This window comes from Acartia tonsa, chromosome 1, assembly GCF_053477335.1.
Source record: "Acartia tonsa isolate MP-2025a chromosome 1, ASM5347733v1, whole genome shotgun sequence".
Taxonomy (NCBI): Eukaryota; Metazoa; Arthropoda; class Copepoda; order Calanoida; family Acartiidae; genus Acartia; species Acartia tonsa.
In genome coordinates, this window is record NC_137260.1 from 11,509,139 (window position 1) to 11,653,317 (window position 144,179).

At 32.2% G+C, this 144,179-nt stretch overlaps 1 protein-coding gene across 1 annotated transcript; it reads left to right on the forward strand.

Moving 5' to 3' along the window:
• The first annotated feature begins 23,480 nt into the window (after positions 1–23,480).
• LOC145325062 (irregular chiasm C-roughest protein-like) lies at positions 23,481–114,539 on the forward strand. The gene is made up of 11 exons (XM_080167928.1): positions 23,481–23,570; positions 23,787–23,894; positions 56,955–57,023; positions 57,403–57,472; positions 70,008–70,322; positions 81,792–82,055; positions 91,184–91,315; positions 93,096–93,229; positions 97,997–98,469; positions 104,670–105,081; positions 112,953–114,539. The coding sequence occupies exons 1-11, from the start codon at positions 23,481–23,483 to the stop codon at positions 113,334–113,336; spliced, it is 2,451 nt and encodes an 816-aa protein (XP_080024054.1). The 3' UTR covers positions 113,337–114,539.
• Positions 114,540–144,179: the final 29,640 nt, after the last annotated feature.

The following is a 144,179-nucleotide window of genomic DNA, read 5'->3' on the forward strand; positions in this document are numbered from 1 at the left end:
TTCCTTGTCTATTTAGAAAATATTAAACTCCCAGACATTGTTTATTTCATTATCTAAATTAATCAGATTCAGTCTAAGAAAATATATTGGATCTTCGAAAGAAACTTTTGTTGTGTTACTTTAGTTTAGGTTAGGTCAGGTAAATGTTAATGATTGCCCGGAGAGTTGGGAAATTGGCCCTGCAGGGTTAGAGCCCCGCTACTTAGTTTCCTTTGCTGTAACAAAGAAACAGTTTGAAAGTTGCATTTAACGCGCTGCTCTATTCAAGTTTACTCAATAAATTTAGAACTTCGTGCAAAGTGACGGCCTACAATTTATCAAAATCTTGAAAATATCGCAAATTTATTTTACCAATCTAAAAAAGTAAAAATCAACATCACTTTTGGGAATGGCAAACTTTTAACGGTGGTAATTTACAATTTTTATGGTTTGTATTGTTTTGCAATGAAATATTTTATCAACATTCTGAAATTAAAGTAGTCATGACGGCTGACAAATGCTTAACATAACATATTCTCATAATTACTACAATAAGTTTTGTTCTGTAAAATTTTTCTACACGCACTATAATTAAATTTAACCTGAGAGGGTTAAAACTATGCCCTCTCTAAGCTTTATACAAATGACCATTTTAATCCGACTAATTATTATATTCTCTTATCAAAGACTAGCGGCTTCGCCCCTAACCTGTAGGGGCTTTGCCCCAAGAGGTGTTAAAAATAAATTAAGGTGAAATTCGTAAAAGGACCAGGGAAATCTTCAGAAGAAAAAAAGGACCAAGGAAATCTTCTGCAAAAAAAAATGGGGGTGGAAATTTACATTTTTGGTGGGGTTGGGGGTGTCCCACCTCCCAAGAAAATAGCTTAAAACCACCACAGGACCGATAGGTATATACCCTGAAGAGTAGAATCCAATCGGTTCAGTGGTTACCGAGATCTTAAGCTTCAGACGGACGGACGGACAGACGGACAGACAGACATCAAGCTACCCTCCCCTTCTACTGGACGAACGAACTGACCAATAATTGAATTGCCGTTATATAGAATTATATTTATGTTTTAGGCATTGGTAAAAATCCCTAAACCTAGTGTAAAAGAAAATCTACTATTTGCTATTTTCCAAATCTTGTTATTTTGAAGCTCGCCTACTTTGCAGAATTGCATTCCAGGTTGACAAGAGGTTAAGTCTAACTTACCTAAACCAATAAAATTGCTAGTGGGCTACAAATAACCCCCCACCCCTCTCACTTTTCAAATTAGGATATATAAAGTAACCCTGTTAAAAAGTGTCATTAGAATAAAGTTGAATATACTTCAGTTATGACCATTTTTGTTAAATTACACTTGTCGTTATAAAAAATGAACAAAGGTGCCCATTGGAAAAACTGCATGTCGACATTAAGTCATCTTTTACCTCTTATAAAAACAATTAAGCGCCTCTTACGATTTTTTAAACGAGAAGGAGGGTGGGTGGTGATGCTCTAGTCGCTAAATTATGGAATCTACTTCTACTTTCTTTTACTTTTATTCATCTGGAAGTAAAAATATATTGTATATATATGAACTTTCATTTCAGTAAAATGTTTACATTTACAGTTTGTTTTTAATCGCAAAACCTCTTTATTCGGGAAATATGAATGGATATAATATACGTGGTTATAATATTGACAGGGTAAAATTTGTCGTCAATGTAGGTTGTTAAATGAACCTTATTTATTGGTCAGTTCGTTCATCCAGAAGGAGGGGAGGGAATTGGGTTAATGGGGTAGATGGGGGGTATCGTTATTTTAGCCAGCTTCGGGTATCAATTTATTACATGAAAGTCTAGTGCAACATCCAAGTAATAATAGGTCGATTGAAATAGGTAACTAGATTTTTTATAAATAACTTTTTGGATCAAATATTAATACTTAAAAAATTATTTTCTTTTTGGCAAAAACTGTCATATCTTATATCCCCTAAAAACTCATAAATATTAAACAACGAAATATTTTCAGAATTAGCTTCGCATGATTACACAATTGGTTTCATAACTTTGTATGTGCTTATGGTATAACATTGTTTTGGGAGTAATGTGTTGGCCTTTTTTAACGCCAAAGCATTCCAAATAACATGAGAATGACTTCGTGTCTCTGAAATAGAAGAAAAATGAATTCTGTTAAGAATCTAAATAAAGTCTTACAACTGTTCACTGGCTCATGCAATTTCCCTAATGATTGAGCCATTTTGGGATCTTACAGGTTCATACATATACAGTATATCCAACTGCTTTAGGGAATACAAGCGGATATGTACAGTGGAATATAGAATTTTTTTTGAAGGAGGGAGGGTTGGGTGTTACCTAGGACCAATGAGAAGCTACACTTTAAAGGAGAACCGTATCGGTTAAGCGGTTTGCGAGATCATTGCTTTGGTACAGACGGGCACAGATAATGTTACTATAATATATTAGGGAATGTTTATCTTTGTAAAAGTAAAAATTTGCTAAATTTGTTATTGGTGGAAAAGTAAAAACACTAAAACAAACATCAGGCGAACAATTTTGATAGGGCAACACTCAACCAAAAAGCCTCATTTTTGCTAAATATTAGGTAAAATTTTTACATTTTCTCTGCTTGTCAATATCAATTTGATGTTTGACGTACTTGTGGTTTTGCATCTAGCCTTTAGGGGCTTCAGCCCATGAGAGTAGACATCAAGGAAAGATGTACCACAATTTTTGTTTTATATTTTTACAAATTATGTAATTTTTTGGGTGGAGGGATGGATAGCTCTAAATCACCGCAGAAACAGCTGAAGATTAGAGTCCAATCGGTTAAATGGTTAGCTTAAGATCTTAAGCTTCAGACAGAAGAATGAAAAGACATTGACTTCCCTGAAGTCCCTTTAGAGGTTTGTAGTGGGCGTAGCTGCTATTACATAGATGAATCTATAGTAACACAAAACTTTAACAAAGGTATCAAAAGTTCTAGTTGTATAAAATTAATTTTTGGATGAATAAAAAAAAAAAATATTTTTGTTTATAATAAAAACAACTTATAAATAATTCCTCTAGTAAAGACGGGAAAAATTCTCCCCTTAAGAAAAGTTAGAATCAAACAATTGATATTACTTAGAGCTAACTTCTAGAGGACTGGTATGCTACATGATTTAGTAACTTAACTAGATCTTTTGGCAAACCAATAAAATGAGAACCAACCGTGTGAGTGCATGACTTTTGACTTTAAGTTCCTTTAAAAAAAACTTTGTATATAAACACTAGTTTTAATATGCAAAATATCTTTATTATGACACGGTTTTAGCTGAATTCTGCTAGATAATAAATTTGATATTCTATTTCTATTTGTATTAGTCTATTACTGATAACTCTAAACATAAAATAAAAGAAGAATCAGGGAGCAAAAATTTGCACTTAAAAAGAAAACTATTTTCACGCTAAAAATATTTATTATAAAATACTAAAAATGTATTAGATATTTTTATGAGAGCGAAGCTACTCTTGAATTATTGGAGCCCGATGTGTAAGTATTGAAAGTGATTGAAGAAAATGCCCGCCATTAAAATTTTGATTATATGGAATGATTATATCGGTGCGAATCATTATCAGGACCTATGCAGGTTATCCAGGTAATCTACACCATTATTTGATAAACGCGGAAGGCTGTTTAGTGTTCATAATACGCTGAAATAAATAACTATTATCTATTTCTGCTATGCTTTTTAGGATATAAATATACTTCATCAACTCAAGTCAAAAATACACGAAAAAATATTATTCATGACGAAGACTATCTAAATTAATGGCAAAAGGTAATAAACATAAAGAAAGTATTTCGTATTATTTTATATTTATGCAAGTTAGCAAAGGAAATATACTCATGCAGTTTAGCAGATTTATTTTTACTTGGATGTTACACCATATTTTGATGTTCTATAATTAAATGCAACTATAAGCTGGCTAAAATAACGATCCCCCCATCCACCCCCTTTAACCCATTTCCTCTCCTCATACTGAACGAATTGGCTTTTATGCTGGTTTTAGAAAAATTGAAACTGAATACCCTTATTTTAACTGATGAAAAAAAAAGTAAAATGATTTTGTGATTGTGTTAGAACACATATTTTTGCAATGATTATGCAAATAAACAATTCCTAGGCAAATATTTTTAGCATAAATCAGAGGAAAGGTTAAAGATATTGGGAATATTGTTCCTATTCCTAATATGTCAGGCGGGTGACACTACAACGACATTGAATTCCATTTAATCAAAAAGCACCATATTGTGAAAGTACCAGAAAGTGTTCTGTGCTTACCGAACGATCTAGCTAACCTTTATTTCCAAAATTAAAAGAGAAGAGTTAGGGCCTCTCCTCCCTCCTTCCTACAAATCCTTCAATTACACCTAGAGGCGTAGCCGAAGATGTTTTTTCTTTCTTGCAAATGTAGATTATTAAGAGGATGTGATGATCATATGCGGATGAAAAAGCACACAATAGTATTTTTTCTGTTCTATAACAATTATGTGCCTTGTTCAACTAAACGTTTTTTTAGAATATTTGTCCACGTTAATGGCAAAGCACAAGGACACTTAGTTTTCAAGAAATCCATCAAATAAAAGAATATTATTGCACAATAACTCTCTTATATAAATGTTTAATAATAGCGAAGTTACTCTAATACAAAATAGTAGAACTGTTAAAAAAACATCCTTTGTCGAGATTAAAATTTAAAAGTAGGTTATTCGACTGCAGCTGCAAAAAAAAGGGTGGTAACGCTGAGTTTTTATGGCTTTTTATCAAGAAAAATTATGATCTACGGTTAAAATACAGCTTCCAAGCTTTTCAAATAAATACAAAACAAATATTATAGACATGAGTTCACAGAAGTGTAGAAGTGGAATGTAGGGAGTGTCAATAACCCCCTTTCCAATTAAAATATGGTAGGCCTGTCTTTCCCTCTTTTCCATCCACTTATGGTTCACGTACCCCTGGCCAGAGCCCTGTGCACGCCACTGCAAGGGTTTATATGGTTTATTTATGTATAACACCAATTTGCTTTACAATTTATAGTACCTTTTATTACACTTTAAACCTCAGTTTATAAGTTTATTGACTTATGTGATATACCGAGTTTGATGGCACATAAACAAATAATATATTGTAACTCAGGGAGGGAGGGGATATTGGGTTGTTGATTACACTAGTCCCCAAGGTCTTACAATGATGTTTTTTTATTTGTTGGCTTAGAAACTTTGGAAACTTTTATTAAATTTAAGTGGTTTATTCATTTAGTTGAGTGTCCAAACGTTACAACTACGTATTGTAATGTACAGAAAGAGTTATTTTGTTTTTCATAATTGGGAATGTATTATAAAGTTTTTTTATTCGTTGGCTTAACAAACTTGGGGATTTTTATTGAATTTTGACTGATTGGTTCATTTAGTTTAGTGTCCAAAAGTTTCAATCATTAATTGTAATCTATAGAAAGGGGATGTCCGATGTACATCAATTTATAGGCCATTGTCCTATCCCTCAAATCCCTGATTGTAAGTAACGTTAACAATCAAGAATCACGATACAATTTTTGGCTAACCTAAACTAAATTTAATCTGTAATATCAATCTGTTTTGGTTATTTTAGAACTAGGTTTGATTAGTTGGCAAATGACACTTTAAAAATTAACAAAGTTAAATTTATTATTTACACCAAAGCTGTTTAATTTTGTGGCATTCAATTAAGTATGTTTTACCGCTTTAAAAAAAATACTGTGAGAAAAGTTAAATATTCCTAGAATATTTACTAGCAAAAAATCATTAAAAGGACACAATGTGTTGTTCTTTTGTGCTTTAGTGAATAATGCAATAATTCAATTGATATTAATGTGTTACTAATTTGCTTGAAAAGTTTTGACACTTATAGCTAGAAAGAACCATTTAGATGTAGAAGTGTACCCAAAGTTTTTGAATCAATGAAAGACAGAACATGTTTCTAAAACTTTGGGTACCAGAAATATTTATAATATGCAAAGGTGGTATTTAAAAATAAATAAGTAAGATTTTTATATGTAAAATTTATAGGAATACCTAGATAGCACATTCTTTGGGTATTAAATTGCCAATTAAGACATTCAGAAAGCTTGCATATAACTAAAGATTATTTACAAAAGGTTAAGTAATATACAACAACTTTGGGGACCTTTATGGAATTTTGTTAGTTAAATTAAGTTTCAAAACGTTTCTTCCAATAATTGTAATCTACAGAAGGGATGATATTGTGTATCATCAAGGGGAATGTATGTATATCATTTTATTGGCCATTGTCTTATCCCTTTAGATCCCTGAAAAAAAAACATACTCTTTACTTTTTCTTAGGTTATGTTATTTAATGTATTAGCTCAAAAACATACGGGATCAAAGGCAAAAGGGATTTTCACTTTCAATACTTGCAGTATTTTTCTAATTTTCTAATCTTTGAGTTATAAGATTCAAGATGAGAACAATGAACATTTTTTCCTCCCCATAAATTCATTGTTTCCAATTAAATTTCAATATCCATTCTTACTTAGAAACCTAATACGCTTTTGCTTTGCCAGATTTTAGGTGAAAAGGTCATTTATATTTAACCAGGGATTTCAAGGGAGAAGACAATGATAAGTAAACATCTCCAATGATGAGAAACAAAATTATCTCTTCTAAATAATAGAATTATTGGTTAAATTTTTAGTTAATAAACAAACCAATCAAAATTTTATAAAAGTACTCATAGTTTTTGCGACAACGAATAAGAAAACCTAAATATATAAACCTTTTGTGCTAGTGTAATTAAAAGTCCAATAACCTCTTTCTCCCTTTTTTAAACTCTATATTAGTTTTAATATAGACAGGTATAGAAAAATATGAATTATTCAGTCAGTTGGTCTGTAATTCAGCCAATATAACACAACTTACAGAGATGCTGCACTTCTGAAAATGTGGCAAATTAATAGTTTAGAAAAATGGAAGCTACATAGTGATATGAAATAATCAGTCAGTTTATCTTTAATTCAGCCAATTAGTACAAAAGGGAGAACATAACTTTAGGAATTGCTGCGCTTCTGAAAATGTGGCAAATTAAGAGTTTAGTAAGATGACAAGTGGTGAAAGGAGATTTGAAATTGAGCCCGTTCAAGGATTAGGATAGTGTGTTCCTACAATTTAACCATTTAAAGTTTATAAAAATTCTCTCAGAATCTCAGATTTTTTTATGCTTGGAGTGACAAATGGTCCTTTTTCTGTCCTTTTATTTTTAATTCTTATCTTTCTATTTCAGAGTCTTCAATTTTAGTTTGTTTCTAATTATTTTCGAAAGTAAAAAACACATTTAAATTTCACGACTTTGTATATACACCGATTAGGGGTTCCTAATATGAACTAGTGGCCCTATGATAGGGTAGGGATTAATAATTCTCTCAAGACTTAATACACATTTCAGTGTACTGGACAAATTTTTACTTGGAATATTTGTTTGGTTTCAAACTTTAGATGATGATTCCTGTAATAATAGGGTACTATTTAGAATGCATAACAACTCTATAATTGCTACCAGAAAGTACGCAATTTTGCAACAAGATTATATTTAATGTTATTTTTACTTTTGAATTAATACTCTGCTTTTTGTGTTTTGATACTCTACAAGTGTTAATGTGCGTTTGTTCTACCGTTTGGTTTCAGAGCTTGTTTATACCTGAAATTCGTATGCGTCGATTTTCCATTCTTGCACATATTTAAATCAAAAAATTATAGTTGTTTAAAATTATTTTTCTATTCTAATTTCTTGTAGACACTGTATTTGTAAATTTAAAAGTTGTAACCGTAGTATACCCAGGGATTTAAAGAGATAAGCCAATGGCCGACAAATCGACAAACATCCCCAATAATGATACACCAAATCACTCCTTCTGTAGATTTTAAATAGTGGTTGAAACGTTTGGACACTCAACTTAATGAACCAACCAATTAAAATTAAGTTAAAGTCCCTAAAGTTGATAAGCCAATGTATAAGAAAACGTTATTTCAAAACTTTGTGGACTAGTGTAATAAACAGCCCAATGTCCCAATCCCTCCCTAAGTATACCCCTTAAAAATCCAGGTACCAAAATTTGTTAATCCTTGCCATGAGTACACTTGGTGGATTTTCTTTTGGTGTTCATATATATAGGAAAGCAAGAATTTTAAAATAGCAAAGCAATGATAAACATTAGAATTTATATCCATTTGAAAGTCTGTTTTGTTTTGTCCGTTTTCATATAAGATATCTGTTAGTGTTATTGTGCTAAGCTATTTAAAAGGCTCAAGGTTCACTCTCATAGGGGTAAATATTTTAATGAAAAGTGCTACTGTTTTATACCTAGTTGTGTGCACGAAGCGTACCTGAAAATCAAGGGTAATTCCCTTAAGCTAACCACCCTCCCCCCCTAACTTACCAGTTTGTTGCTGGTTGGTATGATACGAGGGAGTACGGCATGTCACTGCTTATACTAATTCAAAGACCATGAGACTAAAGTATAACTGCTTCGTAGAAACGTTTAGATTAAATTTACTACAAGAAAAGGATCACTGTATTTAAGCAATTGTTAAAACAAGAATGACAACAAACATAAAAGCAAAAATTGAAGGTCAATGAAAATGAAAGTAAAAGGAGGAATACTTTTAAAATTCATTAATATATGTTCTAATTAAATTTCAAAATACACAGATCATCATAGAAGACATATAGATGGACAGACGAACGGACAAAATATAGAAAAGCTTTGTTTTCTAATATAAAAGAATTAAAATGAAGTGAATGACAAATATTCTTCAAGATTAGTGGACAGGAAATAAAAAATAAAATGTTAAGGAATTTTTAATTTCCACCAAACAAAAGAAATTATTCAAATATAGAGCAAGCCAAATATTTAGAAATGTAATGTCGCAATAATCTCAGGGATCTGCAGGGATAAGACGATAACCGGTAAATTGATGTAAATCCCCAATGGTAATACACAAAATTACCCCTTCTATGGATTACAATTTATGATTGACACTTACTTTTATAAACCAACCAATCAAAATCTATTAAAAGTCCCCAAAGTTGTTATGCCAACGAATAAGAAAGCATTGAAATAAAACTTTGGGGAATAGTATAATAAACAGCCCATTTTCCCCTCTCTCTCTGCAATAATCCTCTAAAGAATTACAGAAGATTTTGAATTAAGTTATAAAATTATATCATTATTAGATTGTATTTTCCCCCAACTGATTTTTAGATTTAAAAAAAGAAAATTTGCATCAATTTATAAATTACACTTTGTAAAATTAGGTTTTTGGGTATATATTAAGTTTTATAGATAATTGAAATTAAAAGGAGGAGGGTTATGCGATAAATAAGGTTCTTTGGTGAATCATATATTTGTATTTTTGATCATATGGTTAATTGTTTTTTATAATTATACCATGATGAAAATATGGTTTGATAATTATCTTATTAAATGATTATTGCTTGGAATATTAAAAGATTAAAGATTAACATCGCTCAACAATCTCATTTAATAGAGAACTTTCTACCCAAAAAATACTTTGACAAAGTTAAAATTATATGTTTGCAACCCTAAATAACCCCCTCCTTTTACTAAAAATAACTATATATGCCCTTGTAAGAAGGAATACATATGTATAATGTATATGTAGTGTAATTTGTAATGACCGTTCATACATACGGTTATCCATAGATTTGGATAAATCTTAAGAAATTTAAATCATGTAATATCTGTTCTTTATATTAAATCTAAAAGCATATTTTTAAGCTAATATTTATGTCGTCATAGTGTTTAAATGTATGTAACCTTTATCTACTAGCTGCAGAACTATTATTAAATATTACTTTTCTATTAGAGATCTTAAGGTATAAGACAATGGATAAAAAAAATTTATGTATACCCAAAATTATAATCAACACAATTACTCCTTTAGTAGATTAAAATGATTTGAGGAAAAGATCAAACTCTCAAAAATTGTAAAGACCAATTACGATTATAAATATATAAGTCCTTAAAGTTTTTGAACCAACGAATGAGAGAACGTCGTTTTAAAAATATAAGCAGCTTATATAAAAACTAAAAGTCTATACCTACTTGTATGATAACTTTAGTCTAGGAAACTTACAAACAATGCATGATTCGAATTGATTAAATATCCAAATAACTATCTGTGTATAAAGATGGTATATGATCATTATAGACAATCAAATAATAATAATAAATGTTATTACTCATTATCACTGCCTAATATACTATGGTATATAGGGAAAGAGATAAGGCTTCAGAATTTAAACTGATAAATTGAAAATAACTAATCAATATAACTTTTATCTTCTTGTATAAAGTACATAGTACGATTTTTTGTCTTTAAGCTTTACACAGGCCCAGTTTTAGGCTATTTCACTTTAGATTTATGCCTTAATGAGCTGGTTTTAAGCTATTTCTATGCCCCCTCCATAGATGCTACGGATGCAGTCATTAGTCCTTTAATAAAAAGAATTAAGGGTTATTTCTCTGTATCTTAACATTTTGATTGACTATGGAACCATTTGAGTTTTCCAGTTAATGGAAGTTTCACATAGGTTCTGGGAAGGCTTTAGTCTAATTTAATTTTTAGAATAAAGTCTTATGATGATTCTATGCAATTTTCTGCGATTACAGAGCCCCTATAAGCAAGGGGTGCAGCCCCTAGTGTAATAATTTAGTAACTATTTCTTTACTTTTACAATTTAAGATTTTCAATTTGTATGATAACATAAAAACTTCTGATAACAATAATTATTATATAAAAACCTTTTTGTGAATAAACTTTGAAATGATTTTAAGTTATTAATGAGAATAGTTATCTCTCTCTGATGGGGTTATTACTCATTTTGTCTGCCTAATAACTAAATGTGTAGAATATTAGAGAAAATTAGAGTGTCCAAACCTTTAAAAATAGACTTGTTATATGTTGAATAGGTATAGCTAACAGATACATTGATTAGCTCTTTAAGTAAACTTATATTTTCTTAAAATGTTAATTTACAAAGTTATTCGTCTAATTATAACTCTATTTTTCATTTACATTATCATAATTATTCAAGGGGAAAAACTAATTGTTTTAAGCGAAGCAAAGCTTTTCCGTTCATGCATAACGGATAGCTTTTTTCGTTTGTGTTGTCCTATTTATTTCAAACTTTGCATATTAATTCCTGTAACAGTAATGTTTGTATAATTTAGCTGGATATTATGACAGGAGGAAAATTAGTGTCAATTTAGCTTGCTAACGTGAAATATGTTTATTGGTCAGTTCGTTCTTTCAGTGGACAGGGGGGGGGGGAACCAACTCTTCAGTGTATTCTGCTTCTTTAGGACGCAGCCATTCTTGTTTGTTATTATATATCTAATTAAGCCCCTAAATTGAACTTGCTCCTATTACAAACGGAAACAAATTTTTCAGGTTTTAACTTTTTAAATTTCAACGAACAATAGAATAATATTTCTCAAGAAGTGATATTTATTCTAAAAAAAAGAATGGTTAATAAGAGCTAGATCTTTAAATCATTTTAGAGGTGAGCCAGATCGGGGTGAGCCAACTTTCCACCAATGAGAGCACAGCATTTTATGAAATGCCCCGCTGTGATTGGCTGAAATTCGGCGCACCCCGATCTGGCTCACCACTAAAATGATTTAAAGATTCAGCTAAGGATGACAATATCCATAAGTAGTGAAGCACACGATTGTAGATGAAATAACAGACAATGGGGTTTAAAGATATGAGAAGATGATCTTAAGTCGTCATAATTTAGGAATCACAAAATCTTTGTATTCATATTTTTGTTGCATGACTGATAGACTGACGTACCAAGTAAATCATATACTGAATTGTTCATTAATAAAGGGAATTTTCACACATTTCCTTCATAACGTTACAGAATAGCGGACTGACCGATAAAGTTAATTATAGAGTATCTTTTTTGATTTTAAGAATATATATCTCAGTCTAAATATTTCTATCGCCTATTGTTCAACTTAACATTTCTGGAAAGATATTTTATCAGGGAAAAAGAATAATTAAATTAATTTCGAAAACCCAAATTCTTTTTTTGTCCTTTAGAATTAACATACAGTTTAATAGTAGTTGTTGTATGAATAAGTTTTTACCCTTTATATATCAATACATCTTTTTATCAGAACAATATAGTCGTTGTAAATATTATCAAATGACAACTTTTATATCAAAGCCATATAGTCGACATAAACACTTGATGGTCAAAATTTTAAGGAATCTTTTTGTTAGTCCTGGTCAGTTTTAAGGCTATTTTTATTGGGTCAACACTCTATGGATAAAGTCTATCCTTGTCAAAACTTAACAAAAAGGATCAACCAAAAAATAGAGCTAGGTGCGAAGCTACTTGTATTTAAAATGTGATTTAGTCAAGATATACTTGACAAACGACTGCACTTTGGTGAAATATTAAAGAATACTTATCCTTTTATTCCTATTTATAGTAGCGAAGTTATTATATATATCACTTTGTGTCTGTCTGTCCTTCCGTCTGTCAGTTAGTAATGCGGCTGAGGAAGTGTGATTTTCTCGTCTGTTATTGAAGATAACTTATTGATTTTTTTTGTGAAGATACCCCTTAACAAACACCATTTAGTATACAACTTAATTGTCCATTGATAAATCTGTCATTCATGCTTTAATAGAAATTAATTTATATATCCTTTCCTATTTTTCCTCTCCCTCTGTTGGATGTTAACATCCTTGTTATTTCATTCTTTTGATAAAATATCATAGAGCAGTAACTTGAAGAATTTAAATTTTGTGGATTATAGAATTATAGTATTATATCTTCATTCTATTGAAACCTAACTCCTCCCGGAGTTAATAGTGTTCATTCAATTCAGATTATATTGAAAATAGCTATATTAAATATTTTATTCTTTTTTTCTATTTGTTTATAAAATACAAAAATTGGTTAAAATGGGGGGGTTTAAAAGGTTTCGGGGGTTATCTAATGCATTTTTTAAAACCTAGACGAGGGTAAAGTGAGGGTTTTCATAATTTGAAGTAGTCTATGAGTACAGAGAATATTCTTTATACTTTTATTTTGAACTATTAATTCATAAGACGATAAGGCATAATGTTGTAATGAGCAAAACATCTCCTTTTCATTTAGACACATTTTACTCAATTTTGTTGATCTTCGCCTTATGGGTAATTTCATCCTTATTTCTTTTTATTAAGAAGAAAATATACTAAATATGTCAAAACATGAGAGGGATGGAAAAAAAGTTAAACTTTTTTCACCCAGTCCCCTCAAAGTTAACCGGTGTTTATATAATGTAGCTATGCATTAACTTTAGACTAAGACTATTTTTCTACTAGCGGCTACTCCCATAAAGGCCTCTAGGGGCATGTAAAATTAATCTATGCGAAGATCAGCTGTTTAGCAAAAATATTTTTCGCCCTTAGATGGGGGGTTAGTTATGTTTTTTTTGCGATTTATCTTGGAAGTTGGTGGTACCCTCCCTCAAAATAGTCATAAACCCTCCCAGGATGAAAGGCTAAACTGTAAACGAGAACCATATCGGTTAAGCGGTTAGCGAGATCCTATGATGGCAAAAACGTAACAAAAGACATTCAAATAACTTACTTTTGTTATATAATTAGCTATGTTTAAACTATTTTTTGTTATTTTATAGAAATACCTATTCCATCTAGTGTTAAAATAGGAAATATCTTCATATAGATTAAAATAAGTATTTTATTAAAAAAGATTATAATGTCAATTTTGAATTATTGGTCGGATTAACTTATAAAGTTTTATTGTCTAATAGTCAATTAAAGGATTTGTCTTTTTAGGTTTAAAACAATAATATTTTTATCTTCTAAATATTTTTATATATATTTAAAAACAAACTATCAGAATATTTTCAAAGCAAAAATAAAGAATGTGTGCACAAACGGACAAAGTGAGTTAAAGATCAGATGTTCGGTGGTCAGAAATAAGCAATTAATGATAAATAATCACAAAATCTTTTTCCATAATTAAATAAATACGTATCGCTTTTTAAGCATGGCCGAGAGACCAACTTACCAAGTAAGTTGTATACAAGATGCCCTTTGGTAGATGTTTACTAAAAAAATCAGTAGCGCCAGAGAAAATAAAAAAATTATAGATTAGCCTCTCTAATTAAAATATATTGTTTCATAGTTGATAATAATAACAGCATTATATAATTCCTGGATAAAAGTTCATCTATTAATTAACCAAAATTAAATAGAAATTTATGTAAATGATAAATGATATTTTTTTATATAAAGTTAACTTTATTAAATAAACAACCATACTTTTAATTTGTCAAAAACTATTTGATCTTATTACAGATATTGTTTATCACATTTTTAATATCTAACAAAAATTATAAATTTTCTAATTGTTTTTTAGTCAACTTCTTTGTTAAATAACAATACAATTTTATGCTTTACTAAACTAAATTTCTACTGTGATAATAAAGATTTAACCGGCCTAAGAAATCCTTGAAATGACCTAAAAATCTAGAAACCCCACACGTTGAACCCTTCATCTGATTAAGAGCTTCGTAGATTTGGTGATTCTACAAAACAAAAAAAAGTTTACTAAAAATAGCTTTATTTGTCCTATTTGTTTGTCCTACCAGAGTTCTGAAAAATAGCGATAATGAACCTACAGAATTAACCTATGGTTTGTTGCATAAACACGGATGACAAAATCCATAAGAGCTTTGATTTTAACATTGTATCTTGTTGTAATGGGAATAAGTATTTCAAAAATCAGTAGGATAATTATAATAATAGGATAATGGACGTACGGACTTTCTAATAACGATTAAAGAATTGCTACGTTTCCTAAACTGTATTTTATTATTACAGAACTCATCTTGCAAATTGAAATCGATAGGGCAATTCTAACCTTTTTAAAATAACGAAAAGAGCTTACTGTCCCGGATGGACGGACCAACCCTAATTATAGAAGAGCTTCGCGTTTAAAAATTATTAACTCTAATATACAATTTTGAAACACATCAACCACTTGAGATATAAGCTTTTTTGGTATAGTCCCTATTGTTTAACTCTTACAGATCGGGGGGGGGGGGGGTCATATTGACCCCCCCCTCTATTTTTTCAATGTCATTTTTTTTGTAGGGAATATAGAGAGTTGTGACTTCATGACTTTTTAAGTTTAGTAATTATACGTCGGCAAGAGTTGATTTTATTAAGATATCTGGTCTGTGTCGGTCGTGGTGTCCGGTCAAAGTCGGTTGGGTAGCACCAAAATCAAAAAAAAATTCTAAATAAATCTTAATTTCTTCAATATGACTTTGTATATAAGGAAGAAGCCTAAATTTTTTTTGGTGAATACTGAGATATCAATGACCTTGTGAGAAAAGTGGTGTTATGACCGTTTGACCGCACCCTGACCGACTTTATGACCGATTTTTGTCCGGCTTTTACTACAGACATATATCATGAATATCGTGGCTTCTATTACAGCTAGAGACCTATAAATTTTTTTGGTAAATCCTTGAGCAATAATAAACAGATAAAAATAATAATTGGCGCCGCCAACCGCCTTTTTACCGCCGTAACCGCCGAAAATGGCGGTTTCCGTTATTTGCCGTTTTTTGGCGATGATCAGAAAAAGTAATTTTTTTGTTATGAAAAATAAAAGTTCGTCCTAAAATTTGGTCATCCTAGCTGCAAAATTGGCCGCTCTACAGCTGTTTTAAAATTTAGCGGCTGGCCGCTAAAAAGCGGCTAAGGAGCGGCCTGACCGCTATGACTAGAAAAAGTAATTTTCTCTAAAAATACACATGAACCACCAGAAAAAAAATTTACGTCTTTATCTGTAACAGAAGCCGAGATAGAGGGGGGGGTCAATATGACCCCCCCCCCCCGATCTATTAAGGTGGGAATAGGGGCCTGATCTGTAAGGGTTAATTTTTGAGTCCCTTTCGTTTATTGTTTAATTTTTGTTGCAACATATAAACACTTTGAGGAAAGATTTTGATCAATTATTTGGATATTTTGGGAAAAGAAATCTTATCCAACTCTATCTTTTTTTTTCGCGGATAAAAGAATAGAAACAATTATTTTTGGTATAATCTTTTTTTTTTGGGGGGGGAGGGTATTATATCTTCCTCGAGGTAATATGATGGTTCAAAGCTATTTTCTTTGTAAGTGAACACTTTCTTTGAGTTCAATTTTCTGTATCTATTTTTATTTCTAATTCCTAATATAGCGTTTTTTTTCTTCCTCAAATTTGAGAATAAACGTATGTGTTTCTCCCTGTTTATCTTATTTTATCTCCACTACTCTCTGGTGAAATAATAAATTCTTCAGTAATTTGGGCGAGATATTAGGAGCTTATACATTACAACAAATTTTATAAGCTAAGCTTTAGTCATGTTAGAATTGTCTTATCGATTTCAAACTTAGCATGATGATCCCTGTAGTAGTTGTGTACGGTTTGGAAATCGTAGCAATTCTTTAATCGTTACCAGAATGTCCGTACACATTCGTTTATTAAATGTTAAGTTTAACAAAAAATATTAGTGTGATAACATTATCCTTTTCATATAATTTTTGTCATACTAATTCATATTACAATATTGTACAATGTTAAAAGCAAAGCATCTCCACAATGAAATCCAAGAAATGTAAGTCAAAATTTTCGTTTTTATGGATGTTGTCCAAACTAATGTTTCTTTTTCTTGTAAGTCTCATATTTTCAGGGAGGGGGCTTTTTTCTCTGATGGATTGACCCACCAATCTGCTACTACAAAAAAAAGGAAATGGAACAGTATAAAGCTTCTTTGAAAGGCGATGACATATCTAAATGACAGGCAAGAGTTTTCCCATGGAGGTGTTTTTCATGAGGGGATGGAAAAGGGAATGGTTGGTCTTTCCTACTTTAATTTTAAGCCCTTTTCCGCAAGCTTATGATCCAAAGAAATTGATAAATGGCTACAATTTATGCAAAACTCGTAATTGATGTAGAAACGAACGTACATGCCTTAATGTTAGAGTAGCTACGCTAATAAAAAGTATAACTTAACAAAAAAAAATATCATGAAAACGTCCTTTTTCAGCAGTTTTGAAACAGCCCTGCTATTAAGCTTAAATGATTTTGTTGGGAGGGTCCATTTAACTGGGATAAGCCATTTCATCATTTTTGTACCTTCCTAGATTACTTACTTTATTTCCTTGTGACTTAATTTGAAAGCGTAACGGATAACTCTTCTCGTTGATTTAGGCATATTTGAATCGCCCTACCGTTTTCAAACTTGGTATGTATATCAATTAAAATATCATTCCGGTGGATAGGAACCGGTTCTCAATCTTATAATTGTACTTTCTATATCCACGGAAAGCTGTTTATAATACGATGCGAGAAATAACTATTCTTTTTTTCTAATATATATGAATTCGTTTTTTAAAATCAATAATGAAAACATATTTGTATAATTCATATGGAATAAAATAGTTAAATTTAATTTTGTTTTCGTAATATAATTAAACACATTCCACGCAATCACTTATGATAAGATATTTATTTTAATAGAGATAAAGATCCTTAAAATTATCAATAAATGTATTTGAAAACTTAGTGTTCTGAAGGATTATTTAGGGTTCCGATTTTGTACAGTAAATACAATACAAATGGATTTTTCTCGAGTTTTAGTGATAATGCAAAAAGTGTATGGTCGAATACAGAGCTGGATCTTTAAATCATTTTAGTGATGAGCCAGATACTGGTGAGCCAACTTTCCACCAATGAGAGCACAGCATTTTATGAAATGCCGCGCTGTGATTTGCTGAAATTCGGCTCACCCCGATCTGGCTCACCACTAAAATGATTTAAAGATCCAGCTCAGAACACCCTGTCCTATGTTGTTGTGTTGTTAGGTTAGGTATATAATTATTACCCACTGATTACTTTTTATCTATAACTCACTAAAAAAAGACACAATTATAAAAATCTGATTCTGCAGAACCCAGTAAAAGTGTCTGACTATGACGTCAGAAAAAATTAATAATTAACCAATTAAAGACCGCTATATATTTTACCATTGGTCAATTACAGTGAATACTGGCTGCTCATTGGTTAATTGTTTTTTTTTTCTGACGTCATAGTTCGACACTTTTACGAGGTTCATTCTGCAGCTCAGGTTGAAAACATAGAATAGTTGCAATGAAAAATATAAAATCATAAACATTTTGCAGTTTTTTACACTGAATGCTTGAAGAAATTTTCTGATGTATTTTCTGTATTTGTTTTGAGAGTTTGTATCTATGTCCCTGGTTGAATAAATGTTAATAATTATTGAGAAATGAAAGTGTCAATTGTGATTGACTTATCCTTTGCTCAAATCATTGTATGGCACATACCATAAGCGCGAACATAAATACGGAAATAGGAATAGTTATTTATTGCAGCGTATTATAGACAGCTTTCCATGGATATTAAAATAAAAAATTACAAGAATAAATGAGTTTGGTTAGCCAAAGGCCCAGGCTAACAAAACTGGTTTAATTTTATGATTTTCAATTTAAATACATATTTATGAAAAATTGTCTGTAATATAATGCTATACGTGATTTTTCAGTATGGCTGGGAACCAGTTCTAATTCCGGTTTCGAAGCAATACTGGAATAGATTTTACTAGTTATTTTGGATGAGCTATGGGATCTATAATTTTTTTAAATCAAAAGGTAGAGAAAAAACATTTTGCAATTTAGGTTTAAACCTGAATAAGTTTGGAAAACAAATTAACAAAAAAACAATTTTGCGTCAAAAATCAAGAAAAAAAAATCAATAGAGATTGGAATTCTTAAAAAAGGATATTTCGATTAAAAATCTGAGTTGTCTCTAAAAAAAATGTAAACTCAAATATAAACCAAGTTACATATCACTTTATGTGAGAAAAGCATGCATAATGCATCTGTTTTTCTATTAATATTAAAAAATAACAATAATAGATCAATGCTGATCATGATGACATCTAACAAATATTTTGCATTCTAATTTGAAGTGGTTATTTAATGGTTATTCCATGTTTGTATTATCAAAAAAAAGTTACTTTCACATACATATACATATCAACTTTCTAAGCTTGATTAAGTGTTTTTATTCTGGTTTCTTTTTCTTTCCCACTGTCTTTAAGAAAACAATTTTAATTTTTAGTGTCAAAAGATCAATAAAGGTAACCTAATACACCAGGGAAAGTTTTCAAAAACGTTTTAGTTAAAACCTGAAGGATAATCACATGCTGGATCATACCTGGAACCTGAAATTAGAAAAACTAGCTGCCTAATTTTTAAAAAGAAAATATTGATATCCGTGGTATATACCCTGAAGACAAATCCCTTGAGCCTAGGGACGACGTTAGATAAAACAAATAGAGGCAACCTTGTAATACAGCAACATGTTGCAGTATTATGAACAAACAGAATAGTATTAGTTATACCTTAATCCTTACTATGCAACGATAATTGAGATATCAAATTCGTGTTTATCCCTTCCAAATGACCCTTAGGGTTGGGTCCAACGAGAGAATGATATTATGAAAAATAATTTGTAGATTTAAGTGTGTTAGCAATCTTTGATAGAAGAAGGCATGGTGGATATTTCATTGAGAGAAAAACCCAATTTGTCACAGTTTTTAAGGCGAATGTAAATCAACTTTGATTCTAGAGGAAAGCTGCATTTAAATTATTCAATAATTGGGTAAAGGCCATTTCGCGACAACGACTCTTAAGGGGAGTTTCGTCAAATTTTCACAGTATCGTTTGATAGGTTATTTTAGGTTAGGTTCGGTTATGTTAGGTTAGGTGAGTTTTCCTAATAATAATAGGCTACCAAAGACAAAATTTTGTTTGGGGTAAGGAGATGAGATTATTATATTTAAAATTGTCTCTGAAGTTAACAGAACCTACAAAATATTGTATTAATTTCTGTATTAATAACAACCAGAAAATAAAATTATCTGTTAACATAAAAAAACGCCAATTTTTGGCCATTGGCTGAGGAAAAATTGTGTGAGGCAAAATTGTATTTTTTAGATAAAATATTCATTCTTAAAAGAAAGAGGTAATTATGTCATACATATTTTCATATCTTTATTTTCAGGAAACCTTTCCATGTTATTGGTTAGGTTAGGTCAGTTTGGGTGGTATTAGGGCTTAATAGCTAAGCAACAAATAACGTCCAAACAAAACAACATAAATAATTTCTTTCAACTGAGAAAAAGTGAAGATTCAATTTTAAATCACCTTTAATAGACATAAGTTAATAGTTAAAACGGTGGATGACGAATTATCAGCGTACAAATTTAACTGTTTTAAACCGACATTCTAACCAAAAATAGGACTTAAAATCAATAACTTGTAACAAACACTATATAAATTAGCCCCTGAATTTAGTGGGAGGAGACAATAAAATAGCCTAAAACCACCCTTGAACTATTTGTAGCTTCTCTGAAATTGAGAATTCAATCGACTCGGTGGTAGCGAAATCCTAACGAACAATTAGAAAACTAAATACCATATTTCAACACCATGGAGTTAAAATTTGGTTATCTTTACTGAAACGTTTGAAACCAACAAAATTACGACAGGAGATAAAAATTAAGGGGGAGAGGATTTAAGGCCTTCAACAGGAAGGGTTAGGAAACGATATAGTGCCTGAAATGAGGAGGTGGAGGTTAAATCCAATTTTAGGGGTGGAAATATGATGTTTGTGTAATAATAATACATAAATAATAATGATATAAAGCTTTTCGCTACGTGTGCAACAGTTAACTCTATCCTAGCGGGGATAACCGGGGGGCCCCGTTATGTCAAGACACAAAAGTAAAAACTAGATAGAAATCTACAATTTTTAAATAACTTTTTAATAAATTTGTTTAACGTTTTTTATTTAGTAATATTTTAACCCCCTCCCTTACAAGCAAGTATTAAACCAAAATGCAACAGAAGGGGGGAAATAAGATATACGGGTGGTCTAAACCCCTCTTACCCTTTCCCCCAATCTTTTCAATATGTTTCTATATCTGTCATACGGCTGCTAACCTAACCTAACCCTGTTATGGTCAAATTAAGCAGAAAATAACCTTTTATGTGGTTGTTAACTATAATTTAATCAAATTTGTTTACATTTTAGTTTTATTTATTTGATTCCAATATCCTATATTCATATTGTTGATGAGTTTGTTTTATTTAAGCTGTTATGGTCATGCTTTCTAAGAAAGCTTTGTGTTGATCTTTAAGCTATTTGGGCTATTTTCATAATAAAATAGAAATGCAATATTGGTAAATTTGAATTCATAAAGACAATATCTTTTTTTTAGAAAAATATATGCTTTGTGTACGACATGTTAACTTATCGTCCTTGGAATAGGCATTTAAAAAACAGTGGTAATATTGATATTGATATGCCTAAATTAATGATCTGAGCTCTTTCATACGGACTGACGGACAGACAGACCGACCCTAAATGAATCTTCTCCCCAATTTAAAATGAAGCCTTGAAAGAAAATAAATTATAACACAGACATACTTAAAACTTTTAAATCAAAACTACTTTGCAGTAATTTAAACAAAAAAGAATCGAAAAACAAAAAAGCTTTGGTTAGTTTATCTAATGGATATAATGACCACAAGGATGAGTTATTTATTAAATACAAATGCTTAATTAGATAATATATACATTATACAAATATAATATCTTAAAATCGAACTTTTACAGAAATAGTGTTTAATGTTCAATATAAAAGTAAATGTAAAAACACTATTTTTTTAATTGATTTATCTATATATTATTAGTTCTAATGTTTAAATACTAAAGTAGATGTCAATATACTAATTTTCAGCTCATGCAAAGTCTGTTAGACATGGAAATGGAGAAGTATTACTAAATTGAAAATATTGAAAAATAACAGTGAAAGAATTGAGTGGTATGTTAATTAAATGTAGATGGGTAAGTCACCCCCCCCCCTCCAACTTTCAATTTTAGTTTTTTAAAGAAGGTAGAATTTTTTTGTGGGAGGTTGTCATTTTTTTTTTATTGGTGATTTATCGAGGTGTGGTACCCTTCCCCAAAATGGTTATAAACCTCATCAGGATCTATGGGAAGCTAAACTGTAAAGGAGAACCATTACGGTTCAGCGGTTAGCGAGATCTTTTAGTATATACAAACAGACAGACATAGATCCTGCTACTTTTATATAAGGAATATTTTGGTTCAATTCTATTTTGAAGAACTTGTCTTTGTTGTTTTTTTATTCCATTTCCTATACATAAGAATACTAATACAATCACATATTGAATGCTAATTTGAAGTTTATTGTTTACTTTTTTGTGTTTTGCTATTAATTTTCTATAATACTTGTCAATATCCCGTGTATGACAGAGGAAAAGACGGTGACAGCTTTTGTCAAAACTTTAACTGTCACACGAAAAAGCTCAAACACTGATAAAAAACAAATACATTAGCAAAATATGCAGTTTTTTAGTGAAAGATATTACATTTTGCTGCTATGTTGGACGCTTGACAATGACTGCATAATATAGGTGTAACATATCTTGGCTTACAAACAATGAAAATTCAAAACCAGGATGAGCCTTTCCTTCACAAGTCATAAAATAAAATTGTATATGTACTCACACCCCTCCTCAACCAAACTTTATATTAAAAAAATGTCCCAAACATTCGGACAATTGGGCGTTCAAATAGGGCCTAGTGGTAGTTAGAATCAGTTGAGAACAAAATCCTAGCCGTTCCTTCTTGCCAGATATGGCCATTTTAAGATTTTAGTCAAATAACACTAAATAACCTGATACAAACTTCACTCTTCTTTGAATATTTTAGTGTAATTGTAGTGGGACAGCCCCAAAATAGAGAAGCTTTGCTCCTCTGACCAAACTGACTGCCTGGAGTTCCTAATAGGAAGTGCCCTAATGTATTATCACAAGTGGGTATTCGAATCCATTCCCAAAACTATCCAATGTGGAATAGCTGTATATTACAACATGACGACATTAATTTGTCTATAAGGCTTGGGCAATGGATGCCCCTCTGGATACCCTCTGCTAATCCTGGCTGTTATTGGTGATCAGCAGGGTCAGCTCCTTGTTGGACTGGTACCTGGGGTTCCCTAAAGCCAGGCCTCTGCGCTGGAAGTTTGGCCTGGTCTTGACCACAATCTCTGTCCTCGGGGTTAGTTTGATGTGTCTTGGCCTTCCCCAGGCTTGGCAGGGCTGGGGCCACTGGCTTAATTGGAGTGTTGGCAACCATAACTACTCTCCCAACTGATCTTGTGTCCATCAAACAGTAACTGTGTCCCCCATCTCCATCAGAAAGAACCCTCCCAGGTTCAGGGTATGGTTCAAGATGCACACCAGCATCTTCCATCCTAAGCCTAGGTATGCGGCCCACCACCTGCAGCTATCCTTCCGTGGCAGCTGTGCTGATCTGAGATTGGTAGGGGAGCATCTCATCTTAGGGAGTTGGGGACACAGTTAATGTTTGATGGAGATGATGGTATGGATCAGTTGGGAGAGTAGCCATGGTTGCCCCTACTCCCATTAAGCCAGTGGCCCCTGCCCTGCCAATCCTGGGGAAGGCCCAGAGCCCCTCCCACCACCAGCGACCGAAGGCAAGATTCGCTCTAGCTGTACAATCAACTGTCTGGCCAAGGCAGCTCTCATGAAGCCACTGTCAGCCACAGCCATTGTCCCCATTTGTTCAGAGCTGACCAATGACCAGGATGTGGGTAGCATGGAGTTGCTGGCCATTGCCATCAAGGTAGGGGCCCCTAAGAAGGTGAAACTGGAAAATTGGACAGGGGCTATTCTAAGTTGTACACCCCAATGGTGTTCAAGGTGCCTCAAGGAGGCGCGAATTGGATAGGGTTGGGTTTACACATCAAACTGCCACCCAGGACAGAGATGGTGGTCAAGACCAGCCAGGATTAGCAGAGGGTATCCAGAGGGGCATCCATTGCCCGAGCCCAATATACAAATTAATGTCGTCATGTTGTAATATACAGCTATTCCATGTTGGATAGTTTTGGGAATGGGTTCGAATCCCCACTTGTGATAACACATTAGGGCACTTCCTGTTAGGAACTCCAGGCTGTCAGTTTGGTTAGAGGAGCAAAGCTACTTCATTTTGGGGCTCTCCCATTACAATTACACTAAAATATTAAAAGAAGAGTGAAGTTTGTATCAGGTTATTTAGTGTTATTTGACTAAAATCTTAAAATGGCCATATCTGGCAAGAAGGAACGGCTAGGATTTTCTTCTCAACTGATTCTAACTACCACTAGGTCCTATTTGAACGCTCAATTGTCCGAATGTTTGGGACATTTTTTAAATATAAAGTTCGGTTGAGGAGGGGTGTGTACTGTTATTAGTATCACCTGTTTTAATGGATATATTATTGCTTGGATCTTACAACAGATTTCATATTCTTTAAAATAAGTGAAACACGCAGCGGGCTAGAAAAATTATTCCCCTCTTTCACCCCGTTTACAACATCCTCATCTCTCCTACTGGATGAACGAAAAGACCATTAAATGAGTTCCATGTTGGCAAGCTAGATTAACGACAATTTTTCCCCTGTCATAATATCCATAATATCTTAATTTTCCAATAAAAATGTATGCTGATTAGTGGAGTTTGTAATTTTGTAGGCCACTACATTTTTTCCACCTCCAATGCAGTTAAGGGAATTTAACTTTTCTTTGTCACAGAATAAAAAACAAAAACTTTTCTCTTTCTAAAATTATACTTATTGTTGATTCATCCTTAAAATAAGGTAAACGGAATTCTGTCTGTTTGTTTTCTCCTTTACAGTGTAGCTTATCATATGTCCTGGGAAGGTTAGGGATGGTTCTCACCAATCGTACCTAGAAAAAAAAACTCAAAAATGTGTTTACTTTAAAAAAAAAAAAAATTGTAGTGGGTCGACATTAGTGTTTAATAAACTAATCGGAAATAAAAATCATACCAGTTTTATAAGTCCCGGCCTTCGGCCCCTAGGGCCTAACAAATCTGTTTTCAATCTTACAATTTTTAATTTTAATATCCGTAGAAAGCTTTCTGTTATCCGATGCGCTAAATAACTATTATGATGACTATGTGTGCTAATGATGCTAATTTTAAATATTGTCTGTATTGTATGAGAGAATCTCTTAAAAATGACAAAACGAAAAGTACCTTAATATTTATAATACTATGCGGTAGAAAAGAAGAATACTTTTCTATAATTTAGTTTTTTCGTTTTTTAAGTCAAAATTTTTTTTTAATTAGTTAAGTAACTAAACATTAAACATGGTTTAAGAAAGATTAATTTGCTCGTACTCCATTAATTGCTCGAATAGCCTGAAACCATCCTAGAATTACTGGCCTCCCTGAAATTAATACCGAGATCGTAATGGACAACCAGACAGACATCATACTTACATTATAATAATGAAATCATACCCTCTTTCCATTTGTACACAAAAGTTTTATTTTCCGGGAATTATTTTTTTTCTAGAATTCTGTTGTCTGTTACTCTGTGATACTTCTTGGTAGATATATTTTGAAGGTGTAGAAGGGATAGGGTGTTTAATAATTTACTGTGTTTTTCAAGAAAGTGTTGTACTGGTTTTGTGGTTTTGGTTAGGTTTAATGTTCTATTCCAGGGGTATAGGGTAGAAGTATGGTCTAACTTGTACCTAACTGATCCTTTTCCTCACAAGCAGCCTCTTGAGGGGCCTCCCAGTATGGGTGACAAAGAAGAGTTCAGCCAAATGACCTTAATTTTAAATTAAGATTTTTAAAACTTTAAAGAGAAAATAATGTATCTAATTGAGGTTTGAATAAAGTGAATAATTACCAGATCTTAATATCTTAAGCAAAATTTAACTGACCATTCCCAGTTAGAACCTGCAAATAGGTTACTTTAAATTAAGAACTCGTTTAAACAATAGTTTTTAAGATTTGACATGACATAATTGCGTATTATTATAAGAATATTTTACACTTTTATAATGAAAAAGTTGAAGTCCTTGGGAGATTTTCTCAAATATAGCCTTGCTCCCTGTAATGTATTTCCTAGTAAGAATACAAAGGTAAATAGAATAAGTGCATCAGAGTCACGTCTCAGACTCTATTAGAGTTAATATAGAGCAACATCACATTGTTTCTTTGGATATAGTCTCACACTTTAATAGAGTTAATTTAGAGAGACATTACATTTTTTTCTTTGGATGATAATTTGATGTACATCCCCAAACTCAATTAAGTTAACCAACAAATCAAAAATATTAATAAAAGTTCCCAAGGTTGTTATGCCAACAAATAATAAAACTTTGATATTTGACTTTGGGGACTAGTGAAATAAACACCTCAATGTCCCCTCCCTCCTTGCATTTTGGAATTCGTAAAAGAGAATTGATGGGGAATAAGGTGTAACTTGGATGTGTTTTGTACCTTAAGTGTCATGTACAGCTTGATTATTTGATGGGTGAAGTCACCCTTCCACTTATTAGTTGTATTTTTTTAATTAATTGAAAATAAAAAGTGGCATTTTTTCGTTTATTTGTTCGTTACATTATATCAGATAAGGTTAGTTTCAGGGAACGTTTATAACAACTTTTGAGGAGAAATCACTCTCAGAAAAAAATTACATCTACCTAAAATAAAGTTACTGTTTCTTTTTAAAATTAAAATCAAACGTGCAGAGTCGACCTTCCCACTCCCTTCAATCAAGTGCCTCTAGAGGCCTCTGTTATATGAGATAAAAATAATTAAAACCTATTCATGGTCAGTCTTTAAAAGCTCTCTGTATTCTGATATAAAATTCTGCAGTAAGCCAAAAGTTTATTTGCAATTTATATATTTAATCTTTTTGGTCCAAAAATGTAAATATACACAGCTTTATAAAATTCGAATAATACAAAATTTAGGAAATTATATATATATGACATTCTGTGTTTTTTTTTACTTTTCCTTTACATGTTTGAAAGAAATAAGCGGGGAAATAGAAGGTAAAAATGAGAAGTTTTGTTCTACAAAACATCTGACTTTTTCAAAAAAGAATTTATGATGAATCTTAGTTTCCAATGACCTAAACCTGAAGGAATGGACAACTGTGGTCAAAGAAATGTACTATCTTCTCCTCTCTAATGATCGTCACAAGCTACCAAAGGCAGATTGTCGACACATGAAATTTGATAATAATATTAATTCATCGTATATTGTTCTGTACAGTAAAGTGTACATGTCTTGGACAGGAGTGTATGTACTGTACATTGAGGATGTGAAAAAATTAATATTACGGGTGGTGTTAACTTCACTCTACACCCACTTTCCAACGCCTATAGTCCTATCCTTGCTTCCGAGATATTAGTTAATTGAATTAGAAACAACAATATGAAATAGTTTCCGTTTTCATATTAATTTTCTAGCCTCTGAGATTTATTTCCGGGTAATGTACAGCATTGCACTAAACAATGATTATATAAAAAAAATAGGGTTACATAAAAAGAAATAGAGGGGGAGGGGGAGTGGTTGGCCAAACCTACTAAATTTTAGTTTTAAAATAATAACAAAAAGTATTTTTTTGAGAGGGAGGTAATTTTTTATAGATGCGATCTATTTTAGAACAAAAATGTCAAAATTAAAAGAAACTTCACTGTAAAGATGAAACATATCGTTGAACGGTTAGCAAAATCTTTTGGTACAGACACACTCAGAGACAGACAAAAAAAACATGTTACTTTTACATACATAAGAATAAATAATACAACAAAATACTAGACAAATCACATAAATAATTCTCTGCGGCCAATATTTTCTCTTGTGTTTGAAAAATATTTCAAAACAAAAGCAAAGATTAGTTCCAGAGTTCTAGTTACACCAATGGTATCCATTCAATACAACTATTAAAATAATAATTTTAGCAAAAATGTTAAGGTTATAGGTTCGACTCTCAACTATGAATATTATAATATTTAAGCTCTTTTACACAAAGTAACGGTTTAACACTATTAACCCCCTGCCCCCCTTATTAGATTTGAAATAAATTAACGGTTTTTTTCTATACCTGCGGCGCCCCAATCATGCAAGACTTTAAAGTACCCAGTACCCAATATAACCTAACTTTACGGGACCAAAAGTAATGATCAAACAAAGGAAAAACTCTCTAACCCCCGCTCTTATTTTCAACTTAATACAAAATAAGGAAAGGGGGATTTATCAGTGCTCTCCATAAATATTATTGCCTTTACATGTAATCTAAGCTTTATTTCTACTAATTTATCAATACTAGTTACATTATAGAAACATATGTATTGTAGTTATTACATTAATTAATACGGAAGTTGAATTTTTCAAGAGAAAATAAAAATTCTCCCAAAATCTGAAACAGTTCCCATGAGTTGTTAATCAGGGATCTAAAGGGATAAGACAATGGCCGATAAATTTATGAATATCTCCAATGATTATACCCAAAATCATCCCTTTACACTCAACTTAGGGAACCGAAAAATTAACCTTCATTGACTGATTCAAAAGTTGTTAGGCCATTGAATAAGAAAATAAGAATAACAAAACTTTGGGGACTAGTGTAAAACAACCCATTGTCCCCTCCCTCCCTGTGTTAAGAGAAATGAGAAAATTTGAAAGGTGTTGATACGATGTAAGTATGAATAACAAGCACAATTACTAAGAAGTGAAAAAACAGCAAAATACAATAAAGTGTTTCAAATGGTAAGTAGCGATGTTAAACTTTTCAAAATACCTGCCTTTGGTTCCTATAAATATTTATTTTGAAATTGCTTAAAAATAAAAATACTTTCAATTTTAGAAACTTAAATATTGACATTGATAATCATCTTTTCTAGAAGCTTTTTATAATTCCTATAAAAATGACGTCATACAATTTAAATGACCAATGATAGGCCAGTATATATTTTAATTTACCATTTTTTGCCAATATGACGTCAAACTTTTATAGGCACTATAAAAAGCTTCTGAAACTTTGTGAAATACATTGCATGTCAAACAGTGTCTTCTTTTATGTACAAACATCCGTGGGATAAGGTAAAGTAACACTCAACAGACAACCAATCCATTAAATGACCTTTGAAAGAAAGTCATAGCTGTGAATGGTGATGAATTGTATTTATGGGCCAAGTCATTACCCCTTCTTTTACAATTAATTTCACGCGCCTGACATACCATTTAAACGTCTCTAGTATTACACAGAGTAGTTCCGACTCGAACCCGATAATAACGCTAATGCTATGTTCTTCTTTCCAAAAAGGCTCATATTTGTTCTTGTAATGGTATTATTTAAATCTAACTTTAAAGATTAGTACTGATTAGATTACCCTCTCAAAAAAGAATAGTTATTACTGATGGTAATAACTTAAACTCTTCATGTGGGTTTAAGGACAAACGCAGGAGTCCCTAACGTTAGAGTGGACAAACGCAGGAGTATTAATATATAAATTTTATTAGGTATTTCTACACAGATTAGGTTAGGTTAAGATATGAATGAACAAATAAGCCCCCCGCAGGGGTTAGGCATTTAAAAAACCTATAAGATGGTCTAAAAATAGGCTAGGTTAGGTTACGTGTCCACTCCGACGTTTGTCCACTCCAACGTTTGGGACTCCTTGTTTGTCGTAGGACCTTCATATGCACATGGAATCTAGAGGCACAGCTGCTAGTATGTTGTATGTTGAGCCCACACAAAATAAATCTCAAAGGTGACATTACACATTAATGACATAACTTTAAATACCTCATCAATCAGTAATTAGCAGGTTATGTCTTGGAAGGGGGGTGGGTTTTAAGAAACTGAATAGTAGGACAGATTTAAAAATGAAATCATTAAGAACTTCTATTCATAATTGTTAAAAGTATACTAAAGTCAAATAAAAATTACTAAATAACCATAGAGATAATGTGCTTGATTTTAAAAATTTAAGCAATTAAACATATATTTAATCTTTGAAGAAAAAAAATGTTTATAGACGCTTTGGGGCCCTGTACCTGCGATACAATATCATTGTAGGGCTCGTCTAATGACCTATCAACCTAACCTATTAAATATGATGAAAAATACAGAATTTCCAAAATATAGTTTATGGTTTACTAATATTCTTTCTCGATAAATAATATACTTCCCGAAAAGGGGATTAAAATAAATCTCTATATATTATACGCATCTTTACATTCCTATGAATGTTAACTTCCTTGGACTGACATTATATAATATTGATTGAATTACGGAATAAAATTCCACATTCCTATGAAATTGTGTTTCCTTGTTCTTAAAACTTTATGATTTTATGCCGGTTAAGCAGTTCTGCGAAAAAGATAAAATTCTTTTTATTATCATAAATATAAGTACATCTATAATACAAAGTAAAACGATGTCTGTCTGTCTGTTTGTTTGTCTGTGTGTCTGTTTGTCTGTTTGTTTGTAGCGAAGGATCTCGCTAACCGCTTAACCGATCGGGTTCTTCTTTACAGGGTAGCTTCTCATAGGTCCCGGGAAGGTTTATAACTTTTTTCTTCGGGGGTGGGACATCCCCAACCCCCCCAAAAATGAAAATACCCCCCCCCCCCAAAAAAAAAAAAAATTCTTTTTAAAACTAAAATTAAAATAGTAGGGTCGACTACCCACCCCCCCCCCCTCAAAGAAATTAAAAAAAAAATTTCTTTCAAATCTAAAATAAGAAAAATTGGTTTAATCAAACCTCTTAGGGGCAAAGTCCCTAGAGGCTAGGGGCGAAGCCGCTAGTAGATATATAATTAAAATAGTTACATTTCTATGAAATTAAAATGTTCTAAAAATATTATAATTTGATAGTTTATAGAGGTATGTCATTTGAAAATAATACATGGGTCTTTTTATAGGCAGTTGACTTGGGAAACGTAATTGAAAATAATATATATTTGTTGTTATTTTTTTCCAAGTCTTCGTGGAAAATTTTTAAAAACCATTAGGAATTGGTATTAGAACCAGTTTGAATCCAGTGGAATATAAGGGGATCTAAACAATATAGAGGAAAAGATTATGTTTATTTAAGTATTTACTTGGTTTCTAGAAAATTTTATGTTCCGATTTAGCAATACAAGGGTATAATATTGGCAGATTAATGAGTATTATGAGTAATTTTGTCTATTATCATTGGGAACGCATATAAATCTAACATCCATTGCCTTATCCCTTACGTTTTTTCTTACTTTCTGTGTATCATTCCTAAAAAAGATATGAATTTTCAATTATGGAAGCGGCTCACATGAAGGAGACTAGCACCGGTGCTAGTTTCCTTCATTCTACACCATTTGGTGCTAGGATTCTTCATCCTTAATATTTACAAGATTTCTAATAGTGGGAGGGATTTTAGGTGTAAAAGGGCCGGGACATATTTTGTGTGAGAAAAAGGGAGGAGCAATTTATGTATTACTAGCGGCTACGCCCCTAGAAGCCTCTAGGGGCACTGCACTGGTAGGAGAAGGAAAAGTCGACCTCATCCTATTTTAATTTGAGTTTCCAAAGAGTTATAAAAATTATTTTTTGGGGGAGAGGGGGGTTAAGACACCCTCTCGAAAAATAGTTTAAAACCTTCCCAGGACCTATAAGAAGCTTCTCTGTAAAGGAGAACAATATCGGTTCAGCAGTTAGCGAGATCCTTCGGGACAGACAAAAAACGCTTACTACTTTATATAATAGGATTAATTAATACATAATACAATTAAGAAGGGTCAAAACATTAGGTGCTAGCTTTCTTCACTTTAAGACATTTGGTGCTAGCTTTCTTCATTCTTTGATTTCGGTGCTAGTCTCCTTCATGTGAGCCATGGAAGCTTTACAACAAAACACAGAGACCGAGACAGACGGACGGACAGACAGACAGACCAAGCAAAATTATGCGATGTCTATTTCTCATTAATCATCTTTATATTTTTGTCTTTAATTTTCCATAAATGATGCATTACAATGAGTTTTAACCAAAAATTCTCACTCCCCAAATTTTGTCTGCTCATTAGACTAGAGTATAGTGGGCGGAGATTTTGGATAAAAATGGGCGGAGTTTCGGTATCTTTGTTTAGAACATTATATTGACAATGATTTCCATTTTCTGCTAATTATATTTCTTTTTTTCTCACATTTCTAAGATTTTTTTATTGTTCTTAGTTATTTACACGTGTGGCATTCTTTTTTCTACCCTAGGTTTTATTTTCTTCTATTTACATCCACCATCGGCTACGGCCCTATGGAAATTTTAAGGAAAGGGACGGGGGGGGGGGGGATTCCTTACTTTGAAATAAAAAAAAAGATATTTGAGGTGGCAAGAATTTTCTCCAAATATTTGTAAACCCTTCCAGGATATATGAGAAGCTTCTGTACTGTAAAAATGGACAGCAGAAAATTAGTCACCAATATATCTTGCTTACATGGACCTCATCTATTGATTAGTTCTTTCATCCAGTAGGAGGGGAGGGGATGGGTTAAAGTTGGTGAATGGAGGGTAGTCATTTTAGCCAGCTGTGAGTATTACTTTATCAGAAAACTAGCGGCTACGCCCATAGAAGCCTCTAGGAGACTGGTTTGAGGGGGAAAAGTCGACCTCATTCCATTTTAAATTTGAGTTTCAAAAGAGTTGAAAAAATATTTTTTTTCGGGGGAGGGGGGTGAATACACCCTCTCTAAAAATAGTTTAAAACCTTCCCAGGACCTATAAGAAGCTTCACTGTAAAGGAGAACAATATCGGTTCAGCGGTTAGCGAGATCCTTCGGGACAAACAAAAAACTCTTACTACTTTATATAATAGGATATGAAAATCTTGTGCAACATCCAAGTAATAATATATCGATTACTCTAAAGAAGAACTCTATCGATTAAGTGGTAACCAATCGTTATATTAAACAATAACTTTATATATTTCTTGTGTAATAAAGTTATATAACTTAAGATCAATAAAACCATATCAGTATTAAAAATTAAAAGCTTTTAAGCAAGATAAATACCCCAATCAAAAAATAAAGATGTCCACTTTTAAAATCTTTATTTTTTATCCATTAAGACATTATTATTGAGGGCCAAGGGGGCTCTATGAATAGTTTTTATTGTTCTCTCGCTGATGATAAATCTATCATTTATATTATTACTTGACACTTGTAGCTACAGTGTTCCTATAAAAACCAAAAAAATAGGAAATAAATAGATAGCTAGATATGTATTTCAACATAAATATACAGAAAATATTAAAACACATGTTATGATTCACATGATTTTATGCGTGGTTTTGGTACTTTTATAACCTTTTTTAATGCTATGAACTTTTTATTATTTCACTAAAGGAAAAACTAATTTTACCTCTTTTTGATTTTAAGATTTTTGTTGAAATATTTAAACACTCCAGGCCAGTTATTCAGTCTGTAGGTCAGCCTGTTTGAGAGGTAAAATACAGGAAAAGGGAAGGGGTGTGTTTTTTATCGCCCCTCCCTCCATTAATTTATCTCCCCCCTCCCACTCATTAAAGTCTCCAGGTTTTAAAGTCAACCAGAGACATTTATATAAGAAAAATGGATATAGAATATATATGTGGATTTTATGGCAGGAAAAAATTGTCGTCATTTTAGTTGCTAATATGACATCATTTATTGGTCAGTTCGTTCATACAGTAAAAGGGCAGGGGATGGGGTAAAAGTGGTGGATGGTGGGGATCGTTATCTCATCTACAAGTTTCTTTTTATCAGAGTAAATGATAATCTGGTGTAAGATCCAAGTAATAATTATTCAAATTATTCCATTTTCAAGAGCATTACTAATCAGTTGAATCATAATAATTTTCTGCATGTATTTTTTACTGACGGAAAATTTATTAAAAATGTGATTTTTTATAACGAAATTTGTATCTGTATAGAAAATAGTTTGAAACAAAAACGCTACAGAAAAAAAAATTTAATCACATGTCCCTATCCCTTATTGTAAAGAACGATTAAGAAATTAAATGGTAGAGTAAAATTTGGGGGGGGGGGGGCAAATTAAGGTGTAAAACCTAAAAATAGATTTGAAGTATTTTGGTGTCAAAATTACAAGCTACGAAATCGAATAGATTAAGAGATGCTTTATCAAATGATGCAGGAATAAAGAATTTTAATTGTAATTTATATCAATTTTTCAAAAATGTTTTTAAAAGATTTACTTTATTGTGAAAATCAAATAAAGACTTAGTTGGTTATTTTTCTATTATTATTTTGATTCAAGATTGGTCTAATTACTGCTCAGACGTGCCAGTAAAGAATTTACAGTATTTCTTCTCGTTTAATTTTTTCATCTTTTAAATTTTTTTTTGACTCATTTACTTATTCCCTTATCTGTAATCAAACGAAAATCAAGATAAGTTTTCATATCTTTATAATTGTGGTTTTGATATATCAATAACTAGGTTTTTAGACTGATTATTTTATGAGACTCTGATTTTATCTTCTTGCTTATATTTATGCGAGCGGCTATAGTTAATGGGGTGGGGGGGGAGGTGGAGTTGACCCTTAATAGTATACTTTTTAGGGTAAACTAATATTTTTTGGGGTATGGATTTGGAGTTTTTCAAGGGTTGATTTCTCCCTTCTCTGGACCTTTAAGAAGCTTTACTGTAAAGGAAAGCCATATCGATTCAGCAATTACCGAGATCTTAAACTACTGACAGACACAAAGACATTCTGTTTTTTTATGTAAGAGCTGCTTCTCTATAATTCAAATGTAAGTATCTATGTCAGTAACATTTAATAGCAATCATGAATTTCTTGACTGCTTTTAATGATAGGCGGCTTATTTTTTGTGAAGATTCGTCTGACCAATGAGTATCCACTATAAGATTTACCTTGTGTATGTGTATCATGTATCATTGCACGTGGCTTTAATTACATAGGACAATTTTAACATTTACAATTTTAACATTTACAAATCATAGAAAGAAAGCAAAGTAGTAAATTTCGTTGTATTTTCACAGTAGCTTTAGATTGGTTATTTTAGATATTGTAAGGTAAATTTTAATGATTGCCCTGCAGGGATAGACACCCCAGCAGGGACTAGAAATAGGAGAAAGGCTGCTGTGAATATACGATGAAACTCACCACTTCGTTTTCTTTCCATGATCCGAGACAGTTTTATAATCTTCTGGAATTTTTTGCTCTGACGTATGGACATTCTCACTTTAATTATAGAGTAGCTTCGCTAATAAAATGACAGATTACCTAATGATCGCTAAATTAACCTGAGACCATAACTAAATGGTAAATATATAGTGAGTGGCCCTTTGCCCTTATATTTTCCACATAATTACCTAGCTAAATACAAAAAAATCTGCAAAAACGGTAATTAATCAGATGTTTCTACATTGCAGTCAAAATTATTGAAGTATGCATAGCATCAACCTAAATTTTTATAACATTCTGAAAGTCTACCATAATGCATGGATTTCAGTGTTATTGTTTAATTTCATTTCATATAAAAACAAGTTCCAGCTGTCTATCTCGAATATAAGCCTATTCAATTTCTTGGAGACGAAAGTACGATTATAAGTAGCTTCGATACTAAAAATGGATATATTATTTGTTTTGAAGGAACACCACTAATGAGAGACACCATAATAACAATTATCTTTCTGATGTCTAAATCTAAGTTCAAGCAATTGTAAATGAATTATTATTTTACTTGTATTTCAGTGTGGTCGTTGCAAGTAAGAACTAAGGCATCCCCTAAAAGAAAAAATGGTTCTTTAACCCAAAGTATCTACCAAGCACTACTGACCAACCTTATGATATAACTGTAATAAGAGTTATAGGCAGGGAGGGAGGGGACATTGGGCTGTTTATTACACTATTACCCAAAGTTTTATATTAATGTTTTATTATTCGTAGGTTTAACAACTTTGGGGGACTTTTATTAGATTTTGATTGGTTGGTTCATTGAGTTTGGTGTTTAAACATTTCAACCACTAATAGTAATCTACAGAAGGAATAATTTTGTATATCGTTATTGGGGATGTACATCAATTTATCGGCCATTGACTTATCACTTTAGATCGCTGGTTATAGGGCATATTTATGGTTATAGTATAACAACTCGAGGTTGGGTCTATAATACATGCAGTTCTTAAATCACATATGTAGTATTACAATAATAAGTTCATACCCGCAGACCAACATATCCATAAATAAAGAAATGTTTCGCCTTTAAATTCGCATTTAAATTATTTTATAATTCTGTAAAAAAATCCATTAACATTTTTTCTTTATAAAAATGTATCTAAAAATGAGAAGAATTTTTATACATTCTTATACAGATATCATGAAAAAGGAGTGGATAGATATTAGGAAATAAATTACTACCAACTACTACTAAATAAACAGTGTATAAACTGTATATATTACTAGTGGCTGCGCGCTAAGAAAACGCTATGGGGGGAAGAAGACCCACTGCTTTTTATTTCAGTTTTATAAGAAGAAAAAAATATAGGGGGGGGGGGGGTTAAGGAGCTATTTATCTTTATAGGTGGTAGTACCCTCCAAAAATATAGTTTAGTTGTACATAAACTCTCAAACAATTAGAATTGAGAAGGCTTGAATAAAGCGAAATATATTTTCTACAAAGAAGTGTGTTCTTTCTGTGTAGTTAGCTCTAGCCGCGCGTTTTTTGAGATAGTTTTAACCTTTACAGTACCTATGTATGAGAAGCTTCACTGTAAAAGCAAACCATATATGATAGCGGTTAGCGATATCCTTCGTTACACACACAAGACCTCCTATTACTTTTATATAAAAATTGAAGAGAATTTTCTACAATTAAACAAAATTACTTGGCTATCATATCTATAAATCAAAGTAGAACTATGTCTGTCTGTCTGAAGCTTAAGATCTCAGTAACCGATGAACTGATTGGGTTCTACTCTTCAGGGTATATACTATATACCTACTGGACCTGTGGTGGTTTCAAGCTGTTTTCTGAAGGGTAGAACAAGCAAAATCCCCCACAAAAAAAAAAAAAAATTCCCCCAAACTTTTATTTTTATTTTTAGGTACCTATTTTTTTGTATCTAATTTTTTTCTTTTTCTTTTTTGATTACCGAAGGGCAAAGTATTTCAAAATTCATTATATTTATTCTTATTTGTGTCTCCGTCTTTCTCTCTTTCTTTTTGTAACATAAAAAGAATAAAATATGTAAATTTTTTGAGAAATATATTTTATTGAATTTACGTTTAGAGTGAAAATAATCCGTATATTATATTTATTTTTCTCTTTCTTCTCTTTTTCATTGATCCATGAGAGTTTTCATAGACTTTTCAAATTGTATTTTTTAAAATAGAAACAGTTTCTAGGAGTTTCACATTATACCAAATCGATCTAAGAATAGCCATACAAATTTTTAGTTAAAGCTAGAATGTTTTTCAACCTATTTGGAATAAAAGTACACTTTTCTAAGACGATATGATATGATGATATATTTCAGTTTTAGCAGTCAGTTTCAAATAATTTTCTTTAGAAATCATTCTAAATATTATTACCTCTGTGTAGAGCGTCATTCCTTACGGTGACTTAATTTGGGACATCTGCCATACTCGGCGAGGGTGAGGTAATAAAGAGTAGGTCCCTTGAGACAGCGGGTCAAGTACTTGTACTTGAGCGTGGACCTTGAGCTGGCCCTAGTGCTAGCATACAAAAGTGTCTCGTCCTACTCCATGACTACTTAGGTCCAAACACTAAGAAACAATGGCTACACACACACACACCATTTTAAAAAGTTTAGATTACATTTGCATATTACTAATAGATATAGAGATGCTTCGCATCGTAGACTTTATCTTATCGTATCAAACAACAATGAAGGTTTAAAACAGATAGACCAATTCTTTCAATGGTTTATCCAAGTTATAGCTCATGGTCTCATGTTATGTTTGGGGATATGATATCATTGACACATTTTTTAAGAAACTGCTTTGCCACAAAAATGAACATAGCCTGAAATCTTCACACAAACAATAAATGATTAAAATAAATTTAGTATTTTTTCCTGCATGCTGCCTTTGTAATGGATATAGGATATATACGTGGATATTGCAGAGGAAAATTTGTCGTCATTTATTGGTCAGTTTGTTTATCCAGTAAGAGGACCTGGGATGGGGTATCATTATTTTAGCCAGCTGCAAGTATCACTTTATCAAGATACTTTAAAATCTGATGCAACATCCAAGTAATAATATATCGATTGGCTGGGTTTGTTTGAATAAGTTTGAAAGTTTTGTTGTTTTGAAAATGTATGCTGCAAATATACAAATGTTATGCAGAAAAGTAAATATGGAAAACAAGAATCTGAATAAAACCTTTGATACATTTACCTTTTGTCAGAATAAGGACTCTTCTATGATTTTTTAAGTTTGATTTCTCTTATATACAAGTTATAAACCTAACCAGGATCAGTGAGAATCTACATTTTAAAGATTCTTTGGTACAAACACACAGACAGACTCAAAGAAAATTTCTGCTACTTTTATATAAAGAACTAATTGAATCATGCACTTTTTGTATTTATTTTGGACAGGGATCATATCATAAATTTTAAAATCACAGGGTGACAGGATATATATTATTTTTGTACCTTAAGTTTTAAATTGAAGTTTTTTTTAAATTTCTGCATGAATGTCCGTTTTCCTTTTTCCCCAGACAAGGACAAAGATGTCAAAAGTATGCTAAGGTCAAAACTTTAAGTAGAGAGGTTTGAAAGTTACTGTTTGAAATCCCTCAGTTTACAGTAAGGTTACATAAAACTTTAGTTTTATTTCGTAGGCATGTTTTAGCCTATAAAATGGCGATAATTTTAAAAAATTGTAATTTTAGGGCACTTTGTAAAAAAACATCAAACAATTGAATTATAGAGTAGCTACAGTTAAAATCTGTACTATATTGTTGTATTATGATGAAGACTTTTTGCACCAAAGCAAACAAATATGACAAAATTTTAAATTAAATTAGTTCATTATTGTTTGTTTTAGACTAAAAAAGAATATATACTTTACTCTAAAGAATATTAAACACCAACCTGACTCATACAGACTGATTTACTGATAGACAGACCAGCAGACCAACCAAACAAAACAATTATAAGGTAGCTTTGATATCAATAACTCGTCCATTCAAACAAGTCGGCCTACAGCATAGAATTATCAAAACAACATACAAACTAAAAAATCTGCAATTAATCAGATCGAAGAACTATAATGTTTGTAAGGTAGCTTTGCTAACAATAACTCACTCGCCCATTCAACCAACACGGAATACAGCATAGAATTATAAAACAACTTACAACCTTTTATTATTACACTGATAAATATCAGTTTAGGCATCAAACTGAAAAAATTGCTCGAGTTGCTTTGCTATCAAAAACTCGCCCATTCAAACAAGACGACCTACAGTATAGATATATCAAAACAACGTGCAAATATCAGTTTAGGCTACAAATAATGGACAATAACGCACTCGTCCATTCAAACAAGACGGCTTATAGCATAGAATTATCAAAACAACGTGCAACCTGTTATTATTACATATTATACTGACAAATGTGTATTTGGTCAATTACAAAGGCGTTTATGTTTCTATTAGACTGTATTCACACGGATAATATATAAAGATTGCGATTTTTATGGATAAGCTAAACTTAAACTATTTTACTCTATTTTTTCTCTCTTGCTCTCTCTTTCTGTCTCTTTCTCTATCTCTTACTCTCTCTCTCTCTCTCTCTCTCTCTCTCTCTCTCTCTCTCTCTCTCTCTCTCTCTCTCTCTCTCTCTCTCTCTCTCTCTCTCTCTCTCTCTCTCTCTCTCTCTCTCTCTCTCTCTCTCTCTCTCTCTCGCTTTCTCTCTCTCTCTCTCTCTCTCTCGCTTTCTCTCTCTCTCTCTCTCTCTCTCTCTCTCTCTCTCTCTCTCTCTCTCTCTCTCACTTACACACAAACACTGTCTTACTCTCTTTTTTTACTTTATTTGTCTTCTTATTTCGCTAGATAGATTTTTCTTAGCATCTCTTCCTGATATATTTTTAAACTAACTTATATATGTATTCCTAAATTCGTTATTCTTTAACCAATAAAGAACCTTCTAATATATATAATAATGAAGGTACTCAGTCAAACTCTTTTCACCTGCGGATAAATAAAACAGATATGAAAACAAAATCTTTGGTTTGTTATGCATTGTTTGCCCCTAAGGCTCTGGCTTTCATAGATTTGCATCAAAACAACAAGTGATAATGTGTGTTCATAGAATTCTCAAAACTTGTGCTATCAATAAAATCAATTTTTGAGTTTTATTCATGCATTTAATTTTTTTTATAATCCAAAAAAAGGCCTTTGTAAAATCTTTCTAATAATGTGTTACATTATGATTTGTAACCTTCCACCTTTTGTCAAATAAATATAAAGATTTTCTGAAAAATTGTCAACAAATCCAGACCTACCGTTTCAACTTTGACAAAAACACTTGCTGCTTTACATTGTAGCATAGGTTCATTTCATATGGTATTTTTACAGCGAATAAAAAAATCAAGCGGGTCCTAAATCGTAAGAAAGAAAATAAAAAGCCTTGCAAATACATTTATTTATTAAAATTATGAGGGGGGAGAAGCGAAGGTCCAATTGCTCTACAAGAGTTTTTACGCGAATAACCTGAAGAAAATATTAAGATATTTGTATCTATATTAGTAGGAAATTAAGTAGGGCCTCAGCCAATTTTTATGAAAATTTCAATTTCCATTTTGGCAAGCTGCCCTAATCATATTGAGATTATTAGTAGTGCTGCTTCTATATAATCATGCTCCACGTGTGTATGTCCATCTGTATCTGTTGTCTGTAAGACACAAGAACATTAAATTGTTTCTATATACACCTTTTTTACCATTTAAAATTTTATTTTCAAAAAGAAAAAGTTCATTTTTTCTAGGGGCGATTTGTGTGGTAGGGTCGTGGTACTCTCCCCAAAAATATGTAGTTATAAACCTTACCAGGACCTATGAGAAGCTATTATGTAAAGGAAAGCAATATCGGTTCAGCAGTCAGCGAGATCCTTCGGTACAGACAGGATAAAATGTTTGCTATGACTATTTTTAAAAACTTTAAAATAACAATCTTTCTATTTTAACGTTTAAAATAATTTGATTCGGAGAACTAAACTCAAATTCATGTTGTTGTTGTTTTAAAATTTATTTCAATGAAACAAATTAAACACATTTAATATTTGGTATAATTATCATGTTATGATAATACAATATTGTAAATTATAATATCTAACTAATGCGAAATAAGTGGACATTATTTTTACTGAGCATCAAATAATCAATAAATTTATCAATTAAGTTACTATTAATTCCAGTGTTATTGAGAATTTTAGAAGCAAATTGAGCAATAAACATTGTCTGAGCAAAACAATTAAAATCGCTGAATTTCAATATTTGTTCATCCTTGCTTATTTTTAATGATCTGTCTTTTGCTATAAGTGTTAAAATACTAATTTGAATATATTCATCATTTTGATACACAGGAAAATGTATATTGAACAGATAAAAGTTTTCTTTCAAAAAAATAAAATCTGGTTTACCATCATTGTAGTATTCATCAAGAAATAATGCGAGACAATGCGTAAAATAACTAGGGAAGTAGCATTCCACAATTGAATGATCAGTGTCTGCTTTTACGTTACATTTCAAGCAAAGATTATTATCCAATAATTTCATTTCATACAATTTGTTTCTACTTATAAGGGTACGATTAAATTGTTCAAACAGGAAACTTTTATAGTATAAAACAATAGGTAGCGACAGAATTTTATTAAAGCTATTTTTGAAAACCTCAAAATCTGGATTGTATTTTTTATCCATTTTTCTAGTTTTAAATGAAGGGGGGACAAATTGATCTTGCAGTAATTCTTTGTTTGTTTTTTTAAAATGAAAGGTATATATTCTGGGAGAGTTTTCAAAAAGCTTTATGATAGGCTTTAAAACAAACTTTTGTTTTGATTCAGTTAAACAGATTAAATTATTAAATTCAAAACCACTACACATATTTTCAACCACTTTTTGTAGTTTTAATAAAACTGGTTTCTCAGTAAGATTTTCTTTAATGGCAGAATTTAACAATGGCCGATATAAAACTTTGTGCTGTATTTTGATGAAATCAAGAATTGATGCAATGGTGTTTAGTCCATGCTCGTTTAGTTCCATTATATCAACTTTGTTAAATTTGACATTTTTTGCCCAGACAGATGAAGTAATATTTGAATGAAGAAAGGTTTCTCTATGCTTTTCTAAAAGTACTAAAAATCCTTTGGCTTTTCTAAACAATAGTCCACTTTCTAATGGATAAAAGGTTCTAAAATTTTTAATATATTTATGAAAGATTTCAGATCCAAGGTTATCAAAAATACTACTTATTGGTACATGTTTGTGAGACAAAAGTCTTGCAATATTTGAGTTTGGAAAAAGATGGGCGTGCTTGATTAAATTTAAAAAAGCATTAAACCAAATAATAAATGATTGTTGAGATGGTAGCAACATATTTAGCCCACCGTGAGAAAAATCCATCTCTATTCTATTTTTTGCAACCTTGTATCTATAAGAATTGTTTCCTTCATTGCTTTTTGAAGACCAAAGAAATTTTGCTGTTATTTTCCAAAGTTTTTTTATTTGCTTTTGATTAGGAGCATAAATTCTAAAAATATGAAAAGCCATAGTGTTCATTAAGGAGAAAGTAATAATTCTACGTTTAAAAACATTATCACTGCAAAAAAATGCTAATTTTTTAGATTTTGTGTTAAGTTTTTCAAATAACTGTTCATATGTATAATCTGCTGCTTGAGTCAAATTAAAAGATAAATATACCCCTAAATGTTTTACTATATCACATTTAGTCCCTAGAATTGATATGTTAAGAGGACACTCCCCATTTGTAAGAATTTTAGTTTTTTGAAAGTTGATTTTGATGTTTACTGTTGACTCTAATTTTTGAAGTGAGTTGGAAACCAATTGTATGTCTTCATTTGATTTTAATTGGAAGGCATTAAAGCCATCGTCAGCAAAAAAAATTGGATCAAATGGTTTTCCATCCAACTTCAAAGTTAGGTTTTTAATTTTAGGACTTGTTAAACAACAATAAAATATGTGGTTGTAAATATCAAATAAACTTCCACTTGAAGGTGCCCCTTGAGAGAAACCAATTTTATTTTTATATTTCTTAGATGAGTTTCCTTTTACAACAATTTTAAAGCTTCCGCCATTTGTAAGAGAGATCCAAGATTTTGCAAAATTGCCTTCTGGAAAAATATGTTTAATGATAGTATTTGATACACAATGTAATGCCTTATCATATGCACGTTGTAGATCAAAAAATATAAGTTGGCTATTGTAGTTGTGCGCTTTTATATGATTTATTATGCTTACAATAGAAATAGTGGCATTGGCCATATGACGCTTAGGTATAAATCCATATTGGTCAGAATGACAAATTTTAGAAAGTAAAGGAGTAACTTTTTTATTAATTGCTTTATCAAGAATTTTCAAAACATTTTCCATTTGTGCAATAGGGCGGCGGTTTCCAGGTATTGTTGGATCAAGTCCTGGTTTGGGAATATATGTAATATTTCTTTCCTTAACAAATGATAAACTAGAATTATCCAAATCAATATCATACATGTTGTTAAAAGCTTTAGTGGTGAATTTAGGTAAATTATCAAGCAAGAAAGCAAATAATTGTGTTGGTTGTGAAGTTGGACCAGGCATGCTATTTGACTTCATGCTCTTGATTACTTTTCTAAATTCACCTGTTGTTGAATATGGATTCGTTAAATGCTTAATTTTAGGATACATATTATCAAGCTTTAAATCAAAAAAATTAAGTAATTCATCTAAATTCGAATTTGGCATAACATTTGGGCACACTAGCTGTGCATGCAAATCACCAAAAATGTTGGCTATTTTCTTTGGACAATCAATCAATTCATTATCAACCAGCAAGTTTGAACATTGTTTTTTTGAGTTTCTAAAATTTTTATAAGTAAAGTTGTTTGGTAAACCATCTAGTAAGAGGGCTCTCATTTGAAAAGTTTCAGAATTGGTTTGAACAAGCATTTTAAAATATTCTTGCTGTTGTTGTATAAGCCGATTGATTTCCTTACTAGCCTGGCCACAATTTATATTTGAATCAATCATATCATAAAGCAAATTAATTTGTTTGTCAAATTCTTTAGTCTTGTTATAAGATTTGAACTTTAATTTAGAAAAAAATCTATCATGCGCTTTTTTGAGATGATTTATTAAATCAAATAAAACTGTGCTATTTTGATGTTCTGAGTTTACATATGTAAAATCATTATCCATTAACCCAAAATTATTACTATAATTGTGACTGCTAATTTTTAAAGAAATAGGATCTGCATTTTCAATGAGAAATTTAGATGTTTCTTCTTTCATTAAATTAATAAAATCCTTATTATTAAATAGATATCCTTGCCATTTTGGTGCTGAATATTTAAATTTTTTCTTGTTTCCAATTCTCATTGATTTATGATCAGAGAAAGAATTGTGAGCAAATTCAATAAAATTAAAAAAATCCATATTTGTATAAAAATGATCAATATATGAATAAGTATTAATTCTTTGCTTCGTACCCCTCCAGGTATAGCCTGGTTCAATATTTAGTTTCTTTGCTAAATCATGCATATTGTGTTTTTCAAGAAAGGATTGAATAAGGATGTTCCTGTTATTATGTCGTTTTTGATTAAAATCGCAATTGGTATCACCAAACATACTAAAATTTGTTATGTTGTTTCTGTCTAAAAATGAGCTGACTTTTTTTAATATTTTGTTGCACTCCTCCCTATTTGAGGGCAAGTAGACAGGGACTAGATTCAAATATTCATTCCCAATTTTTACCCTTACAAACATAGCATGTTTAGAGACAATAACTTTTACATCTCTTTTTCTGTCCTCAATTGAATAACAATTATCCATGAATCCAAAAATGCCTCCTTGCCCCGAATCACATGAAGTCTCCCCAATATATTTCATCCCCTTGGGTAATCGAATCCTTCTGTGAAAAGATTTAAGTTTAGTTTCAAGGCAAAAATAAATAGTTGGAATATGTCTGCAAGAAGAAACCATTTCCTTAATTTTATACGGGACACCATTTAATCTATATCTATTTTTCTTAAACTGTCCTAATCCTCTGATGTTTGTACATAGTATATTTACAGGGCTTTTAGGTAAACTATTCATTCCCTAAAAGTATTACACTATTGCTGTTGGTTAGCAAACCAATACAATCTAAGGTCTATTTATCAAATAAACCCCTTAAACCAATGCACATAGGGGCAACAAGGGGCAACAATTCACCACCCCTAAATCAAGTTTTAAACATTCTATGAGTATTATCATACCCAATGTACATCAGATTTCAAAGGAATCGTAAAAATACGCTTTTTAAGTAAGCATTCTAATGCATGGAAGTCAAGAAATGCAAAAATTTTCTTACAGAAAAAGGCATACTTTTTGTGTTTCACCAACAATTTTAAAAGTATTATAAAATCTCTTAGAATTAACGTAATTAGACAAAATAACTTCTGATGAGTCATGCATTACATATATTTTGACAGTATAAAAGAAAAAAACACAAATTGAAGAAATTAGTCCTAAATAGTTCTAGTTGAAGTCAAGATTTTAGTTTTTATTTGTTTGTTTTTTAATCAACATTTGAGAAGACAGTAAGAGGAAACATGTTTTCGCCGGGTGTCGCCGGCTAAAAAAATGATATTTGATTACCCAAAGACATATTTTAATCGCCAGTACTGGTTTCATTTACCCCCCCGCGCCCCCGTAGGGGTTTTTAGCCCGTTTTCTGAACGTGGGTGCACGAAAAGCTTGTAAGAAAAGGCGTTTAAATGCGCTTTTAAAGTCAAAACTTAAGATATAATTCAAATAAATAAAAGACACAAAAACATAGACATATTGGAAAGTATTTATTCTGACTTAGAATTAAAGTTAATAATAAATATGGAGAGGAGAGGGGGGGGGGGGCTAAACCTAAATCTAAACCTCTTTATGTTTGATGTTTTAATGTACTAAATAATCGTTTCTATAGATTATTACAAATATCAGGGATCTAAAGGGATAAGACAAAGGTCAATAAATTGTTGTACATCCCCAATGATAATACACAAAATTACCCCTTGTGTAGATTAAAATTAGTAGTTAAAACGTTTGAACACACAACTGTAAAACTTTGGGGACTAGTGTTATAAACAGCCCAATGTCCCCTACCTCACTGCGGAAAGGTAATATGCAAATAACGTGAGGTTATTATAATCATTCTAAATTGGAATTAGCAAGTAGTCTATCTGTCTGTCTATTGGTAATGCTTTGTTTTTAAATTATGTAGTTACAGGGTATTCATGTTTAAAGTCAGCAGTTTTATTTAGAAAGGGAGGGGACTGTTAATTACACTAGTCCCCAAACTTCAAATTTTTATAATAACGTTTTTATATTCGTTAGCATAAGAACTTCAGGAAATTCAATTGATTTTTTATTGGTTGGTTCATTAAGATGAGTGTCAAAACTTTTCAACCACTAATTGTCATCTACAGACAAATAATTTTTAATATAATTTATTAAATATGTATTTATTAAATATGTATCAATATTGGGGATGTACATATTAATCGGTTATTGTTTTGTTCCTTAGATCCCTAAGTGTTAATATATTATACAAAGTAGCTTGATGTCTGTTTGTCTGTCCGCCCATCCCTTAAGATCTCGCCAACCACTAAACTGATTGAATTCTACTCTTCAGGGAATATATCTACTGGTCCTGTGGTTGTTTAAAGATCTTTTTCAAAAATAAAAATCCCCCTCAATTTTTTCATATTTCTATAATTAGGGTCGGTCCGTCCGTATGTCTGGTACAGTTAGCTCTTTTACTTAACTTAAACAGGCTAGAATTGTCCTATCGATCTCAAACTTTTCATGCTGATTTCTACAACAGTTAGGTACGACTTAGAAAGCACAGCAACTCTATAATCGTTACCAGAAAGTCCTTACATCCATTTATAACAAGCTGATTTTTACTTTTTTGACAACAAATAATGGTTTTGAATGTTAAAAATATCCTATTCATCTGATTTTTTGAATACTGATTCCTATTTCAATAACGTCTATTGTTATTAGCGAAGCATCTCTATAATCAAGTCCTAAAAACGTCAGTATGTCCTTAAACAGTAACATGTATTTAATCAGTTTTAATTACAATTTTGTATAGACATGCATTAATATTCAGTTCTGACACTTCACAAGTGTTAATATTCGTTTGTCCTTCCATTTCAGAGCTTCGCTTCTTTCATGTATGTTGTCATCCTTGTTTAATTACCTCTTTGGGCAAATCCCCTAGAGGCTAGGGGCGAAGCCGCTAGTATACATATAAACAGTAAACAAGAATCATAATATCATTATAGATATAGATATTAGTTAATAAAAATTTATGTTAATCATGCCCACATTTATAATGGATTTATTAAACATAAAAAAAAGTGAAACTTGTAGCTTGCTAAAATAAGGATCCCCATCCACCCCCATTTACACCATCCCCTCCCCTCCTACTGAAATGAATTCCATGACCCCAAATTTGACACTTTGAACACTAAAATCGGACTACAATTAACCTAGTTACACTTTAAAGGGCCCAAAAAGCTAGTGATAGGGTAGCTGCGCTACTAAAAAATTCTCATATTGCTCTGATAACCAAAACCCCAAATTAGACATTTTAAACACGAAATAAGTAAATGGATAGACAGATGGATAGATGGATGGATAGATAGAGGGATAGATTGATAGATGGATAAATTGATAGTTGATGGATAAAGAGATGAATAGTTGATGTATAGATAGATGGATCGATATATAGATGGATAGAGAGATGGATAGAGAGATGGATAGAGAGATGGATAGATAGATTTATAGATAGATGGATAGATAGATGGATAGATAGATGGATAGATAGATGGATAGATAGATGGATAGATAGATGGATAGATAGATGGATAGACAGATGGATAGATATATAGATAGATAGATGGATAGATAGATGGATAGATAGATGGATAGATAGATGGATAGATAGATGGATAGATAGATGGATAGATAGATAGATAGATAGATGGATAGATAGATTGATAGACAGATGGATAGATATATGGATAGATAGATGGATAGATTGATGGATAGATAGATGGATAGGGTAAGGGGGGGCTATTTTCGGGAGGGGTTAATCTAGTAAATTTTTGTGAGATGAATTTTAAGGGTACTAAATAATTAAATCCCCTTTTTGGTTGATTTGCCCCAATGTGCAATGTTCAAAATTGATGGGTTGGTTTTTTCCCTTGTAGAGTAATTATCAAAAGAAACAGAAGAACTATTAATATCTTAAAATATGGAGGACTTTTCTAAATAAATTTTTTGAAACAGAATTATAATCTAGAAGTATTTTACCAGTCTAATGTGTATATGTGAAAATTTTTATTTTTGTATCTAAACTTTCCTCCCCCCCCCCCCCTGCCCCATCCCCCTCCATCTATCCATTAAATTTCCTCCCCTTATCTCCTTATAGTAGACCCCCGCAGCTAGGAATAACATAAGTATTTATCCCACGTATAAGTAAAGGGTTAACTTACTCAATGTTGATGGGAAACCGTTTAAGTTTAACAGAGCCTACAGCAGGAAGTTGTCTAAACTCTTTCACATGGTCAATCCCTGCAGGCCCAACGCCTAACAAATCAGCAAATGCATGAAAATGTGAATACTGCTTACCCCATAAATGATAATTGACCTTCATGATACGATAGCATCAGGGATGTGAAGGGATTGCTGTAGATAGCTTAACTCAGGAGGTAAAATATCACTATGCAAAGTGACTAAATTGTCAGGGCTTCCATAATCAAGCCCAAGCCTAGTTTTTAGAGATGAAAGTTCTCCTCTTATGTCCTTTACTAGATCATACAGAGCAAGCACATGATTCGCATGCTCCTTATCTGTTTGGGATAAAGCTCCCAGCTCGCTCTCTATCTTTGATATTCTGCCATTAAAGTTTGACAGAGCTTTTCGTTTGTCAACATTCACTTTACTTTTTGCACCCGTCATATTTATTGCAATATGTTAGAAAATTAGCACAGTGTGCTCACGATGATAAAAAGTTGGATGCTATGGTTTAGATATTAACTGGTTTAAAATGTTAGTATTTCAATGATATTTTAACTTTAAGTTTATTTAAATAGACATGTCACTCTTAAAATATTAAGACACCATAAGTATAACATAAACAAACATTGTGCTATATATAGACAAGCACACATGTTAATGCTATCACGTTAGCGGTCAGATAACTACTGACTCAAATTCATGTAAATTCATAGCAACAAGGATAAACATTTACAAAATTATAAAAAATTATTGATATAAAAATATTGTTGTTACAGAGAAAGAAACAGAAAACAGTAGATAATATTTGATAGGAATGAGAATAAAATGGATAAAAAATAGATATAATATGATAGATTAAAGAAATGGAGATATAGATAGAAATAAAGAATGAAAAAAAGTCTTGTAAAGATGCTTCGCATCCCCCAAAAAAGTGTATAAAGATATTCTAAAATTACCTTGTGCTCGCTAGAAGGGTTTAGTATAAAAAACTGTAAAATGGCCAGTATGAGATGTAGGCGTCAGATTCTCCCTATGTGCTTTTTGCCATACATTCAAAGTGAGGAATTCAAAGCCTTATAGAAAGTCCAGTGTGGCTTCCAAACCAACTAATATCCTACGGATTAGAAACGGTTCTTAGTCATACTGAAAAATTATATAGAGCATCGAATTATAGACAATTTTCCATGAATATTAAGATACAAAACTGGTTTGAATCTAATAATTTTTCATTTTATAATTCACGGGAAGCTGTGTACAATACGAGGCGATAAATAACTATTATAGTATTATAATATGTTTATGCTTTATATGTTTTTTTTTAGGGCAATGCGGTTATAAAAATCAAATCATAAGCATTAGAAAAAGCCAGCCCACCTACAAACAAAGGGCAGGGGGTACATTAGAAGGTATATATTTTACATAACTTCTTTCTATGTATAAATTATTTTCTAAATAGACCTACTGTATCAAAAAAAAACATTTAGTTCCTGGTTTCCTAAAAAAGGTCCAACCTTTTCAATTATTTTTTTGCTTTAATCCATCCATACTCCATTCTAGTGGCTTCGCCCTCAGGTTTCCCGCTACCATCCATTGGTGTTTTATAGTAAAAAATACTTTTTTCTAAAAGTTCAGTTGATTGTTTTTTACAAAAGCCATATTTCCATGAAATACCATACCATAAAACTAATATAAACCTGCCCTAATAAGATTTTACTGTAAGAAATTACAGAGGTATTTTGCCACAAGCAATAAGAAATTCAGCTATTTAGTTTTTAAGGACTATTGATATAACAAAACAGACAAACAAACTTACTATTACTTTCTTTATTAAAGTAAATGTTTATTAGGTCTATTGCCCCCCCCCCCCCCATCTCACTGGTTCACGTAATCCTTCTTATTGAGCAATTAAAATGATTACAGCTCCCTACATCATTATGCGAAAGTTCTTGTAATTTAGCAAAAAAAAAGGAGAAAACTTAAATTTTGTCAAATGAATTTAAAATTTAATGGTTCAAGTACAATCTAGAAAAGTGATATAATCATTTATTCAACATTATTTATTTTTCAAAATTTCTTTTTTGGTCTTTAATAGGAGAAACCTGTTTCTTTTATGTGGAGGGGAAAGATTTTTGCTCTCAGATCCTTGGGGAGGATGGCCTAAAACTTGCCAATGACAATATGAGAGTCTTCCAAAAAAGTGGATTGATCGGAATCTTACCAAACAATCATATTTCCACTATCCAGTTGTGATTCAAAAGTTCATATAATTTTTTTTCAATGCTTTTATTTTTAAGTCGCGAAAATGTTGAAGCACCCATTACGTGGATTTAGCTGCCCATTTTGCACAACTTTGTGTAATTATACCCCCAGACAACCCACCCATACTAACCCCACCCCCCCCCCTCCGACTAAAATTAAATAACTTTCATTCTTTGTTTACATTTTTAACTACTTTACTTGGTAATTTCTAAATTAGTTAACTTGCTTTAAATTTTTCAGAGAGTTTTTTTTTTTCTTAAAGCAGTAATTTTTGTAAATAGTTTTACGTCTTTTTATGATATAATACAATCTCGAACAGGATTATCAATTGTAAAGCATTTTTCGTTAGTTGTGTTTAAATGATTTATTCGTCTTATGGAAAAATCATACATAATAAAATAATAAAAGTTAAAGGTAGTATTTGTGTAATCATATCATAAAAAAAATACAAAAGTTTTGAGCATAACATGCTCAATGGTTGATATGGTTTCTATCTATTCAATGATGGAATGTATATCAAGATGATGTTTCATATAAATTACAACATTTCCTTTTAGAGATCTTAAGTTACAATTGCTCAGACAATTTAGCAATACACATCAGAATAGTATCACAAAATTAAACCAACTTGCAGTCGCAGCTTTCAATTTTAGTCAATTATTAAGACAACGCCGTCAATTTTGTGGGCAATCATCAGCCAAGAACGGCTCTAAGTAAGCAAACAATTTACAACTGCTGCCAAACAGTCCGTTTTTTTCGGTTGAGGATGTGCGGCTGTCAATCCCTGGTAGTAATCCTTTTATTATGTAACCAAAAAGGTTAAATCAACATACATGACATGATAACATTAGGATATAAGACACCGAGTATGAAGATTCTCATGATAGCGCAGAATATGCTGTTTAGTTTTTAACCGTAAATTTTAATTATGCAGTTTAGCCTATGTAAATTTCTATATATTTTTTAATTCATGTAAATTAGTTTATCCCTTAAGATCCTTGCTTAATATGGTATGCCTAGGTTAACCTATTTTTGTATAAATATGAAATTTATCTACTTATAGAAAAGTTTTGCTGCAAAAAAAAAATGTTAACTTCATGATGACTTTGAACCTTTGTAATAGTTTTGTTTCATAAAAGGAGTGCATTATTATATTTTTATCTACATTTGTATCTTTACTAGGTGCGGGGACATTTATGTTTTCTGCAGTTCAAAAAATAAACAAAATCCTTTTAGTTATTTTGATTTAAGCAATTCTTATTTTAGGTTAGGATAAGTGAACCTTAAATTTTTTTTGTAATTGTACAAATGGTTTTGCTTTCCTATTGTTGCTATGATTCATTAAATACTAAATTATTTTACCATTTTGATTATCTTAACAACAATTCCAAATATTTCATTAATATGAACAAAACTATGAGAGAAAAAGTGTTTTGTAATTCTACACCCTGTAAATTCTGCTAACAACGCGACGTTGCGAAAGTGTTTTCACAATAAAGTAAATTTTATATACTACTAACCTGATTTTAGACTCTAATTAGTGAGAGTGTTGTTTTAGGGTCTGCAAAAATACTACAACAGACTATTTAATTGCTTAACCCTTAACTTAACTGTACATACATTGTAATGGGTTTGCCTTTTATAGTCAAATGTCTAACACAGAAAAACTTTAGTTTTAAGGTGGTTTCGTATGTACACTATCTGTGAAAGGTTACTGGAACCAAACCCAATTTTTCATGCAAATTTTACAAATGACAAAACTGCACAGAATCCCCAGAATTACCAAAGAAATGGCAAACAAACAAAGCCAAAAATTCAGGCAAAATTCTTAATTTTGCAAGTAAAGCATAAATATACCACTCCCCCACCCCGATCTTTTAAAGAATGTTATTCTTAGTATTAACAAATCATGTTTACATAATTCAATTAATATACTTCTTTTAAATTAGGTTAGATTATGAATTGTTCAGAACTGTTCAGCTTCCCTTAGAGGCTAACGTCAAGTTTTGATAAAATAACAAGGGGTTAAGTGTATATTTCGATTTTGCCAATGTTTAACCGATTTTAAGGTTGATAAAAAAAAACACACTTTTAGAGGAAACAAGGACGAAAACAGTAATAAAAGGAAAGGTCTAATATAAGACAGAAGGAAAAACAAACATTAACACTTGTAGAGTGTCATAACTTAATCAACAAAATATTTATTTATACATCAAAAAAACTTATATGTAATTTTTTGGCAAAATTGTGTAAATGCAGGACATACTTACATGTTTAGGACCAAAAAGAATATGCGATATTTTCTGTATTTAGCTTATTGTTTCTGTGCTACTATTGAATAAAATTATTCCTGTTATACTATCTACTCTATATTACATAAGCACTGGAAAATGATTAATCTATTGAAATTATTAAAACTCATGTTTCCTACTGAAAATTAATAATTAAAAATGCCCTATTTTGTTTTTCCAACCAGAACAAGTTAGTTCATAAGGCACAAAGCAACATTAAGATATAAAAAAAGAATGAAGTATAATACAGTAATGATACAAAAAATCAGGTGTGTTTCTATCTATTAAGTTTGTTACTTTAGCCTTTTAAAGTGCCTGTATCAGATGACGTCAAACTGGCCTATTATCAATTAAAATGTATGCTGGTCTGCCATTGGTATTTTAGTCTTTGTATTGACGTATCACTGGTCATTTGTATTGTATGAGGTCATTTTTATAGGCACTATAAAGAGTTTCTTAATAATCTGGATAAAGTAAGCGGTTTTATAAATTGTAGGTAGCTTACAGACTGTTAGAGATAATTAGGAGATACAAACCTATAACAATTATGGAGAAGATTCGCTACTGAAAATCTAAAATCTGGCCAGATCAAATAAAGATTATCAAATAATACCATTAATGAACATATCTATTGTTTTTTACCAAACCTTTGAAAACTAGAAAAAATATGCCATAAGTAGCGGAGCAACAATTATAGATGAAATAAGATCATTTTATGGCTAGTTTAAGTAAATACCATTATGATAATTGGTATAAATTAATTTCAGATATAAAAAGAAACTTTAATTAAAACCCCTATTGTATATAAGCTGCATTACTGAAATAAGATACACTAATGTATTATTAGTACTTGGATCTTACATCAGATTTTAATGTACTCTAATTAAGTGAAACACGCAGCGGGCCACATTAAGTATTCCCCCTTCCACCCCCTTTACCCAATCCCTTACAGTCATACTGGATCAACGAACTGAGCAATAAAAAAGTTCCATGCTAGCAAGCTAAATTGACATCATAGTTTCCACGTATATTCTACATTCATTGGGGCAAATGGACACACTACATTAGACCCTAGTTAAAGAGAAGCCCCGCATCTAAAAACTCTACGCCCCCTTCCTTCTTACTCAACTATTAAACTCCCTCTTTGTTTCTCCCCTATACTTAATCCTTATTATAATTTTAATATTTTAATCCTTTCTTTCTCATAAAATTGAGCCATTAGTAAAAATGTAAAAGTGTTCTGCAGAAACAACAAAGGAATAGTTATTAATTGCATTGTATTATAGACAGCTTTCAGCAGATATTAAAAAAGAAAAAAGAAAAACTGGTATCAATTTTACCATTTTTATTTTAATATCCGTTGGAAATTGTCTATAATACGATGCTATACATGATATTTCACTATGGATAAGAACAGGTTTTAACGCAACGGAAATTTATCGGTTTCTAAGCCATATGAAAATGTCATTCTCAAATAAAGAAAAGAAAACATGCCTGCAAGAAAAATGCTGTTCGTGTGGTGTTTTTTTTTATATAAAAGGCTTTACTTTTACTTTACTATCATTTTTGTCCTACTTATGAGTTTTCTTTCAGATTTATGAAGCAAATTTATTTTAGATGTAGTAAATAGACGATTTTGAATAAACACTGAAATATAAAATAATCATATACTATCTAAGTTTTTAAAGCTCTTAAAATAAATGCAGATAGTTTGGTTTTTATTAAGTATTAGCAATTTTAAGTAATTGCAATAAAATAATCAAAAACAAAGTATAATTAGACTTGTATATACTAAAGTGAAGCTACTCTATAACTAACTTTGTCAATAAGGGGTTTCTATTCTATATAAATGTAAATATGTTAAATTATTTCTTTTCTGTCAAAAAATGCATAAAAACACTAATTTTTACTTACCCTAAAAGTCTACAAAATTTATGTGTGTCTGTTTCAGGCAAAAAAGCAGCTTTTTCTTTTTCGCCCTAAATAAGCAAAACTCCGTCAAAAATGTAAGAAAAATGCCTGAATTTGGTCTTACTTCCCCCACGTTCCCTTTTCCCTTCCCTTATTTTTCCCGGTTTAATGACTACTATACACTGTGTTGGCGAGACGGTACAACCATATTATATTCTTACTAATACTATGGTTTTACTCCGAACTTTTGGGGATAAAGGGGGGTGGTGGAAGGGGAGTATGGTATTGTTTGTAGTTTTTTGGGGGTTTGAATAACGGAGGGGGGAAATTAAAAGGGAGGTGAAGGTATAATAAGGGTGAATTCTCCCAAAAGGGTTAAGGGAAAGGGGGATTTTCCATGGGGGTGGGTGGTCCATAACTCCGAACAATATTTAGTAGTATTCAGACTTTTGATTCATTCAAAGCGATCACAGTGAAATTTTCAACAACAAAAAATGATAACTATAAAATTGTGAATAAAAAGTGAAATGATCTAAAAATAAATGTTAAACAACTAAAAGTAAAAATTATCAAAAAAGTGACTTTTCTAAAGCACAACAATGCATTCTACATTAGAAGCAGTTATATTGTTATTATTAACTTGTAGCAGTTATTTTGAGACAGTTGGTAGCAAGCAGACGTGGATCACACAGCCGCAGTACATGGAGGTGAATCCTGGCAGCAGCGTAACCTTGTCATGTCTGGTTATGGATAAACGTGGAGATTGCAGGAATGGAATATTATAAAAATTGCCGTCAAAAACAGTCTTTTAAAAAAATATGTTGCTCCATTCAAAAGCTTTTAGATGCTAGAGATTAGCCGAAAAGTTGCAGGCAAAATTGTTTTATTTTTCACGTTTTCTTCCCTTATTGCTGATAACCAGTTTTGTTAGCCCCGAGTCGACGAAGACTCGGGCAAACAAAACTGTTTTTATTTTGATATTCGTGGAAAATTTATGTAATACGATGCTATACATGATTATTCAGTATGGCTGAAGACTGGGTTTAATCGGTTTTAAGCCTTACTGGAAAAATGCTTCCTATCGTTTTGATTATTGTTTTTATATTAATACAATAACAGCACAAAAGTTTAACAGGAATTATGTCGACCAAATGTAAAATATTCCATGTTGCACTAGATGGGAGAGAAATAGCCTACCTGTAGGGGCATACCCAGGAAAATATGAATGGGCCGGCGATCAGGAATGGATATACATCAAAATTTTATAGAATATTATTAAATTTTGAATTTAATTAAATTAGTTTTTATATGAGTAAAAATTAAAAATATAGGACAGAAATGACAATTTTTGTTGTAAAAATATACTTTTGGTAGCTTATGTTCTTGGGGGATAAAAAAAGCTTGTAGATTAATATAAGTAAAAATGTACCATCTTCTTTTCGGCAAAAGTATACTTTTTAATTCATACCCAATGGGCCTTAAGCTTTTTTATTTTCTATATTTTTATTGATGACCTTTTAAAGGAGTCATCTATTGGCTAACCAAAAAAAAATATTTTATATATTGTGAAAACTGGATATTTTGACCACTATCCACCTTGCTGCAGGCGAAGGGTGACTGTTCCCTGAGGATCAACGAGGCCAGCATTGAGTATGACAATGGCGAGTGGGTCTGTCAGGAATGTTGACGCAATTTTTTTTAACCATTTGCGTTAGAAATATTCTTTAATTTTTGCTATTGTGATTTTATTGCCTTTTTAATTTACATAACAAAACTTATTACATGGAGGGGGGGCAAAATCAGCCATGTGACGTCATAAAAATGAGGGATTATCCATCTCTTTTTGAGGGGTTTTCTTTCCCACTTCTCCTCTCATCTCTCTCATTTTTATGACGTCACATGGCTTATTTTTGAGACACTTTGTCCCCCCCCTTTTTTATATCATTACTGTTTACTAGTTTAATCTTTATTTAAAATGTTGTTAGTCTGTTATGGCTTTGGACAAAATCGTACAAGTTCTTCTAACATTTTGTGAAAAATGCGTCACATATTTACAGGTTACTGCTTCCAGCTTTATGGCGAAAGATACGCTTATGTCGTCCCCTGCCAAACTTATTGTTAGAGGTAAGCTTTTAGCTTTTGGATGGTGCAATTTATAGTCTTTAAATATGTTTTTTACTCCATGATACAGTTTGTAACCTGTTGAAATAAAAGTTGCGCCATTTTTTCACCCCAAAATTAAAATTGAATTTAAACAAAATTTTCTAAACCAGAGTGTTATAAAATTTCTTTGTAAAGATAAAAGTAAAAGTTTAAATTCAATTAAATTTATATTTTTAATTTGTCTTTGTTGTTAATAAGGTTATTTTACATTTTCTTTCTTTTTATTTTATTCTAAAAGGTATAGTTTCATGAAAAAAAATATATTATATAAGCTAGTACTATGTAAGATCTATATCATTGAATTTTGTATTATATAATAGGTATTTTCTTAAAAAGTTAGAAATAAATTGATTTTTTATTATTTTAAGCAAGATTCACTATTTAAAGTATAATAATACATAAAATTTTCTCTTTAAAGATTTCTTTAAGTAAAAAATATGGAAGCAAAATCCTATCAAGTAGGTTTATTTATGATGATAAAGTTATAAAATATGTAACACTTATTTAAGATGATTATCTATCTTTCTATCTATCTGTATCTATCCATCCATCTATCCTTAATATTCCTTGGTCTATCTAGTGCTTAACTATCCATCTTTCTATCTATAACTAACCATCTATCTATCTGTATCTATCCATCTATCTATCTGTATCTATCCATCTATCTATCCTTAATATTCCTTGGTCTATCTAGTGCTTAACTATCCATCTATCTATCTATTTATCCTGCTATCTATCTATATATATCCATCTATCTATCTGTATCTATCCATCTATCTATCCTTAATATTCCTTGGTCTATCTAGTGCTTAACTATCCATCTATCTATCTGTATCTATCCATCTATCTATCTATATCTATCTATCTGTATCTATCCATCTATCTATACTTAATATTCCTTGGTCTACCTATCTGTATCTATCCATCTATCTATCTGTATCTATCCATCTATCTATTCTTAATATTCCTTGGTCTATCTAGTGCCTAACTATCCATCTATCTATCTATATCTATCCATCTATCTATTCTTAATATTCCTTGGATTATCTAGTGCGTAACTATCCATCTATCTATCCATCTATCTATCCTTAATATTCCTTGGTCTATCTAGTGCTTAACTATCTATCTGAATCTATTTATCCTTCTATCTATCTATATCTATCTATCTGTATCTATCCATCTATCTATCCTTAATATTCCTTGGTCTATCTAGTGCTTAACTATCTATCTGAATCTATTTATCCTTCTATCTATCTATATCTATCTATCTGTATCTATCCATCTATCTATCCTTAATATTCCTTGGTCTATTTAGTGCTTAACGAGGGATAATTTTTCTTTCCTTATCCTGACAGAGTATTATATTCTCAGGGATCTAAAGGGATAAGACTATGGCAGATAAATTGATGAACATCCACAATTATGATACAAAAAATTATTGAACACTCAACTTAATGAAACATCCAATCAAAATCCTTTAAAAGTCCCCAAAGTTGTTAATCCAACGAATTAGAAAATGTAATTATAAAACTTTGGGGGCCAATGTAATAGATATTCCATTGTCCCCTCCCTCCATGATTTTTTTCTAGACACAGAGATATGCCACTCCAAGATGAATTATTTTGTCTCCAATTTTCTTGCAAAAAAAATGCAAATTGCAACTTGCTCATTTTATAACTATTTTGATTAAAATAAAAGAATATCCATACTCCTTATTATTTTATCCTCTCTAGACAAATTTTTATAAAGAATTATATTATCAAGAAAAGAACAATTCCATAATTTCAATTTTTTTAAGAAAATAATATAATCTAAGATTGCTTGATATTAAGCATATAGTGGTATACATTTTTTGGGGGGGGAAATATTAAATTAAAAACCTGTAAATATCCCTGAAATTGAATTTAATTTGTCACTAGCGAGATCGTAACAGACAAAAAACCTACCACTTTTTTCAATAGGATTTGTAAGTATTACTCTGCCTGTATAAAAATGATTAGATTGTACTATATAAAATTACTGCTTTGGGAATATTATTAATTTTCTTTGCGGAAAAGACAAGGACAATTTTATTGATACATTTTAAAAAGGAACAAATTATTAAATCTGCTCAGTCATTTTTGACGTAAATACTTTGGTTCAAACTAATAATGTCCAAACATTATAACATAAAGAAGGGGTGATTGTGTTTATCATCATTGGGTGAAAATGTACATAAATCTATTGACCATTGTCTTATCCCCTTCATAAGGTAGAATATATATAAGAAATAATGTTACTGGATCATTGTCAACAAAAAAATCAGGCAAATTAATAATAAAATAAATAAAAATGGTTGTATAAAATGCCCATTTAATCGACATTAAGCAGTTGAAATATATGTCAACAAAATGCTTCCAATTTCTACGGGGATCTATTGATGAGAATCTGTCTGTGAGAAATAGCTCATATTTGTTATTCTGTACGCCCATATCAAGTCTCATAACATAATGAGTAAACTAAATAGGTAATAAAATATAATAAAATAAGTTCTGGGTCTAATTCATATGAAACTGTTATTTCTCCTTTCCCTTTCGGGTTCTTTGAAGTTTTTTTGGACCGCCCCTTGACCCCCCCCCCCCTCTTCCCATGATAAATTTTAAGCCCCCTGGAGTTCTAAATTAACTGTGAGATGATGTTATGGTTGTCAACCCCCCCTCTCCTCATAAAAATGAACTAACCCCTTCCCCCCCCCCATATCATTATGACATACTGTTTTTATATAACATTCTAACCCCCCCCCCCCCCCCTTCAGCTTTTTTAGGCACACCACATGGCCCATTTTTGTTATGCAGTCATTTTCCTCTTTAATCTTTCATCATGCCCCCTAGAAACTGACCCGTTCATAACCCCATTCCCTCTTTTTCAGGCCTTTAATAATCGCCCGGGAATCGCTTTTTTTACATTACCCCCCCCCCCCCCGTCTTGGTTCTAACATGTATGGTCTAATTTTCTATGCTCATAATATATAGATATGTGTGTGTGTGTGTGCATGTGTGTGTGTGCATGTGTGTATAGTCTGTGTGTGGTCCACATTTCTGTGTAATAACAGTATTACAGGGATAGGATAATGAGAGATAAATGAATAATACCCATAATATTTTTAGATTTCTAATAAAAAATTAGAAAATTTGAAAAGTTAATTATTTGATCTACTATTATTCTATCACTACAGCCCTGCTGTAATAATAATCTTTCTCATATTTTTCACGTATGCAACCCCCCCCCCCCTCCCCCCACCTTCCATCTGGTCAAAAAATGATACTTTACGCTTTTCACAAATAAACCTAAACATGAAAGATATAAAATTTCTGGATATTATCTCGAGAAAAAAGTAAATTTTACTTTCAAATTTTGATATAATCGTCAGTGAAGTTTAAATTTTATGGTTTTCCATTACATTTACATGCTAAACTTTGGAGCTTTTATTTGCATGTGTAGATTGTCGATATTATGTCAGGCATGACCATTTTTCATATAATGTCTCCTGTGTATTATGTGAAAATAAGTATGTTTTTTATGTTGATTTTATGTCAGCAATACCAACTTTTATTAAATCTAAATTCAATATTTTAGTACAATTTTTAAAAAGCATTACGATAAAATGTCAGCACTGGCACTTTCAATGGATGCTATAATATGTTAAGTCAAAATAATACCTCTATGTCTAACAGGGAAGTTACATATATGTACTTACACCCTTTTATAATATTGACCATGTCAAATTTTGAATTAGATTTTATTATATTAGAATGAAAAAAATGGTCACAATCACTTTTTAGATCCCCCACACCTTTTAAAATTTGAATATAATTTAAAATAGTTAATATAAAAATAAATAAAAATGTAACCAAAATTGACATAATATTAAGGAATTATCATAATTTTATAATCTAAAATAAAAATAGTATTAGTTCTTAAGGTTATGAAGTTTATAATTTTCTGCTTTGATTCACCTTATGGCAAATATATGGTGACATGGTCGTCAAAAAAGTTTTCGATATTTGTACTTCGTCTTTATTATACTTTCAACGTTTGGCTTTTTGTTGCATGCTTTAAAAGACATATTTGTTATTGTTTAATTTGTCAATTTTTAAAAGTCTTATTTAAGTAAAATATTTTATGACGTATAACTTTTGAAAATTATTTCAGTCGGTCGCGTGACACATACTAGATCTTCGGTCAAGCAAATCAAATTTCTGGCATATGTGAGTTCAAGTGCATAAGAGCGTCTTTAGACATTCTATATGGGGGGTATATGTTTGAAAATGTGTAAAATGTATACTGGCCTGCCATTGGTCATTTCTTTTGACGTCTTTCTTTTATATGCACTTCGAAAATTATATTTTTATAAATATTATCAATTATTGAAAAGTATAATAAACTTTTAATTTGTAGCTTGCTTTACCTTTCTTAATATCATTAACTACGCCCTTGACCAAAGTATGTGGGTTTAAAAATCAAGATAAAGCCTAACATAACTAACTAGAAGAAAATATTGTCACCAATGATTAATTAATGGCTAGTTAGCTAGTTAAGCCACAGCTGTTTTCTGAGTTTTACTAATAAGAAATATTTAAACCTTGTGTATTCTTAAAATAGAATTTTTTGACCAGAGGCACCTGTCGTTTAAAATATCTCAAATTGTCACAATTAGACTTTCAGCAACTGTTTTCTTTTTTTAAAGAAAACTTAAGCTACTTTTATATTGCAGTTGCATTAATAAATGATAGATTGGCATAATTTAGATAGAAAGATATCAAATATGTCGATAGATTGATAGCAATAATAAGACCTAAAGCCATAATAAGGGCATGTATGCAAAAAGAGCCCTGTTTATCCCCTGAAACATGCCCCTTAATGAAAAAGGGGACCCCTACAAGAAAAGTTACTTTATGATAAATTAATATCTTAAGGACGTAATCATGGAATCAATTCAAAACAGCATAATAGTAATTTCTCGCATCGTATTATAATTGTGCATTTTTATATTCGTAGAAAGCTGGTTATAATGCGATGCTAGACATAGTTTTTTCGTATGGATGAGAACCGGTTCCTATCCACCGGATTCGAATGAATACGAGAAAATTTTCAAAAGTTATTTTGAAGATTTTTTTCTATTTTGTTAGAACATCTATTAGTCATTAGAAAGAATTGTGGGCTCTTAGAGTGATCAAAATTGAAGTTTAGATTACCAAAATAAATCATACACACATATGTAGACAGAATAGATAGATAGACATGGATGGGTATAAATCATGGACTTTGCAGGATGGATAGATAGACTTTGGATGTAGATAGATAGGCATAAATCTTTGTTGAAGGATAATTATCGAATATTTAGTTTAAATAAATGAGTTTGCACACTAAGGAGCTTCTCTCTCTTTCTCCCTCTCTCTCTCTCTCTCTCTCTCTCTCGCTCTTTCCTTTTCGCTCTCTCTCTCTCTCTATTTCTCTCTCACTCCTACTCTCTCTCTGTTTTCTCTCTCTCTTTCTCTCCCTCCTTCTTCGTCTCTATTTCTACAAGAACTAATAGTTACAAAACATGAGATTTATGTACTAGAGTTATAATAAGATTCAGTGATAGGTCAATGAAAGTTAAACTAATTTATCAATAATTCCTCAATCCAGGAGAAACAATGTTTTTTTTGTGTAGGAAATACAGTATGAAATATTGTAATGACTTGTGATAAAGTTGAGGCAGAAAACTTTTTATTCCTATGAAAAACTCCCTCCCGAGCTATAATCTCTATAGTGGACAACTTAATTTTGTAAACCTGAGAAGCGAAAGTCATCCTATTTGCCCAAATCTTTACATGACTTTACATTTTCCTTTCAACTAAATTATACAATAATAGGTTTGGAGAAGCTTTAACTTTAGGTTTAGGTGTTTTAAAAACTATATACAAGCATAAAAACTGCCTTTTTTGCCTTCAAATTCAACTTGACAATTAAGTTGTTTGAATTGCTATTTTGGAATATTGAAAAATTTGCATTTTTAAGGCTAAAAGAATTTTTATCTACCAGTAACTTTTTGTCACCATTTGATGTCTTCTAAAAATATGGGTTATATGGGCAAAAACATCCAGTGTTTTTATAATTAAGTAAAAAATTTAAACAAAATTATTTTGAATAGTTTGGTCGAAAATCTTATTTTTATTGCTCTGATAAATTAATGATTTTAAGTAGCATTTTTTTATCTCACATGTATGTTTTTTTTCTGGCAGTTTTGTAGGACACCTGCAAAAAAGTGGCAGTTTGTGGCTGCTTTATCTGTTCTTATGGCCTTAACAAGATTTTAGAGGATTTTATTCTTCCATATCTTTCCCTTTTATAGAATAAAACCATTCTCTTAAAACCCTTTCCCCTTGAATAACATTAGTTTATTCAAAGCAGTAAAAGTTTAAATTTTTCCTATATATTTTCGAAAGAAAAGGGAAAAAATTTAGATTCTCTTGAAAGCTCTAGTTAGCATACAATGTTTTTTTATATTTTGTTGATTGAAAATTGTTAAAATGTATTTTTTGCTTAGAAAATAAACAAAATTTGTTGTTTTAAAAGAATAATAATGTTCCCATAAATTGATGATTTATTACGGGAAGTGTTGGAAAAACTATACTACATGGTAAAATTTATTTATTATCTTATGGCAAAACTTCACACATAAAATGTCATCCTAGACCGGTCTATTAACTGGATATTAAGGGCGAAATAAGAAAATATAATCATAGTTCAAGATTTGCTTTAAAAATATAGTGGAAAGCCAATGTCCATTAATAGGACACCATTTTATTTATTTACCAATTTAATTTTAAATTCAAAAAGTCTTTGAATCTTGAAGCTTAGTAACTGCTTATAATACTTATAATTATAGAATTACTGCTCTATTATTACATTCTTAATGACGCACAAATGACTAAATTTGTGTGTACATATAACATTAAATAAATAGCAGAAAAGTAAATACACTCAGACACAAATTAATGGCAATTCATTAATAATTTTACCACCTAAAAAGTATATTATTTTATTTTCATTATTATTTGCTAAATTCGCTTTCTAGGTTGCGTAGCAATTCCATAACTAGGATTTGTCTGAAAACTACTACTTTTTTATATTAAAGTAGGTTGGTTTTATTATCAAATTACAAAAAATTTCATTTGTTACTGTATTATAGATAACTGTTCTTATTTTAACAAAATTTATATTAGTATAGTAATAATTTATATAGACTGGCCCTGCTATAGCTTGATATCTAATGAAAATAAATTGAACCAATTCAAATATAATTAAAGGCAATTATACTTGTAAGTAATTTGATCATGTAATTTAATATCAACATTAGACTGTCTGTGTGTGTGTGTGGGTTTTGTGTGTGTGTGTGTGTGTGTGTGTGTGTGGTTGTGGGCTTGTGGGTGTGTTTGTATTGCTATAAAGGTAGCGGAAGAGTAATTAGTAATTGAGTTCTTTAATTTAATTCTAATGACCCTTTCGTTTCAAAGATAAATACTAAATAAAAGATAAATTCTAAAAAAGAAACACAAAAGCATTTTTTGCAATTGAGATAATAGCCTATAAAAGCATAAAAGTTGATGCACTCCAGAATGGAATAAGGATTCTTCAAAACAAATAGAATAAAAAGAATCTTTGAAATCTCTGCTTCTTTTTATGAAATGTAGATCTTTGCAACTTTTACTAAATGTTTTATTGCCAATCTCCGTATAGTTCAATCTAGTATACCCAAATATCTATCTATCATATTCTGCAAATAATTTTGCGAAGTTCTATCCCAGTCTCCAGAACAGTTATGGATGCCATTGGGGATCAAAACTTTGGAAAACTTTGCATTGTAAAACAGGTGGCAAAATTTGTTCACAAACAATTGGCGGAATAAATTTAAATCAAAATTTATGCTGCTGAATAAATTTTAAAGTATAAACTTGTAAAGAATGGTTGAGAATGTTAATATATAACCTCCCACTCACCGCTGGTCCAATTGGGCTCTACCTATAAGGGAATATAACTACCGTCTGATCAAGGTTTTAGGCCATTTTGTTGGTGGGTAAAGTTTTTTTTATTTCAAAAGTTTTAAGCCTATGATTGCAATAAAGCAGAGTAATCAAATAAATTTAAATTGAATTATTATGTTCTATTAACCTTTGTTTTTAAGGAGAGATATTTTATCTAAAGAAAAATTTTTTTAGAATCACTAATAGGTAATTAAAGTTTTGCTTTATATTTCAATACTCAATAGTTTTTCTTCAATAAAGATATAACTTTCAAAGAAACAATTAGAAATAAAATATTTTATCCTGAAAATTGTAAGCAATCTTATCTACATTCCAAATGAAAATTTGTTGTTTTCTTCATGATTTTAATCTTGATATTATTTATCTTATCTACATAAGTTAAATAAGAGTAACAACAATCTTCATACTAAAACATTTTTCTTTTCAAACACTTTTTCAATGATTCTAATGTCTTAAAAGTAAATAAAGATTCAGGGGAATAAAAAAGTTTTAATAAATTTCAAGAAATATACGGATTGGTTAATGTACTTTTTAATGATGATTAAATCAATAGCCATGAGTAATTTAATGGTTAGAGAGTCTAAAATACAACATGTACTTTAGAAATACAATGTTTAAACTGTATAAATCTTTGAAAAAATCTTGGAGGCCATAAAAACTTCGTGTAAACATTGTTTGTTGTACAAGTTTATACCAATGTTTGGGTGAACTGAAAATAGTTGCCGAATGTGTACGCAGTTTCCTGGGTGTTTCCTCATCCTAGCTCAATATTTTCTACTAGCTACAAATCTTCAAACTTCCCTTAAAAAAATCAAAATTTGAATGTATAAACGATTTATACATTATACATTATAAATTTGAATTTTTTAAATTTTGATTTTTTTTTGAAGTTTGAAGCTTTTTTAGCTAGTAGTAAATATTGAGCTAGGATGAGGAAACACTCAGGAAACTGCGTACACATTCGGCAACTATTTTCAGTTCATCAATGTTTGGGTTACTAGTAGATTAAGTTGGTTGGCTGGTGGGTGTCACAGCAAAACTGTTAAACAATAGTAAAAAGCATAAGAATGCAAAAATTAATGGTCGATAAATTGATGTACATGCCCGATGATATTATACTAGATTAACTGATTATAATTAGTGGTTGAAACGTTTGGACACTCAAATAAATAAACCAACCAATCAAATTTTAATGAAAGTCTCCAAAAATGTTAAGCAAACGAATATGAAAGCGTTATTATTAAACTTTGGGGATTATTATAAACATCCTAATGTCCCCTACCTTCCTGAATCCAACGTTGTATTGGAGATTCTTTAAGTTCAATATCTTATTTTTGGCATTATCGTACGGACACTACTTTAGTTTATCTTAACCAGGGAAGTTAAGGGTTGAAAAGATTGGAGGGGGAAATAGGTCAATTTGTGGCCAGGATAATAGATAGATACACAGATATATCTATATAAGAAGGCTTAAGATTATTAAATCCCAGTATTACTGATTATTAAATGTGCAGTTTTTCTCACAATTATAACAAAACAAAAACAATACATCAAAAGATATTATTCTCTATTATTCAAAAACATCTTTAAAAATATTATGAAATGAAAAATCAAAAGTTGTAATGTTGTACTTAAAACCATTTGCTGACATATAATTTTAATCGACATTCTATTTTATAATCGTTTTGGCCTGATATTTGCCAAAAACATTATTTCATTAATACAATAACAGCATAAAGGTTTAACAGGTTTCAACAAATAATTATGAAAAGAACATTTCTACAAATTAAATTATAAGAGGAAGGTTACCTAGTCAAGTAGTGGGAAGGAAAGGAAATAAAAAGGGGAATTGGTTGGTTCATCTCAGGGATCTAAAGGGATAAGACTATTTATGATAATTTGATTTAATTACTCAATGATGATTATCAAAATTATCCTTTCTGTTGAATAAAAATAGTTGGACATTGCTAGTTTGAACCAACCAATCAAGTATTTAATGACAAAATTGTTTATAAAACTTTGGGTACCAGTATAATTTCCAGTTCAATGCACTCTCTCCCCCCTGACTGAAGGTTTGGTTAGCAAACACTAGAACCAATTTACTCTTCAAGAGTTTCAAATTACTCAACATGGCTCAAACAACACACTCACACACACATACACACATATTCACACACAGAAATACACAGACATTCAAACATTTACATTCAATGTTATGACAAGCCTATGATAATTCAAAACCGACAATATTGGACGAAGCTCATTTTAAATTGCATTTATCTATCCTCAAATTTTTTTATCATATTTACCGTATTGAAATAAACCCTCTAAAATAACAATATTCCATCAATTGTATTATATTTAGGTACATTCTAGTGTTTACTTAATTCTGACAATAAATATACTTAAATGAATATAACAATAGCATTCCATAATTTCATTTGGTACAATATTTATGTTAATTTATGCTTTACATAAAATAATTATAAGCCTAATTTTTAACTTATTGCCTTCTTAATACAAAAATTAGATCACCTTTGACATGAAAATCATGTACAGGGCGATAAAAAGTGTGTAAAATACTGGAATTATGTGCTACTTTAAACACTTATTCTCATGTGATTCCTGCAGTAAGAAATTACAGACAAACACAGCAGAAAACACAGTAATCCACCAAATATATTTTACTGTGAAACTTATAATCAAACATTTTAAGAAACCGCATCTCGTCTTTTTATGAAAATTATGATGATCCTTATTTTTTAGTTAGGTACTAGAACTAGATACTGTGTTTTGGTAGGGCCGATTTTATTTTATTGACCAGTCATTTTTATACTTTTTTGGAACTTAGAATTTTACAATATCATTGAACAAATCAAATATCTTAATTAAAATGGTTATTAAAAAGCATTGAATTTTTATGAAATGTAAAAATCTTGTTTACAAAACCATGGTATTATTAAAGTTTACAGTAAAATTGTCTTGCAAAAACACAGCAATCCATTGATGTATCTAACTGTATAGAGTATAGTTAGTTACCCAATAGTGTGGCCCAAATGAAGGTCTAAATCGCTTTTCAATGTGCGTTATGTAAAAATAGGTTATGTATTGTTTGTAGATTTTAGCCCTATAATTGATTTTAAGAAAAAATCTATCGCTATCTCGTCAAATGCATATTTATTTTCACCTTTAATTCCCCAAATTATGAAAGGCTTACACCAGATATAAAGCGAAACATCAAATTTTCTGTCTGTTTGTTTACAAACATTGAAATAAAATATTAAAATCACCAGGAATAAACATATGAAGAAAGAAAGTATAAAAATTTATTTATGTACAATACAAAAATTTGGGAAAGCTAATTCATACTGCAAAATTATTGAAGAAAAATAATTAAAGATAAGCCTTACTCTTTATTCCTGGTTTAATAAAAAACAATCAAATTATTTTTTGCAATATTATTTTTTTTATTAGTATGCTTTTCTTTAAAAAGTTGAATATGAGAATAAGTATATTACATATTTTTTTACCTTTATTTAATTTTTTCTTTAAGTAAATTGTCTCTTTATTGACGACAATGTCTGTTGAGCCATGAAATTTATTAAAAACACTTTTTCCTATTTTATGTCTTTAAAATGTATATTTTTTAGAGTTTTTCATCATTTCTCTTCTCATAAGACTAATAGCTACTGTTTTAGTTCAATTTCTTACACAAATTATCAATTTAAATAAAACAATGTTTTTAGACGTTTTTCGGCATTATTCGGCAGGAATGGCGGTTATGCCTACTTTTTATGATTGCTTTATATTTGAACTCTTGTTACATTATTTTAGGTTGGCAGTTCTTTAATTATTTCTTGTTAAAATCATGAAAATATGAAGTTTTTGATAAAAAGCTTAAGATTGAAATTTCGAGATCAATTTTCATTGTAGAGAGGTCTAGTTTTCACTAAAAGGTCTACATTTGAGCCGGTAACAACTTCAAGGTATCCGCAAATTGTTATGGTAAAGATTTAAAAATTCTTGTTTTTTTGGGCCAGTCTATTACCCAATTACCCAATATTTTCTAGTAAATTCCACATAATTAGGACCTATATGGGTGTGAGCCAAAGTTTATTCAGAAAAGTTGCTTTATCATTTGTTGGAAAATAGCATTATGTATTATACTTACAATTTCTCCACTAGTCAGATATGATGATGAAAATTGAGAACTGTTCTTATCCTATAGGATGTAAAAAAATATTTATATATGTTTCTTTAAATTAAAATATAACAACGTGTATTGATAAACTTTGCATGTCGTGTAGCATCTCTATGATATGTTAATTGTATATATTAGGGTCCTAATTGGCTACTATAACACAATATTTATGGATAAAAATCAATATTTATGTCTTCTAAAAATTAATAATTAAATATGTTTTTAGATCCCCCCAAGTCAGTCCAGCTCCGAAGTGGAACCTCCAAAGAGTCAATTCTGGGAGCCATCAGCGCCCCTGAGGGGGAGGAACAGCGTATCCAGTGCCTGGGGGTGGGCGGCAGTCCCCCGCCCCAGCTCAAATGGTACCTAGGCGACAGAGAGCTGTTGACTGCTCACAGAACTATCAACCCCGCCGGGAACGTTGTTTCGACCATTGCCCTACAAATGAGCAGAACCGACCATGGCAAGGCTTTGAGATGTTCGGCTGAGCATCCAGCTCTAACTACCATTGTTGATGTCAAATCTTTTCTTGATGTTCAATGTAAGTAGATTTATTTATATATTTTATTTCAAGTTACTTTGATAGACCTTACTTATAGAGTAGCTTCGCTACTAAACTGATCTTAAAAGTTTTCTATCGTACTGGAAAAATACTTCAAACTTTTCATTCAAAGAGTTGTGACGTTTTTATTTGGTAGATTTTTAAATTAATTTTGAAGATTTTTATTTAGAAAATTTAAAACTATTTTATTGTTTTTTAGATATAGCATGAGTTTCTTAAAAATTAAGTGATCTTGATCCGATTTTTCAGATAAACAATATTTTCTCCAAGTTTTCACTTCTTCTTGTGGCAAAAACTTTTTTCAATCCTTCCACCCATTTTCTCTTACTGTATATGGATATCTTAAAACTAAAAAGTATTGTTTGAGTATTCACTACTTTTGCCTTATCTAAAAAGACGATTTTTTCCTTACGTAGCGCAACAAAAAGAATATAAAAAGTATACATCTAATAAATTGTTTTTGTATGATGTTACATTAAAAGCAAAAATAAGTTATAAATAGAAAAGTTTGAGGTCGGTTTAGCTATCACAGCGAATGGAAGGTCACAAACAAATGTACAGACAGGCGTACGGAACACATCAATTATAGAGTATCTGCACTCTTAGAAAGGAGTTAAATAATATTGAATTTTAAACAAAACTGATAGATATTAGGCTCACTGAATAATGATAAACCCCTTAAAAGAAGAGAAACAAATAAAGATAAGATTTTTGTGGTTCAACTCACAGGGAGGGCGGGGACAACGGGCTGTTTATTACGCTAGTCCCCGAAGCTTTATAATTTTTTTCTTACTTGTTGGCTTAGCAACGTTGGGGATTTTTATTGAATTTTGATTATTTGGTTCATAAGGTTTAGTGTCTAAACTTTTCAACCACCAATTGTAATCTGGAGAATGGGAAATTTTGTGTATCATCATTGGCTATTTTCTTATCCCTTTACATTCCTGGGTTCAACTCACCTCAACTGACAGGCTGGGGTGTACTTTTGTATACCAAAAATATCTAAGATTATTCCTAAAATATTCTTTTTGGTTTAGATAATTTAAAGTTTTTACAATCATTCCTCAATTTATTGTGATTGTATTAAACCCCGAGAAATATTTCTTCGGTTTTATGGTGTTTTAAAATATGTTATTAAAGAATATTGGTATTTTCTTCTTTTGAATCAGAATAAATTAGCCTTAAAAACAGAATTTATGTGACGGAATTATTTCTTATTTTTCTTTTGTGTATTTTTAAAACACCTTTTTATCCTTATAATAAATTCAGCAAGGATCTTGTAGCAAAAATTGAATAGCATTAAGTTTCTAAGAGCGGAAATATTCAAGTGGGGGTTTCTATGATTCAAAAATGTATAACATAACAGTTCATATTTAAGGGTTTGTTAGCCTCAAACTGTTATGTTATAAAAGTATCGAAAAATGACGTCAAAACTCTAAAGATCTTATTACTATAAATTGTATTATTTGAATCCCCAGCTAAAGCTTTATATTTTCACATCCCTGTTATTTGTATGCTGTAATTATATCAACACAAAAATATAATTTGGGAATGGTTTCTAAATTTCCATTTATTTATCAAATTGGCTCTTATTAATACAGTTTATAAGTATAGCAGAAATATCCACTATTATTTAATGCCATATTTTTGTATGTCAACGCAATATTACCCAGGATAACAGAGATTTATATTTTCTAATATACATAAAGAGGATACACTTAACAATTTACATAAATCTCAAATGCATTAACAATTGAATTTAAAACAATGGATTCGGTGTTCTTAATTATGGATACATGAATAGATGGATAAATAGTCTTTCCCACAAATCTTATAAAAATTATGATATTAAAAAAACACACTTTAAAATCAGCTCTTTTTCAATATGTAGGAATATTTTTTCCATTTTCAAATGTGGCATCCATTTATATTAAATCTAATCTGCTTCTTCCTGAGATAAAATAAATTTTGGGATTAAATGCAGAAGGAGAATAATAGAATTTGAAACCGAGGAATAAATTATTGATTAGCCTGTTTACGAGTTCTTACCAAACTCCCCCCCCCCCCCCCCACACACACACACACACACATCATGGATTAGCCTGTTTACTGCATTTCTTCACCCCACATCCTTAATTAATATAGCCACGACCATTTAACACAAAAAAAATATTTTTTTTAATTGTATTTCCTACTAGGGTTTTTTAAACAAATATTTTTTTATCCAAAAATATTCACAAAAAAAGATCATGCATCTGACTTAAACAATTTTAACTCCAACCTTTCATACAATTCACCATTATAGAAATAAAACACCTTCTCAAACGTATTTTTGTAAATTAATGAAACCCTTATCAAATATATCACAGGAAAAAAATATTTTTTAAAAACTTGGCATTTAGGCCAAGTTAATTATTTCCTTATTTTGTTAATCAAAACAAATCAAAACATTGGCAAACCATTTTCTTTCCTGCTTCCTTATTATTAATTAGAATTATACATTTACCTTTGAAATTCCATATTCTTGTTCTATAAAATATACAGGATAAATGTTAGAAATATGAATTTATACATTTCTTATCGAATATTTATATATAGAACTTTGGCGTATACTTTACTTTTGGTGTAGACTTTATGCCTAGGGATGTAGGGATAAGAAAATGGAAGATAAATATACATACGTTTTCATAGTTGAAAACCCAGGTATCTAAAGGGATTAGATAATAACACACAAATTAATGTACATCCCCAATTATAATACACAAAATTACCCTCTCTCTGTTAAAAACCTTTACTTATCACAATTTTTGAAGCTACTCAAATAATTTTGGAGGGAAGGATGATTCCTCTTACCAAGGCCTTTCCCTGTATGCCTGAGACTTTATACTCTAGCCATCCTTTTATCTTAAATACCCTTACCATGATACGGTCTAAATTCTAAACTCTTTGATCTTTCTTATTATAATAGACCATGTAGCTTTTAAGTTTAATATTTCTTGATATTGATAATTGTTGATAATTCATAAGTGCTTATTGGCTCAATTGACTTGATTTTTTTAACTAAAACCGTCTTTAGGTTTATAAATATATTGAAATGATTCCTTGTTTTTTTAGTATGAATTGTGAAGTTTAAAGGGTATTGTTCTATGTGTACTCCATTATTTATTCCTTCCTTATTCACTAAGAAAATACAAGGAAGAAAGAAAGGGTTTTGATCGAGGGAGAGAACTTTGCTGTCTGATATCTTGCTTTAAATTCCCCCTCTCCATAACCATTTTCTTAAAATCTTTTGAATTTGTATATATGTATACAGTTAGGAAGTTGGATATGTTTTCTTCAATAGGCCAACATTACTTTTTTCTCCTTAACTGTCATTTAAGTATAATTTTACATACACTCTTTAAATAGACACCTTTTTTCATCATTTGTTTACTATTAGGATTTTAAACATCTTTAAGTGGTAATAATAAATTTATATCTTACCAGCTTTTAAGATTAATTCTGTGTAAGTTTCATAAAGGAAAAATATTGACTTTAGAAAATCTTATGAAGAAAGTAAAAATGTGTGCAACCGCCCTACTGATATTGTATACTGTATACCTAACCTTTCCTTTTCTATTCATAATTTCCTTTTATCTAAATGAAAATTGAAAATTTAAATTTGTTGTTGTTGTTGTTGTTTAGAGAAAACAAAGGGTTGTTTCATTGTTAAATAATTCCCCCCTCCCCCCAATTGTAATCAGCTCCCTAAACTATTTTAACAATTTTATATAAGTTTACTTGCTAATTAACATACCTACATACACCCAGAAAAGTGATGTTCTATCTGAAAAAAAAGATTTACTCAGATTTTCCTAAGTCAAAAATTACAGTTTCTCTATATCTTTTAAAATTATTAATATCACCTATATCATTGTTATGCCATGTCTGAGTATTTCATTTATGACAATATTTTGAGATATTATAACTTTCTTTAGAAGCTATATCACTGTCCAAATGAATTTTAAAACTTTATTCTCAACTAAACAAAAATCCGCATGATTTTCATAAAATTTTGCTAGAATTTTATTTGATAAAAAAATGACAAAATGTGTTTTTATCTATGTGAGAAGTGCTAAAGCCTCACTTTAAATTTTCTTATCTCATGGGGGAGAGACAGAGATTCTTTAAACCCAACCTAAACTTTTTAAAAAACTTAAGTATTTGCCCTTTTTCTTGCATTTAGATTAGACATATCAATAATGAATAATGAATAAAGAATATTAATTAACAAACAAACATTTAGTCAATATTTTTTCTTCAAAGAACATATCCCTAGCTGTATTTCGAACAGCCATAAAATAGATGTAAAATTAAAAGTTTTCCAATAAGATAAGATATAATAGTTTTTAGTAGGATCACTTATTTTACCAGAGGTCCACCACCTCCCCCCCTTCCACGTACTAACTTTCTAATTATTAATCTCTTTCAAAATTGTGAAATACTCTAACTTAACCTTAACGAAGCACCAAAAATATATCATTTATATTTTTAATGAACTAATTAGGTGTAAAGATATTAGTGATTCACTGGATAATTAAAAGGATTTTGCCGATAAAAGAGTTTTAACAGATAAGAAATTATGTGGGCTACAGACAAATAGTTTTATTCAAGTAAAATCAGGGCAAAGGATATAATTTTGTGTACAATAGAATGCTATGATTGAAAAAAATTAAATATAAAAAAAGGTTTTAAACAAACTTTTGTTTTTGGTTGGTCGAAAAGATAGTTTGACAATTATTCCAAAGATTATTATTCCCTTTTCCTTCAGTAAAAAACCTTTCAAGTAAAATGTTTTTATTCTATATTCATCCTTTTAGACAAATTCAAATGAAATATATTTAAAGTCTCTTTTCCTCCCCTAAGTTTGACATGGATGTTAGGACAGGTCAATTGAAGAAAAATTAATCTCATCCCAATATGAAGTATTAAAATCTAATATCAAAGCTCAAACTTAAACGAAAGGATGATTTGTGGGAAGATTTATTTATTTTTAATTGCTCTATCCTTACATCCGAGCAGTTTTGAGACTTTCAAGTAATATTTTTGGATTTACATGTTAGGAATAAATCTTGTTTTATTGAATAATCTTTAAATTGTCCACTTTACTCACAGACACACACAAATATACAGCAATTTAAATTGATTTCAATCATTTAAATTATGTGTTTTATCTTTTAAGGTGTAATAATTAAACCAGAGAGGGAGGGGACATTGGGCTGTTAATATCACTAGCTCCCAAAATCTTATAAAGTCGTTTTCTTATTCATTGGTTTCACAACCTTGAAGACTTTAATTAAGAGTTTGATTGGTTGGTTCATTTTGTTGAGTGTCCAAACATTCAACAACTAATTGTAATCATCATTGGGGATGTACATCAATTTATTTGTCTTTGTCTTTTCCCTTTAGATCCCTGGCAATAAATGGCGAAAATTTAGAGGCAAAATATGTTTTCTTGATAATGAATATCTTATCTATGCTTATTTACTTTAATGTTTCCCCCCTTACTTGATTTCTAGTAAATCTACTTGGGATTTCCCCCTCTCCGCCCCTGGACTGTAAATACTAAATTTTTGACCAGATAAATCTTAGTAGCCCCCCCCCCCCGGCCCCCCCTCTAATTCTTAATTCTTTATTCTCCCCACAAAATCTTTTGTCCATTACTTACACCTCCCCTTCCTTCCACTTTGGTATACTATACAAAACTGATAAAAGGGTTGTTTGGCTAAATTTTTAGAAGTAAAATACAGGGATCTAAAGGGATAAGACAATGGCCGATAAATTTATTTACATCCCCGATGATGATACAGAAAAATACCCCTTCTGTAGATTATTTAGCTGAAACGTTTGAACACCACACATACCAACCAATCAAAATTAAACAAAAGTCCCTAAAGTTAACACGCTAACGAATAAAAAAGCTTTGGGAAACAGTGTAATAAAAAAGTCTTTGAATAAGTCAAGTGTCTAATAGTGGAGCAGTAAAAATATTAAATTTGGTAGTACACTTTACCTAACCCAAATATGCTAGTTTATGGGAACTCCAACCTTTGGTCTTATACCTGTTTAAAATTCTTCGTGTATTCTCCTACACTATGACTTCCTTCTATTCAAAAATATAAGATGAAATATTTCCCCCCTCGATTTTACATGATTTTTTATGCAAATGTTGAGAATTAGAATTGAAATAACTTACGGTTTGTAAACAATTTTTATTTATAAACTTTTTTATTACACTTGTATAACCCCATCTGATTTTTTGGGGAGGGGTTTTGAGGACTTTTATATGCTAAACAATAACAATACCAAATTAAAATCAATACAAAATAAAACTATTTAAAAGAGAAGAAAATTTTTTAAAAATATACATATCTTTTTCAGATTTTATGTATATTTTCCTTGGAAGGGTTTGATTTAAGTATTTTTAGTTTTTGATGGATGAGCTTGTATTTTAGAGTGGTCCGCGCTTATTAGACATATTTAGAGTGATCCGCGCATATAAGACATTTTTATAGCCTGTCGAAAAATAGTCAGCAATGATCTCTCTAATTTAATGTTAAATAGTCGACTTTGTCTATTAAATTGTTCAATGCTTACAAATTTAATAGTATTAAAAGACACCTTTGATGATTGGTCTAACAGTTATTTGTGTAACTCTAATGGCCATTTTGACCTTTATGCGTGGTCGCTTAGCACTAATACTTGTCATTTAAACAATATATATGATTGATTTTATAAGTTTTATAGAAATCCACCAAATTATAGGATGATATAAAATTTGTTTAAAATGGATTTTAGAATTTTTACTGCAAATTAGATTATTTTTATGTGGTATTTAGAATTTACATTATTAGTAGCGATGCTACTCTAATATTATTACATGTCAATACGTCCTTGCTTTGGAGTGTCATTTAACTACTGTTTTTTTGTGGTTTAACGAGTTTCTCCCAAATATTTATAGCTTTTGTGTGTTGCTTCTTATAGATAAAATTTTCCTTGTTATCATTGTGAGTAAGTAATAATTAAAATACTGCTGACATAGAAAACCTAAAAATCAGCAGAAATTAAATACATAAAACAATATAAGAATCTTATGTAAAGATCTACTTCAGTTGGGACCCCGAAACTACATCTTGATAATCAGAAAGTGTTGGCATTTTTAAAAGCTAATTTTAGTTTTTGAAGTAAACTTACATAAGAAGTTTCAAAAAGTCTCAAAAAACACATATTATGTTTCTATATATTAATTTTTGGTTTAGCGTGCCCGACTTTTCTTGGTGTATATACACTTATGTTAATATTTTCAATACTTTTGCTTACACAGATAATATAGTAAATACTCTGTAGGGTTGGGGCAGTTATTCAACTTATTTTCTTGTGTTTTAAAATTAAAATAAAATTGGGGAGGGATTGTGCTAAACTGTAAGAAGCTTTCACGCCGTATTTATCTTGCAGTTAATACATACAGACTGATAATATACCTTTTATGCATGGATCTAAAGGGATAAGACAATGGCCGATGAATTGATGTACATCCAATTATGATTTACAAATTACACCTTATTTAGATTTCTTTTAGTTTTTGAAACTTTTATACACTCAACTTAATAAAACAACCAATCAAAATTAATAAAAGTCCCCAAGGCTTGATATTATAAAGCTTAGAGGACTAGTGTAGTAAGCAGGCAAATGTCCCCTCCCTTCCTGCCTTTAAGTAGGAATTAACTTTTTATTTAAAAACCAGGACAACCCTACTAAAACGACATACTCAAAATACGGTAGTTGCTTAGCAAGCTTACAACCAACAATAGAAATATGTTTACCATTGTTAACAATATAATACATGATTCAAATAATACTATGTTAACAAAAATATCAAAACAAGTATGACAACAACCATAGTAGTAGTAGTAGATGTAGTATATTCTTATGGGTCAAAGGAAACTTCTCAAACAATTTATAAATATATCTTTAATAGCACCAAATAAAAAATATAATTCCACTTTAAGAAAATCTCCTTTATAGATATGTGGACGAACGGAAGGACATGATAACGTTATAGTATAGATCTATCCATACTTTCTTTACAGTCGTACGGACAAAATAAGTTGGGTAGAAGCTTTCTTCTGAAAATATGAGATTCTATTATATGAAAAAAATGAATTATCAGCATATGTTTGGATTTTTGGGGGTATTTTAGGTTGGCTTTTATTGTTCTCTAACAATAGTAAAAAAGTAATCATATTTTTAGATGAATAATTTAGGGTAGCATATGAATAAATATGTATAGTATGAAAGTATGAACTCCTTATATTTGAAGATTAATTTAAATCTAAATCAAAGAAAAAATTTTCAAACATATGAAAAGTTATTTTTCTAAATTTTGCAAAAAAAGGAACTGATTTGAAAATGAAATAAGATAAGAAATAGAAAGATAAAAGATATAAAAGTTGCAAGAATGTAGAATTATCCTTTAGTCGTTGGACCACCCCATCCCCCACCCCCCACCATTTTTTCTTTTTTTTAAATTAAAGATATAGATGGTCTGAACCTTGATTTTATTTAATCTTTGATCCTATACCAGATTATCATGTACTCTAATAAAGTTTAACTTGTAGCTGGCTTAAATAACCCTTTACTCCATCTCCTCCGCTCCTATTGAATGAACGAACTGACCAATAAGTGATGTTTATGTTAGCAATCTAAATAGATGACAATTTTCCCCTGTCATGATATCCACGTATATTCTGTATACTATTAACCTTATCTAGTTATAATCCTGCCTTTGCAAAAATATTTTAAAAGGGTGGGATAAAAACAACTCTATTGACTTTAAATGGGACGTTGCCATAAAAAATGCACTTTTCATTATAGAAATTAGATTAAGAAGAATCATTTGAGAAAATCAAATCCATTTTCTCATTTTTTGGGCTTTGCCAGTATTTACAATTTTTCTTTCTGGTTAATAGGTAGCTTTTGTTTTGAAAATTATCCCTTACTAATTGTAAATAAAACAAGAACAATATTGTTCTTAGATAGCACAGCAATATCAAGCTACCACAGTCAAGTTTTATGGGGATATAAGGAATAGAGAATAGCTCAAAACATTTAAAGTATATGTAATGTTGAAACTGTTAAAATTGATTATTAGATATTATTACAAAATAGAATGCACAGACCGACAATGAAATATTTAAAACAGCTCCACTTCTAAAAAGTAATTTTAGAGCTTTTTTAATGCAAACAAAAGAAGAATAAAAAATGTGCCAAGCCTAATTTTAAATTTAATTCTTTTTTTTCTTTTATCTCACTTTACAATTTTTCTCTTAATTCTAAAAAACTTGGATGTGCAGAAATTTAAAGTATGGCTTATTGAGGTAAAAACAAAATCTTCCAATTTCATTGCTAGATTTAGAAAGTACCTTGTTTTTTTATTTTTTACTAGCTACATCTCCCCTAGACTCTAGAGATCGAAAGGGGAGAAAGAATAATAGCCTTAAACCACCTCAAGGCATTTATAAAGGTTACTAGAAAAACCCTTACTAATAATCATACCTGCCATTTCCAAGATCTTTAGCTTCATACAGAAAAACCTTTCTACTTTATATTATAGGATTCCTTAAAAATTGGTGGGAATATTTACAAAGTTGAGATTGTGTGAATGGGATACGACATTTTATTTTATTTATTTACAGGAAATTATCTGCCAAATTATCAAATTTTTAGGCAAGCCATTTTTTTTCATGCCAAAGAACAACTTTTTTACCCCTTTTCCTTTCCTAGCCTAATCAAATCTTGCATTTTTAAATGTTTGTATGTTTTTCAGAGATAGGAGGGGGGGAAGGCGGGGTTAGTCAGGAAACAGAAGATTTTAAACTGTTCTTCATTGATAGGGGGGAAATAAAGATAGAGAATTATGGCGGGGGGATATTGAGCTTCATTTCATGACTTCTGTATTCCATGCTATCAACCTTTTATTCCATATCATAGTCTTAATAAACATACAAAATAACATCACACTTTAAAGGAACATAAAGCTCTAATGCTGCTGAAATTTTATAAAAACTAACAGCACTAGAAACTGCCATTTATTTGCATAAATATGAAGAAGCTTTATTCAAATCTACACACAGGAACAAAGTTTGATTAAATTCAAGCAAATATCAAAACTCATTCATTAATCAAATCAACAGTTATACCAAAAGGGAAGTCTTATAAAATATCAATATAACTGATTTTATAGGGAATATTTTATTGAAAAAATTGTGAAAAATGACTGGCTATTGAGCCACTGTGGATAAACCCAGGGAAAGAGGGGACATTGGGCTGTTTATTATGCTAGTCCCCAAAGTTTTATAATAACGTTTTTTTATTCATTGTCTCAACAAATTTGGGGACTTTTACTTAATTTTGATTGATTGGTTCATTAAGTTAAGTGTCAAAACGTTTCAACAATTAATTGTAATCTTTAGAAGGGGTAGTTTTGTGCATTTTCATTGGGGTATACATCAATTTATCGGCCATTGTCTCATCCCTTTAGATCCCTGTGGATAAACCCAATAATTTTGATCATGACATTCTTTTGATTTGACTTTTGACAACTACTAGCATCCGCTGGTATACATAATCCTGTTGAACCTAGAAGTATTTTGTTGACATTTAATCGTAATGGTTGATGTTGACAATATGGTATTGACAATAGGGATCTAAAAAGATAACTAAAGGCCGAGAAATTGATGTACATCATCAATGCAATGTAATACACAAAATTACCCATTCTGTAGATTACAATACGTGGTACACACGTTTGAACACTCAACTTAATGACCCAGCCAATCAAAATTTACTAAAGTCCCGACGAATAATAAATCGTTATTATAAGACTTGGGGGACTAATGTAAAGAACGGCCCATTTTCCGATCTCTCTCTTCCTATTATGATTATATAATAACAGCACTAAGGCTTAACAGGGAAATGCTATGTAAAACTAGGGTCTTTCATTAACTAGACAAGAAAGAAAAATTTTAAGCACAGACAACGTAACTTGCGATTTTACAGTAGATATCCGTGAAAATAATAAACAAAAAAATTCTAGATATAGACGATAAATAAACATTATTTTGATGATTTGAAATTATATATCAGACTAACTTACTTGCACAACTTTCAGAGTAGCTGTGCAACCTAATTTAGAAGTGTTATGATGACTTTGTGCAAAATTGGTGATGAAAAAATGTGTAAAACTTTCCAAAATTGCAAAGTAATTGTGTGCTAAAATTCTAATTAGCTCTTTATGAGTCAACACAAATGGATGTTGCAATTTTTAAGATTGATTTATTAGTTTTTTTATTGCCAATAAAATCTGTAATAAATTCAAAATACAAATTTTTTATATTCTTGTTTTTTTAGATGCTCCAATCGTTGACATTACCTCTGGTGAGAGCCTTACCGACCTAACCGAGGGCAGTTCCGTCCGTCTGCACTGTACAGCCGATGCCAACCCGGCTGCCAGCATCCAGTGGTTCAAGGAATCCGCCAGCGGCGAGGTTCTATCCCACTCCGGCGACCTGACGCTGTCACATTTGACGGTTGAAACAGCTGGGAAGTATTACTGCCAGGCGAATAACAGTCTAGGTGCCAGCCAGCCTAAATATGTGGATGTTAAAGTTAAATGTAAGTAATATTTTTATTTGATTAAGGTTTAAAATTTCTATAATGATTTTGCAGTAAATCATAAAAAAGACATTTACAGATTTTAGTTGATTTTCTTAATTTGTAAACATAAAACCCAAACCCTTTTATCATAGGTTTACCTAACTTTAAAAGTAAGTAAATATTATACTGTTTGTCTATAGTGTGTGTTTGTGTGTATAGGTCTATATATGTGTGTGTGTTTGTCTATAGTATTATTATTTTGTTTAACCTAATTTGTTCTTATACTTACTTATTATTTTACCTAATATTTTGGTCGACTACAAGTAATTTTAACATTTATATAGCATTTTATATGTACTGTATCTGTCTATCAAGAATAAAAAATCCGCAAAGCTAAACAGGCACCACTATATGAATCATCATTTGACATTATAATAATATTTGCATAAGATCTTAATTATCTAAGAAAAATCTTCTTTATCAGCCAAAAATTAGTTCTAGGTTTTATAGATAGGTTTAGGTTTAAAAACATAATATGTAAAATAAAAAGGTAAAATATACATTTTGCAATGGCTAACCTTTACAGAAAGTAATTATTTGTGTACAAAAACTAAAAGCTAAACCCTTTTTTGAAACCTTGCAAAGCATAAATGGGCAAAATCAGCCAAAATAATATGGGACACTTATGTTCCCTTTTTTGGCGGATTCCTTGATAGCCTAATAAATGTTTAATTACAGTATAATTGGAATCCTTGTATAAAAGAATATGATAGTGTGATTCCGATATTATATTTGGCTTAAAAACCGTTCGTTTTCTCATCTTTGTGGACGACGTAGGACAATTAGTAAGGACACAAAAACGACAAACAAAATTATTAGATAGAGCAAACTAAGATAGGGAAATTGTCGTCATTTTAGGTTGCTATTTCTCCTGACATCTATTGGATAGGTTGTTGTATATCCAGTAGGTGGGGAGGGGATGGTGGAGATCGTTATTTAAGCCCGCTATAAGTTTCACTTTATTAGAGAACATTAAAATTTGGATCCAAGTAATGATATATCATTTAATTGAATGATTAACCTATGGAAAATTTCAAACTTAGTAATAGTAATTTATTGACAATTTAACTATACAATTTAAAAAGAAATCTATGAAGTTATTACTCTTCAAATACTTTTTAACATGATATTAAAACATACTATCTCAGCTGAATTGAGTGAACACTGAAATAACTGGACGACAAACATTAACAAATATTTGCTCTATACACAACAAGAGTGCTTCCATATTCCACAAACTTAAGTATGTTGACACAAATAAACAAAGTTTTAATTCTCGCTTAATTATTTAATTTTGAAAATTAAACAACCCAATTCAAGTCAATGAGAAGCAGCTAATAGTGCCTAATAAGAAATGACGTCATATACAATACAAATGACCAATGATAGGTCAGTATACATTGTAATTGACCAATGTAAAATGTATACTGACCTATTATTGGTCATTTGTATTGTATGTGACGTCATTTTTATTTAGGCACTATTAGCTATTTTGAAAATATTATCTTTGTCTAAAACTTTGTTTGCCCTATGGTTTTACTTTGTTGCTTTATATCAACTCTGAAATGCTTTTGGGACGATATGGTTCCACTGTTTACACACATATTAACTGCCTATACAACCAGGGATATACAGGGATAAGACAATGGCCGGTAAATAAATGTACATTCTTGATGATGATGCACAAAATTACACCCTCTCTAAATTACTTTGGACACTAACCTAAATAACCTAACCAATCAAAATTCAATTAAGTCCCAAAAGTTAATAGACTAACGAATAAGAAAAAGATATTAAAAAATTTGGTGTAATAAACAGCCCAATGTCCCCAATGTGTTTTGCTATTCAATTTAGATTTTCTTGACCGTTTTGTTGTTTAACTTATTATAGGACAAATATTTGGTTAAGTGAGAAGAGAGAAAATCAAACTATGATTAGTACAGTCAATCAAATAGAGTTAATATTGAGGTCCCTATGAACAAGTAAAAACTTCCCTAAAAAGCCAAACAGATTTGATCTTTTTTTTCAAATAGGGTGAAGGTCAAGCTTCTATAGCAGTATTATCTTGAAAAAAATATACTTAAACCACCCATAAATCCATAAGAAATTGTAATTTTAAAGCTTCATGTATTTTTAAGACCAAAATATGTACAATTCATACTCTAAGAAATCTCTATTGTAATAGAAACTCTATTAAAATTCCATTAGTATTGTTTAAACTTTAACCCAATAGACAAAGATTAAATCGTAAAGCTAGTCCTGTTAAACTTAAATGTATTTGGCTGACATACAATCGCAATTGAATATGTCGACTATAAGACACCTAATCAATGGTTTTCGCTTTGATGATGTAATATATAAACATTACTCCTCGATAACTTTTAAGACTAAGTAACGCTATTCTAATAATGACCTGATGATAATTCCCTTATGTTGATATAGTAACAACTCTTAAGTTAAACAGAAGAGAGAGAGAGTTGATACTCAATAGATTTAATATGCCAATGGATTAATTGTTTAATGTTTAGACCTTCCATGTTTCTAAAAATCCTCCAAAAAATTTTAAATAATTCAAGGATTTTTTATTAGAAATATTCGAAGATTTTTTTTAAAAGTATTTTAAGAAACACTTACTCTAGCAGTTTTATTGAACATTGCTTATTAAGTTTAGTTTTCTAGGTACATTCATATTCAAATTATATTTATTTACCTATGAAAATGTATATGAAAAGGAAATTATTCTTGATTGGGTGCCCAATTTTTTTATGCATGTGCTTCCATGAATGGAAAACTATTTCTATATTAGTTTGGGGAATGTTTTTTTTTATCAAATTGAAAAACATTTCCCGTTATTTGTTAAAAACAGGGGTTAATTGGCTATTCCCTTGTCGATATTGATATTTTAGTATTTATACATACCCTCATAAAAATAATATGCTAATTGGGTAATATTTTTAATTTTTAGCCCATAGGGACTTAATTAGCTATATTTACTTTTTAAAAGCGAAGCTTTTCTATAATTAGGGTCGGTCCGTCCGTCCGTCCGTACGTCCGTCCGTCCGTCCGTCCGTCACGGATAGCTTTTTTCGTTAATTTAGACATGTTAGAATTGTCCTATCGATTTCAAATTTTGCATGGTGATTCCTTTAGTAATTAGGTACGATTTAGAAAGCGTAGCAACTCTATAATCATTACCAAAATGTCCGTACGTCCATTTTAAACATGTTGATTTTTTACTTTTTTAAATAGCTTTTTTCGTTAATTTAGACATGTTAGAATTGTCCTATTGATTTCAAATTTTGCATGGTGATTCCTGTAATAGTTAGGTACGAGTTAGAAAGCGTAGCAACTCTATAATCATTACCAGAATGTCCGTACGTCCATTTTAAACATGTTGATTTTTTTACATTTTTAACAACAAATTTGTATTTGACCTAATTATCCGATTGGTCTGATTTTTGGTATACTGATTCCTGGGACAACAAAGTACAATATTATAAGCGAAGCAACTCTATAATCAAGTCTTAAAAATGTAAGTATGTCCATAATCATTATCTTGTATCAAGCAGTTTTTCAACAACTTTACTTACAATTTTGCTTTGACTCTTATACATTCGCATTCTGATTATTCAGTTCTGACATTATACAAGTGTTAATGTCCGTTTGTCCTACCGTTTCAGAGCTTCGCTTTTATGGATGTTGTCATCCTTGTTTATGTTTCTTTTAAATGGGTTATTTTTTCTTCAAAATAGTCTAAATTAAGTGTTTGTTTTAAACAATTAAGTTAATAACATTTAACTTTGGAGAAATAGTTTTTCTTCAGAAAAATATCTCTCATTTTGAATCTTTTTATATCTTAATAGTGAAAAGTATATAATCATTACTGAAAGATTTCTCTAAAGAAGATATTATGGAAGATAATATATTTAGGTTTACAAGGGTATTGAGTTTTTAGATATTCATAACAAAAGTGCTTCGTCAAAACTGCTAAACATTTTAATTAATTTAATCGCAAATCATTCATTGACTCAAATTTACTTTTTACAAAGTATTTTTATAGTAGATACTTAACTGCAAGAAGAATCTACACAAATAAAACCAGATGAATATTTTATATGGATCGTCAAGGCAATCTTCTTAAAAGAAACAGTCATCTATATCTTATATCATCCGAGTAAATAACACTAACCAATAAGACGGACTAATAAAGTGTTTGTTTTTTTACTATAAAGGTAATTTAAATGGAATCAAAATTTTACTAAAATGTATATTAATGTGGTTTGGCATGAAGAAAAAATTCATAACATATTCATCAATTATCCATGTTGAAAAGAATTGAAAGAACCTGAGGGGCGTGCAAACATTTCCGCCAAAATTTATATTTTAAATAGCTTTTTTCTAAGAATGATTAACACACTAAAATGAAGAGAAATAATACAATTTGTTCTAAAAATAAGCAATTTTATGGCCGGAAAGGTATTATATATCTTATTACATATTTCAGAAACATATGTATTAGCGACAAGTATTGTCGGTTTTAGGAGAACATTTTCTGGATCTATGTATTGGTTAGCTTAAAGGATGTTGGCATAATAAAGAGGGAAATGGGGGGGGGGGGGTCAAACAAAAGAAAAAGAAGAGGTCATGAACATTTTGCGAGAGGGGGGGGGGGCAGGGTTAAGCCTTCTGAAAAGTGAATAGTATATGACTGGCAAAACAGTTAAAAGCATAAAAGTTAATCATCAAAGGCCATTTCCCTTCAAATTTTGTCGCATTTTTTTCATTAGAAAATTCATCCATCTCTTTGAGTATGGTATAGATTGAAAATCTGCATACCTTATTACCTACATGAGCTTTAAAGGATTTTCATAATACTACTAATAAGTGGAACTAGGAGAAAACAAGGATGACAACATCCATAAAACCAAAGCTCTGAAACGGTAGGATAAATGAACATAAATGCATGTTGAGTGTCAGAACTGAATAAGCAGAATATAAATGTATAAAATCTAAACAAAATTTTAAGTAAATTTGTTTAAAAACAGCTTAATTAGAGGATACTGTTTAAGGACATACTTACATTTTTAGGACTTGTTTATAGAGATGCTTTGCTTATAACATTGTAACTTGTTATAATAGGAATCAGTATCAACACAATTTTAAAACTGGTAAAAAAGGGATTATCATCACCATAACCAAGGTTTTTTTTTATAATGGTACTAAATTTTAACTTTATTGTATACACATTTTTTTGCTGATATTGTTGTCGAACTCATATTGGGAGGTTTTTAAGAAAAATTAGTCACAGCATTATAACCTTACAGTTATAGCCTAAGCTAAGATTTAAGTCTACTGTAATATAAACCTTTTTAATATATCTAAAAATTTACTGTAATCTACTCAATTATTTCTAAAATCTTCCATGAAAAATTATCAATTAAAAATGCCTATTTATTTTTCTACATGATTTATTATAAGTTATTTTATTGGCAAATTTTAAAACAGGTACATCTGCTTTCAAAATAAGATTCGTTTTTATGTTATTCTAGTTGAAACTTTCTTTTTTTACAGTTAAGATATTTAATTTTGATAAAACTTTTAATTTGACCTCGAGATTTTATTTAAAAATATTAATAAAAGTCCTATACAATTCAACTAGTGAAACTCACGACCTTTTACCCCAGTTAAATCTCGGTGTTGTTATTATATCGACATATAAGAGAATATTGTACATTGTTTAGATGAATAACTTTCTTAGGAACACAACTAATTTCTTAAAATTACGAGATGAGACGAACAGACCAGGAAAATAAAGCTATAGAGAAGCTGCGCTACTTGTAAAAAATCTACAAACCTTTGGCCCTTAGTTGGTATGAAAATTCGTGCAGATTTCTCACATCCAATCAATTTTTTTCAACCTTATACAAACTAAAACGGTCGCTTGAACTAACCAGTTGCTTTTGTAAAGCATGAAAAATGTACTTCTTGAATATGTACAATACAGTTTGTACGCTTTTTTTGAACTTATTATTTTAAAAACATGTACAATTTTTACGAAAATGTATTTGAGATCATACCAAATGACATTTTTATAGGTCTTACTAAACTATTTACCATATTTCTATCTTCATTGTTAATAAACCTTTTTTTTTGTCTTCCAATTTTTTAAGTTGTACCCTTTTAAAAAAATATTTTGCTGCTTTTTATTCACACTTCATCCTTTTCCTTTTTAAAAGCGAAGCTTTTCTATAATTAGGGTCGGTCCGTCCGTACGTCCGTCCGTCCGTACGTCCGTCCGTACGTCCGTCCGTCCGTCACGGATAGCTTTTTTCGTTAATTTAGACATGTTAGAATTGTCCTATCGATTTCAAATTTTGCATGGTGATTCCTTTAGTAGTTAGGTACGATTTAGAAAGCGTAGCAACTCTATAATCATTACCAAAATGTCCGTACGTCCATTTTAAACATGTTGATTTTTTTACTTTTTTAAATAGCTTTTTTCGTTAATTTAGGCATGTTAGAATTGTCCTATCGATTTCAAATTTTGCATGGTGATTCCTGTAAAGGTTAGGTACGAGTTAGAAAGCGTAGCAACTCTATAATCATTACTAGAATGTCCGTACGTCCATTTTAAACATGTTGATTTTTTACATTTTTAACAACAAATTTGTGTGTGACCTAATTATCCGATTGGTCTGATTTTTGGTATACTGATTCCTGGGACAACAAAGTACAATATTATAAGCGAAGCAACTCTATAATCAAGTCCTAAAAATGTAAGTATGTCCATAATCATTATCCTGTATCAAGCAGTTTTTCAACAAATTTACTTACAATTTTGCTTTGACTCTTATTCATTCGCATTCTGATTATTCAGTTCTGACATTATACAAGTGTTAATATCCGTTTGTCCTACCGTTTCAGAGCTTCGCTTTTATGGATGTTGTCATCCTTGTTTAACAACGTTTCTTTTGCTCTGATTGCTCAAAGACTAATGTGAGATGCGTTTATGTGTGTGTTTGTGTGTGTGTGATTCACAGATTTTTTTATATTAGGTGGAAAATTAAGAAAATTGTAAGTTTAAGAGACAATACCTGTCAATAATTCCATTACAATGTGTCTTGTTTTAATTCCAAGTTTACTTGATTCCTAATAAAATCTTAGTTTGTCCTAATTTAATTTTAAATTCTAACCTTTAGTATATTTTTCTGTTTGGTTTGTTGAGCTTTAAAAATCTATCAACAAATCCTTTAAATTTGCGGTTGATGTCGTCCGAATAGACGCTTAATTTACCTTTTTATTGAATCATTAGGTCTTTATTGTATCAAAATAGACTACCCCAAAGGTTTCGTAACGTAGCTAATGTATACCTAGGTTTTTTTTCCAGACGTCCTATATAGTTACTTATTATTTTTTTTGAAAAGCTGAAATTATTGCGACCATATTCTTAAATTTGAATTAATTATTACTTTTCTTCGCTACCTACGGACATGATTTTTCTTGTTCCTTTTTCCAATACAGATTTTTCAACGACTCTATAAATGCCATCGAATTTTGTATATTTAAAATTATTTGACCGTTTTTGCTTTAAAAAAGATAAATAAAATTAGTTCCATGGCCCTTTGAATGTTAGGTTAGGTTTTTAGCTATAAAGATTTTTTAGTAATATAAACACTAAAGAAAGGTTCCAAGTTAAATGTTTTAATGGGCCGTAACATGTCTCATTAGGAGGGGAGGTTTATGTCCCATTTGGGGGGAGTATCATGTCCCATTATGGGGATTAATAAGATTAAGATTTGAATTAAAGTGGCGCAAATTTGGCTAGCAGGGCTTTTTAAGATATTGTCTTTTTCTCTGCTAGAAATAGAAGGACAGGCAAATTATTCTAAAAAGTAAAAATTATAACTAAACAAATAACATCAACAAATATATAAATAAATAGAACAGGCTAACAGAATTTTAATGAAAAATTGACAGTAAAGTATTATGCAGTCTGTTTTCAAAATGATTATCAATTTATTTTTAATGTTACTATTCCATTATTTCTGTTATGTAACCTCTTTTTGATGCCAACAAAATACCTTTAATTTACAATTATTGTAGGGGAGAATTTGGGCATAATTTATATTAACTTAAATTAAGTGGTAAATATGTATATCTATATAGAGGATACGTATACCTACATATTTTCTGCCTTTTGTAAGGGATTGCGGAAAGTGTCATGTGTGACGTAATAAAAATACGAATATTATCCATCTCTTTTTTAAGGTTTTCCTTTCCCACTTCTCCTCCCATGCTTCCTTTTTAGACGTATTTTTATGACGTCACACAAGACATTTTCCGTTGTCCCCTTTTGTCAACATTTTTTCTCAAACCTGCTTTTATTTCATTTTATCTGTAAATGCCTTTTAGGATGAAATGTTCTAAAAAATTGTCCAAATACCAGTAGAGTAAAGAATAAGGTGACGGATAGGTTATAAACAAAGATATGGCCACGACACATTGTAAAAATTCTTACAACAAAAAAGTCGCCAACTTTATACCTTGTTAAACCTAGAGGCATCACGTTTACTTATTTTTTTACTTTTGTCGACTAACTAACATGTTAGTAAACCTATGCATCTACTTTGTTAATAATATGGTAATAATGGCCTAAACTTAATGATTTTGTTGATAGAATAACGGCAATAAAGTCTAACATGACAAACCATAACCTTCTGCACCTTTTAGTCAAATTTCATACATTTTTTTAGGGAAAAATTAGACTGAAACAAATTTTTCTCAATGTATTTTGACAATAAAGTATATGGTCAAACATTTTTCTAAAAAAGTAAATATTTTTAATGTTAAGAATATAAATGTTATAAAAGCCAATATTTTCATTTTATGCTACGTGATGAAAGATCAAAAAAACTCTTTGATATGTACAATAAACAACAGAAAAACAATATAAACAGAAATTGAAAGTTCCTTTCCAATGGATTTAATATTTATGGAACAATAATTTGTTTGTTTCATAGAATCAAGTAATGTTTAATGTTGCATCCAACGGTTAATAAATCCTTTAATTTTTCTTTTGATTTCAGACGCTCCGATCATCGATGATGTTGGCCCAAGTCCCAATATTCGCCAGCTGTGGGGGACAAAACTGGTGCTAACATGTCAGGCGCGTGGCAACCCTGCCCCTCAGTACACATGGATTCAGTATACACACTCAGGTCAGGTTTTAGGCTAGCTTTTTTATTAGTCTATCTGTCTTTCTTTCTATATAAGTTTTAAATGAGTTAATAATTTGATTATTGTTTGAAAACATAAACAATGACAAGAAGAGCACTTAACCACTTCAAATTTGGTGTTCCCACATTTAGAAGAAAGTTTTAAAACAGCAAATAGATATTTCGTTGCTTCGTTTGTGATATGCCTTTTAAATATATTTTGACGTTTTTGGCGTATTTGTATATACTTGAATTGTGGATTTTGTGCTGAACTTGTGGATTTTTATGTCTAAAAAAATTCTTTTAAGCTGTATTGCATTAACACCACTTGAGAACATGAATTGACAATGATGTAGTTTGAAATTCTGTTTCAAGTTGAACCAAAGTAGAAACTAATTTACATTTATATACCTTAAATAAGCTAACCAACATTTCAACAAATTTCTCTTTTTTGGTTTTGGCTAAAAAATAGCGCTTTTGAAGTTAATAAAAAACAAACTAAGAATTTATCTTTAAATAAAAAAATTTAGCATTTAACTTTATTTAAATGTTTATAATTCTTTTTCAACTGTAATGTAAAAACAACCATAGATATATACAAATTGTAGATATAGGGGCACTGGAAGTACTTATTCATTGCCATATTACAAGGTTAATATTTAAATAAAAATAACATTTTCAAACTTTTTTTTACTCATGAAATAATCTTGAACATTTTATTGATCATAGCTTAATTTAGCAGCTAAAAATGTAGAAAGGAAAAAAACAAAAAAAAAGAACACAAAAAGTTTAGCACAAATTTTCTTTGTACTAAAATGTTGATTAAAAAGTTTTTTTAGAAGAAATGCAAAAAAAAGAGTACACAAAGATTTACAACTAAATTAAGTTTTACATCTACTTTACTCAAAAAAGTAAATGAAAAGTATACTTATTCTTGTATGTTAAGAAAAGGTTTTTGGACTTCAGGATAAAATATTATTAAGATAAAAAATTAAATCTAGATTTTCTATCTAATTATATCTATCTAACTATTATACCTACGCTACTTAAGTTCCAAACTATCCTTATTTTATTTTAAATTAATTTAAAGTGGATGCAGGTTTTGGTTAAATTTGCTGTAACCAATTTTAATGCGTTGATGCATTGCTATTAATTGATATTTGTCAGGGATATAAGAATGTTCAATTATGAAAAAAAGGAGAAAGTGAGAAAAATAATTTTGTAAAAATAGTTTCACTTTTTAAATAAAACATCTCCAAATATATGTCAATGTACCTAAATATTATTTTTTTGATTATTCTACTTCTTTTTATTTGTGATTAAAATGGGCGGTGGTTTGGATAATTTTAGAATATTCAGAATTTAATCTTGTTCAATTACTGTTCCATTTAATTATACGAGAACATTTATGGTAGAAGATAGAAAGTTAAAGGGACAGAAAGCAGGGCTCGGCAGCCGCCAGCCATCAGCCATACACATAACGAATGTCAGAAGTTGCTGAGCCCAAACTATGTTGATAGATAGATAAAAAAAAATTTGAAAACTAAGAAACATTTAATTACTTTGACAATTAGACAAACTGTATATATACACACAAAATACAAATTAGAAGGGGGTGTATTCGCTATAAGATAAGACTTTATGCTGGTTAATTTAAAACAAACAACTCAAATTAAACTTATCATACAAGTATCATAAACTTAAAACTAATTATTTAACGGATTTTTTTTTGTTAATTTTGGAAGATTTTTGGCATTGCTTAATATTCATTTTTTTGGTTTAGGTGTGGAGCTACGCGGTGAGGGGCGTGACCTAGTGCTGGACCGCCTAGTGTACTCAGACGAGGGCAGGTACGAGTGCAGGGCAAGGAATAGCATCAGTGGACACATGTTCGAAACCAAGAGCAAGACAATTGAGGTAAATATTCATTAAAATAGTTTTTCTTGGGGCAAACCCCTTTTGTAGATGTTAGTCTATATTAATGGCATGCCTTAATTGTTATCAACTATTAATATACTTTGATACAGATAATTAGAAGTTAAAAGTCAAATAAATAAATACTATTATTTTCATATTTTTCAGTTTTCATGAAATTGAGAAATGTAAAAATGAACATTATGTTCAAATGTAATATTATTTATAGCCACAAAATATTTATACATTTTTATCCATGGAAAAAAGAAAAGTAAAAAAGCATTAAAGTTTTTTTTTGAAAATAATTTAAATTCTTGTAAATTCTATATTAAAAACTAATTTTATACAAAGTAATACTATATTTCAGTTTTTATTTTTCAATGACATAAAAGTTGGAAGAAAAATAGTTTTTTTCGTGTTTTTCTAATACTTTATTCCTGAAATCCATATGAGCATTCATTAAATATACGGCGGCGTTTTCCATTTGGCGTAAAATTTATTAAACCCACAAATTTTCTGAGCTATTTACTACATATCCGAAATACTCAATAGATAGTTAAATGAAAATATCATAAATTGGGAAAAGAATAAGTATGAAAAAAAACTATCTTTCTGTCAATAATTGTTATAAATACAATATTTTTAAGAGACGTTTTTTCGCTTATATAAAAGTGTCCCCCCCCCCCTTGCCCCTAGGAGGAGGTTAGGGAAATAGAATAAAACCACCTTAAAATGTTTAAAACTCCCCTGAAACAAGCCGTTTGGACTAGCAATTTCCAAAATCTTTGGATTCGGACAAAAACCTTTTTACAATATGATAGGATATAGGAAAATTAATGTTCTTCTAGTTTTTTAGAATATTATTCCCTACCCCTGCGGACTTACATGGTTAGGTCCGTGTATATTAAACATCAGTCTTTATGACCCCTTTTAAGCCCCAAAATGCCGATCATAAAACGAGAAAACATACATTAGATTCTTATCTGTAGGTTTTCATGTAAAACTACAAATATGTGTTCAAATAAATGGAAGATTTTTGACAGGCGGACAATAAGTTCGATGCAAACAATGGTTTTGCTGGGTGCCCTAATCCTCATTTAATATTATCTTCTAATTTTGCCTCTTTATTATATTAATTTTTTATAGATAATAATTATTTTTATTTATCTGACCAAAAAAGCAATTTTGCTAATTTGATTTTTTTACCACTTTTACGTGAACTTTTCACTTATCTATGGTTTGGTGAAAATGTGTTAAACAGACTTTTTATTGGAGCAGGCAAAATTATTTCCAACATTTGTACATTTCTTAGAATGAATATCTAAAAACAAATTAGTATAGGATATGAAATTTATAGAAAACTAATGAACATTCTAATTTTTTAAAGGAAACATGTTTTTTTTCTCGCTGAAAGTACACTCTGTACACATCTTGTAATGATAAAAATCTTGGTCTACTTTTTTATTGTATAATTGGGTAGAACTTTATTAGGCTTAATAAAAAAGTGAAAGAAAGAACATAGTTATATCCCTAAAAAACTAAAAGAAATGTATTCTGGAAAAAAAAGGATTTAATTAATCTTCTGTAGTGTTTTTACATATGTAATAATTTTTGCAATCTTATTTAGCAAGATAAGGTCTTAGATGTTCATATATTTTTTTCAATCATTGTTTTTTTTAGTAATTTTACAATCTGAACCTAAAAAGGAAAGAATTTTTTGTAGTGTAGAGTGGATACGCTACCTAAAAAACTTAGATACCATTACATTAAATTGTAAAGAATCAATTCTTTTGTTGTTGATTAGAAATTTCCGACAATTAATGGGTCATCCATTAGCCTGCCCACGGATTCGAACCTGCAGTCTTAAAAATAATAAGTAGGGAAGACCTACATCATTCCCAACCCTCCTACTGGATGAACGACCTAACCAATAAATTAGGTCCATTGTAGCAAACTAAACTTTCCCCTCTCAATATATCATTATCCACGTATTCTTCATCCATTAATATAAATTATCAAACAAAGCAGTGTTTTTTTTATAATATTTCATTAAAAAATGTGTCTGTCCTCTATTTCTTTAATATGATAATAGTATCTGCTTATAAACCTATGTCCCGATATAGGTATATATTTCATTCTGTTTACACAACGAAGACAATAAGTGAAGTTTTATGTATTACAGTTAGGTAAACCTATCTTTTAGGATATGTTTTTTATTCTTATATAGAGAAACTACAATTATGCCTAATTTACTATTTAAAATAATATAGTTTTTATTTTTAAAAATTAACTGTTTTGTATGAGGGTAGATAGATAGATTTCATCAGTTTGAGTACATTTTAATTGGCGAATGGATAAAATGCTTTAATGGCTTGATTAAGTATCTAAAGCTGGGTTCTAGTCACCTTTTCTTTCAGTATTATCACATCATAATTGTAGGCTTGCAAAAGGTTTATTTATACTATAATTTTAAAGGATTTGGCAATTATAGGAAACGTTCTAAGTATCTTAATTGTGTGTTTTTAACGGGGTCTTAATTACAAGAATACCCAAGATAAAAAAAAATGTTTATGGGGGGTTCAAGGATGTTGGCCCATACGGAAAATAACCTTTTTTTTTTGATGTAATATAGTTTTTTAATTGTCTATTTGAATTACGTTAAGATTTATTATGTAGAATTAGGGAAATAAAACATTTAAAGCCTAGTTTTAAAAAGTTTTTTTGGTAGAAATATTTTCAAGTGAATATTGTAATTAACATCTCAATTATTAGATTAAAGAATTTCCGAAACTTACTGACTCACGTCCTTGCCCCCATATTTGCCCCCATGCCCCAGCCCCTGCCTCTAGCTGTAGGGCAAACTAATAATCAATGATGATATTTAAGAAGTGATGAGGGGCTTTTGCCCAAGAAGCCAACATTGCTTAATTTGGAGGATATGGTTTAATTAAAATGACAGAAAACTACCCAAAAAGTTTGAAATTTTAGGATTCTTACTCCACTGTGCTTATGAATTGACCTATTTGTATAAAAAGTTCTCCAAACGTCCTATCCCTGTATTCATGGTTGATAGGTTAGGATAGGTTGCGGTGTTTTGGTTTGGGCCACCCATCAAGAAACTCATATAAAACTACACGAAAAAAAACAGTATCAAAACAGCACATGGAAACCTTTTGGAATCACGCTTTTACACAAAATAAGATTCTTTTTATACATTTTTTCTTGTTTGATAATAATTACAGTTTAACATGTAGGAAGTTATTAATACTGTCTATTTTTTTACCATAAGCAATATCAGTGGCAAAATAGTTGTTTATACGGATAAAATGTACCTTCCTAATCACAAAAGGCTTAAAATGTCATGAAAAATAAAATTTTATTACTGCTTATTATTAAAATTTTTGCCTTAATGTTTTGACTTGTTGAGTACCTAAAACTCCTTATTGTTGCTTTTTTTCTCTCTCTCTCTCTCTCTCTCTCTCTCTCTCTCTCTCTCTCTCTCTCTCTCTCTCTCTCTCTCTCTCTCTCTCTCTCTCTCTCTCTCTTTCTCTCTTTCTCTTTCTCTCTTTCTCTCTCTATTTCTTTCTTGTCTATTGCATTTTGAACCTTACTTCATCTTAGCAATTCCTAAAAACCAACCATCCTTTCTAGAGTAACACAACATTATAATGATACCCAAAAATTATTTTATACTGTAATTAAAGGTTTTGTAAAGACTTTAAAAATAACTCTTTATCCATTCTTTCATTAATTGGCAAGTTGGAGCAAAAAAGAACACATGTACATAGGCATATGTACCCCTATATAATACAGTTTTATTTCTAAATAGAAAGGGTAAAACCATTTGTAGTCGTCAAGATAGATATCCATATCTGCAATATATTATATCTAATGAACATATAAAACACCTACTTCTTATATGTTTCAGAAAACCTTTATTATCATTAACAAAACTTGTAAGTGAATTTTAATCATTCTAAGTTACTTGAGCTTTTTTCCACCTATGTGGTCCTAATGTTATATTCTTAACTTAAATTCTATTATTAAGACAAAGGTCTTTGTATTAAAAATGCGTAAAAAATGTATCAAAACTAAAATGAACACTTTTTTCTTCCTTTTCGTGCTTTTTTTCTGTTGTCAGTGAACTGCCTCTGTTAATCGTTGGCGCTAATATTATATCGTCACAAAATTGTTATATTATCACAAGTATCCAATATTATGAAAAAAAATATACAGAATGTGATAGATTAAATGACATAAAAGTTTACAAAGGAATGTTAACTAAAAAATATTTGTTTCAACAGGGAAGTTTGTAACAATTTCTTCTTTTGTAATGTTTTGTTTTAAAAAGTTTCTCTGTTTCAATTGCTACCCCCCATATTTCATTAGTGTCTTTTCAATACAGGGTTGGTTGGAATGTTGAGGGGCGATTCTATCATCCCCAATTTACTTATTTGTACTGTGTGTTCCTATAGTTTTACAACTGCCTTTTATGTTTTTATCGATTTTATGGCTTTGTATGATAGTTGTAATTGATGACGCATCCTAGCCTTTGGTTATTTTGCTTCTAAAAACCGATATTCTACTAACAGGCTCATTAGTATAGTCTTATCTTGATATAATCACAGTACATAATTTTCAAGTAAAGTATGTTTGTCTTAAATTGTTAAGGGGATGAATAGATAGAATTTAAAAGTAGGTGATGGGCAGCTTTTATTTCTTTTCTAATACAAAAAATGTATAAAAATATTCCAAATAATTTTGTTTTAGGTGGATGTTTACGGCTCCCCCAAAGTGAATCAACCCGTGTCAGAAGTATACGTCCATCGTGGCTCCCGCGGGGTTGTCGAGGTCGAGTTCTGTGCCGACCCGCTGCCCAAACAGATCTGGCACATTGATAGCAACCCCGGGCAGAAGATTCTGATCCATGCTGGCACCTCACACGAGGGCTACAGTGTCCTAACCGCTAGCAAGCTAAGCAAACCCAACTGCTATACCTCTACATTGGAAATCGACAATGTGACAGACAAACATCGTTCTGAGTATATTGTTCATTTTGAAAATGAACACGGACGCGAGATACATACAGTTAGGGTTAAAATTGGAGCCTTTCTTGGCAAGGAGACGCTGATTGGTGGATTAATTGGAGGGGGTATGACCCTTGTGATTGTGTTGCTCCTTCTGGTATGCTGCTGTACTAAATATGCCCGAACTAGCAAGGGAAGAAAGCATGATCAAGAGAGGTAACAATTTTATCATTTGTTTAATTTTCAGAAATATATAGGCATATTCAAATCTGAAAATTTTGAGTATTAAAATTATTTTAAAGTATTACCAATTTCTACCGATTAAACCATAATTCATATTTATTTATGTTCTAAAAAAGTATAATTTCTAAGAAGCAGCTTATTGTGCCTATAAAAAAATGGTAAATCATTGGTAAGTTGTATGACGACATTTTTTCATAAGCCATATAAGCTGCTTCATTTCTAATGCATTTTTTCTTAAAATAACAGATATACCTAAAATCACGGTTCTTTGTCAGTCATTGATTGAGTAGCCTTACCTTTAAAAAGTATAATTTAAAAACCCTTTGACATACAACAAATTGGTTAATGGTAGGTTTTAAAACAAGCTCTACAATTTTATTTCAGGGATTTTAGAATTTCAAAATTTACCCGATTCAAATAAATATAGGATTTAAAATGGAAAAATATTTTTGTGGAATTTAATGTAAGGTTTTAATATAAGGATTAGATACAAAAGAAATACATATATTGAAACTAAATTGAAATGACAAAAAAAGAGTTCTAAGCTTTATAAAAATTTGAAATATATAAATAATCGGTATAATGTTTTATTCTATATGGTGAGTAGCTGCTTTACTAAAGATAAAACAAAAAATTGCAGAAATATGATTGTTTCATATTATAATATGATAAGTTTGCCAAACTTATGTTTCCAATTTCCTCCCTCAGATATTATCAGAATAATTTTATTGAAAATATTATCTATTTATCTATTATCACTAGAGAAACACAGGGAATTAGCTTTCCGCGGATATTAAAATGAAAAATTTAAAACATGTTTTGTTAGCTCCGAGTGGACAAAGTGTTCGGGCTAACAAAACTGGTATTGATTTTATTTTAATATTCGTGGAAAATTGTTTGTAAGACGTTCCTATACATGATTTTTCAGCCTGGCTGATTACCGGTTCTAATCCATTGGTTATGAATCGGTTTCAAGCCATACTGGAAAAGTCTAAAAAGATAATTTTATAAAAAAAAAAATTCAAGATTTTTCTTGTTTTTTAAAAAAAGTGGTTGATTTGAGGTAAAGATTAAATTATCTTCCATTTGTTTACCCCTATATTCTTGCTTATCAGAGTATCTATTTATTGATATTTACAAAAATTTTGCTAATATTATTATGTGATATTATCATAACTCTAGCCCAAAGGGTTATTTCTATATAAAAAAAATAGGGGGAATTTTCTTTATCATATTTATTTTTTCCAGGTTTAGAAAGGCAACAATTATAATGTTACTTTTATTACTTTAGATCTCTAAAAATGTTTACAATTTGCTTTTAAAAAATGATTTAATTCTGTCCCGACTATTTTAGTCTATAAGTTTAGATCTAAAATCTAATTAGAAAATATTAAAATCACATATATGTAGTTTAAAGGCCATAAATGTTTGGATAGGTATTTTTAAGTTTTCTTACGTGTGACATTATTTTCTAATCTTTTTGTATGGGATTATATGGTAAAGAATATGCAGAAAAATAAAGAAATATTACCTCTATATGCCCGAGAATGATAAATAATTTGTTATTGCTAATGAATATGAATATATAAGCAGGGCCTGAACCACCCTTTATCTACATGTGTGTCCGTACATTGCTTAATAATTATTCGTATTTTATTGAGGGACATTGGTCTGTTTAATAACCTAGTCCCCAAAGTTTTATAATATTTTCTTATTCGTTGTCTTAACAACTTTTGGGACTTTTGTTGAATTTTGATTAATTTGTTCGTTAGGTTGATTGTCCAACCAATTCATTCACTAATAGTAATCGAAAGAAGGGGTAATTTTGTTTATCGCCATTGGGGAGGTGGATTAATTTATCTGCAATTATCTTATCCCTTTAGATTCCTGTACAAAAAAATACGTTTTGGGGTAAAGTTTTCATTTGACCAGTACCAATCTTCCAGCAGTTTGTGAGATATTAATACTCAGATACTGAGAAAATAGACAGAAAGACATTCAACATCTTTAAAATTTGGTTAAATGGCTGATTATTATTATGAGCAGTAATTGATAAACATAGATAAAGATAATATCATCAATTTCTTTACATTTGTTGCCCTCTATTTCAGGAAGGGAGGGGATATTGGTATGTTTTTTACACTAGTCTCCAAAGTTATAAAATTACGTTTTTTATTCGTTGGTTTAACATCTTTAGGGACTGTTCAGTGTTAATGAATATTGATTGGTCGGTTCAACCACTAATTGTAATTTACAGAAGGGGTAATTTTGTGTATCATAATTGGGGATGTACAATTTTACATCATTTTTAGGGCTAATGTCTTATCCCTTTAGATCCTTGCCTCTATTGATATCAGGTATAGGAAAATAGAAGAAATAAAACTATACAAAATAGATTAATTTGTTTTTCGTTACCATATCCTCGGATTCCTGGGGGATTATTACACTTTCTGCCTGAGTTATCATATGCATATTTATTATTCATTTGTTATAACAGTAGTTATTGGCATAATCAAGATTAATAATTCAACAAAAATTGTATAAAAAATGGTATTTCCGTACCGTACTGATAGGACCTTAAAGTAAAATAACTCGATGGATTGTAGGTTTCTTTTAATTCCCATCTACATATTTTTTTTTTCCTTTTGAAAAAGTATCTAAATACAAATAGGGATCATAAATCAATGTCTTATTATGCATTATTATTTTTGTTTATGGGCATGGCCAGCCATTTTTTTCTATCAATATATGATTTATGCATAAGCCTGGGTCAGCACAAATATAATTGCCAAAAACCTAATCTTGCGTGATTACCACTCATTATTTTTAATTACCTTATTCAAGAAAGGGTTAAGGGTTGCTTGCTGCGGGGTTGGGGCTGGGCGGGTTAATCCTACCCATATTATCTTAGGCTTATCTTTTTTTTTACTTAAGGATAATGATTTTTTTCTGTGAGAAAAATATAAAAAATAGTTATTATAAGCATTTAAAGTTAAGACTTAAAAATCAAGTAGGGTTTAATTATGCAGTGGCAGAAGAAGAATATTTTGTTCATAATTTCCTCTGTTTAATAAAAATGTTTTGAATTGTGTTAATTGTGCAAAAAAAAGTTGTTTGGTGTTGGTGTGAGTTATTTTATTTGCAAAATATTCCATAGTAATTATGCTCAACTAAAAACTTTTTTACTTCCTTTGCATACAATAGCGGAACAGCTCTATAATTAGCTTTGATTTTTATTCATAAAATTTTTCATTAATAGTCTTTTTTTATAGTTATATCTATTCATGGCTTAATTTTACTATTTCTAATTTGTTTAAAATTGCGGATTTTTGCCTTAATGTGCTATTTATAACTAATTTAAAAGCAATAAGTTGTCACCCAATTGTGCACGATTTTGTCATACATTGATGACAAAATTTGAAGGGAAATTGGGGCCAATTTTTGGTGATTGTAATGTTGTGATAGACAGACATATACAGATCAATTGTAGAGTTGCAATAGAGTGATCAAACTTTCTTTATTTTAGTCATCCGCTCTATTATAACTATAAAGCATGCTTTTGAGGTGTAACTTTAAAAAGATATCTTATTTTGAGAATATTGTAGAAAAGGAAAAATAATTTTAGTGCCATATTCCAACCTATGACTAGATTCATGTCTATTTAGATCATTCTAGAAACCAAAGGTCTATTGCTTAAAATTTCCAATGGGTCCCCATTTCCTTCCAAACTTGTGTGATTGGCAGATCAAAGTTGGTTCTAGTATTGTTAATTTCATAGAATTACTTTAAATTGTTGCTCAGAATTTACTAAGTAACCAATTGTTATTCCACCGTAACTAAAAGTGCTAGAAACGGCAGGATTATTTCTCCATCACCTTGTGAAGTTTTTGTCCTATGCAATTATACCCCTGTCACTTTTCCTCCCTCTTCTCTCCATGAACCAATAATTCTTTAAACAGCAAAAAATGTCTTAATTCTAGCAAGATTTTTCTTGTTGCTTATGCCTCCAATCATTTTTTTATAAATATTTTTTTATGATCTTAGTCAATTATCACAATCAAAAGGATCCATTTTCTAAATAGGAGAACTCCTTACATACCCATCATAGAAACACCCTTTGAATTTTGTAATCTAATTTGGTACACATCGTCTGAACACCCCCTTCGTAGTGCAGCTAAAGAATTTTGAAATTATGCCGCCATAAAGGAAACCAAGGTAGTATTTCCGTTTCCGTTACAAAGCCAGGCGCCTAAAGTCTACAAGTTAGGTATATTGTAACATCTCATTAGAAGGCTTTGAATAACTTAAATATCAAAGTGATATTACTATTTAATTTTGCTAGAAACCACCAAAAAAGCTGTCTTCTATCATTCTAGAGATGTAAGAACAATATATGGGTAAAGGGATAGATAGACATCTAATCAGGAGATATGAATTCATATTTAATATTGCATACTTTTGTATGATAATGACTACAGCATAGACATTTTGATCAGGGATCTAAAGGGATAAGACAACAACCCCTTCTGTAGATTAAATTTTTGGTTGAAACGTTTGAACACTCAACTAAATGAAGCAACCAATCAAAACTCAAGAATAGTCTCCAAAGCTGCTACGAAAATGAATAAGAAAAAGAAATCATAAAACTATGAGGTGTAGTGTAATAAACTGCCTAATGTCCCCTACCTCCCTCAAACACTTTTTTATTATTTGGGGCAAAAATGTTACATTCTGATTCTTTTATTCCTGATACAGTATCAAGGGTAAATTAGCTTGAGGAAGGTCTTGAAAAGGAAGGGGATGGGGTGTAAGAACCACAAAAGTAAACTGAGAAAAGTAAGGGGGTGGTGGGTGAAATAGGAATCAGCATTTCAATCTAATATTGGTTAGGAATTAAGTCAGGAAAGGAGGGGGAAATAGCTTTGGTTTAATCTGCTTTATTTTCTCATATTGTCTTGTAATCAAATTTTCTAACCCTTCATTTTCACGCCACCACAAAATTCAAATTATAGTCTGCAATTTCATGATACTTTTAACTTTTGTTAATACCATGGAAAATAATTTTTGTCTACACTTTACAAGATAAGTTCATCATTATAACCAAGTGGTACACCACATAACAAAAACAGTAAAATATGTCCGAATGATTAAGCAAAAAAGCAACAATTTATATAAACTCATAGTGTAAAAAAGTTTTAAAAATAAGTTAATAATTTTTTAGCAGATTTTTAAAAAAACTTATTTGCTGAATTTTTATTTAGAGAAGTTTGTTATTATATTTTGTATGGACATGTTCTTGAATTACATAAACCAGTCTAGTTTATGACCAAGGGGGGACAACTTGCTTTAATTTGCCAAAAAGATTCCCTCTCATTCTAATATTGCAAAAGTAGACAAGTAATAAGTTTATGTACTTTTGCAACATATCTTGATAAAATAAATTTATGTGCAAAAAGAAATATCAAAATTCTGCACATACTATATAAAACAAAATGCATGACAAAATTACAAGAAATATTTTCTGTTTTTAGTTCAAATTATGATATTTTTTGTCAACTAAAAGATTTTCTTAGTTGTATTAATATTTTTTTATAAGAATTGAACTAATTGTTTGATGTATAATGAAGAACATAACATTAATAAGGTTTTTTGTATGTAGCCTAAGATTCTATTTTTGAATTTAAGTCTAAGGATGCATTTAGGCTATTTTCTATTCTTCCATACCCCTTCAAATACATGGACGCAGCCTCTAGAAACAAAATAAATAAAAGAATATCTAAAATTTTGGTAAGCCTAACATCCTTCTAAGGATATTATTCGATAAAAGTTTCCTTCCCAGAGAGACATTCGTTTCCGTAGTACGTCTTCAACCAGAAAATTTATTCCACTATTTTGAAGAAAAATAAATAAAAAGTTAAAGTTATGTTGGGGAAAAATTGAGCATATTGTTAGAATGTTTTGCTTTGTTGGTTTGTAAAAGTGGTTACAGTAACAGTGTAACAGGGAATTATGTCAGAAAGGGGAATACAATTGTTAATTCATCAAATCTTTTTACTTTATTTCTTTTATTTATAAAATTTTGTTTAAACCATTATTTAATTCTTTTTCATTTCATTTATTTTGTTATTTTATTTTTTTTTATTTTTTGTTACATTTTTTTATTTTATTTTTAGCCCCGCCGTGCAAGTAGAGAAATGGAGTACAGGCAGTAGTGTAAGTTCCAGCAGTGAGATAAGCACAGAAACCCAACAGACCAATCAGAGTGCAGGAAATAACAGTACATCAGCTGATACAAGACTTATGACCAATCAGAATGCAGCAACCAGCCGGCCCGGCTCGGCACGCGCCGGTTCCACCAGCAGTAGCGGAACTGGAGTGTCAATTCACAATATCTCTCAAGCAAGCATGATGAGCAACGGAACACGACACAGTGTGATGAGCATGAGCACCCAACAGACCCTCGTGTCCCCGCCTCCGGTTTCTCCGCCCCTCTCCTCGGTGTTTCAAAAGTTTAGCCCGGACATTATCCAGAATCATTGTGAGAGAAAGAATGTTTCTTTTTCGGATGATTTATCCGTTTCACAGGTATTATTAGTTTCTTTTATTTTTTAGTTTCTTAAGTTCTTTTTATTTATATTATTTTAATTATTAATTTTGTTTTTATTCTGACAATCAAACTTTCTTTGGTATAAAAAGCTAATTGGATATTTATTGAATAATGTTATACTATTAAAAACACAGCTACTCATAAATCAGTGCTTAATAATACTTGTTAAAGACAAAAAATATTTTAGGTACTGCTTAAATACTTTAAAAGATTTGTATGGCATTTATAATGTATTCTATAGAGGATGATTTAGGTTCTAGACTATAATACAGCTTTTGAAATTCAGTTTCTTTTCAAAATTTGAATTATAAATTTAAATTTTATTTACTAATATGCAGAATAAAAATAGATTCTGCTAATAGTACACGTTCTATAAATCTTTGAACTATTTATTGTCGACCTTATGGCGAAACTATGAAGAAAATGTTCGACGGAAGTTTGCGTATGCATGGGCTACATAATTTTCTTAGTGGTCCTACAATTTTTTTAATTTGAAAGTATAGCCAAAAAATTTAATATTATTAGTTTTTTTAGTGTACAATATTATGTTGTCATTGTTATCAATAGAGAAACAATAGGATATTTAAAAGGTGATTTAGGTTTTTAATTGCGTAAAAGAACAAGAATAAAACTAATTCAAAGGGGTGGGGTTATTTTTTACTTTTTGTGTCACCTACAAGTAGCATGGAGGATGTCTAAGACTGACAGTACCCCCTTCTCCACTACTACTCCGCCCCTAAGGGTGACAGGATCACCCCGCTGCTCTGACAGGAGCGTGGGAGAACTCGGAAATCTGGAATACCAGAGTAATTATCTATCTTTCTATCCCTTGAAAATCTAGCTTGCTATCTTTCTATCCTGTAGATATCTAGCCTGCTAGCTATCTTGATTTCTTTTTTTCTATTTTCAATTATCCTTATATGTAGAATGTACATAAGATATGTACTTGAAATAACAGTTTTATTTCTAACTAATTTACTAATAAATGCACAATTAGTTTTTCTATTTTTTTTTTTGATAAATCCAACCCATAAAAAAAGGATTGTTTAAATAAAAAGGGTAAATACGAGTATTTTATATAAAGAAAGGCTCATAAATTATATATTCAGAAAACGAGATAGGAGAAACAAGGGATGGAAAATGATAATTTTTCTGATAAATCTCTGTGAAGTGTCACTATCGTGTTCTATCATCCCTTAATCCTGTAAAAAAGTATTATGCTTGTCGTGTGAAACCATTCCTTTTCCCTGTAAAAAAGTATATTTTTGTTACCATCCATTATCCCTGAAAACAAATGGTATGTCTAACGAATTCTACAATCCCTTTTCTCTGTAAAAAAAAATAGTATGTCCAGTCTATTGCACTGCACCAGGAAGAAGAAAAAAACAAATACAAATTCTATTCCAAAGGGAATTTAAACATAAAATAGAGAAAAAAGGAAGAGATAGTTTGGAAGGGGGGGGGGGGGATAAAAAAATAAAGAGAATTCTTCTAAGTCATAAATAATAAAGATTGTAATAATGTGCACTTATGCTTTTTAGATGCGTGGCCTATCTACAAATTTTATTTTCCTTTTTTTCTGTGCTTTAGTATTATTTAATTTTTCCTGTCTATTTATCTAAATTTTTCCTACTTTTTCAAACCTAGTAAAAGTGTCTGACTCTGATTATGACGTAAAATAATTAGCCAGTATACACTGTAATTGACCAATGGTAAAATTTGTAGTGCCCTCTCATTGGCTAATTTTTTTTACGTCATAATCAGAGTCCGACACTTTTACTAGGTTCTACTTTTTGCTTTCATTTTATTCTCCCTTCTTTGGATTTTTATCTTTGTAAGCTATAAATCCACCAAATTTATCTTCCTTGTTCATGCCCCTTGTGTTTTTTATCCAATATCTAAATATTATTACACGACTATTCATCAATATGTAAGTCAATATTATACCATTATGATAAGAATATTTAGGGGTGGATATATATATTATTGAAAATAATTAGTTAAGGGATAATTTATTTGAAGAAAACTATTTGCTTGCTACTTATCCGCAAATCTTAAAAGAAGTTAGATTTAAATACTGTACTTTCAGCATAATGTTTAAGCATAATAATTTTGACTGGCTGAAAATTTGAAGGTAAAATTGTTTTTCTGAAAATAAAAAAAAATAGAATAAAGCTCCTATCCATGAAAATATTGAACAATTGATGCTTTTATCCGATATTATGAATAATGTAAACTGTTATTTTCAAACATTTTGTATGAATAGGTTTCATACCTTCTTTGAATACTAAAATGAATGATAAAATGTTAGGTTAGGTTATAAGCCAGCTTTATGTTAACTTTAATTCATTGTAACTGTAAGTGTATCAGATTTAAATTACAGTTTATTGGACAAATTAACATCACGATCTCGGCAACAGCTTGGTTCTTTTGTCTGTTACTGTCAACAATGTCACTGTTGAATTTTAGAATATTAAGAGCTTAAAATTTACTGTAACGGTAACATATCAACGACCCTAATACCCATTTATGGTAGGAAAACGTGTTCAAAAAGATTCCATCCCAGCCCTCGAAATTTCTGTGTAATGATACACTAAATTCACACACATACAAACTACACAGAATTTTACACAAAATGTGTTAACTGGGACGACTGGCCGCTAAGGCTATAACCAAAGATATTTGTGTAAAAGCAAAGTAGCAAAATAGTATGATATTTTTACCTTTAATTTTCTGAAGAAAACAACAATTTATTTTTGATGATAACGATCACAGCAGTTTTACAACTAATATACTGAAAACTAAACATTCATCCCAATAATAATCATTTACATTTACTAAGCTAAAAAAAACTAGCAAAAAAATTCGTTACATTTGATGGACGCTTCGGATTTTGTTTTCTACAGCAAAATGCACTTTCTATTGACAAGGAAATCCTTTCTCCACAATATGACATAATAGGACAGGAGACTTACAGACGGACAGACAAACAAACGGACAGACATATTATGACACTTTATCATAATAGATTATTTACCTTTTGGAAATAATTTAGTAATATATATCAGGTAGGAAGATGACATAGGGCTCTTTATTACAATAGTCCCCAAAGTTTTATACTAACGCTTTCTGGTTCGTTTGTTTGACAACTTTGGGTACTATTAACGGCTCTTGATTGGTTGTTTTTTTTAAGTTGTGTGTACAGACGTTTCATCCACTAATTGTAATCTACAGAATGGAAATTTTGTTTTTTGATATAAAAACGCATCTACTCTATAATCAATACACCTAAATATAAAAAAATGTCATTCGCGCCTTATTTTGAAAGTGAAAGTGAGAACCTAACTATTCCCACTTCCCCATAATTTATTAAGCAAGCATTCTTATGGTTTTATTTCAACTAGAGGACAGATACAGATATCCTAAAATAAAAACATAAGACTTTGGTAATAAGATCTTAATTGAAATAGGTTTACTTATCAGATTTTGTGGAACCTATAAAAATGACGTCATACTGGCCTACCATTAGTCAATTAAAATGTATACTGGCCTCCCATTGGTTATTTAGTCTGTGTAGTGGCTTATCATTAGTTACTTGTAAATATTAATAATATGGCATATATGAAAACAATTACTAGAGAATACATATTTTATATTGTAAGATAAACTTTGGCAAGAACTAAATTGCTATAATTGGAGGAAGATTAATCTTCTATTGACCGTTCCATGTCCCTGATTATTATTATGTATGTTTAATAGGTACCCATTAGTGTCCCCTAACGTCAAATGTCATAAATTCACAGTCCTTCTGTTTCATTTCTTAACATGGGTTTTTAAAAACATTTTGTTTTTTTTTTCTTAAAATTATTAAAGTAAATATTTGAATAATCAACCTATCTTTATGTTCATTTACAAGAATTTGGAAAATTCATGTTTTTAATTTAGAAAAAAAACTAGATAAATCATCTTATTAAAAACCGACGTTTGGTTGGTAATGCCCCGAACCTATGACCTTTATATTAGAGTTTCTTCTAGAGTATCTTTTACCTTTTTTTTGATTTTTAATTAACTCCAATCCCTTTCAATTATAGTGTTTTTCTGTTAATTAAACTTAAAGTAGATAAAACATTTTCAAGATTTTTTTTATCAACAAATAAACCTTTTGTGACAAATCTAAAACTAATGAGTCCTGCGACCCAATATTCTGAAAATTTTCCCAATGCCTGCCTACTTCCTTTACGTAATGAAAATTAAGGGTTAAATTCGGGTTATAATCTCGTTCCCAGAACCAATGTAAGTGTTCATGCATTTGCAGTTTATTTGTTAAAATATAAGATTTTTTTTCATTTTAGATTAAAAATGTCTAAATTAAATGTCTTAACGAATAAAAAAGTCTCAATTATTTCATATAGTATATCATTGCTTGGTAATATTATAATTATTTGGATTATTTTTATTGGTAAAAATTCGCGAACACCTAATTTTCACTTGTAATTTATGGGTAAAGGAGGTTAAGACAATTAGAACTAATATATTTACATAAAAATCACACATAAATAAAAACAAAAATTGGTATATTTTCTTAGATATCTAAACAGATCTTATAAAAAATATTTAAATCTTTGTCTACCAAGTTATCTATAACTTTTTTATAAATAGGGTGTATACATCCCCCCTACACACAATAAATTGATTACAACAAATGGTTGACAAGTTTGGACACTCAACTTAATGACTTAAAGTCCCAAGCGCAAAATAAAACTTTGAGGACTAATGTAATAAACAGGCCAATATCCCCTCCCTCCCTACCTTCACCCCCCTTGTAAACGCCCACAATAAATGAAAGCAAATAGAACCATAAAATTTTATTAACTTTTATGTGACCTTGTTTTAAAATTTTATTATGTTTATAACGCTAGCTCGCACCTTTTTTGTTTGTTTAGCTGCACTGAAAGCAGGGAAGGGACATTGGGCTGTTTATTACACTGGTCCCTAAAGTTTTATATTCACGTTTTCATAGTCGTTTTTCTAACAACTTTCATTGAAATTTGGTTCATTCAGTTGAGTGTCCAAATGTTTCAACCACTTATTGCAATATACGTATGGGGCAATTTTGTGTATAATCTTTAGGGATGTACATCAATCTATCGGCCATTGTCATATCCCTTTAGATCCCTGTACTGCAAGGGTGTGAACCAGATTTATAATGGTTTTATTGAGTTATACCCATGGTCGTTTAAAAATTGGATTCAATAGCCATATTCACAACTTTAGTCAACAACTGATTCTTGCTCTTTGCCTAAAAAACCACTCAAGACATGGATTTTCTTTACGGTTTGGAACCAGTTTTTGGTAGACAATAACTATTAGAAATGCTTTTTTCTATTATATTAGAATTTAATATAAATTAAAACGAATTTGAATAAGGAATTTATTGGAATATTTAAAATTGTGAGCACTTGAGAAAATTAGTAAACACTAAACACAGCTGAATGTCCTTGATTTTAAAATTGGAATTATACCAAATGGAATGTAAAATTAGAAAAGCTAAATAAAACAAGGATAGATCAATGGAAAATAGATTATTTCTAAGACCTAATATAGGACAAATGATACCATTATTAGGTAGGTATAAGAAACTAACACAAGAAATTTAAAACATCACACAAAAGTCATCTTTTTCATTAGTTTACTTTATAATAATCATTTTATATAATCTAAAGACAGAAAGACATAAGTTGTAAAGCGGCTGCGCTTATAAAAACGGACCGACCCTAATTATAGAAAAACTTCGCTTTTAAAAACATTATATCCCTCTTGTACACCTGAATTTAGAATATAATGAAAGTTTAAAACAATGAAAACATTAATCGGTCCATTAACTAACTTTAATCCCCAAAGAAAAATCACACTTTTGAAAGTGGACCAGTACCAGAACCATCCCCCACACCTCCCCCCACATTTGTTCTTTCCTTAAAACATAAATTCAACACCCGTTGGACCCTTCACTTAACCTAGTTTTAAAATAGGAGAGTTTCGTAAGGTCCACTATGCAAAAAAAGGATTCTACCAAATAAACTTTTACAAATTGACTCCTTTTAATTTTTAGTGTTTTGAATTTTTAACCAAGTTTTCATCAAGAGTTTATAATTTCAAATTTGTATTTTTGTCTCGAACAGGGAAGGGTATTCTGATACAAACTTAAGGATGAGAGCATATATTAGGTTTTATATTATTGGTATAAAATAATGATTCTAAATGTATGGAGGGAGAGGGCAAAAACTGATATTCAAATATTTTACAACCCTGATATAAATATGTTTCTTTACTGCACAAACATTAGTTTTTAATGTAGTTTGTCCTAAACCTTTATTTTTTTGTCTGGCAGTAAGCTTAATGATGTTTTCATCATTTTTCAAACTGTAATAACAAATTTATTCCCATTTTTAATATTTCCATACTAAAGTAGTTTAAAATATCTAAAATACATTACTTAAAACATTTTTGTACCATAAATTGATTGAAAATAAATGTTAATAAAAAATTATAATAATTTTAAAGAAAATAACGGTTAAAAGCATTCTTTGGTTGATTCAAATATTGCAATGAAATAAAGCTCAGGTATCTAAAGGGATAACACAATGGCCGATAAATTGATATAGATTTAATAATAATACACAAAATTCTCTTTTCTGTAGATTACAATTAATGGTTGAAACGTTTGGACACTCAACTTACTTAATCAACCAATCAAATTCATTAAAAGTCTCCAAAGTTGTTAAACTAACAAATAAGAAAACTTTGGAGACTAGTGTAATGAACAGCCCATTGTCCCTTTTCTCTCTCTGAATAAATCTAGATGCTAAACTATTTCCAAGGGTCAAGAAGAATAACAGTAATACAGTTATACAGACACAATTTGGTTGTAAATAATGAAATAAAGTATCTTGGCTTCAAATTGAATTTCAAATTTTTAGCTTGACTTTTGTGAACTCAATTATTAACCCAAGAACAAGGTATTTTAACCTATGTATGTTTGATTTTTAGAATAAAATAACTTATTTGGTTATCATTTTTAACCTCATTAAACAGTTACTGTCAACAAATCACTCTATTTTTTCAACCAATATGTAAATTAAATCTTTAATTCATAAGTATTCATCTAAGGTGAACGGAAATGACTATTCTAATGGGTTATATGCTTCAATTAAAATTTGAATAATTGCTCCTGAATACACATATGCATACAAACACACACACACACCCTATACGCTGGTTGCATATTTCAATTATTTTATTCCCATGAACTGGGGCTACTCCTTTGAATTAATAATAAAAGGAACGGTCAAACAAAAAAACAAATTTGCTTACAGCTATTTTAATTTTATCAATAAAGACAATTTATAGAGGGAAAAGGTTTTTCTTGGGATAAAATGTTCCAAAATTTTCTGTAATGTCTAAACACTGAATAAACAAACAAAACAAACATATAAAGTTAGTAAATAAATAGTTGCACAAGAGTTAATTTTATTTAATTAAGGTTGCAATGACTTTATTCTTGCAATACTTCTATTATTTGTTACCACCTTTAGGTTTATATTCAAGGATACAGGGATAAATAAATAGAAGAAAAAAAATCCTTCCTCCAAAATAAGATTGCTAATTTTTCTCTATTATACTAACCTTGTATTTGTGTGGTTTATATAGGTTTATGTGTTTATAAGTTAAATAAACATCCTGTAATTAAATTATTGTATAATTTAGAGTTATCAAACTATGGAAATTTAAATATCTACTTCGTTGCAGTATGTTTTTATATAATTTTTAATGTATTTTTTCTTTTTTACAGGAATGTTTGAAGAATGTAGAAGCTGCCATATCTGCCCTGGACGCCGCCGCCAAGCAACCGCCAACCACAGCCGCCCAAAACAGCCAAAACGTGGCCGTCAACTACAACGACCTGTGCTTCCCGAAAACGTCCAACTACGGCAGCATGCGGAAACAGGGCCGCTGCGATTTTCTCACGCGGTCCAACATCAAGCGGATTGACGATGTTATCCGGGAGCACGAACAAGAACAGGGGATTATCCGCAGCCAGGCCAGCAGCCGCGCCAGTGTTCGCAGTAATATGTACGGCGTCCGGCCGCCCATGCCCGACAGCCGGCGGTCAAGCGTTCGCGGCGTGACAGGGGAGAGGAGAAATTATATCAATTCTGAATATAATTTTGCATAATCTGAAAGATCAAAAAGAACAGTAAAGTTAAAACCAAAGATAATGTATCCAAAAGCATTTTAGATTTTGCATCAAAAAACGAATTAAAGAGAAAACAGACAGACAAAGTTAGTTCCAGAGACGCTTTGCTTTTAAAATCACAGCATCTCAGCCGTACATCCAAAGCAGAAATCTTACAGTGACATAACAGCTAATATTACTGCTAGAAACCACCAAACAGGGAGATATAGAGAGAAATGGACTAAAGTCTTTAAATCTGTGAATAAATCAAATGGGATTGTCTTAAAACCTCTGCCACCTTCCTGCTGAAATGAAATCGTTGTGCTGACATTAAATTTCAATGATTTTTTATGTATATCATAGTCTTCTATGTCGATATAAATGCAGCAACAACATTTAACAGAGGCACTTTCCCCTACAAACCAAAATAGAAGTGTTAGTTTGGAATAAAACATGAAAATTAGAAAAGACATTTCTAAAACTCCCCCCTCTCTTCCTCTCTCAATGTAAGTCCATCCTATCTAAAATTGGATGAAAAAAGTTTGAAGAAAAAAAATACTTTGTCTTTCTGTGGAAAATTGGACAAATCCTAAAGAAAAACCAAAGAAAACTTTATCCCCTATCGCAGATTTTTCAGCGAAAAGAATAATTTTTATAAACAAAGAAAAAGTAAATAATAAACAAACATTAAATAAGTGAAACCAACCCGCCCTATATTATAATGATATAATATCAGCGGAAATGGAAATGAAGAATTTATGAAAAAAAATCTTTGAAATCAGTTTGAGAAAATCTACCAAGCACTTTGCCGCGTAAGATTTTTATCAGGACAATACAAAGATTTAAAGTTAAAATCCTTTCCTGTGTGTCCTATTCTTTACAGCAGTGTTTAAATAAATAAGCAAATTAACACAAATATTATTAGCAATAAAAGGACAAAAAAAAACTAGTTTTTTGATGATTTTTTAGACCAAGGAAAGGATATTATAAAACAGTGAAAAAAGAACTCTAAAAGAAAAGTGTATTTTTGAGAAAAAAAACACAAACTAAATTTTTTACTAGTCTTGCTAAGTATCAAAATTATTTCACAAAAAAATTCATTCAGTAAAAAAATCATTTAAATCAATTTAATTATTATTATATTACTATTATTATTATAGATTAGATTGTTAAACTTCGTTATTAATAAATATGAAATTGAAATAGTTTTTTTACTTACTACTTTAGCGTAGCTACTTTGTAATTTGAGTTTTTCCGTACATCTAACAGAGTCACTTAACGTTAGCGATTCAGAGAGGAAACAATAGATACCAATATGCTTCAGTGCGAATCCATATGCCTTTGGTAGATTAATAATTTTACTGTATCCAATTTATTATTCGATTTCATTATACCCAAAAAAAATCAGAGCGAATTTTGAATTATGGTTTTAATCCTTCTTTCTTCCTGCTTTAAAATTATTATGCCATTAGAATTTATAATCCATTTTACTCTAGATTTTTTATTTCCGTATTAAGCTGCGCTCCCCATGGTTAAGTCATGTTTTATTTAATTTATAAAATTTTCTAAGTCTATTTTAATGGTTGATTACTTAATTTAGGATGAATACAGTGCCCGTAGGCTGTTTTAAAGTAGACTCTCATATTTTGTTATATCCTCCTTTCATAAAGAGAAATACGCATGGATCTAAAGGGATATGGTAATGGCCGATAAGTTAGTGTACATCCCCATAATAATACACAAAATTACCACTTATCTAGATCACAATTAGTGGTTGAAACGTTTAGACACTTAACAAATTAAAAGTCCCCAAAGTTGTTGAGACAACGAATAAGTTTTTTAAACAGCTACCATAAAAAGGAATGTCCCTTTAAGGAAAGGGGGACAAAATTAGATGGTTTTTACAAAAGAAGATATCAAATTTGGGTTAAATTTTACCCTTTCTCTCACCCCCTTTTATTCACAGGGGGTGAGAGGGGTAGGGTGTTCAACACCTGCCCATTATGTTTGTCGGGAGAGAATGGGGGGGGGGGGGGGGGGTGAGAGGGGAGTGAGGTTGTAGCCACCTTTCAAAATTTTCTTTCATAAAGAAGGGTGATATCTCAATTATATAGCCACCCCAAAAATTATGATCGGTCAAGGATTAATTCATTCAAAGGTTTGAAAATTATTAGGTTTAATAATTAAAGTTTGGGTCCAAAAATAATTCAGAACTAAAGACTTGTGAAACATCTGTTTAAGTTGACCCCCAATTGCACCCACGAACTTCACCTATACGATGATCATAATAAACCTTGCGGTAGTCAACCATCTGCGTGGCTAACCTAACCATTTAAAGATTGTGTTATTAAATGGGTGCAATCCCGTGTTAGTACAATTAATTTTCACCATATATTTAATTCAAATGTAAGGTATACTTATCTAGCTCTAAGAAAAGACAATTAACAGAAAAATAGGTAATCCTAGATTGAAATGCCCATTTTCTTATACTTCGGATAAAAAAGCTTATATTTCTGAACCTTTTCAAATATTACATCCTTTTTAATGGCGAATTAGGATTACAACATTTTGGAAAGAGAAAAGGCAACAGAAGAAATAAATTGTATCAATTTAATAATTTTTCATAAGAATTGTTTACTTTAATGATGTTTATTTTAGCATGCTATAGTAATTTGCAAAATTCTCAAATTTATCTTATGGGGAAGAGAAAGGACAATACATATTTGATATTTAAGCAATCCTACTTTTTAAACTTATTTGCTACTAAAGGCAAAATTTCACATCTACGAATCTCTGCTTGATATTGTTCATTTCTTTTCATCATTTAAACATTCGAAGCGAAATAGTCATTCTTCGGGTGTCCTATCCATTTCCCTGTCACAATAATGGGTGAAAGGTAGAAATGAAAGGGGTGTAAATTAATGGGGGTGAAGGGGGGTGTGGTTATTCGCGTCTATATTTAGCCCAAACTAATAATTATTCAAACTGAGACGACAATGGCACAAAAATATAAAAAGTGTCCCCACAAAACCCCTCGAAAGAATAAGTGAAAATTCAATGAAATCTTCAAATTCAGGATAAAAACGTGTTTTATATAAATTTTCCTTTTTTTCTTTCAAAGTTAAAATTATGTTAAATTATGAGTTACAACCTCCAGTTAACAAATTACGCGTATATATAGTGCAACCCTATGTTTAAAACTATTGTATACTCCCCCAAGAGGTCTCTTGATGTGGGTGGGGGGGTAGGAAGCTACCCACTACCAAACTTTCAATTTTAGTTTTAAAATGAAAAAGTAAAAAATAAAATTTGTTGGGTGGGTCATTTTTTCTACGGGCGTTTACTCTTGGTAGGGTTAAGTTATTCTCCACCAACAATAGTCATAAACCTTCCTAGGACCTATGAGAAGATACTTTGTAAAGGAGAATCATATCAGCGGTTGATAAAAATTCATCTGTTAATGTTGTTTTTAAATTTAACTATAATATAGATTGGTAGCTATGAACGGATACCTAATTTTTAAATAATTACAGATTTAGTTTAATTTCTCTATCCTTCTAAAATACATTCCTAAAATTATTTAGATACATAATGTAACTACAGCATTTTAACCCTTTTATACCAGTTATAGTACTGTCACATTTATAATGTGGTATGTCTTTGGAATTTGCAGTTTTTACCCATTCATTGCAAAATATAATGTAATAATACCTTATTCCCTGGCAAAAGGGGATCGGTAACAAATCGCGAAAAAAACATATTTTACGCGTGTTTTCTTGAGCTAGACAGGAAGTTCATTTTTGGTCATTGCTATTTTAACCTATAACATGTACGTTCGGTCGTTTGATTTTTTCTAGATATATAAGATTATCGTAATTTTTACCGTTAAAAATATAGACTCGAAAAAGGGGTTATTTCATTCGAAAGATATGAAATTAACCGAACAGATGTTACATAAATACCCCTGTAATTCAGTGAAGTTTTACAAATAGAAAATATAAAGACTCCATTTACATATCCTTATTTCCCTGAATTTACTAAAAGTAAAATATGATTAATTTGGGTAATAATATAATTATAACCTTTTTTATGTGGCGAATATTAGGAAGGCTTTATTTCAAAACATTTACTTTGCCCTTATTGAGGTCTTAATGGAAAAATGGGTACTAATAATTTAATTGTAACTTCATTTGATTTTTCTAAAATTTAAGAGGGCTTTATCTAAAGAAATATAACTTTAAGAAAGAAAATAAAGCAAATGTATGGTCTGAAAAAAATAAGATAATCAACCAAAACAAATTCATATTATATAAAATATTTAATCTTAGAAATAGCTTAATCTTTTGAGTAGCAATGCTACAAATAATCTTCTCTCTGAGTTTCATAAAACATTTTGCATTTGTAAATATCTTAACAAATTTTACGGTTCATAGTAACTTTTTTGGAAAACACATACTTTTGATGCATATTTTAAGTTTGGTTTAGTAAAGGTTAGAAGACCCCCTTCCCTTATGTGGGCAAGGGCCCCGCAGTGTTAGATCCCCCAACAGGCGAAGAAAAAAGTTAAACAAAAATTAAAAACCGGGGGAGGTCAATAAACAGGTTATTTAGTTAAGTGAACGCACTAAGACTTTATATGGTAGAGGTTGCGTGATAAATGATAAATCAAGATATAAAAGTAACTAATATGTTCCAGAAGACTTTCAAATCAAAAGGTTTTATTGAATAATAGATATATACTTGTTCATTTGCAGGTTTTAAGCTATTAAGGTTGGTCAACACAACCTCCCCAAATCAAAATTGTCTCTAAAGAAATTGCTAATCCTAAATTTTAAAATCAAGAGAGTTAGAAAGCTAAAATTCAAAGCACCAATAGGTAAGGGGCGCAACTATAAAATAGATCTGAAAGCGTTTCTTTCATTTTTATGTTGGGCTACTCAAAACACCAACTTTCTTGTTAAATCCTATTTACAGTGTATTTTTAAATCTGACACATAAATGTATTCACTGAAAATACTTTAACATACAAACAGAGGAGAGAGGGATAGATACTTGGAGATTTTAAATATAGTTAGATAATGATAAAAGTGTCTTTTCAAAAAAATCAAAAATAGAAGCTTTGTTAATTATAAAATTAGTCAGTGGAGCGCACAGGGTTTTTTAGTTGAATTTTTATCTTTGAAAAAGAAAAAAAGTAAAGGCAGGTCTCTAAATTAAATTTTAAGAACCTCCTATAACCCCCTCCAAGTATAGGTTTTAACTTGGCGTAGGACAATCCGTTATAACACAAGACGCTGAAAAATATATTATTTGGGCATGTAAAGCCTATGGATAAAGTAGCTAAGATTAATTTATCTTCAAATGACCAATTCCTTAATTCAGGAGAAATCTGCAAGAATGTTAACCACAACAAAATATAAAATCTTTATTTCTTAAATAAAGTTAACACATGGCAGATTTACTACTATGTACAACATTAATAGATTTTTGCAGATTGAAAGCAATATCAATGGTTTACGTCGACATTATGGCTTTTAAAATAGCTGACATATTATCTATTTCTGATCTTAGGATTTGAACTTGTATTTATACATATGACAGCGACAAATTTTTCAATGTAATAAAAAACACTATCAAAGATACAAAAGTACAAAGAAGTAAAGCCTTATTAGGAAAGTCTAACAAATTGTAATTTTCTGGTTGCCAAGATTTATTAAATCATAATAAAATTTCTGCACATATAAAAACCTGACCCGTATACAAAACTACAAAATTCAAAATTTATGTTAGCTTCATTTTCTCAACTGTTACCAAAGAAAGATGCCTGAAATTTGTTAAAAAGGTATCTCTACAAAATTTTATAATTTGTCTCTTCTTAATAACTTATTTTTTTCGTTTTTGCATCCTTACGCTGTCAGAGTCGTAAAGGAAGGAAATTATTTATCTCGGCTGCTAAAAGAGAGAGAAGTTTAAAATTTTTCGCAAAGTTTCCATGACCAATGGGCATCTATTCTACAACAAAACTTGCTCGTTCGTCTGATTGAATGTTATGATTTTTTAGTAATCTTTTTTACAATTAAGCTTCGTTACTGATGTATCTTGTAAACCTTGTTTTAAAAATTATAGTAAAACTTTGTCCTATTGTTTGAATACTGAATGTTGTCACCCTTGTTACAATGATTAAAGCAGCAATCTTTGCTATAATGTAAAAACATATCTTTGCCCTTTCTCTTTTTTGTTATCCTCCCGCTTTGGTCAGGATAAAATTTACGATATTGTAAATCAAAAATATGATTAAACTCATATGCAAAAAAGTTTCTATTTCACATGGATTCTAAAATTTTATTTTTTAATTTAATCTAACCAATATCACATACACAACCCAAACTAACATAACATTAAATAAACATAAAAAAAATATTTTGAGTTTTTTATTGGAAGATTTTTATATAGATCCTATAAAAAAGATGTCATACTGGCCTACCATTTGTTAATCAAAATGTATACTGGCCTGCTATTGGTAATTGGCCTATCATTGGTCACTTGTATTGTTTGAGGTCATTTTTTTATAGACACTATAAAGAGCTTCTTATGATTGGTTGGCCTGGGAATTATTAATTATTGTCCATAAACAAGCACAAAGCATTACAATACGAAGTTCAACTTCCAAACGTTCTACAACAGAAGAAAATAATGGCATCCTGCTGCCATGTTCGGCATGTGACACTAATTAGTTAGAGTAAGGAGAATGCCTTTGTCCAAAAAGACCCATTTCATTGTTAGAACTTCCAAACTGGGATCACCAATTAGATAGTTGGATATTTAATCACAAAGTACTCCTGGATTTTTAAATGTGTAGCCGTTGCCGTAGCCGTATTCGTAGCCGTGCTGCCAATAAAACAAGGATTTTTTAATGTTTGAAGTTTTTACGTATTATTATTTTTTTCCCTTCATATTTTTACTGAAAATTCAAAAAGTGGTTGTGATTTAAAGATTTAAAGCCGTGGTCACGCTTAGCCAATTTGATTTAAAGATCGCTATTAGGTTAGTGGCTGTACCTCTGGCAGCGGCAACGGCAACAGCTACACATTTAAAGATCCAGCTCTGGGTGACAATGTCACATGTTTTGAAGTACTTGAAGTAAGAAGACCTGGTCCTAGCCTAAAATAAATAAATATAACGCAACAGATTGTTTTGTGAATCTCCTACGAGAAAGAGGTTAGGGGCGATGCTATTAATGATGTAAAAAGTAAATATAAGTAGTCCCATAGCTACATTATACATAGAATATTTAGAAATCATAAGGAGCAGCTTTCCATTTTGGTTTCAATTGGTCCTGCTTTTAAATGTTTATTTGGTGTATTTTTTAATTGATTTAATGTTGTTTATTAATATAATTTTACTAGTAATATTTTACTATTAGAAAAGTATTAGGTTTGATATAATGTATAGTTATTTATCGCATCGTATTATATACAGCTTTCCATGGATAGTAAAAGAAAATACATTTAAAATAACTTCCAGTCTTGTTTACCCCGAAGGTCCGAAGGCCCGAGCCAACAAAACTGGTATTATTTTTTTATATTCGTGGAAAATTTCTGTAATACGATGCTATACATGATTTTTCAGTATGACTAAGAACCGTTTCTAATCCAGCGGTTATTAATCGTGTTTTGAAGCCATACTGGAAAGGTATGAAATAGTATGACAAACATGAATTGTAGAAAATTTAGAAAAAATACCTTTTCTATTATTTAGTCTTTATGGGGTCAAAAATAATGAAATGAGAAAACGTTGAAAGTAAAAGTGCATCTCCTCTAAATTACAGAAATGTCGTAATTCTTAAAAAGTGCAATGCGGTACATCTCTCTCTCTCTTTCATTACAGGGATAAAGGATATGTAATATCAGGGGTAATAGAATACATAAATTCTTGAGCCGAAGATCAAGTTAGTAATTATATCCTAAAATAAACTACGTTGGCTTTATATTGGGGTTATGGGAAGGTATTCTATTTTTTTTCAAAAAGGAAAATATTTAGAGATAATCCTAATATTCTTTGGCATGAATGATTATTTACCTCTTGAAATATGCCTTGATTCCTGTTCTTTCCTACCTGTTTAATTATTCCTTGGCATAAATAATTATCCACATCTAGTAAATATGCCTTAATTCATGTTCTTTCCTTCCTATTTAATTATTCCTTGGCATAAATAATTATTTACCTCCAGTAAATATGCCTTGATTTCTGTTCTTTTCTAACTGTTTAATTATTCCTTGGCATAAATAATTATCCACATCTAGTAAATATGCCTTAATTCATGTTCTTTCCTTCTTATTTAATTATTCCTTGGCATAAATAATTATTTACCTCCAGTAAATATGCCTTGATTCCTGTTCTTTCTGCCTGTTTAATTATTCCTTGGCATAATTATCTCTAGTAAATATGCCTTGATTCCTGTACTTTCCTGCCTGTTTATCTATTTCTTGGCATAAAAATTATTTACCTTTAGTAAATATGCCTTGATTCCTGTTCTTTCCTATCTTTAAATTTTTCCTTGGAATAGATAATTATTTATCTTTTGTAAATATGCCTTGATTCATGTTCTTTCCTTCCTATTTAATTATTCCTTGGCATAAATAATTATTTTCCTCCAGTAAATATGCCTTGATTCCTATTCTTTCCGGACTGTTTAATTATTCCTTAGCATAAATAATTATCCACATCTAGTAAATATGCCTTGATTCCTATTCTTTCTGTCTGTTTAATTATTTCTTAGCATAAATAAATATTTATCTCTTGTAATTATGCCTTCATAACTATTCTTTCTGCCTGTTTAAGTATTCCTTGGCATTATTATCTCTAGTAAATATGCCTTGATTCATGTACTTTCCTTGGCATAAATAATTGTTTACCTCTAGTTAATATGCCCTGTTTTTTTAAAATTATTCAGTGGCATAAATAATCATTTACCTCCAGTAAATATGCCTTAAATCCTGTTCTTTCCTGCCTGTTTAATTATTCCTTGGCATAAATAATGCACAGAAATGCAGAAACAGTGACAAGTTTTTCAGAAAATAAATAGTACAACAAAAAACAGTAGATCATATGGATTTCTGTCGGTTAAGAACATCACTATCTACAAAATAGATTGAGTTATCCATTTATGGAAGCTTTACATTAATCCTAGTATTGGGATTATTTTAGTCTATATTTCTACCTCATACATCCACCTTCCAAAAAAAAGCCCCTAATTAAGCTTGGGGTGAGGCTGCTAGTATTAGATATATTAAAACAGAGAAATTATATTTTGACTATTTGACATTTTTAAAATATATTTTGTATAATACTTTTCTCTTTCTTAGTGGATGCATAACATGACTTTGAATATAAAGTTAGGAGATATACACAAATTTTATTAACTTAATGTACAGAGTACACATTTGTATAAGCACGTTACCATGTAACATTAGAATAGTTCATCATATGACACAGTCATTTATACTTTGGGCAATAAATACCCTACAAATTACATAATATCCAGCTGTCCTGCCGTCCTTTAAGATCTCGATAACTGTTGAATAGATGAGGTTGTTAATTTCAGAGATCATATTGAGATGGATTTAATCCATTTTTCGGGAGGAGAGATGCTCGGGGTAAAGCTCTCTAATTAATCTCTCTAACCACCATGAGCTTAGTGACACAGCCACTATTTTTAAATATAGATAGATTGTACTTTTTAGTAACGAAGCTACTTTATAATTCACATTGAATGTCCGTCGGTAGTTCAGTCCGTAACGCAAGGGGGAAATTTGATTTTTTCGGATGCTATTTGATTTATACAGCTGAAATTTTTAGTTAAGACTTCCATTGTTTGACTTGGTCCTTTGGTCTGTCTGTTATGCTCTCATGAGCTCATTTCTGCTTGTCTTTTACTTGTGTTGTTATATTTTAAAAGCATGAGCTTCGCTACTTAGGGATGTTGACATCATTTTTTTAAAAATTAAGAACATCATACATATGTAGTTCTAGAATTCTTATATTTATATTTTATATTCATTTTAATTATAATTTTCCTTGGATTATATTAATTTTAATTTATGTTATGTAAAAATATTATATTTTCGTAGAAATTTAAATAAAATGTTTTCTCGTATTCATTCGAATCCGGTGGATAGGAACCGGTTCTCATCCATACGAAAAAACTATGTCAAGCATCGTATTATATCCAGCTTTCTACGAATATAAAAATGTACAATCTGACGTATGAGGGGATGTACAGACAGACCGGGATACGAGTATAGAGTAGCTTCGATACAATTAAATATCAATAATATAACAAAGGTATTTCTAAAAAAATACAATATTTATTAAGCAATCAAACTGGTTAGAATAGGCAGATTAATGGGATTATTATTATAGGATATATTTAAATATGATATCAACTAAAGGCTTGGACGTCTCGTTTTCTGTACAGGACAGAAAACCACGTGCACAGGAATATGGGACTAAGACTGTCGACAACCTAGCATATAGGTATACAGTCTACCAAGTGTAAGCTGGTGGAGAGATGTTCTCACAAGGCCTACATAAAATCAACTAGTCCCTCAACACAGCAGGATGGAGTATAGTGGCGGTTACAAGTGGAGGTCTGACTCAGCCAGAGAAGTATAGGAATGTGGACAGGGATGGAGATGCATAAACTTAAATGGAGAATACCACACTCGCCTCCTTCTGAGGGAATATGAAATATTCCCTCACAGTTGACCTGCACGCCTGCTTCTGCGGGTTGCTGTTGTACTCGCAGGTTCTTCGATTGCGGCCATAGCCCTCCTTACGATATCAACAGGATTGGGTTCTGAGGGAGTAGGATCTTCTGGAGCTGCTGGAAGCTCTGGAGCAACAGCATTCTGGAGGGCCAACACACCCTCGCAGGGAGCCGTGGCCACTGGGTCTTCAGAGACAGCGCCAGCCTGCGGATTAACAGGCAGATCAATTCCAGATGGAAAGAGTTCACTGATTTGAGCATCGAGCTCTGTGTCACTGTTTTCCTCTGCAGGATCAAGGACCTCGGGATTGCCTTCTCTATCGGTGGGCCTGTACTCATCAGAGCACTCAGAACCGCTATAGTGGGAAATCAGCTCAACTCCATCATCATCTGGCCGGGGTACGTCCTCAGCGGGAAGGGATGCCTCTATGGTCGCCACATTCTGCCCAGGTACATTTATAATATTACAACGAGTATTAATATATTTAATTACCCTGTCAGAGTTTTGGTCCAACAATCGACTAGTGGCCTCAATAACAGTGGTCATTCGTGATTTTAACTCGACGGTCGAGTCCTCAGAGACAGTGCGAATTTTTTCGCGCAAAGTTTTGCGGTTCCGCAGTAATTCTGCGGAAATTTCAATAAGGCGCTTGCCATGTTGTATATATGCTTTCTCAACAAATGAAGCATTGCTAGCAATTTTAGATTCCAGGCTTCTCTGGAAGGGGAGAAGAGCTTTTTCTATTGCTTCTTTTACGGTGGAGGATAGGACTTTTTTCCATTCCTCAGCAGTCACCCAAAAAGCTTTAGGCTCAATTTTGCTTTCTGCTAATGTCTCTTTCTTTTTAGGGGGTAATGGAGGCGGTTGAGTTTCCACCTTAGCCTTCTTGGCTGCTGGGCCGCCGCTGCCTGTTGGTGTTGGCGGACGTTTTTCTACCGCTTTTGGGGCTGATTTTACGGCGACTACCTCTAGTTCAGGTGAGGCACTACGTTTTGGTGGCGATTCCACCCGATTTTTTTGCGGTTCCCCTCCCCTATTTTGTTCCATTAGAGGCCTGGCCCTAGGCCTGGCTTTATCGGGATATTCGTTGGCCTCTAAATTTTTAGCCTGCCGCAATTTTTCTTGCAATTCAAGGAGTTCCTTTGGAACATCTTTTCCCGCGGTGCGATAGACGTGGATCGATTTTGAGACACACTGAAGTTCACTGAGGTTTTCAGGGTTGCGTGGCGGTTTTACTCGAGGCTGGGTATGATACCTGTTCTCGTCAGGTTCATAGTAGGCTTCCTCATGGCCGCCCTGGGGATAGCCATGATTGCTGTCGTAATAATAGTCCTCTTCATTGTAGAAGGGTGCCTCTTCATATCCTCGACGGTATGAAGGGTGACCGGCCCCATGGGAGTGGTGGAAACCCCTTGAAAAATTCCGCCTGGGATATCCTAAAATAAAAATAATAAACTTAAAATTAAGGGTCATTAATTCCTTATACCGAATAAGGAAATATTTTTACAAAGACGACCTTTAGGGACGACAATCTTATAGGTATATATGTCTGTTTACAGGTCGTCCGTTTTTTGGAGATTAGTTTTCCCCATTATTTGTAAAATCCCGTAATTCGTGTGTTTCACTCGTACCTCCTGCTTTGTACGCGTGAATTTTGGTGCAGGCTAATATATAGATAATAAAAACGACGCATAATAACGACCCTATTCCTGTAAGGATGGCTGCTACTACAAGCACTATATGATACCAAGTACTAGATAGAAAATCAACCACCTTATGATACGTTTGAATAAACCAGGAGTCGGTTATTTTTACTTCAAAATTATTGGAGTCCGCGGCAAGTTGGCTGAGGTATAATTCCTCGGCACTTTCTGAGAAATTAGGTTTTTCTAGGCTTTGCCAAGAATGATAAAGAAATAGGCTAATCGGTTTATCCATAAGATATTGGTTTACATTTAATATTTGCATACCCTGCCCTTGATTCCCAAGGAATTTTCCTTGGTACAAATGTAAGAAAATTGGATTTTCGGAACATTTGGTCGGAGTTAAATGGGTGGTGTTAACCAATCTGCGTGAAAACGGTGATATCCCCATAGTCTTATTATTGATTGAAACCGAGAAATGATCCACAAAACAGGGTAAATTTTCTCCCAGAGAAACATTGATTTTAAGGTTATCGCACTGTATTACCAGATCCAGTTCACCGAGCGCCCTAACTAATTTTTTACGATGGGTCTGAATACTACTTTTAGACAGAAAGTGGTTCTGTAAACAGCGAGTTTCGGGGACGATTAATTTACTATATTGTTGGTAGGAATAAAAAATCTCTAGTGGTAACATGTCATCTTTTTCCTTAGCGTTTAAAAGTGGGAAATATGGTTTTACAGAGTTTGTGAACCATACCATTAAGTTATCAATATTAGTTTTGTAATAAGATAATTCAGGAATTAGATTCTCAAAATGTTTTTTATCTTTAAGTTCTAACGCTAGCGTAATTTGGGGATCGATCACTAGATATTTTTGGTCACCCTGTTCTCCTTCAAATGTAAACAATGAAATATTAAAGATGTCTACCGTTCGCCAAGGAGAAGTGAATTTTTGTGCGTTATCAGATTTATCATCCGAGATAATTCTATCGTAGCCTATTCTAAGATTGTGATCTAGACAATTGTTTCCCACCCAGTGACTGCCCAGGTAACAGCCCGCTTTTGTTTGTAATAATTCAACAGGCTCAGCCTGGACCCCTATTTGTTTTTCCTCAAATGTCCCAGGGATAAAAATGCCGTTAATGGTTACGCCGTGTCCCTCGCAGGCGGGGTCGATGCCGTTAAGGAGGTCGTTAGGGTAAGTAAGCGTCCCGTTTACCAGGAAACGCGTGTATGACATCTGGTGTTCATACACTGAGACTGATTTTCCTTCAAAGTTAAATATTTTAGTTTTGGACATGGTGTAACAGTCTTCATAAGTTACGAGGCTCGGTATCTCCACAAGTGCTGGAGCAGCGAGGTGGATGTGGCTATATCTGCCACAATACCAGTAATGAGTACTGGTTCGGAGGTGACAACGAATTCCAGGTATAATTTTTCTTTCAACCTTTTGAAGTAGGTGAAATTGTTTTTGTTCAATATTAGTAATATTAAGAAACGCAGCGCATTCAGAGATTTTCAAACGCGGGTTTTCGTTTGCTACACATTGAGTCGCATCTATTTGTATTATTTCGGACGCATTTGATTTTGCCAAAATAATAAAAAGCCCCAAGAATCCCAAAATAAATTTACCTCGAGCTCCTGGTGCCTTTGCCAAATGATGCTGCATTTTATTTTTATGCTTCTTGTTTTTCTCTGAAATATGTTAATTAGTTAGTTTTAACATATATATTTTTTTTTGTTTATTTTCATTATTATACATACGTAGATTAAGCTATATACATTTGCCACCTTTGTTTTATATAATTATACATTTTATATACATTTTATTTCTTCCTTTTAATTGGGTTATGCAGTCCGATTTGGACGTGTATGCGGTTATCCCCCCCTTGTGACCTAGTTTTCCTTTCTTCTTCTAATATATATTTGGGTACTATGCTTTGTTTGTTAACATTAATAACCTTTTCAGGGCTGGATTGTTTGGGTCGTTGTGCAAAGAAAGAAGCCTCGGACGGGACAGTTTCTTCTAAGAAACTATTTTCGACGTGGATGTTAGGACCGGATGACCGATCTGCGCCAGGGGGTTCTTGGTCTTTGGGCTGTGGCTCAAATGGCGAGTTTTTTTCCATTATATCCCCTCCCCCATCACAATCCACCTCCCCTTGGGGTACTCCTGACTAATTTCAGGGTTTTCTTCGATAAATTCATCACTATCGTTATCTAGGTAGGTAAAATCGTCGTTTTCTATACCTTTATTATCGTTTATTTCGGTTTGTCCGGTATTATCTATGGTCAATGTTATTTCCTCAGACGGGACAATTTCCTCGATTGGAAAGACGTTAAAGGAAAGTGTTTCCCCCAATAATTCTACTTTAGAATCTATTTTTCGTATTTTATCTCTACTAACAACTTGGTTAGTTTTTATTGGATTTGACCCAAAGGGACTGAGTTCAAAAAGGGCCTCTGAGAATTTTTTTGTTACAATAAAAGGACCCCCATAGAAAGATTGCAATTTTTTACTGACCCCTATCTTGACTAGGTTAAAAAAAGCAAAGCATACGTCGTTAACGAAAATGGGAGATGAAGCCTTTCTAGATTTATTTTGAAACTCTAAATAGATTTTAGATTTTTTGGAAACCTGTGCAATAATTTCTTCCAAATTTTTTAGGTAGTTTAAGTAAGACCTGCAATCAATGTCTTGCCTGTTCTGCAGGATTGGTGAAAAGAAATCGAGATTAAGAGTTGGTTGTCTGCCGAACATAAGGTAATATGGCGTATACCCCGTTCTTCTAGACGTACTAGAGTTAATTACAAAAGTGGTCAAAGCTAATTTTCTTGCCCAGTCTTTACTTTCGAATCGGTCATCAGATCTTAGACCTGCATAAATGCTTTGATTATGCCTTTCACATGGGTTACTATTAGGGTTTCTTGGGGTAATAAGTTTAGTTTCGATACCTAATTCATCCATAACTTTTTTGAAAACTTCCCCAGTAAAATTTGTTCCCCTGTCACTCCTCAATGACCGAAATAAGCCGTAGGTGGGTACCACCTGTTCAAGGATAACTTTCACCGTGCTTTCCACGGTGGCGTCTTTGATGGGGTGGGCGATTATGTACCTAGAGAATAGGTCAACTAGGATAAATATGTAGCGGACATGTTGTCCTTGAAAGTAGTTAGGGGTTAAAGGACCGATAAGGTCTACCGATACCTGGCCAAAAATCTTGTGACTAATGGCTGAATGGGTGATGGGTTGTTTATGTTTAGGTACCTGTCCTATTTTTCTTAGGCAGGTGATACAATTTTTAATGCGTGATTCAACAAACTTATTAATTCCTATAAGGAAGAATCTTTCATTTATCTTGCGTATTGTTTCGTTAACCCCCTTGTGACCTATAATATTATTATGTGCTAATTCAAAAACTTTATTATATAATCCAATGGGTACGACGGGTCTTTCAATGAATGTTCCATTGCTAAGAGGTTGTCTAAATATTAGAAGTCCTTCCATAACGTATAAATGTTCTATTAATTTAAAAAAATGGAAATATTAAGTGCATGTGAAATGCTCCTCAGGTTACCTCCCTATCTCCCCCAATTTCCTGTATCAGCTACAGTTGGATAGGGAAAGGAGGGGAAGGAGTTTATTTTGTGTTGCTTAGTCATACTTAATAATAACAATTTGTTTTATTTTTTTTTTTTTTTTTTCGCGCCAAAGCATTGCCTGGTAAGGGATATTTGATATTAAGGAATTTGCAAGTTTAGCTTGACATGGGATATTTTGTTTATCTTTCATATCAAAATATGAAATTCATTCAGCCAATTTTTATTTTCTAGGATAGGGACAATTAATATCGCATATATCCATTTATTTTTACATATAATGGACGTGATTTTTAACAATCGCTTGCACATGTTTATCTATTTCAGATTCATCGCTGGCTTCCTGATCCATTTGGTTAATAGTTTTACGCGCGTACTGCTCAGGTATTTTATTACTATTACCTGGAGCCTTTCTAGGTGGGGTGAATTTACTCCGTGTTTTACCAAAGCGGGACTCAGGATGTGGGGGCTCCCCAGCTTTCTTTTTGTTGCAATTCTGCACTACATGGCCAGGGATATTACAATGCCAGCATTTAATATTTTTACTCCTCCCATTAAAGACTCCTATGACGCCCTCGATTTGATCCCAAGCAATAGGATCATCCTCATGATCTACCCACGAAGGAACCTCGTCAGGTTCTTCGGTTAAGTTTTCCTTATACACTGCCGTGTTAGTGGGGGTATTATCTTCGATAATGCTGATTATGGGTTGTTTTTTCGTTTCCGCAGAATTTTTAGGTAGGAACATTTCCATGGCTTGGGAATAGCAAGCCGAAAGGTTTTCCTTGCTAATATGGCCAGACCCGTCCCAATTAACGTATCTTTGTCCGAGGTTAATAAGTTTATTTAAGTAAGCGTTGTAATCGTCCAAAAATTGCATACTCTCAACGTAATTGGCCATGTCCATGGCAAGGTTGGTATACAGCAGATTTTTGCTAACGTTAAGATAGAATTCTTTCCACTTCTTTTTAGGTATGAGGCCAGGATTCATGAGTTTGAACACCCTAAGTTTGTTTTCAAAATAGGTGTCAAGGGGTTGATTAGTCTCCTGTTTTAGGTTGTAGAAGTACTGCGAGGCTACTTCTGGATCCGAGAAAGGAGTGACCAGCCTCCTAATCATCAGGTAATAACTTAAGGCAGATAAGGCCTGATTTCTTTCAGGCGTAATTAGGTCTCCTAATCGTTCCCCTCTAGAGTCATAAATTCGCTGGTATAAAATATCCTTAAAAAGGATTGGGTCACAGATTCTGTATGTCTTTGCAACCCTCCACAAATTAGAAAAGAAATTATCAAAGTCGGCCCTGCCGTCCCACCTAGGGGCATCCCTCGCAAAGTCGGAATCCCATTTTTGTCCCTTAATAAAGCATTCTTTAATAAAATCATCGTCGGCGGCGCTAGTTGTTGCCGTCGCGGGTGTGCCTGTGCCTGGTGTGTTTCTTGTAGAGGGTCTTGTTGCTACATTGGGTGCAGACCGTGTAGGTCTACGGAGGGGCTCTAACGACTTAATCCTATCAGGGATAAAGGGAAACCTTTCTAATAAGGTTTTTTCGTATTCCGTTAGGGAAGTTTCTCTTACATTCATCCAATTGTCATTATCCGCCGGACCTACAAAGCCTACAATTGAATAAGCCATACAACCTGGGGCTGTAATTCTATCCTTGGCGACCCATTCGGTCACGTTTATCCTTTGTTGGACCCATAGCCGGTCATAAAAAGTGGCATTAATTGAATCATCACCTATGGTGTTAAAATGAGTCGTGTTGAGACTTTCGTTTAACGTTTTTTCCGCAAACAATGGGCCTAGATTTCCGTCCGCTGGGAGTTTTGATACCCTACGTTTTAGGTCTAAGATGTCGGTATCGGCTAATAATCTGCGATGTGATTCCGTGTCCTTAAACCCTGCCCATTTTGTTTCTATTTCGAGCTTCATAATCTCGGATTCTTGTTTTATTATATCTCTATAATGTGACGAGTATTCGTTTAATTTAACATTTAATGCTTCCGTTATGAGTTCTTTGATTTTTTCAGGGGAAAGCGGGTCTGACTGCGGCTGCGTGTTACCAGGGACGGCCGAAGCCAGCGGAGCCGGCGGAGTTTTGGTTTTATCATCCCCCTTCTTGGCATTATCAGTCATGGTGCTGGAGTGTAGTGTTCGTTAACACTGCTTTGTCTACCACGAACTTTTTTAAGAACTTGGGAGTATCCCTTTCTTCCTGTTTTAGGGAGAAAATATGGAAATGTGTGAAATTAAATACTAGTGTGAAAATAAAAGGCGGGTTCCTTTTTATCTTTATTTGGCAGTTTGCCACGAAATAATTATTTTCGATATTCTGTAACAAATTGTTACTATAAACTGTTTCCGTGAATAAACTTAGTTATCAGGAGAATATTAATTTCACTTTGCAATTGAAGCTACTTTACAGTTTGATTTTGTCTGTACGTTAATAATTATCTATACCTTCCCCCCTCAAAAATTGAGTGGTAGACAAGACTGCGCCAAAATGACGTATGAGGGGATGTACAGACAGACCGGGATACGAGTATAGAGTAGCTTCGATACAATTAAATATCAATAATATAACAAAGGTATTTCTAAAAAAATACAATATTTATTAAGCAATCAAACTGGTTAGAATAGGCAGATTAATGGGATTATTATTATAGGATATATTTAAATATGATATCAACTAAAGGCTTGGACGTCTCGTTTTCTGTACAGGACAGAAAACCACGTGCACAGGAATATGGGACTAAGACTGTCGACAACCTAGCATATAGGTATACAGTCTACCAAGTGTAAGCTGGTGGAGAGATGTTCTCACAAGGCCTACATAAAATCAACTAGTCCCTCAACACAGCAGGATGGAGTATAGTGGCGGTTACAAGTGGAGGTCTGACTCAGCCAGAGAAGTATAGGAATGTGGACAGGGATGGAGATGCATAAACTTAAATGGAGAATACCACAAATCATAAGATTAAAACCAGTTTTTTAGCCGGTGCCTTCGGCACCTCGGGGCTAAAAAAACTAGTTTTAATCTCATAATTGTACATTCTATATCCGCGGAAAGCCGTTTATAATAAGATGCGAGAAATAACTATTAATTTGTTTTTATATAAACAAAAAAAGAAAGAGTTAGATATTATAAGATGTTGTCATTAAAAAAGACGACATTCTTTTTTTCTATTAACTTTAAAATAAGGGGGGTTTCTGTAATCAACATTTTATTTTGAGGGAAAACGACCATAATTATAGTGACTCATTTACTCATAGTAAAAGCAGAACAATTTATTATCGAAACAACAAAAAGCGCCGTAATTTTTTGCTCATAAAAATGTTCCAAATCAATTGAAAAAATATCTATCCTAATTAAGTCATTGGGGAGTTAAATAAATCAATAGAAGATCGCTGTTGCTCAAAAAATACAAATTTAATGAGGAACTAAGAACGATTATTTTAATAAGAAGCACAGCGACAACTTATAGATGTATAATTCAAACAACTAATTTACCCAAGTAGTGGGGACCTTTTTCGTCTGCTAGCAAATTGCTTTCTACCCTTTTGTATCGGCATGGCAGTGTTTATAGTTCCGATTATTGGCTGATATTCAAAGACCCAAATGAAATTCGATAAAGGTTATCCACCCCGTGGGTAAAGTTACATAAAGCTTGTGTCCCATCTATTATATTACTTCAATGATGTATAAATAAGATTAAGGTAAGTTATAGTAATTACTCTAAAGTATGTTTTCAAATGGGCCATACGTTTAGACTTGCCATAATGATAGAGTAGCTGCGCCTTATTCTAACCCCATATTTCTCCATTTCTGAAAATAAACCAAAGTTAACAAAGCATGCATTTTTTGAGAGGTAAAGTTTTGATGAAGCAAAAGTATAGTAATTAGCCAAATTAATTAACAACTTAAAAATTGCAACACTTTTTGCATATTTATAGTCACAAAACTGCTTTAAATATAACAAAGTACTTTGAAATTGCATTTTTAATTACATTTACTTGAAATGAGTTAATTCAAATAAAATTTTGACTATTCCAAAATTTTTATTTTGCCTCATACTGAAAAATCACGTATAGCATTGTATTACAGACAATTTTTTATGGATATTAAAATCATAAAATTGATACCAGTTTTGTTAGACCGTTCTTTCGAGCCCCCGGGGCTATCAAAACTGTTTTAAATCTTATAATACTGCGGAATACTAAAAAAATTTCTAATTGAAAAGAAAATATTCTTTTAGATAAATTTGCAATTCACAATTCAACATAAATAGAACATAGATCCTGATTTTAAAAAATTAACATAACTAAATACTTACTGACTATTAATAACTACCTATACTATACTTCATCATTACAGGAATATTTCCACTAATTTTACGATCAGAGCTATGTCTCATAGAGGGCAGACAGAAAAATTCTAGAGAGGTTTCACTTTAACTATCAAAGTGACATCCATGATAGCACAGTCTAACATATCATAAACAATAGACAACAAACCTTAGAAGTATAGAGTGTCAGCAATAATGTTTTGTTATTTTCCTTATTTTAAACTTAAATGTTATCACACCACAATTAATAATGATGTATGTAATGTTCAAACGATGAGAATACTACTTTGCATGCTATTATTTTGAAATTCTATTTTTTTATTTTCTCACTCTTATTTCTTAAGTGAGAAAACTACTTTAAATTTTTTGGTTGTTTCATATTTATACCAAAAAATTTCAGTTGAATAGTAAAGGAAACTCAATATGTAATTATGTGGTATCCGCCGAGGATAAATGGCAGACACCGGAGTTCAATTAGATTACGGCAGTGTGACAGACGTGGACACCTGACTATAGAGAAGCTACGCTTCTCTAGCATTCACTAGATAATAATCAACATCTATTTCAGTTGTCACTTTATTGAAGGTTTAAAGGATACTAAAGCTATATACAACAAACAATAACTACATGGATAGGAATAAATAATCATAACATAAAAGCATTATAATACATATACAATAGTCAGTTTGGGCAATAATGATCCCCCATCCCTGGAAAGGGTGGGGGGAATTAAGAATACAGTTAACCATAATAAAACATGACAGATTCAATCATTAATTCTAGGCATAGGGAGGGGGTCGTCAGACCCCTTCCCCAGGACTCGGGGGAGGGCCATTGACCCTCCACCGAACCCCGGTCAGGGGTGCCATATGCATGGCTCACGGTTGCCGAATACCACAACTCTCCCCTCGGAAGGCTGGGAGAGGATTCCCTACCAGACTTCCGACAGTGGTTGAGGCCTTCGGCCTGCTTCCTTAGGGCTAATATTCATATACAAGCGATAATGATTCAATGGAATCCTAGTGGTGAGTGTTTCTCAGGGTTGGTGGGCTCCCAACGTGGGGTAGAAGGCAGAGGCTGGCTTTGGTTGGACACGTTGTTCAACTCCGGCAGGTGTCAGGTTGGCAGGTGGCACAGTTGCTGCTGGGACAGTCAGCAGTGGGGCATGCTGGTTGTTGTTGGCCGCAGCTGGGGCACTGGCTGCCAAGTTGACCGTCTGGACAGCGGCCTGCCCTCCCTTGGGGCCGCGGGGTCGGCCAGAGGGCGGTCCTGGCCTACCTGGGCGGTCATGCCCGCTATCGGTTGATTGCATGGACACCATTTCCTCGGCTGCTTCCCGGCCGATGGGTATGGTGTCCCAGTCTACTGAAAAGTCCCGGGACTTGGCATGGGTGAGCCTGGCTCTAGCCAGGGCCTTCCTATACAAAGTTGGATGGTACAGGAACACTTGTGACACCGCATTCAGGGCCGCTCGGACGCCTCCCTGTGCTGCTGCCAGGGAAATGATGGTTAGGTCCCCCAACAGTTTGATTATCAACAACAGCAGACACAATATGGCTGCGCCATCTCCCCACTCGTGAATAGCTTGTCTGAACCCAGTCCAGACATCCAGGGCGGCCTCTCCTTCCTCCGCCAGTCGGTCAATGTTGTAGGACACTATCCCATGGTCGCCTGTGGCCGAACAGCTGCCTTGCTGAACGCATGACCCATAGGACAGGCCGGTCAGCATGGCGCTCTTGTATGCTGGGAACGCCAGCAGCTGCTGCCAGTCGTTCAACTCGGCCTGCGAATACAAACCCCCTGAACTGAAGTCATCCAAGGGTTCTGTCAACAGCTGCCTAGGCGTATCCAGCGGGGGTGGCCTCTTCTTAGGAGCGGGGGTTAACTCTATCCAGCCTTCCTCCGCGTGCACAGTCAGGGGGTAGGTGGAGGAGCAGGGAATCTTGGTGGCGTGGCCGCTGTACACTCGTGTCACGGCGTCTACAAACCCTGTGGGCTCCACTGGCACTTTGTCCCAACACTCCTTGTGTTCACGGACAACATATTTATTGCGTTGGCAGGTAAGCTGGAGCAGGACATCTCCCCTCAGCACCGAGAACGTGCTCCCCTGGACGCGCACCGGGTGGGCCGGGTCTAGTTGCTGGAGCTTCCAGCAGTTGGCCGCCACTTCTTCTGCTGCTGTGCTTTTCATGCGGGTCTCCAGAGTAAATCCAATATAACCTGCATGTATCTGGGCCTGCAGGGGAACATCCACATCCCTGGCTGATACTCTGGGTAGCGCTGCCGCGGCTGGGTCAGCTGCCACGAACAATGCTGGGTGGTTGGTGGCATGGGCCTCAAAGTCGCAGTTCACTATTGAGGTGGGGTTGGTCATGTTGATGAAAAACTGGGCCTGATGGTCAACCAGGAACGCATCCATCACTAGGCTGGGCTGGAGGCTGCGAATCAGCCTCAAGGGGCAATCTCTCCCCAGGTGATCCCACACGTAGGTGGCTTCCCCAGTGATGCAGGACAGCTCTGAATGGGGACACTCCAGGGTCAGGTGGTCAGATTGGGACTCCATCCTCTACTACGTAGGTCTCTTCCTTAACCAGCAGCCGTCGCTCCTGGAGCACTAATTCGTTGCGGTACAGCTGGCCCTCGAAGTGGACGTCCTCCCCCTCACAACCCACCCCCTCGGGGCTGTTGACGAGGGCGCCCACCATGTCGAGGGTGAAGAACAAGGGATGGTTCAGTTGGAACGTCAGTGGCTGGGTCTTGCCTGGCAGTGTGTAGACACGGTTCCTGGCCAGGTCTCGGCACGTTTCTGGATCTATCTTGGTTGGCCTCATGAGGGTGGGGACCGAGGTCACCTTGAGGTGACCCCATACCCCACACCTGAATGTCCACTGGGACACAGTGAGCTGGCAACTGTATCCTGTGGTCTCCCTCACCTTGACTTGCTGCAGGACGTGTACTTCATGGCCCAGGGGCACCTCCTGGTGTAAGGGTTCCGTGTTACACATCTTCTCCTTATTGTAGGCTGTGACGTGGGTGGGGTTGGCGCAGTCCCATCCCACCAGGACGTAGCTGGTTGTAGGCCACACGGCTGCCAGCAGGAGGCCCCACAGGACCATCCACCAGTGAGAGAAGCTTCCAGGCAGCCATCTACCTCGCACACGCGGCTGGGGATCTTCGGCTCGGGTCACGGCTGCTTCTTGGGGCTGGACACGGCTGGGCTGCTCCTGGCTAGATACAAGTTTCCATTGAGCGTTATCTTTGTGTGGCCGGGGCGCCCCGATACCCTCCCCAATGACAGACTGGCAGGCGACTGGCGCTTGCCTGGGTGTCGGCTCCCCTAGCCCCAAGTGGTCCCTTCCCTTGTCCAAGGCATGCCCAGTGGCATGGGGCTGAAGTGCGTGTGGCACAGGCTCGCCCTTACTCACGTCCCTCCCCTGCCCTAGGAACTCAGGTGCATGTGGCACAGGCAAGTCCTTATTTTCCCAAATTTCAATCTCCCCAGCCTCTGGTGCAGGGGGCACAGGCAAGGCTGGGGTTTTACAATGGCTTGGATACAACACATTTATCAAATTTAACTTATCCTGGCTCGACTGGGGTTGCTGGGTAGTTGGATTCCTTCGGCTGGCAGGGGGCTCTGGGTGGCACGTAGTTGGGCTCTCCCTGCAGGCTGGTGGCGCTGGCTGGCTGGGGGTGACGGGTGTCACCCCTTCCTCTGGGACTGCTGGCTCGTTCCAGGATCCAGGTCTCTCGGTGGCGGCGACGGTTGTTGCCCCAGGCACCAGGTTGGAGGCTGGCTCGTTCCAGGATCCAGGTATCTCGGTGGCGGCGACGGGTGTCGCCCCAGGCACCAGGTGGGAGGCGCTGGATAGCACCCCCCAGTCATCCCAGGTGGCGGCTTCGGGTGGCGCCCCATACATCGATGTTGATGCGCTGGCTAGCGCCTCCTGCCTCTCTCGTTCAGCGGCCGCCAGGGCCTCCCCGTACATCGTCTCAGTGACGCTGGGTAGCGCCCCTCCACTCTTGCTGGGTAGGCTCGGCCGAGCAGGCTCCATCATGTTGAGGCTAAAAGGCTGGGGCCTCAGGACTTCTGGCTCGGCGATGTTGTAGGGTTGCACCAGCTCCGGCCCCAGGTGGTTGAGACTGAAGCCTAGGCCAACCCGGTTGGGTTCAGCCGCGCCGCCCAGTACGTTGATCCTAGCTGGAACGGTCCCAAACTGCGGCATCCCGTCGGCCCTGTCCGCGGCTCTGGGGGCGGCTGCTTGCTGCGGTGGTGCTGGGGGCGCGCTCCCTTCCATGTGGGCCACTCTGCTGGGCTTCCCTGGAGGGGCACCCTTGTCGGCGGTGCGCCTGCGGCTGGCTACCTGGGCCCAGTCAGCTCTGCACTCGGCCGCCGTGTGACCGTCGTAGTGGCAGCGCTCGCACTTGGCAGAACGGTCACGGCGTGGCTGGGTGCGTCTCTCCTCTAGGCTAACTTCCATCGGCGTCGGGCAGTCTCGAGCTCTGTGGCCTCTCCCCTGGCAGCGGAAGCAGCGACCTGGAACCTTGTCATCTGGAGCGACCCTCCCCATCTGGTGGAGACCCGGAGCCAAGGCGCCAATCTCCATTGGCTCCGACTCGTCATATTGGGGCAACTGGATGCAGGCAGATCCAGTCAGCCCGTCGGTCGAGTCCACTAAGCACACACCTTCCTTCAGTTGCTTGGTAATCATGGTGACGGTAAACATGGCCTTACGAGTGTACTCAGGTACACTCGTAATTTCATGGCCCATCATGATGCGTTTTACATTGGCGTTACGAATTCCACGATTTAATTCGTCCACCAACAACTCGAGATCCTCATGGCCGTAGGCGTCCCTATACAAGGCACACTTAGTTGATATGTACGCTTGTATAGGTTCTGTCGAGTGTTGCTTGTAATCCCTAAACGCTTGTTTAAGCGTTTGGGATTCAAAAGCAGGACGAAATAGCATTTCACACTCGGCCTTGACCTGCTCGTAGGTCAAGGCTTGGCCTGCCTCGCCAAACAGATGGGACGCCATTTCCGCCGCTTGCCCTACCAGTGACAGTAGAAGGGCGTTGCGGCGGTTGAGGGAGTCATGGGGTGGCACGCGATAAGCCGCCCATGACATCTTGAGTCTGCGGATATGTGAACTCCAGGATTGCTTGGGCGGTCCTCTAAACTCTGGCAGGTTACTCAGCATCAGCTTGCGGTACTCGGCTGGAGCCGGCTGAGGGTCATCCTGGAGCCATCCTGGGGCTTGGTCACCTCCTGGCGCTTGCGGCTGTTCCATCGGGGCAACGGTTCAACGGCGGGACGCAAAGTTATAAAGTAAATAGAATAAATGATTTGTCACTAGAGGCGTTCTAGCCTAACAGCCAACACTGTTTTTATCACTAGGTTGGTAGTTTAGCTACAAAAATATAGCTTAGCTGTGTTTTATCACTAGTTGGATTCTGAGGTGGTAGAGTAGGCTGGTAGGGGTAGATAGATGTTGAGGGTCTGAACTGCTGTCAAGAACTGATTTGGTTTTCCTCTATCACACTATAGCTAGGGGGAGGGAGCTTAGAATTCTTTATTTTTTTTTCTAAAAATATCCCTGTTATATGCTATGGAGTAGCTCCGCTCCGGTGTGTGTGTGTGTGTGTGAAATCTCCCGTCCTTGCAACGCGCTTACGCACCGTCAAATCCGCGCACACGGGTAAAACGCGCACTTATCCCTCAACTCGCTCTCTCATTGGTCCGCTTGTCCGTTGAATTTTATGATATTTCCGCACTCCGTTGCGTTATTCGTAAATGGCGCTCTGTGTTCCCGGTCACTAGCTCCACACCGTCGACGGACTTAGGTTAGTGTGGGTAGGAGGGGGGAAGCGCGTGAGGGGACGGGGGTAAATCCGTCCGTTCCCCCTGTGAGGAAGGGGGGAGTGCTGTGGGTTTGAAATAACTGTGTGATGAGGTAATGGTGCCTTTTCTCCTTAATCCTAGGCTTATCTATTATATCACCTTGATTGTATTTCCTTCAGTGGAGAGTGGGCTCCTCCCTTTCCTCTGAAATAAGGGGTGTATTGTTGTTGTGCTGTAGGCTTGAGGTGATTAGATTGTGTATCAGGGGCTTTGTTATATTACATTTAGCTTCTATTTGTGTCCTTATCACAATTACATAACAGATTTGTTTACCAACCCTGTTCTATTTTTAGTTGTTATCACAATACACAATAAATCCAAGCCTGTTCTATTTTTAGTTTTATCACAACACAACAATTTGTTTGCCAATCTTTGCTCATAAATCTATTGTTTAGCCATCACACCAGGGTGGTAATCCCTGCAAATGTGATATAATATCTGTTTTTCTAGATGGGCGGCTGCATTGTAGCCTCTCAGGATACTTGGAGTTGACGTAGTTTTCTCGGTTTTGGTGCACTACACTCGTATGTTGGCTCGCAGCTATGTGGCGTGTTTCAGCCTATCGGCGGCAGGGAATGTCCCGTCCTGCTAGCGCCGCTGATCCAAATCCGGCTGATGGCGGCAGGGAATGTCCCGTCCTGCTAGCGCCACTGGTTCGGATCCTGCTATCTCTTGCAGTAAAGTTGGCCTATTTTCAGCCGTTTACACTTATTTGGCTTGTTTCAGCCGGTCCGCAGGCCTGTTTCAGCCCTTTGAGCGCTCAATTCTCCGTTAGATGTCGGCGCTTCTCGCGGTTCTTCGTCAGGTTTCGCTGTCTCGCTTCCACAACTGCCGGGTGCAGAGTTAGACTTTGCTGTCCAGGGTGGGTAATTCAGGTTGCTTGTGTCAGTTTTGCCAGTTTCACTGCTGGGAGTACCTTAGCCTCAGATGCGCGTCTGCTCTACACTTGTGGTTTGCCGTAATCTCACACAGCTGTCACCAAAAGTTGTGGTATCCGCCGAGGATAAATGGCAGACACCGGAGTTCAATTAGATTACGGCAGTGTGACAGACGTGGACACCTGACTATAGAGAAGCTACGCTTCTCTAGCATTCACTAGATAATAATCAACATCTATTTCAGTTGTCACTTTATTGAAGGTTTAAAGGATACTAAAGCTATATACAACAAACAATAACTACATGGATAGGAATAAATAATCATAACATAAAAGCATTATAATACATATACAATAGTCAGTTTGGGCAATAATGATCCCCCATCCCTGGAAAGGGTGGGGGGAATTAAGAATACAGTTAACCATAATAAAACATGACAGATTCAATCATTAATTCTAGGCATAGGGAGGGGGTCGTCAGACCCCTTCCCCAGGACTCGGGGGAGGGCCATTGACCCTCCACCGAACCCCGGTCAGGGGTGCCATATGCATGGCTCACGGTTGCCGAATACCACAATTAAACGCTCAATTAAGTTCAGTTTTTTTGTTTCTTATTCAAATTTTTAATGGATTTTTAACAACAGTTCTAGCTAGAGCAATAATGTTCTTAAATAGTGCAGAAATAACAATTTTGTTATATTTTATATAATACTAGCTGCTGCTCCCTATCATCTAGGGGCTCTATATTCGAAAGGATATGAAAAGAGCCTAAAACCATTTCAAGATCTATAAGAGTCTTCACTGTAAAGGGAAACCATAACAGCTCAGCAGTTAGCAAGATCTTTTGCAACAGACGAAAAAGCTTACTACGTTATATATTAGGATAAGAACAGTAAATTTAGTGACAATGTTATAGTCATTCTTTTCTATATTCTTTTCTACCTTTTTAGTAACGGACCGACGGACAGACGAACCTAGTATAGAGTAGCTTCACTACTTGAAATGTCTGACAAGGCACTTCCATAAATCTTCATTAGCTGGATAAATTGAATGTTTTGAAGCATAATATGTATTATTTTAAGATTTTTAATAATATTTACTAAATATTTAGGCATTTTTAGGGTTAAATAGACAGGAATAGAGGGATAAGTTAATAGGAAGATAAAAACATTTTAATTATCTAAATTTTGGAGTGCACAGGAATCTAAAGGGATAATACAGTGGCCGATAAATTGATGTACATCCCCAATGATGATATACGAAATTACTCCTTCTGTAGATAACAGTTAGTAGTTGAAACGTTAGGACACTCACCTTTATGAATCAAAATTCAATAAAAGTCCCCAAAGTTGTAAAGGATACGAATAAGAAAACGTTAAGGTAAAACTTTGGGTACTGGTGTAATAAACAGCCCAATGTCCCCTCCCTCCTTGGATGTGCGTTTTGGAAAAATTATCCCCTATTTACAATCTTATAACCTCTATCAGGCAAATACAACTTATGAAAGTCAAGGAGTAGCTGGCAACAAAAACAACCCTTCTTCATTTTCTATGTTGATTTGTGTAAAATGTTGATTAAAATTTTCCAATAAAGACTGAAACCTTCCAGGATAAAATTATTAAAGGTCGATAAATAAAACAAGTATAATTACCTTTAATTGCACGACCTTTATAAAGGTTGCCAGAAGTAACTAATCATTAGTTACGCCTCTTTCTAAGCCAAGAAATACCCCCAATGCAAATAACATGGCTTAAGGGTTTTGGCTGTTATTGTTATAAGTTTGAACCGTTATGTAAAGTTGTTGAAGTTATTTGTATAAAGAATTGTAAGATTCCAATACTAAGCAAAATTTCCAAGAAATTAACATTGGATCTTAAAATATATGGAGAGATACTTTCTTTATAGAAAAACTAATTTTCATTTAAGGCATATAATCTTTTAATATGATATTTTCATATTATTTAGTAATACAATTGTATATCAAGACTAAAAAACATATTTTGTGAATTAGGTTTTTTAATGTAAGGTATAGAATTATCATAATTGGTATAAATCCTCAATGCTGATAAACAAAATAACCCTTCTATAGATTTAGATTATTAGTTAAAAAGTATAGATGCCATCAATCAAGATTAAGCTATAAAAATTGGAAAGAATTTTAATGAATATAATAGATTTGAAATCTGCATAAAATTTTAAGGAATTTTTATAAAATTCGTTTTTTGTATAATTCTTTATCTATAAGCGCAAATACAAATTAAGTTAAATAAGTTAATTAAGTTGACATCTGTGATTGGATTTATCAAGAGAATCCAAAGTTTGTTAACCAACGAGTGGGAGACCGTGTATGAAAACTTTTGGCACCAGTGTGACTTAGAATCACATGTTTCCTTGCCCAAGATTAATTATTGACCATTTCTACTAAAACGAGATCGAGAATTTTCTCATTAATTTTACATCCATATATAATGCATCTAATATTCTAACTTAGGCCAACGTCTACTATTTAGTACTTTAAACTAGGGCATTACGTTCATTTATAATTTATTCAATAACTTGATTATTACCAATTTAAGAAACTAATCTAACTCTTGCATCCATAAACCAAAACAATTGAAAGATATTTTTGAATCTCATACTTAACTTATTAATAAAACAATGTTGATAAATTAGATAAACAAATGAATGAATTTTATGTGCATATATGAGTTTTTGAGAGATGACTAAGTGTATCCTTATACAGTAAAAGGATGTCTTTCTGTATGTAACAACACTTATAACAACGTTTTCTTATTCTTTGGTTCAATAACTTTGAGGACTATTTTTGAATTTTGATTGATTAGTTCAATAAGTTGTGTGTCCAAACGTTTCGACCAATAATTGTAATTTACAGAAGGGTTTATTTTGTGTATCATCATTGGTGATGTATATAAATTAATCGGCCATTGTCTTGTCCCTTTAGATCCCTTGGTTACGATAACTTATGAAAATACCACTTACAGAAGAACATTTTCATTTGTATAAGTAGATTTAAAAATTTTCTTCATTCTTTTTCCCTTTATCAAATTTCCATAACGTTTTAGCAAACTGTTTTCTTAATCGATTCAGAACTATGATTCAAATATATTTTATATGAATTTAACTATAAGGTGAGGAATATGCTTTTAAATTGATCTACATTCTACAACACTTTCCTTCCTCAAGTTCTTAAAAGTAGAATAACCATTGAGGCCACCGAGAACTTTTTGCCACTTGGTAATTTTGTAAAATTGTAATAAACTATATATAACTATTTGAACTTAAACAAAGGTAAAAAAAATCATTAGATGGACAAAAGGACAGAGTGAAATATTGCAGAGAAGATGTCCAGTGGCCACATAAAAAGAGAGAAAGAATAAGATAAAGAATAGGTGACATATAATAGAATAAATATCACGAAACTTTCATATAATACAAATATATATTTTTTGCAGCTTAGTTGAAAGACAAACAAACCAAATAAATTATATTGGATACTCATCGATACAGAGAATCTCCCAAAATTTGTCAGTTACTTTCTTAGATAGTAGCCGAGAAAATCACGCTTCTCAAAATGATGCAAACATAATTACAGATGGACAGACAGACAATTCGAAGTATCCGAATAGCTCAATAAAAATTAGATTATATTGATTTCTGAATTGTTATTATTGATGAATGAAATGC

Excerpts from the sequence above, each read along its gene's own strand:
- LOC145325062 (XM_080167928.1), top strand. The coding sequence starts at position 23,481 with ATGCACACCAGCATCTTCCATCCTAAGCCTAGGTATGCGGCCCACCAC. Across the intron at positions 23,895-56,954 it reads TGCTGGCCATTGCCATCAAG|GCGAAGGGTGACTGTTCCCT; the intron begins GTAGGGGCCCCT and ends ACCTTGCTGCAG. Across the intron at positions 91,316-93,095 it reads GATTCAGTATACACACTCAG|GTGTGGAGCTACGCGGTGAG; the intron begins GTCAGGTTTTAG and ends TTTTTGGTTTAG.